Source organism: Zeus faber (genome assembly GCF_960531495.2).
Source record: "Zeus faber genome assembly, chromosome: 20".
NCBI lineage: Eukaryota > Metazoa > Chordata > Actinopteri > Zeiformes > Zeidae > Zeus > Zeus faber.
In genome coordinates this window covers 3415285-3527522 of record NC_137207.1, presented here as the reverse complement: position 1 = coordinate 3527522, position 112238 = coordinate 3415285, and the positions used below count along the sequence as shown (strand labels likewise).

Sequence of the window (112238 nt, the reverse complement as noted above, 5' to 3'; positions counted from 1 at the left end):
GTGTAGCTTATGAAATAATCAGCTGAGTCATTACCGTGGATAATGTTTTATTTTACTGAATGATATTAAACCATTGGGTCCATTTTATAGCAACTGATGCTGTAAACAATTAACCAAAATATTGGTACAATAGTGGCCACATGCCACTATTGTAGCTTTTTTTTCTCTTATGGAATTGATTTGCTGAAGTAAATTGGATTCCTCTTGTTTTTTTAAGAATCATAGAAATTCACCTGTGAATTTTAATTTTACAAAGCCCATCCAACATGCACCCAGAGCTGTAGTAAAGACTTAGATTTAGGTGAGGTTTGACATCTTATTGACATACTTGTCAAGTCAAACATTAGTTTGACTTGACAAGTATGTGAATAATATTTTTTTTTTTTTCATGGCTGGAGACTTTTTTGGAGGTTTATTGTACTCTTAAATAAATTTTTCTGGAATGATTGGTAACCTATTTGTACATCATAAAGCGCGTACGAAGCGCTACGGCGAGCGAAGAGGGTCAAACTCGGTACGCCCGAACTGAACTGTCGCCCGGTTGGGCAAGAGCGACTGCGGAGCAAACAAAGATGTCGGATCCGGAGGGCCTGAGGTGCTCCAGCGCGAGAAACCGCGGTGGAGTACAACGGGTCGAAGGCAAACTGCGAGCCAGTGTAGAAAAGGGAGATTACTACGAGGCACACCAGATGTACAGGACCTTGTTTTTTAGGTAAGAATTGTCTCGGGGGAAATTCCTACTCTGGCTTTGCGGCCTCGCCGTTCCAGATCGTTCTCGCTGTTCTCTGGTGCTCTTTTTTTTTTGATTGGTGGAAGGGCAGCGCGATCCCGCCCACTCATGGCGGTTAGCGTGTGTGATTGGACAGCTGCTTGTGTCAATCTCATCGAGTCTGAAAACGAGACTTGCTAATTCGAGCTAGCTCGCTAATGAGGTCGTTACTTCATTTAGGAGCAAACTAATAGCCACAATGGTATCAATGTAACTAACGAGTAAGGAGGCCCTGCAAAGCACAATGCTCTCTGCCGCTGTGTTTAGTTGTTTAATGAATGTCACGCCAATATCTGCTGTTGCTAACTCACTGTCAGCTGGCTAGCTTATTCAAGTTAGCAGCACTAAAACCAATAACACCATCGCAGAACATTGTGACGAACAACTGTGATCATAATGTAGCGTTATTGCTCATTGCGGGATTGCATTATTATTAAAAATGTTTTCTGTTGAAGAGTATGATTAGTTTAGCTGTGATTTTGACAAACCCTGTCTCCACTTTAGGTACATGTCACAAGCCAAGCACGCAGAAGCCAGGGAGCTGATGTACAATGGAGCACTACTGTTCTTCAGCTATAACCAGGTACATATTTTAGGGCGTGGGTCTTGCTGCTTTTAGATTCCTGGGTGACAGCAGCAAGGAAAAATCTGTCATTTGATACCACTTGGTGTTCAAATCTCTGCACATCAGAGCTATTGGCGAGATATGATAAGATAAAAAAGATAACACTTTATTATTCATTACTTTATTAAGTATTTCCAGGGGTGAAATGTAGGTGATCAGATTCGGATTATTGATCACCTACGTGACAGGCTTAACCATGGGTGATCAGGTATACTGCACACGGATAAATTAAAGTAAACGATGAATTGATGAGGACTTATCTCTTAAGCTTCATGGACTTTTGTAAGACATTTGTAAAAAAAAAAAAACAACGTTTTGGATTTCCTTTCTTTCCTCTACAGCAAAACAGCGCAGCTGACCTTTCTATGCTATTACTAGAGTCTTTGGAGAAATCAGAGACAAAAGTTGAGGATGACATATTAGGTGAGTGGCCAGTTGCTTTGAAAAGCCTTCTCTTCTAACAGCATTTAAACTGGTCTTGTTGGGGGGGATGCACTATGAAGGTGGTTGTGCACATCATTATACTCTAAAGGTGTTTCTTCACACTTCTGTACATTTAATGCAGGGCTGTGGGTACTCATAACATAATGACAAAACAGGGGAAAAAGGCCAACTCAGCACCTAATTGTGCTGTGGAGTAGCCTCTGTGACTTGTGCATCGAGTTGTTTGGAATAGGGATTTGGCACAAACTGAAACTGAATTTCCAACTTGAAAAGGTGATGCTACTAGTTTTTTTTTAAAGCATCAGTAGTACCGTGTTGGTACTAGAGCTGCACCGATTAATGTTTTTTCAGTTTCAATCCGATTTGAATACATATGTGTCCATACCGATACCAGAGCATTCTACATGGAGTAGAAAGAAAACCTTTTTTTTTTTTTCCCAAAAACTTTTTTTCTACTCCCAGAGAACCCTTGAATATAAAAATGACTTGTTGAAATCAGTTGAGAAATGTAAACGCTATAGTGTTCTTTATCCAGAAAAACTGCAGCTCCCCTGTTTGCTAGTATTTGTTTACAGGCCAGTCTTGCCAGTTTAAATATGTCGGAGACGTTGACGTATCACCAGTCAAAGCAGTCAATGCGTCTTACAATGGCGTGCGGCGGGGCCGCTTGGGTGGAACAAGGATTTTTAGCGAATTCAATCATTGAAGACCTCGTTGAGGAAAAATAATATAAAATCCCCTATATGGGATTATGTTGGTTTCAAACCAGATGCAACCGGCAAGCCCAAAGACGTATCTGTAGTTTTCAATCCTCATCCGGGATTCGTTTCAGTGTGGTGCTGCACAAATAGAACTATAACAAATAGAAGTCCTATTAGCTCTATGGTGCCGCATATTACAGTATATACTGTACATTGGAATCATGATGTCTTATTTTGACGACCAACACAGCACAATAGTTGCTTCAATCAGTGACTGCTTGCAAAACTATAAATTAGCGCACGCTTTGAATTGCACTTTTCAGGTTAATTATTTGCAAAATTTAATTCTCAATGAGGCAGTCCATGGAATGGAATTTGGATCGGCACGCAGATCGAGATGTCAGTCCAGTCCAATGAGTGAATGACATCAGTATCAGCACCCGATATTGGATCAAATCGGCCCGATCTTTAGTTGGTACCTCACTGCTGTCTGACTGACCGCCGCAAGTTGTGACATCTAGGAAAACTGCGTAACCTACGCAAAAAGTGACACAAGAGCATAAAGGCGCTCATAGATGGTTAAAACGTAGTAGAGGTACTCCGCACTTAACGATTGAGTTTGGTTCCTACGACCAGGTCGTTAAGTGGATTGGTCGATAAGCGAGGACCCGCCCCCTTACCGTTATCTCAGTCATGGAGATTGTGAACGCTAGTGTAGTGAATACTGACAAGACTGCGGGAACAAGACTGAGAAAGGGTGATGAGATGAGACACTGAGATGCGGCGCTATTGTATGCAGCGTACAATACAGACTGGTCGGAGAGCTGGTTGTAAGTCCGAACGGTCGTTAAACAGGTAGGTCATTAAGTGAGGAGTACCTGTACAGCAAGTGCAGTCTGCGACACCTCAGCCAAATGTAAGACTCATTAGTCAAAAAAAGTGTTAGTCTTGTGTGGAGGTTCTTCGCCTTTGAGGAATGCAATCAAGGGACGATCATTGACACACACAAACCAGCTCGTTCACGGTGCTGTCAAGTGTAATGAAATGTATATTCATATCCCAGCCAAGCACTTGGAAAAACCAATCTCGGTTCATTCACTTCAAGCAGATGACGTGAACACTTTCCCGTTTCAGTCAAGTGCGGCATCAATGTTATGTTTGCGTTTAGGGGACATTTTTTTTTTGTCTTAATTATCTGTCACTATGTCGTTAAATTAAATGATTGCAGAAATAGCTTGCACTCCGAGAATAAAAAGGTAGTGTTTGTGAATAGAGTTGGACCAGTCGAATCCAAAGCTGCAATTTATCTACATTTTTGAGAGATGAATAAAGAGCAATCAATTTTTGTTTATTTAATATTTTTTTTTTTTTATCTGAAACAAATAAGAAAGAAATGGATACCAAAAATGCTGATCTTTATTCAGGTTTTAACCCCATCTTTAGTTTGGACTTGCCATCTTGAGTCTTGGCATTGACTCAGACTTTAGTCTTTTGTTTTATCCGCAATGGCAAACTATTTACTACAACAAATATTATGTCCAAAACCATAGTATGATCAAATGCTATTTGAAAAGTACCAGTATGATGAAGGTTTCTATGCCGTTTGCTGAAAGGAAGTGACAGGGCTATAGGACGATGTGATTTGTCAGAGTAACCATTGAAGACCAAAACTGGGGGGGGGGGCTTTTTACTGCAGTCAAAAACTGACATTAATAATATATCACAATATATGGCAGTATCGTATGGGAATACTTGGTGTATTGCAAAACACTTGAATCGCAGTATTATTGTGTTGGGACCCATCTATCGTGATAATATCGTATTGTGAGATCCCTGGCCATTCCCAAACCTAATACTTAAGTATTCTGGACAATATTAAGAACATATAGTATGCTTTCCATGTTGACTGCAATGTTTGCATGTCTAGATTTGACTTTAATAATGTTTAGTTAACTTCTTGAAGATGTACATATTCTTACCTCCATTTTATAGCAACTGATGCTGTAAACAATTAAGCAAAATATTGGTACAATAGTGGCCACATGCCACTATTGTAGCTTTTTTTTCTCTTATGGAATTGATTTGCTGAAGTAAATTGGATTCCTCTTGTTTTTTTAAGAATCATAGAAATTCACCTGTGAATTTTAATTTTACAAAGCCCATCCAACATGCACCCAGAGCTGTAGTAAAGACTTAGATTTAGTTGAGGTTTGACATCTTATTGAAATAACTACAACCTGGTTGCGCATGACCTTTTTTAAAGATTCAGAAAAGCTTCGCTTCTGTGCACTGATACCCGCTGTCCCTAGGAGGATGTAAACTTGATTTTATTTTCTTTCTCTTGCTTGTGTGAAAATGCAGAACAACTGTCGAAGCTTTTCAGCTTGATGGACCCCAACTCCCCGGAGAGGGTAGCGTTTGTATCCAGGGCCCTCAAGTGGTCCACGGGTGGCTCGGGCAAATTGGGCCACCCTAAGCTCCACCAGCTACTAGCTGTCACCTTATGGAAAGGTAATATCCCATAAATAAAATGCATTGTGTTTTTTATTATCAAAATCGCTGTTATTATTCAGCGTGAAACTCTTCACGTCATATCCTGAAATGGAACTTTCTCAACATTCCGTTGAAATATCCTGATTTCTGGTTGTTATTCATTGTTTTTCACCAAATCACACCACGTAAAGAAAAACTAGAAAGACATCATAACAGACATAAGGGGATTATATTTCCCCTTCGACATGTTAAAACTTGAGTTATTCCAAGTATGTTGTCCTTAATGGCACATTTCCATTGCACAAAGTAGTACTGTACAGATCCGCAGTCTGACCCGAACAAAGATGTTTGTCCCAAGGAGTCTGGGAGGAGTCATTTGAAACATCACAACAATGTAGGAACTTGATGCTGTGCTTTACTTCTTTGCCAACTTTTGGTTGGAAGTATTTTGCAAAATGCAGAAAGTGAGCCTAAGAAATTGAATTAAAGAAGATGGACAGCATAAAGAAAGATGCCAGATGAAAGACAAACTTGGGAAGACGAGTTTGTGTCTATTGACTTATCAATGGCCTGCAGTGTTGCTTAGCTCCAACCATGTGACCTGGTTGGTGCACTTTGTCAGAGAATTTTGCGATGCGTGGTCGGTGAGGTAAACCTGCTTTGCTATCAGGAACAAAAGTGTGATTCTTGTTCTATTAACTAGAACAGAATTTATTTAGCAAAATAAAGGCAAATAAAGTGGTGCACTCTCAAACAGTAAAACAGCATTGTCTGCCCAGCATTGTTCAAGCGGGAGCTCTTAAGCACACCAAAAAAAATGTAGGCGTCCCCATCACACAATGTGTTTAGGCGAATATAATAAACACACAGTTCAGGCCAGGTGCAGAGGTGGTGTGCATAGACAAACATTTTCTTTTCTGACCCTTTGGAAATATCTCTTTGTTTCAGGGAATAGATAAACAGTCTGGATGTCTTTGCATCTGGCAAACAAAGGGGTATTTTTGACCTGAACTGAAGGTCAAAATGAAACCTCAGAATACAGGATGAATATACAAGAATATGGAATATAGGCAACTTCCCCATCACAACTTAGGTACTAGGCCAGGCCAGGGAGTGTTCCTGAAAGCCTTCTAGAATTAAACAATGATAACCATGATAGCATCACTTATGTAAGCGCCAACTTGCTTGTTGGAGCTAAAAACCATTCCCTTAGAGTCACTTAGACAGAATTCAGGATTCAGAATATGACGGTGGAATTACCTGCGTGCTGTCGTTATTTGCGCCAACCGATCACCAGAGTGCAGGAGAATCTATACTGAACGGGGCCCTTTCACATCCGCAGACCAAGAATAACTGATGAAACAAAATCAGGGATTTAAACACATTATTCAGAGTGATGGGCAATACTGCGGCTATTAATGAAGACAGAGAAGCAGCCTGGCAATCGATTGCCGAATGCATAAATACATCATTTATAATCTTGCAATAATTGCATTTCCACTTAAACTAATCGAATCAAAATGATCTGCATGTTCTATTTAGACTAAATTGCGTTCCCATAAAAAAAAAAAAAATTTAAGAAACTGATACAAGATGCAAGTTTTTTTTAAATCATGTTCTTTAACTGAAAGAAAAAAAAAATAGATATGCGTATACACATTGTTTTTTTGCCAAGGTATATTCAGTCCCACTAATATAATAGGCTATAATATGAATACATAATAAATAAAATATATACGCCCCTAATTGTGCTATTGTAGAAATTAAGATCTTAACAGATTGTGTAAAATTTAAGGAAATTATCAGCGAGTAAAAATGTTGATTGATGTGCCCAGATATTCAATAAATATCTTAAGAACACAGTACACATACTGTCCACCACACACAGTGTCTTCAGATCAGGCCAGACATTCAGTATCTCCAAAACTGTAAAAACTGCTGTCGCTAGAAGCACAATCCGATGCATTTGCGCCACAGTTGAGAGCTGATTGCGGCCACAAAAGTTACATAAACAGATTATGTTCGCTGTGGTGAACATCACATACATTCGTAAGAGTGTTATTCTGGGAACCTAAATGGGTCTATTCCTTCGAAAGGACACATCCTGCTCTACTGTGTGTGTGTGTGGGTGTGGGTGTGTGTGTGGGTGGGTGGGTGTGTGTGTGGGGGTGTGTGAATGCAATTGAGGAAGATAGCATTAAATACATACCTAGACAAGGCAATTATAATCCGTATGGTTTTTATTCAATTTGTATGTTTTTTTCACTGTGTCTCATATTTGACCACTGGTGGTGATGCTCTAAGGGCACTATTCAGGGCCAGGGAGAAAGCATTAAATTGCCCTGGTAACCCAGTTGGCATCTTTTCTAGCTGGCTCTAGAAGGTTAGTAGAACCGGGCTAGTAGAAATATGTGGTGTGGTCCAGCTCAGTCAGGCAGTGGGAAAATGATAAAGTGGATTTATCGCTTCCGGCATGATTGTCTAGGTTTAGATTCTTACCCGACATTTACTTGACTTTTGTCATTTTAATTCCTCAGAGCAAAACTACAGTGAATCTCGCTACCACTTCCTGCACTCGTCTGACGGGGAGGGCTGCGCCCAGATGCTGGTGGAATACTCGGCCTCACGGGGCTTTCGCAGTGAGGTTGACATGTTTGTGGCGCAGGCCGTCCTACAGTGAGTGTCACCATCTCTACTCAAGTGCACTGATGCTTGGATGCACAGATTATAAGATGGATGTGAGGCTCAAAAAGGTTTGGGAGTTTTGCCCCTCTGCTTAAATCTGATGTCAAGGAAACTGGGGCTATTTGTCAGGAAGCAAAACCAAGGTCACTTTAAAGCAGAATTATCTAATGTTTGGTATTTGCGCCCCTACAGTTTCTGAGTGCAATTGCACTTTTACACAACTGTCATAAAACTTAGTGAGGGGTCTGAAAATAATTGATTTTACCACACAAATTTGAACCTTATCCATCATGTTTCAATAACAGTATGTTACAAAGACAGATATAATGTACACCTAAGTTACAGCGCCCCTTGCACAGACCTCGCTGCTTCCCGGAGCCGCAGGGAGGGACGGGGCCCTCTGCTACCGGTGTAGGTACCAGATGTGCTCAGCCTGGCAGATTGGCTTGCACGCGCGGAAGATTGAAAGAGGTTTTAATTCTGCATATTACAAGTCAGTTTGCCATCAAAATGATTGTGAAGCTGTTATTTTAAGGTAAAAAAAACATTACATAATGTTGCTTTAATGTGTATCTTAGCTATTTTTCAACCCAGGCATTATGAAAATGTTGGTTCCCATCATTTAGAACTGCATATAGCTAGGGATGCACCGATCCGACTCTTTCAGTCCTGATACCTGGGCTATATGTATTGCCCGATACCAGGTAACAATTTGATACCAGTGTTAAATTAATAAGCTCTATTCCTCACTGTGAGGGAGAGACTTGGAATCATTATTTTTTAGCAGGTTTGACTTTGCTTTCCTAACTTTGTAAAACAAAGTGTATCAAATAATTACACACACACACATCTATATAATATAAATACAATATAAATGTTTACTAAATTGTTATTTATGATTTAAATCCTAAATAAGCATGCACCAGCAACTTAGTAAAACATTTCCAGGAATTACAATTCAAGTGTAAACCTTTTTAATGCAGCAACAAATTGGTTGCTGCATTAACACTCCAGTATAAAATAATACATTTGCATTAAATGAGAACAAAATGAACATTAAATCACAATTAAGTCACAAACAAGTGCAAACAAACTTGATAAAATAAATCCAGAGTAGTGTATATATACACAAGTAAAAACAAAACATTCAAAATGAACAAAAAAAAATCCCGCCCACCTTCTCACGGCCTGGGGGAAAACGCCCGAGCCTGGCACGGATCCGTGGCCCAGTCGTTGGGAACCTCTGCGTTGGGGAAAATAGCCACCATAAATTTTAATAAACGTAAATTAAATAAATTCCTTTTTCCTTCTCTACCATGTTTAAAGGAAGAAAATATCATGCGTACCTCATATTGCACTTTAATTTAACAATTGAGTATTGAGTATTTTATAAATTTTAAGATTTTATTGACATTTCATTCATTTAAGACCATGGGCAAAAGTTACTTGCTTTAAGTGTTTTACAGAATAAAAGGAAAGCAAACGGTAACAATGCTAACGAACAATGATCCGGACCGTGACTCAAAACTGTGATATGATCCGAACCATGAGTTTTGTGATCTGTGGCGCCCCTGGCAGTGTACCATGCATGCCTCGCAGGCTCCTGTGCTGGTTTTCCTGTGCTTCTATTTTAGAAATATTTATTTTTGTGTGCTTCCTACTTGTATGAAACAAAATCTTTAAACACAACCAAGTTAAGAGACTTTCCCGTTCCATCCCATTACAAAAAGCTGTGTGCCAAGCCGCATCACACAAGTCTCCCCGTTGCTTTCCGTTGCTATGGGATTTAATTAAGTTAAAACTGTAAATACTGTTTTTGTGTAAATACTTGTAAATAATAACTCCTGTAACAGGGAGAATTTCCTGACCAGACTTTAATATGACGCAGTTTATAATTATTTACTTTTCATTCATACGTGTTTTTATTTTTACAAAGTTTAGTTTTTTTGATTACCTGTGCTAAGTGCACTGCAGATCTACTTAAGCAAACAGAGACAATGCAGCAAATAACATTAATGTTAAATAAATGTTCATTTAAGTTCAGCAATTTTGTTTCTTATCTGTTTGTATTTTTAAATTGTTGTACTTTATCAGATGATGAAATAAAGATTCAACATAATATCTGCATTATATTTCGGCCATCAGCGGCCCTGCTCTCTAAATATCGGCATCGGCCATTGAAAAACACATATTGGTCGAGAGCTACAAGCATCCATATTTTTTAAAACAAGGCCAAAAATCTGCAAGCTGTGATTTGTGATTTAAAAAAACAAAAAACAAAACAAACAAACCAAAAAAAAAGTTTCCAAGCCATTCTCCCTCTGTGCGCGGCCGGGTTGTACAGACTCCGTGGAGAGGATGAGTGAGGAGAGAGGCAAACACTGGCACGGCTCTATGGAAGAATCGGGTTATGTATTTTAACGCAACATCAAGCTATATCAATATAAACGGTATTGTCTCATGCTATATCTCGTTTGAAAATATACCGATGTATCCAATCCAGCCCTTTGAGTCATTATCGGTCTGATATCAGTATCGGATCGGTGGGTTCCTACTTCTAGCCCAACCTTGCTGTGGCCAACTTAGCTGATATGCAGAAGAGTCAATAAATCCCTGGAAAAACCTGCTACCACGTGCGGTTAATGACCATTTTTCTCAGTGTAATGTATTAAGTCTATATTAAACTTACAGTATTGTAAGTTTGCCGTTTTTAAAAAAGAAGATTTAACATTTTTTCACGGCGTACATGTTTTCCCCATTGAACTGCATTCAATCATAGTGAGGAGCTGCAGCATGGTGAGTGCCAAGTCGTAGTAAAGTGTTGGGAGAGCTCATGCTCTATATGGTCAAAGCCTTGATGAGGCCTGGGCTGCACATGTTTCCATTTTCAATTTTTCCGCACTACACCCAAATTGCATTTAGTCTCTCCCTCCATCGCCTCCCTCTGGTATTTCATACAGTACGTCGGGTGCTTCTTCTGCTTCTCATTCGCCGCCAAGACCGTGACGACCCCTCCCCCACCTTCTGTCTTGTCCAGGTTCCTCTGTCTAAAGAACAAAAGCAGCGCTTCGGTGGTGTTCAGCACGTACACAGGGAAGCACCCCTCTATAGAGAAAGGCCCCCCCTTCGTCCAGCCTCTCCTCAACTTCATCTGGTTTCTGCTGCTGGCGGTGGACGGGTATTTATTTATTTTTTACATCTTATTGTTTTTTAAATCCTTGAATGTCCCTCAATGCGGGTATAACTGTCACAGTATCTTGGGATCCTTGAATGTGCCTGAAATAAGTATTTCAAAATGTATGATTTTATCCAGAATGGTTTGTATGCATTGTCTCCACCAGGGGTAAGTTGACTGTTTTCACCGTCTTGTGCGAGCAGTATCAGCCTTCGCTGAAGAGGGATCCCATGTACAATGAGGTCAGTCTTGAACCCCTAGGAATACTTTGAAATTATTCTCTTAGTGTGTGTGTGTGTGTGTGTGTGTGTGTGTGTGTGTGTGTGTGTGTGTGTGTGTGTGTGTGTGTGTGTGTGTGTGTGTGTGTGTGTCTGTGTGTCTGTGTGTCTGTCTGTCTGTCTGTACCGATCCTGGCTAATATTGTGTAGGTCCCCCTTGTTCTCCCAAAACAGCTCTGACTCATCGAGGCATGGACTTTAGAGATGCTCTGACCCAGCCATCACTATTTGGCCTTTGTCAAAGTTGCTCAGATCCTTATTCTTGCCCATCTTTCCTACTTCCAACACATCAACTTCAAGAACTGACTGTTCACTTGCTGCCTAATATATCCCACCCCTTGACAGGTGCCATCGGAACAAGATGATCAAAGTTATTCACTTCACTTCTCAGTTGTGTGTGTGTGTGTGTGTGTGTGTGTGTGTGTGTGTGTGTGTGTGTGTGTGTGTGTGTGTGTGTGTGTGTGTGTGTGTGTGTGTGTGTGTGTGTGTGTGTGTGTGTGTGTGTGTGTGTGTGTGTGTGTGGGCTGCACAATTATGGCTAAAATGATAATCACGATTATTTTGCTCAATATTGTCATCACGATTATTTATCACGATTATTCATCCATTTTGGGGAACTTCTTTTATTGAACAGAAAAGTGCCTTCACAATAATAATGTATTTTTTAAACTTTATAAAAATTTATAAACAAACTCAAATGTACATATCTTTGAATCAAAATAGGACTTCGCAAGAATTCAGTTTTCTTAAGGCTACATATGAATTAAATTTTACCCCAAAAAAAGAATGGGAAAGGATTTATCCCGAAACAAGAAGGTCAGTTACATTACACCTGCAGGTTTTTTGCAAGAAAAGAAGAAGAATCTTTAATTATCACACAACACATGCACACACACACATTCACATGCTTTGGATGGTGGCCGGTGAAATGAGGCCTCTGCATTTAACCCATCCTGGCTTGTCCTTCCTCCAGGGGGGCAGCCAGGAGCAGTGGGCAGCATTCGTTGACGCGCCCGGGGACCTGGTGATGAGTGTCCATCGCTGGTCAGACGATGATGGGTGCATGTTTTTGGTGGGGGTCCTTACTGACGTGAGGTGGAGGAAACCCCATGTGAGCACGGGGAGAACATGCAAATTCCACACAGAAAGGCTCCTATTTGGGAGATAACCCGCCGGAGCATGGTGCCAACAGCGCCCCAGGTGGGAATCGAATCCAGGACCTTCTTGCTGTGAGGCAGCAGTGCAATGCACTGCTCCACCGTGCCACCAATCAACATGATCTGGTTTAAGAGAGGAGCGGAGGCAGGTAACGATATTTCCCCCGGTGCTAAACACCCTCTCATAAGGGGAACTTGTAGCCTGTATGCATAAGAACTTCTTGGCCAGTCCTGATAGCCCTGGGAAGAGTTTCTGATGTTCCCTCCAACCACTCCAATGGGTCCTCCTCACTGTCGGGGGCGCTTGATTGTTGGTGGGAATGGAGCTCAGAGGCTACACTTTGTTCCAGCGGGTAGGTTGGGTCTGACCTGGTCCTCTCGGGAGCCTTAAAGAAGCTGCCCACGGTCGTCGTCGTCGTCTTCTCGGCCTCCTCAGCAGTCTCCGTGGTCTCCCCTTGGGGATCAGGAGGGCCCTCCTGGTAAAGACAATTAGAAAAACAAATTAAATTTAACTCAACACTTTTAAAATCCATATCCAGAAAGAAAATTACACAAATTGCACATTTTGATCTATTTAATTTCATAAATATTACCATGACTTCAGCCACCCTCGTCATCTCAGAAGCCAGTCGGTCTTGGATTGCCGCCACATTGTCCTCCTTGACAAATCTCAGCATGAACCGAGGATCAAAAGCAGAGGCCATGTCCAGCAGTTCCTGTGTCAGTGGGTCATTGTATTTTTCATTGAGGTAGTCCAGGGCTTTGGTCTTGATGGCTCTTGTTAGGTCTACATCGTCATCTTCAACTTTCAAGATAGAGGAGTTGAAAAGGTGGACTGATTTTACAAAGGATACACTGACAGACTTCTTGCTGCAAAGTGCATCAGTAAACTCAACTAGAAGGCAGAGTGATTTGTTAATGGCCTCCAGTATGTCACTGTCCTGCCATGTGGGGATGAGACGCAGGGTATTGCGGGACATGTGCAATGGCCCTCTTCTGCTCGATGACTCCATCATGGCCTGCCACGATCCCCACCTGGTGGAACACATCGACTTGAGTGAGTGCTCTGGAAGCTTCGATTCCCTTTGTGCCGCCTTTAGTGCCCTCTTACGCCTGTAGCTGTAGGAGAAGCAGCTCACCAGACTTTTACAGATGCGGAAAGCACGGTCAATCCTAGGATCCTTCTTGTATCTTCTGTCCAAAGTGTTTTCTTAAAACCGGCACTGTCCACAATGCTTAGTGGACACATGTCTATTGCGAAATGGAAGCCGATAGCCTGGGTTATTTCAAAATATGTCTTTGAGAATGTGGTTGATATTGAGTTGCATTATACAATGTCCCCCTTATGGATGTCTGTGTTTGACGGGGATTTTGTGGGGTTTTGGCCTTCATGCATTGTTCATATTCCACTTCATGATGACTTTTCAGGTGGTTGAAAAGATTAGTTGTGTTGCAGCTTGGCACTGACACGACACGAATGCACACTTTGCAAAGTATTGTGTTCCTCCTGATTAACATCACTGACTTGATGTAATTCCACACGGCGGAAAATGAACCCTTTTTTGAAACTAACCTTTTGCCTTCCTCTGCTCCTCCTGACATTTATTTTGTCTATTGTAGGTCTTTACCAGTGTATTTAAATTTTGCCTCGTGGAGCCTACTGTATTCCTTCACAAGTCGTAGAGGTGTTTTAAAGCAGAGACTGAAATAGTTTATCACAGCACGCGCTCGAAACAAACACCTGTGATTGGTCAGACAAATGAACCCATGAATAACCTGGGTTCATCGGGTTAACATCAGAGCAAGCTTAAATATACACTTTGTCTTTGTTCTGGAGTGGCGACACCTTGTCACAAATTGAATAATAAAAAAAAATATATATATTTTTAATAAAGAATCGCCCCCGACCACGATCAATTAATTGTGGAGGCCAATATCGGGGTGTGTGTGTGTGTGTGTGTGTGTGTGTGTGTGTGTGTGTGTGTGTGTGTGTGTGTGTGTGTGTGTGTGTGTGTGTGTGTGTGTGTGTGTGTGTGTGTGTGTGTGTGTGTGCGCGCGTGCGTGCTATATTTATTTCTATTTTTTATCCTGGTTCATTAGTATCTGGACAGAATAGGTCAGCTCTTCTTTGGCGTGCCACCCAAACAGTCCTCATCATACGGTGGACTGCTAGGTGAGTAGCCTCCCTCTCCTTTATACTTCTGTAGAGAAAATGGATCTTAAAGGATAGGTTCACTATTTTTCAATCCATGCCAGTGTTGGTTCCCATCATTTATAGCTGTTCATAGCACGACCTCGCTGGACACTTAAACTAGAGAGAAACTGACCACTCTGACCACTGACCAAACTTCTCACTTAAATGCAGTACAATAGGGCCAACCTTAAAGCTTAAAAATGTTAAATCTACTTTTTCAAATGGTAATTGTACAATATCGTTTTTATAGCAAAACATTTGCACGCAAACCATAGATTTGATCACATTTTCCAGGATTGTATTGACCAGCTATTTTGCTATATAAGCTATCCGTGCGACCATATGGGACCAGCAGTTAATCCGCTTCAACAGTAAGATTTCTGCCCAAATGAACTGCACCAAGGAGGTAAATGCACCAGGGTTTGATTCAAACAGACTAAACACGGCATATGCTAAGGAGCCCTAAATCACGCTTTTAATTTGGATTTACTGAAACTGCCTTTTTCTCAGTCATGGGTTAAAATAGTTTGACTTGCCATAAAAAATTTGGATTTCTAGAACGACAATTAGACCTCATCCAGGTGTAATTGAAGGCGTAAATTAAACCTGGCCAGAGGCAGGTTATCTTTGGATGAATGGATCCAGGATGACCATGACAGTAGAGAAAATGGATGATCTGGACTACGACCAAGACTAGGCAGAAGGAGCCAACTCGTCCTTTATTACCGTAGTCTAGGATTTCCTAGTCTAGAAGTAATTAATACTGAGTCAAGCAACATCTCAGAATTGGATTCATCTGGATTAATTGAAGTAAGATTAGTTCTTAGTCCTGATTTACAGATGCAGCCACCTAGAATGGCTGGCTGATCCGTGGCAGGCTAGTGCCAGTCCCTGCTTATCTGAATGGAATAAATGGAAATATCTGGCTGGAGATGGCTATTCTGAGTGGTTGGTACTCTATATTAAACCTGCGTCATTTAGCAGACACTTTTGCCCAAAGCGACTTCAATTAATTACATTTTGTTATTCTCAAGGAATAAATGGTGTTCAAGGATTATTATTTATTTATTTTTTGTAATATTCTGTGAAGAAAGTTCATTACGTGTGACTCTAGTAATGATGTGACTGGGACGATGAGGTAATGTTAAACGCTGTCCACCCACTAACGACTTCTTATGTCCTGTCTGCACACCAGGTAACCTTCTGAACAGCCTGATGGGCTCAGGCGAGGAAGAGGAAGGTGAGGAGCCACAGGAAGACCACAGCCCCATAGAGCTGGACTGAGGGGAGGAGGAAGAGGCATAAAGGGTTAACAAAATAAAAAAAAATAAATAAAGACAAGTGGATGCCCCATTCTACCCCCCCCACACACACACACACACACACACGCATACACGCACGCCACAACACACACACCACACACCTTTCTGTGAGAGGGCTGCTCGTTTTCCCAAACCCTTCTCCCGTCCGACACACACGCACACGCACACCCTCCACGTTCTCGGCTTTCATTGGGAAATTGGGGGGGGGGGGGGGGTTGGTTTACTTCAGGCCTCCCGGACAGACTGCGGCAAGCTCTACCCATGATGAATTGGGAAATTCTATATAAATATTATTTTAAAGTTTTGTTGTTAGTTTTGGAACACTAGTTTTCTTTGTTTTTGTTTGGTTAACAAAAAAAAACACAAAGAGATCACACAATGTCATCTGACATCTTAACTGTCAATATTTGAAATCTATTTTTTCTTTCTTTAGTTGTAAAGTTGAATTGGGGGGGCGGGGGGTGTATTTGCAAACACTGGTATTCCCTATACAGATGTAACCGTTGTGGAAGTCCCACGTTTTACTTCACTGCTCACTGACCAGCCACAGTGACCACATTTGGGGTGCTTCAGCTCAAGCTTATGCGACTTCTAGTCAAGTGTAAGACGACAGTCCCGTATTACAATGTATGAATTTGGATCTACAGGGACAAAAAAAGAAAAAGTATAAATTGGCTACCTCTGTAAAGTTGTAATAACAGCCACTGTGGGTCAGAACAAAGAAATCAAAGTGTATTGGTACTACATGATTCAAGTCTTATTAGAGGGTCAAATAAAATCGTTGCACAGGCAACCCTGACTTATTATACACGAACATTTGTATACTTTGCGCGTGTGTACAGTAAGTGTGTTAACAAATGTACAATGCTTGTTTTGAACGGAATCACCCCCCACACCCGGTAGTTACTTTGGTTTAAACAGCACAAGCTGAGCCTGAGTATCAGTTATTACTTGTGTTTGAGGCTCAACGACAGTGGATACTATTAAACTGCGTCGTTGAGCGTCTCAAGTCTTTTGATGGGTGTGTGTCAGTATAACAAAGCTCATGACCTCACAGGCCATGAGACTTATTTTATTTTTTCTTGTAATATCCGGGAGCGGAAAATCAAAATAAAACAAATGCTCAAATTTGGAGCATAACCATTTTCTTCAGTGAGCACATCAAAGTGTTGGGCGTTGGCTACATTGGTGTGTCTATATCTGGTTTTGGGGGTGGGGGGGGTCTTCACGCCAGATGTGACAGGTTTTGAGGTTGGGTTGGAGTTCAGAATAAACTACAGTGAGGGTGGGGCAATCCACTTCCACAATCTGACTTTGCACACTTTGAAGCCCACCTTAGATTTGTCTGTATAATGTTTTATTTATTTATATTGAAATGACTAGGCGTGTAATTCAATATTGTTACAAAACAAAAGTGACAGGATAGAGTTGAGTTCTTAATGTATGGGCCCTGGTATGTGATTTCATTAAACTTTAAACGTGTTGAGTATTGGCAAATGGACCTAGTATTGTTGGGGGTGAGAGATGTGCAGAAAGATACATAAAAACAAAAAAAAAAAACGCAGCACAAGTCATTTCATTCCAAATGTTAGACCTCAATATTTACTAAATTTACTCTGTGCTTATGAAAAGCAAAACAATGGCATTCAGGCCTGCAGCGATAACAGTTTTGGTTGCTTTGGTGTGTGTGTGTGTGTGTATATAATGGGGAAACTGCAGCAATATTGACTTTTGGGCATTATTGAAAATCTTTCATTCATGCATCAACTGGAAATAAATCTTATATTATGCCTCGATTCTGAAAGCAACCCTGGAAGTGCAACCAACTGCTCGGTTGGACCGGTCTCCGTCTTGCCTATCGAGTGTGTTAGTCAACATTGTTTTTTGTTTTTTTTAAATAACTCCTGAATGCTGGTGGGGATTTTTTGCCTTTTTGATGATTCATTAATTGAGTAAATAAACAGAAACTAATAAGAATTTGCTCCAGGCTGTCTTGTTGACCACGCCTTTATTTTGCATCATTATAGTTGAAGCAGAAATGAGGCACTGGGATCATCTGGCTCGGAACCTTCTTAAACGGAAACCTGAGCAGTCCTTAAATCAGCTGTTTACCGACCAGTATTTAAAAATGGATCTTGGTTGGTGTCCTTGACGATCCTCACATTCGCTTGCATTTGACACAATCACTGTGTTGGCGTTGTTCCTGTTGCCCTGAAAAGTACCACCTCGCTTGCAGGGACTTTTTTGGGAACCAAGAACTATCCAAGTGGAGACAATTTCAGAAACTCAACTTCCTACTGTCAGAAAAAGGCCATCTCGTCTTCACGGTCTATCGTGAAAGAAAAACAAAAAAAAAAACGTAACAAAAAGGTGGGGTTACGGTTCATATTGTGCGTTAGCGAAGTTGATAACAGAGCAGCCACTTATGCCATATAACACCAACAATGCACTTACAATTTTGTGTTGCAGTGTACTTGGATATGAATGAAGCAACACATTTTAGGACAGAAGGGGTAGACATCACAGGGAGCAGCGGAACTGTCCAGTCTCAGAAACGCTTTTGCTTGTAGGCTTGTTGGACGTGGTGACGTACGGACACCAAACACTTCCCAAAAGTTCAAGCTGGTCAGAGCCGGTCTTTGAAGGCGGGTCCTTGTCGGGTGACGCAAAGGGTCCGGTCCAGGCTTTTGTTTAAGTGCGAGACTGCAGGGTGAGCCTCTGGATCATGTCCGACATGTGAACCATGCCGGGCTGCTGGGACTGCTGCTTGATGGACTGCAGGGTGCGCACCTGGGAGGGAGGGATCATACTGTATGTTAAAAGCAGGAAATACCTGGGTAAAGGAATGAAAGTCCTCCTATTCATCATATTTACTTCAATTCACAGGCTTGTATCCCTGGATACCAACCTGAGAACAGTCGTACCTGCTGAACAACTCCAAACAATCGTTTTGAAAGGTTTCACAACTTTTGGCCCAACATTGGCCTCTACTGGCAGAAGCTAAAAGTCATTACAGACTCCCTTTTCCACACCGTCACTCATCTATTTAGTCGTATGATATGATGACTTTTTTTTTTATAGCTCTCGTATGACGTGATGAAGGTCCTTTGATAACTGCTTCCGATAGTAGTCCAGCTCCAAGACGAGAGCTGCACATTCTAATCAAAGGTGCTATTAATTCAAATTTCCCTCCGGTTGCCAGATCTGTTTACGCATATTCAAACTAAGGCTTTGAGGCTTTAAGGCTTAAAAACAATTCTCAAACTCTCTTGGGAGACTGAAGAGAGGTTTAAACTCACAGAAGTGCGGGTGTCGCAGTGGCCATGCTTGTGGCTGAGGTTCCACAGGTTGACCGCCAGCTGGTTGAGCTTGTTGTTTCGCAGGTCGGCGTGCGCCAGCAGGCAGCCGAACAGTGAGAAGGCCAGGGCGCCCTGCCGGCGAGCGTTCTGGTGCAGCGGGGGGCGGCAGAGGACGAGGAGGATGAGGGAAGGAAAGTCGGATGGAGATAAATACGCAGTGAATTTGATTCAGCAAGTGCAGCTCTTTGTGGTCAGTACAACTGTCAACATGGATGAACGTTCACAAAAACAACCACAGCCTCATCAAAAACCATGAGATTGACCCAGATGAACCCCACCCCCAAATCAATCAATCAATCAACCAGAAGGTCAAATAATTTGACCATTAGAATGAAGACAGCCAGATTTGGAACGCGTAGTGTAATCCACGCAAAACATACAATCTTATGGATTGCCACTACAACAGGAACGAAGTACAAGAAGTACAACTTCAAAATCACTCATCTAAGGAACAGAAAATTCCGGAAAACTCCAATAAATTCACAGAAACAGATGATTCCCACGTGGTATGAAGTAAAGGTTTGAGTCTGTACGTACAGTGGGTTCACCCGCTTACCTCGTCTCTGCCTAGCGTTTTCAGGTGGTCCACCACTTGGCCGACCAAAGTCTCGCAGAGCTTGCTGATCTCGCCGATAAACTTGGGGTCTCCGCCGTAAAGGGTTTCATTGGAGTCCACTGGGAAAGGAAAGCGGGGAGGGAGAGGAAGTGGTCAAGGCTGGTTTACACCTGCCCCAGGGGGCGGCGCCATGGCGTGTGGGGACCTCTAAGATTGTGACTTGGCGTGAGGAGCGTTTGCTGGAAATGCATTTGAAGCGATGGGAGATCAGGGTTTTGCTGTTTTATTTGGGATATGTCGGCCCAAATTGACCCGCAGCACAATTCAGATGTGAAATTCAAAGTATACTCATTCCTTTTTGACAGTTCAAAATAGTCTACGCAAGCAGCTCACTCACGTTTGGTGATTTTATTGTAATTTCAGACCTGCCAACTGTGGGAAAATATTTTGTGTACCACAATGGTTTAACAGGGAGTCTCTGTGGTGTTATTGCACCTAAATCATATTGCACTTCATATCATTAGGATAAACCCCTTGACATGCATCATCTCATAAAGTTACAGAACATGTTTCACCAACCAGAGATGCACCGATTGTAATTTTCTTGGCCGATTCCTATTTCAGATTTTTTTTTCTGACCTGCAGATTCAGATTTTGGCCGACTCTGATTTTCATTCAATTGTAAGTTCATAATAAAACATTGACTATTAAATAACTTTTACATTGTCATCCGATCATTTTGAGTTTATATTGATCGGAGAAATCTAATTTCTTATAATTTGGTCTCATTGGGTATATCTGCTGTACATCAAATGAAAAATATATCGCATGATCTGATCATGCTCACGTGATAGGACAGCTGCACATATGGACGGTCACTGCAATTTTTAGTGACCACAATAGTGAGATTGCTGATCTGGACACTGTGTTTTTATTATTCTTCATTTTTCACAATGGAACAATAATGGAACACAAAACTGTCCCTGAGTTGCAATAAAATAGAATATGGGACCAAGTTTCAGCATAATTCAACCTGTAACTCTCACTGAGTTTTAGAAGAACACAACATGTAACTAACATGGAAATGTCCAGTTCAAACTTCAAATTAAAGTCCTTTTTACTTAAAGAGCAAATATACATTTATATTTTATTTATATGGTACTTGCCATTACAAAATAAATTGCAATCATTGCAAAAAAAATGAAAATAAAAGTAATAATAAATGACCGACTCTTCTCACTTTGTTCACTGGCACTCACTGTCGATTATTCCAACTGAATGAAATGGAATGACTGGTTTTACTGAGTGACTCGTCCAGAACAGTCTCAAAAAAAAAGTCAAACTTTTCATCACGATCGGAGCTCGTGCACTAGGAACAACCGGAGCAGAATCTCCGCTGCAGTGACAGTGATAGAAACGCAGTCTGCACAATTTAGAATATTGTCAAGCGATAAAATATGAATCAAATTTTCATTTACCTTGAAGTACCTCCAAATAACTGCCATTTTCTTTCTTTTGCATCAACTATGCAACGTTACATTAGGTTGGTATCGTGTTTGAGTATTGGATCATTTTTAGTACGAGTACATGAGCACATAATGGGCCGTAAATTTGACCAGTACAAAATGGGAAAATATATCTGATCGGCCGGTCACCAGTCATGGCGATCAAGCTGAAACCTGCCGATCGATTGGTGCATCTCTATTACCAACATTTTATATGTTAACATAACGGTCACATTTTTGTGCTCAGTACACCCCCACTCAACACTTCCCATTTTACCTCACAATGCAGCATCGCTGAATGAGTGAGAGGAGAGGGAGGGGAGGGCTTACAGAACCACAGGTCGTAGCTTCTGGTCCAATCCCAGGGATGTACCGAATAAATGTACAGTATTGTTTTGTATTGATTGATTGTTTTCTGTAATTAAATTACAATATTTAATATACATATATTTTTTTCTTTGTGTAGTTTCAGCTGGCATTTTGTACCTGCGTATTTTGACCAAGAATTGCGTGGTTGGTCCACAAAATGCACGCACGTTGGCAGGTCTGAAATTTAACAAGGCCGTAAAGTTCAGTTTACAGTACAAATAAAATCTAGCAATTTTTATTGGTATTTATTGGTATTTATGTGCAGTTTATTTTTAGAGAGTCTTGCGATGAGGGAGAATTGTGCCTTTGGAGGGTATGGGGATGGTATGGGGATGGTAGCCAGGAGGTAGAGCTGGTGGTCTAGTGATGTAAAGGTTGCTGGTTTGATCCCAGGCTCCTCCTGCTAGCATGCTGTAGTGTCCTTGAGCAAGACACTTAACTCCTAATTGCTCCTGATGACTGCGTCCGTCAGTGTTTGAATAATTGTAAGTCGCTTTGGATAAAAGCGCCTGCTAAATGTAATGTAACGGGCAGAAAGACCAGCTCCTATTTGGCGCTTTTGTCTGTTTAACCACCATAACCAGCAATTCCTCCTCGGCCAAAGACAAGCTCCGATGCTGTGTGTGCGGCCATGTTTGCTGTCTCGCGCTCTTCTTCGTTTACTACTTCCTGCTTCACACGATACTTTCTCTCTTTCTCACGTTGCAGAATACTGCAACGTGGCGGCTTTAAATACCCTGCGCTCGCCCGCGTGAAGGCTTAATCAGTGCTTAAGAGGAGAGGCTCGAAAAACACTATTTGACAGTCTCCAAGTCTCAATTCGATGAAGGGTAAAGGCAAAGTGCTGTCCAGACAATTAATGTAACTTGTTATAAATTCAGGAAATAGGTATAAGTACATATCAAATATAATAATAAGGCTTATTGTGCAAAGCAAATTTCACTTTACTGATGGATAAGTTTTCATTAATTCCTTTTGGGTCTCATTTGCTTCTTGTAAGTGTATGTGCGTGTTATCGCAGGTATACACTAAAAGATTTTCAAAAGACAGCATCACACATTTAAGGACTTTTCCCCCCAGTAGTGCACACACTACAGTTTAGCTTACAGTTTAGTTTAGCAAGGGACTCTACATCTAGGAATTCTAACACACACCTTACGAACCAAGACGTGAGACTTTTAAGATGATACCAAACCCAACCAGGAATTGTCAACTGTCATTCCCAGACTGATCACAAGAGTCTCTGGCCGTCTGAAAATCAAACGACCATTAAGACAAGAGATTCCCTTATGACTGTAAGACCTGACGATCCTTGAAGAAATGTGTTCTTTGGTGTGTACTGGGCATTGAACATCCCTTTAATTATCGTAACCCCAAAAGGATAAGGAGGTCATTTAGGGGGAAAAAAGGGACCCCAAAGATCCCCCCTTTTCAGGACGGGCGGAGCCTCAAAACGTCACATTGTCTTCACAAAGTCTGCAAGAAAAGTACGTACTCTAAAATAGTTCCGTGCGTAAATTTCCAGATGGTCTGCCCACAGTGGAGACAAGGTCTAGGTGTCTTTCGGAGCCTTTACCTTTAGGTATGGAATAGAGGTAAGTCTCCTGACTCATGGCGGCCAGCAGGGGCAAAGCGCTGATGTACACCCTGATCTTGGCATCGCTGTTGTCTTCCCAGGCGTAGTCCTGAACCATGTTGAGCAGACCACGGACCAGGTAAAGAACGCCGTGCTCTGGGTGGTCCTAGTGGTGCAAACGTGTGCAAAAGCATACGCACACAAGGACATATTTTCATTACACACAACGGGGGCCGTCATTTAACAAAGACAGGCAGAATTTATTTTTGGGGCGTAAAACATTTGAAGGAGGTTTGATGGATTTTTTTCATATCTGAACAATATCTTCGCCAGTTGCATGCAGTGAAATTCCGCCCAAAATCTGAAATCGTATACATGTTTGAAAATGCAAAAAAACAATATACAATATATTTTTAGGGCTATATACACACATACTCACAATACAGATACTCCTCACTTAAAGACCGATTTCTGTTCCTACAACCAGGTCTTTCAGTGAATTGGTTGATAATCGAGGGCCCGTGTTATTTCACAGTAAGGGGGCGTGGCCATTGCGAACGCTAGTGTAGTGAATACTTACAGACTGCGGGAACGAGACTGAGACTGAGAACGGTGATGAGATGTATATAGTGTATATAGTGTATATAATCTATATAGTGTATATAGTGCATATAGTGCATATAGTGCATATAGTATACATAGTGTATATAGTATAAACACTATATATAGTGTCTATAGTATATATAGTGTATGTAGTATATATAGTGTATATAGTATATAAAGGGTGATGCGCGAGGAGATGCTTGATGCTGAGACGCCGCGACAGCGTACAATACAGACTGGTCAGAGAGCTGGTCGTTAGTCAGAATGGTTGTTAAACAGGTAGTTCGTTAAGTGAGGAGTATCTGTATACATATACTGACACACTCAAAACTTGTACAATAATACACGCGCAATAACGCTGGTACACTATTTGCATATATTATATTTTTTATTGTTTAACACAAATGGTCAGCAGTGTAACAAACCACACAAATTCGTAGTATATGTAAATGTACCTGCCGAATAGAACTAATTATAATATTTTTGATATATACATATAGTTATTGCTACGCTACTGGATGTTTACTCTGTAGATAGATGTGTGCATGTGTTATTTTTAAGTTATATTACATTTTTTAACTCCATCTTACTTCTTATACCTTTTTTGACTCGCACTGCTTTTTACTGCTGTGACAAAAAAATAACATTTTATATTTTCTTATCTTGCGCGCATGCACATGCACACACTCACACAAGGACATCGCCAGGTGTCATAGACCTATACACATGTCTATGACGTGTACAGTTTGTGTCTATCTCGTGTTACGTTTGTGTCTATCGCGTGTTCCGTTTCACACCAGGCAGACTCACACACACACACACACACAAACTGAAAGGTGCAGCATTACCGGGACAACCAGTAGCATGGCCAGGAAGTTGTTGATGAAGTCTAGCAGAAAGCTCTCGGACGAGCGCTGTTTCCCCTCCACGCTGATGGTGCGAGGAACCTCCGGAAGTAAACTGACGGCCGCCTTCAAGAAGGCGTCCGCTGGAAGGGACGAAGCGGGGAGAGGGATAAACAGAGGGAAAAGAGGTCATCACAGGCTGGGAGTCACAGGGCGGGAGGGAAGGAGGAGGCTGCTCACCCTGGGAAAGACACTGGTTGGCCAGCGCCACCTGTCCAGAAAGCAGGTAGAGGCTGAGGCGACAGAAGATGCTGCTCAGGGACGGGATGGTGATGAAACTGTAGGCAGCGCAGGCCTGGAGAGAAAGAGAGGGGGAAAGCGGGATAGGTCAAGGTAGAGAATTATCTTTGTTTAAATAGTACTCCATAAAAACCTGTTGAGCAACTGGGCAACTACATCCTTTTGATAAATCTAAGTGCAAGTCCCTTATTTGGTCTCAAATAATGCTTCAAACGACTCCTTGCATATCTGAGGTGACTCCCAGAGCACAAATACCTTCAATATCTCACGCGGTGTAGCAAGGATAGCAGATTATCCGGGTATTCTAGTTCAAATCCAAGTTCAATAGATTATTTGTAAGCAGTTGATTTGTACTATCATCCAGCTAGCATACTTTAGAAAAAGTAAAAACAATGACGGCATCTCAGACCATTCTACATGGTCATATCTGTGCCACTTCCATTGATGACGACACTGCATGTAAACCTTCACCGGTGTCTATCACTCCCAATACTACTACATCACAAGATGTAGTATGTCATCCCGGTACTGCACTTCTTGCAGACCATTTGATACATACTATATTTTTGGAAATGCTAAACACTCAATCGTCAACTGACCCTGACGAAGGCAGCCGTTTTGCGGGAGTGGCTTCCTCTCATCACCTTCCTGGTCTCCATGGCCAGCTGGTTCACTGTCTACATGGACAGAGTGACGGAGGTCAACAGACGAGTGTGCACACTGTGCGGGGGACACGCAACGGCAGCAGGACTCACGTGAATGAGTTGCATCAGCACAGGTTCAAGGTTGCAGAAGGAAGCTCTGGCCTCCACACAGAAACTCAGCTGCTGCTCAAAGTCACGGCCGAACGAAACCTGGACGGAGGGATGGAGGGACCGACGGAGACACAGATGTAAAGGATGTAGGGGGAGTGCGAGGAATGAACATGCACATGCAAAATGTAGTCCTAAATAAAATGCACTATTACGGTTATTCAAACAAAAACAAAAGACTATAATGTGAGCTTCCCGTTTTGAAAAGGAAATGTATTTTTTAAAAGCTTAAATGTTTGCCACATTTGTGTTCAGGTGGTGAGATGCTGCATCAAAGCGGTAAGTACTACTGTACTCGATATATCGGATATATGACAAAATGCTTAAGCCTTACCAAGCTTATGAAACCGTTGATCAGCAAAGCCAAAGACCTTTTCTCATCTTCGAGGGTCAGAGCGCTGCAACACCGCAGTGATGGAGAGCAGGTGAACATTCGCAAAAGATTATGAATAAATATGTAAAAAAAAAAAAAAAAAAAAAAGAAAACTGCTTTGGATCTTGTGCAATAACGTACGTGCAATAACTGTGTAAAATTCTTGGCAATAATTCACAACTATAACGTATAGCCTATACAGAAGGTGTTGGAGGCAGGTGATCCGCTGTGGCGACCCCTAACGGGAGCAGGCGAAAGGCGGCGGGCAGGCGAAATACCCATACCAATAACTTATCCTGTGTAGAATTGCATTTGTGTATTCTGTATTTTTATATATTTTACTATTTCTGTTTCGTATTTTCCGACAATTTGTGCACATTTGACAATTTTATTTTATTTTTACTTTTTATTATATTCAGAGATCCAGAGATGAATTTTAGAGTAAGATGCTTTGTGATGTCATCATCCAATGTACTATAAATGTGCACATTATGGTTCAGAATGTCCATTCGTGTGTAGTGGTTAGAGATTACAAACTAGGCGTGTATATGTACCATCTTACCTAGTTGATGTCTACACGGATGTTCGATTGATATTTTATTTCTTTTGTCTTTTTAAATGATGACATTGTATTCCGATATAACACCATGTTCCCCAAGCACCACGTGCCGCCATCTGATTTTATGTGCAGAACTGATTTACACCAATATTTTACCACACGGTTCTTTACATTACTTGCACGTGCATGGGCGCAAGTGTTAAACAAACATGGCGGAAAGTTGAATTAGTCATTAAAAAACAAACATTAATACCGTATACCACATTATTTTGGTAGATACCGTACCCTACTGTAAAATTACATATTGTTACATCCCTATTGAGCGTGTGTGGGATGGACTTGGGAACTTCCACACAGAGTGATTTCCTTCCACAGAGACACCGTGAGACAGGACTCTGTGCACTACAGGTCGACAGCCGCCTTCTCATTTTTAGGATAAAGTCACCACACGCTACAAGTGCATCCAATTGTGAGAAACTCTGCATGTCACCAGGACTCATAAAACTCGTGTCAACAAATCATCCACGAACGATCGTAATTCTTAAAACACCGTTCTTCAGGGATATTTCAACTTAACGCCAGTAGAGCAACATGCAATAACGTAAGTCCAAGGTATTTGTAACTTTTGCAACTTGTTCTGCGTTTAACAGAACCCCAAAAAATGGTATAAGTACCTAAAACAACTACAGTGGACCCCATGTAATGCTGCCTGCAGATATTATAGATATTATTATTATTATTGTGGTTCTACAAGATGGTTCTGGTACCATTTTACTTTAAATATACAATAGCTATATTTGAACCTTTTTAAGTCAATTAGCTATAAGAAAATCAGTGGTTAAGCAGTGAAATTCTCACCCAATTTCCACGTTGAATTCCCGTCCAATGCAACATCACATTTCCCCTGAATTCAATACAGCCCCAGCAGTCATCATCAACACTGCCTTAAAACACACACACACACACACACACACACACACACACACACACACACACACACACACACACACACACACACACACACACACACACACACACACACACACACACACACACACACACAGCATTGGGCCTGACTGACTTGACGGAGTCGTGCATGGCCTTGCAGACGTGCAGCAGGGCGTTGAGGATGACGGGGTCTCTGGTGGGCTCCAGCTGGTATCTGGGTGGACAGACAGACAAATACGCTGTTGCCACCGCCGCCAAAGCTTCAGTATAATGTGACCACAGAAAAGGTTCAGGGTTTTAGTGCAGAGGAGGAAGGCGTTTAATCCCGAATGATACTACACTCACAACTACACAGGATAGTTGTACAGAATGTTATTTCCGCCTACAATGTCATACAAAAAGTAAGCAGTCATTCGCACATTGAAAAGAAAAAACAAGTGATTTTTGTGCAAGTGGAAACAATAAAAATATATGAATTAATGAAGAAAAGAAAAGCTCATTCAAATGCGTTCGGACAGGTTAAAAAGGTAAATGAGAAAAAGCCGCAAAGTGGCTCACTTTATGAAGACCTCCATGATGGCTCGACAGACCTCCACCCTCACACTGTCCTTCTGGAACATGTCTAGAAATGGCAGGAAACGCTCCTGGGTGGGGTGGGGGTAGGGGTGGGCAGGAAACACTCAATTCAACCTCTGGAACAGGAGTATACTAAAATCCTCCCTTGCACTGCACTTGCAAGAAGTTTGAAAACTGTCATCTCCGTCACTCAACGTGTTCACATGCACATATTCATCATCATCATCTGTCTGAAATAAATACAGTATTGAAAGTTAATGGTGTTAATTGTTAATGGTGAAAGTGAATAGTTTTCATTATTGTATTGATAATAAACAGAATGCAAAACCCTATCTCAGATTTGTGAAAACGTTATTTTATCCGTGAAAACAGAGAAAAGGTGGAATTGACAGATTGATTTTTTCTACACACTCAATTCAACCTCTGGAACAGGAGTATACTAAAATCCTCCCTTGCACTGCACTTGCAAGAAGTTTGAAAACTGTCATCTCCGTCACTCAACGTGTTCACATGCACATATTCATCATCATCATCTGTCTGAAATAAATACAGTATTGAAAGTTAATGGTGTTAATTGTTAATGGTGAAAGTGAATAGTTTTCATTATTGTATTGATAATAAACAGAATGCAAAACCCTATCTCACATTTGTGAAAACGTTATTTTATCCGTGAAAACAGAGAAAAGGTGGAATTGACAGATTGATTTTTTCTACACACAGGCCATTTAAGACCAGGTCAAGATAATGAAAAATAAACACTACAGCACTTGTAGTTGTCAAACCTGGACTAGATTATAATAAAATGCAGATTTGTGAAACCTTTATTCTATTTTGAAAACAAGAAAAACTTGAAATTTTTTCCAAGCCAAGGAAGATCAAGTGCAGCAATGAATCATGCACACTGTTTTCATGATGTGGTAATGTTTGTCAATCGTCATATTATTCAAACATCATATTTTTATGCAATAAATGCAGCTTATTAAGTCTCCTTTTCAGATCACATAGGGCTTTTTCATGGTGTACCACCTGAAAAAAATCAAGGGGAAACACTGGGATGGATTTTCTTACACATACATACACTTATATTTTGCGGAACTGTTGCCTCGTCTTCTAAAAATGGACATACAGTTTTAATAACTTTATAATGGGGTTTATTCAAATGTAATGAAATCACTCTAATGATTTTGCAGCCATCACTTACCATAGAAAAGAGCACCGAAAAATCGTGGAAGTAAGTCAGGATCTTCCTGATCACCGACTGCAGCTGGAGACAGACAAATATTACAGAGTTAGTCATGACAATACGGTTTTATTGTACAACAGACAAAACAGATTGAAGTTACACTGCCATAATCTGCGCGTTGATTCACACGTGTGGTGTAAAAACAGCCTCAGGATGTAATGATACAGATTAGTGTTTAGATTGAGAACGTAACAAATACATGGGTGTCATCGGGTGATCCTCCCTCTTGGGGACTTTGCCGTCGGTACCTGGGGGTAGGCATCCTCGAAGGCGCGGTCAGGGGTCATGTGCTTGATGGCATCCGCCAAGATGGTGTTGACTTCACGTTTCTGTGGGGGTGTCGGATGGAGAGATTGTGGAGGGCGTGTTAGGAGATGTGTGAGAGCGAAGGGGAGACTTCAGAGTGACGGGAGAGTGTCAAGTCAAATTTCCCATGACAAGCTATATTTGAACCCAAAAATAGCTTGTCCTAACAGTGTCCTTGTTGTGAATTTATGGATGTCAACTGGGTTAAACTGGGTTTAAGGTTAAAAACAATCTGAACAAAGAAAGGAAACTTTGTTTCAATTTTTTTTTTTAAAGAATCGAAAAATCAGTGGTTCAGCCCAAGCTCACCGTAAAGTGTCGACAGGTGAATTCTACCCAGATCTCAGCACAGTTGATGTAGTCCTAAAAACCAGGGGGAAATATGGTTCACAACAATTAGTAAAGCCTGCCTCTCATAGTTTAGTGGTACGCCAGAACAGTGGAGCAGGGAAACTTACCTGTGGACTGCGGATCTTCGTGACGACCTTCCATGCCTCGTTGAGGATTGACAACCTCTCGGGTTCTGGAGGATCTGCGCAGGCCAGACTGCGACCCAGTGAACCAAATAACAGATGCTGCAGAGGAGAGCGCATTTAGATATTGCCCTCATTCAGAGTGGTTTACATGTCATTCATCTTTGTGGTTATAAAGCTCTTCCTGGGATACGCCGTGCACATGGACCTTTTAATCGCCAATGAAAAGTTTGACTTAAACAAGGGTGGTGATTTAATTTCACTAGCCTGGATCTGGTCCCTGTGAATTGCAGTGTGAGGACTGGACATGCCTTCCTTTGTGGCAGGAGTTTTAGACAAGATAGGTCTGAGATGCCGGATCGGTCAGTTCAATGAACAGAATGCAACAAGTTGCCAACAAAATGGCAAGTTGCCAACAAAAATACTAAGGGTGGGGCAAAAAAATAATCGATATAGCTTAGTATTGCGATATCTTCCACCGCGATATACTTCAACGCCAAGAATGGATTTTTTAAATTTAAATTTATGGCCATGAGATATAGGCCATGTAATGTCCAGACTAATGCGTATACATCTAAAAACTCTTCCATTTCTTTAATACGCATGAGCAGGAAATCAGCAGCAAGAGAACAAGTATACTTTGTTTACAAGTGTGAAGCAGCAGTGTTATCGTAATGCAGTTAACATTACATTACAACATAACATAACACTACTGATAACACAAACAAACAGGCCGTCGACCATCGTTCGTAGGTTGCTGATGCATGCACAGGCATTATGACATCGGAGTTTTAAGCTCCGTGTGGTAGGACTAAAACTGAGAACGAAAGATGCGTTTTAAATGTTTTACTGCTGTCAGATGAGAAAGAAATTAACAATATATTTAAATATATTGCAATATCGTATCATAATACTACGGAAAGAAATAATGGGAAAGAATCGGAAAGAATTGCGATATTATCATATTGGGACTCAAGTATTGCAATATTATCGTATTGTGAAATCCCTGGCGATACTCCACCCCTAACAAATATTACAGTTTCACTTTAAATGTGTATCCCAGCCGTCACATCCTGGTCTGTCGGAACTGGGAGTTGGCATTATATTATTCATTCTAATTTTGATACAGACTTTATTATTATTAATTACTTTATTATTGATTATTAATGTGTTTGATAGGATTGAAAAACAGCCTTTCATCTTCTCTGACCTTTGGAAAGCCGGCTTCATCACAGTCTTTGATCATCCCTATGAAGTCCATGGCCCTGGCTGCCACAAACTCTGCCCTGAACGCCCACATGACAGAATTTAACAGCAGAGCACTGTCGGAAGAGAGACATGGCACATTTTTAATTTTTTTGCTCGAAAGCCAATGCCTCCTTGTTCCCTTGTTATGCATTCTGATCAAAGCTGGAATGTTCTGTGTGTTTGTACCTAAATCCCTGTCTATAAATCAAATTTAGATCACAGAACATAGCTAGTTAGAGTTGATGTAAAGCTTTAGATCTTCTCCGTGTTATCAAACACCGCACTGACATACAACTTTCACCTCAATCCACCTCAACGTCTTGGGTGTCGACAAAGTAAAACTCACTTGTTACCCAGTGTCTTGCATCGCTCCATCATTTCCGTTAGAAGCGGCTGAAATGGGGAACATTAAAAAAGGCACATGAAATAATGATCGTTGAGAAATATAATAATTTATAAACACTGATTTCGATATCTCTTTTGGACAGGGTGGGCCTGTCAGGGTGGGCCTGTCAGGGTGGGCTTTCTCACCACTTAGCGCTGCCGCTCTGACAAGCGGCCGCTTACCTCCGGTGCTCTGTAGGCGACGCACTGCAGGATCCAGTGGATGGCAGGAGAGTAGAGAGTCAGGTACTGGGGTATCTCCACCCGCTGGAGGACCAGCTGGTTCTGGACACTGTCGGCGTGGATCTGACGGAAGGTGCCCAGCAGGTCAAAGAAATTCCGTTTCAGGCTCTCCTTCAGGTGGGGGGCCACCTCCATTCCCACCTGAAAAACAAAGAAACATATGAAAGAGTGAGAAAGAGAAACATCAGAAAAAATGGAGGTATTAGTAACAGGCCATCAGGCATAGTGTTGAAGCCAAAATGGTCCTTTGAACCGTGATGCTGTTTCATTGATTGTGTTTCGGAATACCTCAGACTGAATGGAAGTTAATGGAAAAAGTGGGAACTTCTCACAAAAAAAACAAACAAAAAAAAAAAAAAAATCTACAAAAGTCAATAAAGTTGTCCCACGAGAATTAAAATATCTCAATATCTGAGTTTACTTCTTCTAATTGGTGTCTTTTTGGAAGCATTATTTTCCATGAAGAGGATATTAAGGCTTAAATATGTGTATATTTGGGGTGTGGTAGCTTTCACTCTCCACCTCAACACACCAACACGACGCCCCACTGGACAAATTGAGAAATTTCTGGTTTCCTGCCAAGATGGCGGCGAGTGAAAAGGCAACCCTGAGGCCTCAAATCATCTCTTAGGAAACATATGCTGTTAAATTTTACTTTAACATTAAATAAAGTCAGCCACAATTGATAGGTGATTTGGCTCAATTAGAGCATTTTCTTGAGATTCTTTCAGAACAAAAATGGTCAACGGACTCACCCTGCAGAGGTAAGCCCTGGCATAGACAGCAACCAGTGGGTCTCCGATGCCTCTGATCATCATCGTTAGCCGAGGGAGAGTCTCCTGAATACCTCTGGGGGGATGGGAGTGGGAGTGATTATAAATTTACGATATCATTTAATTTGCCCTTTTTGACACATTTGAAATTTAACAAGATTTGCAGACGACTTACGACTTATTCAGGAAGCGATTGCACTTGAGGATGGCCGCCTCTACGTATCTGTGCAATTATGGGTCAAAGAAAGAAGCTTATTTGATCATAAAAAATATGTACATGATTGATGATGGGGAGGGCTATTTTGTAGGATACAGCCTGGGGAGGAGCTCTCTGATGGAGGCAATCTTGAAAAACCAGTTGAGGCAGGTCTCCTTGGCGGTGTCATTGACGTCGGCGGCTGTGAAGGAGTCTGAAAGGAAAGCAGGATAAAAACAAACAAGCTACAGACCTGCCAACCTTGGGAAAATATTTTGAGTACCACAATAGTGTAACAGGGAGTCTCCATGGTGGCTAAATGACTACATCAGTTATTTACATCGTAGCCGTCTCATAACGAGGCTAATAACATCGTATGCGAGCTACTACAGCTTACTATATACAGAATACAAATTCATATCATTAGGATATACCCCTTGACATGCATCATCTCATAAGGTTACCGAACATGTTTACCAACTAGAGATACACAATTGCAATTTTCTGTTTTTTTTTAAGTCAGACCTACCGATTCCGATTTCTGATCTACTGCACATCTATGACAAATACATTGTGTGATCTGATCACCCTCACGTGATTGAACAGCTGCACATACAGACTACCTCTGCAATTTTCAGTTACCACAGTAGTTCAAGTTCAAGAGATTATTTGTCACATACATATACATACGGTCATACATATATGCAGTGAAATGTCATGACACCCGGTGATTAGGCACAATAAGCTCTATAAGCTCTAAAAATACTAAAAAATACCAAACTGTGCATAATCGACACAAGGTGCTCGCACAGGCAGCTGCAATGGGAGGCGCCACAATCGCGATTCTGCGTTCTATAATTATATAATAGAGATTGCTGATTTAAACACTTTTTATTCATTATTCATTATATTGTATCACTGTTTGTTCATTATTCACTATGGAACCCTCATAGAACATGAAACTGTCCCTGGGTGCCAGTAAAATAGAATATGGGACTGTCACCAAGTTTCAGAATAATTCAACCTGTAACTCTCACTGAGTTTTAGTAGAACACAACATGTAACTAACATGGAAATGTCCAGTTCAAACTTCAAATTAAAGTCCTTTTCACTTTTAAGATGCAAATATACATTTATATTGTATTTATATGGTATCGGGTTTGAGTACCGGAACCTTTTTACCAGTACAGCACATGAGCAAAATATCGGGCGTGTAAATTTAACTGGCACAGAATCAGAAAATATATCTGACACTGATCGTCCGATCACCAGTCATGGCTGATAAAGCTGAATGGCTGATGAATCTCACGTAAGCTGGTATTTCGTACCTGTGTGTTTTGAACAAGAATTGCATAGTTGATACACAAAATGTGTGCGGGCTGGCAGGTCTACAATCTACAGCATTTAGATTACATTGACTGTAAATATATTTAAAAGACACAAAAACTGCGTTATTGCACTCATAAAAATGCCCCCAATACCTACATTGAGGAGACGTAGATGACAAGTTTATTTTTGGAACTCTGTGATGGTTATGGTCTGGTGTGTTTGAACGAAACAGCCAATAGATTTTTTCCTTTACATAACAATCTTGGACAACAATACAAATCCCAAATATAATATTCAATCCCATAATGTTGTGAATTTATTGTACATTCTCCTGCTGTTACTCTGTACTTTATGGTTCCCCATTGAACTGCTGCAATGCCTAAATTTCTTTCAATGCATTGAATCTTATCTTATAATGTGGCCCATAATTCAAATGATATAGGCCTATTCATCTTCTTCTTCTTCTTCATAAAGGGAAAATAAAACCAAACTTGAACTAGAACAACATTTCTTTTTGCTTCTATTAATCTTCTGGCCTGCCATCTACTATAAAAGCTTAGAAAAAAAATTGTCCAGCGGCCAAATTTACTTGCCAACCCCTAGAATATACCAACTACTAGACTAACAAATACAACTACTAGAAAAATATTTAACACAAAAGGTCTTCAAAAATCGGTGATCGCGCTATTATTACTGTAAAATTTCCATTCGTACCTAAACTTTATAACCTCAAACTAAGACCTGGTACATATACCTAGACTAGAAAAAAACATGGTAGTTGAGCATCCCTAGTTCTGATCTGAGGGATCTGTGATCTGAAGTGAAAGAGGAATAAAGCAAGGTTTCTACAAAGATACAACCACAGAACCTCCTACCTGGTAATGGTTGAGGGTCTGAACACATCGTCCATATTCTCTCATACACGAGGCGGCCTGAAAGAGCATGAGAGATCACAGTTAACGACGTGCAAATAGCAGGCTAGAGAGAGACGAACAGAAGGAAAAATGAAAGCTCTCATAACGATCCTTCACAAAGGTTATGGAATGTGACCACACCTGGCTTTTCTGATGTGGGTAATTAATTAAGCCTGCGATTCCCAAACCTTTTTCATGGCAAGGCCCTCTTGGTTGAGGACGCCTGACCAACCCTCCAAAAAAACACAAATCTCACAACAACCATAAAACCTACAATCATTGCTAAGGTAGAGCATATATATTATGTTGAAAATCGATACAACATTTCTTTTTCAAACACAAAATATTAAATAAACAGTTATTCGCTACGGCCCCAACGCAATTTTATTCAAGGACCGCCAGCGGGCAGAACACCCCTAGTTCGAGAACCCCTCTAGTTATAAAACTATAACTAGTTACCCCGCATACAGAACTTTCTGAACTTTCCGCACGGATGGAGCGAGGGGGAGGTACGAAACAAGCATGACAATATGTTACTATGGTGATGTACAAAGGATAAAATATATTAAACTAAATTATTTGGTGTCTGTTATTGTATATAAGAATTTATACAAGTAATTATCTGGAGCCGCAACTCCAGTGCAATCACCAGTCCAACTGTGCCAATGCGAGAAGACCATGTCCAAATTCTCCATCCGCTTCCTTGCTACAACCACTAAACAGCCTCCATGCAATTAATAAATGGAAAAAACAACTTTATCTCAATCCACGGTTTTTATTTTAAGTGGGATAATCCAGAGAAAACGGCTTCCACCAGGTCCAGCAACCGGAGTTTTGTGTCGCAGAAATGCACAGTAGAGTCCACAGACATCGAGCGTCATCAACTCGAAAATGTTCGGTGTTACCGCTAACACTGGTGTTGTCATGAGTTTATTAACTGGTGGAAAAAATTCCTCACAGTGGCATCCCTACTGCCCGATCCATCTTTTCTCTTATGATCTTTTTTTTGTCTTTTAAAGGGAGAGGTTTGGCATTTTTCCAAAAAAATTCCTTTCAGGAACAGACCACCTCCTACAAGTGTCCTGGAAGACTGCTGCCCTGTGAAGAGGTGATCTCAACATGACAGAGAACCGAAGGTCACAGAAGGTTATAGTGTAACCATGACTCGAACCATGAAGACCTGAGAGATCGACTGTTCAGCAATAACACAGAGTTCTGTCAAGAGGTGATCTCTTCGCTCAGAGAAACATAAGATGCAACCTTTGGGTTGTTTTTGCTTACCAAATGTATCGAGTATATCTGTGATGAGAACAAACTTGCTGGGATAGAACTGGATCACAGAGGTGTCAGACAGGAGCTTGGAGCACTGGAAAACAAGAGTCAGCTCATTGAAACCAACCTCATCATACAGTGTTGATAAGGTTTGTGAGGGGCAGGAGAAGTTTGAGAAGTAGTGTGGTTGCATGAGTGGCATTGTACAAAATCTGATTCAGACTAGGGCCAAAGACTCTGACTAAAACATATGTTTCTTTTGAGTTTATTGAGACAGTTATCTATATAGAAAAATCAGTTTTATTTATCACTGGTTTCCATGGTGGCGGAGATAAAACTGGAAAATTAGTTATCTAGGGGCAGCCTTAATTGTTCGTTTGAATAAGTTGTATTACCTGGATGACAATCTTAAGGGCCTTGACCTTCTGGTCAGAGGCCCAAGCATCCTTCAGAGACTGGTTAAGCTCCTCAATGCGATTGGCATAATCTTGTTGGGACAAATTCAGAAGTTCCCTCTGAGACCCCTGGGAAAAAAAAAAGACACAGACATAAGAAGATGGCTTATGCAAAGACACAAAGACGCTCAACACTTGTGCAAGTTAATAGGGAATAAGAGTGCATGCATTTTACATACAGAATGTAAGGCCTTGTTAGGTTGTTCTGCCTAATAGGATGTCTAAACTGGAGGGTTACTCTATTTATTGAACTTCAAACTTTTTTAATATATACACAGACAAATTGCAGTTAAGTCTGTTGGGACTTTACTGCAATCCAATACTAAAATAGGCAGTACGTTACAAACAAAGAAAGAACCATCATGTGATGTGTTCAGTCAAGTGTACAGGGTGGTCAAGAGTTGGTCAATAGTTTGGGCTGGGGGCTTGCGCACATCACTGCATGCAAACCCCAAACAGGGTCTTTTTGCTTCGCTTCTTATTCCAAACACATCTTTTTCAAGACGTGAAATTGTCTGAATTGCTACTGCCGCTATAAAGCCTATATGAAAATGTAGACAGATGACCTCACTGGGGTAATAGTACTGTATAGACTTGAAAGTGAATTTCACCCTGTTTCAAGAACCCAAAACAGATTTTTTATTTTTTTATTTATGAGATCTTGAAGACATTGAACATGAAAGACTATAAGAATAATGATAATTGAATCTAACTTGTTTATTTTGACCAAGAAAAAAAACCTCCTCCCCTGCAACTTTTCAAGTGGACATCTACTGTTTTGGTGTCGGCATTAACTCAAGTTTCAGGCCCCATCGGATTCGCCACCTTAACGTCTCGGAACTTAACTTAACTGTGGATTAATAGGTTTCAGTCTGTGACTTTACTCAGAATGGTCTGGTTGTCAAGCCTGGTGTCAGTCTTTCTCTTGTCTCAGCCTTGACTAGACTAAACAAATGCAGTTCACCTCCTCCTGGTCATCCAGTTCCTCTAGGCGAGTGCGAACTTTCTCTGATACAGCAGAGGAACCCGGGCTTGGAGCTTTGACTGTGGTGAGAAAATAAATGTGATGTAAAAATAAACACAACAAAGAAAAAAAACAAGCAAAACAAAACAGAAGCTCCTCGAATGCTACAGAGTTCAAACATTTACAGCAGTTATTATTACTTATAAAGTGTCCATCCCATTGGCTTAAATATATAATAATAATATGATATGGTAGAATTACAGAGGAGAGAGTTTGAACGCTTTAATTTTTCTGAATGAATAGATACATAAATAACCTTGTAAAGGTGATTGCAAAGTGGAAAAACAAGGCTTTACCTTTGTCGGAGCCCATGAAGAGGTTCTATAACAGAAAAAAATATATATTGGAATTAAGTTGCAATGTAACTGAAAAGTGTGATCCAAGAAAGGGAAAATGTATAGACAATTGTTCATTATCACAAAATAACCCCTCCAACCTTATAATGACCATCTGGATGTACATTATCCTGCTCATTACAAATATACTTACCAAAGAAATTAATGACATCTAATATCGATTTGAAAGTATTTTTATTGCTAGCACTCGATAACGTAGCTAACACTGTAACAATGGAGCAAACTAGTCGCCTTAGAAATCATTTACATATTTATTGTCATTTATGTTAAATTGGACATTTCCATTAATCGTGAAACGAGACATCCTGAATGGTACGTTGGGAATTGTTCTCTGTTCTCTGTCGCCAAGAAATGATGCAAGTAGATATAATTTGCAAGAGCAATTGCAGGTAGAATGACAGAGGGCAGTGTAACCAAGCGGAAACGTAGTTACCCATGGCACCGGTCATTATTAACAGATCAGTAGTCATTATACAGAAATAACAGACCGCTGATTACCTCTTTTTAGAATCAAGTATTCAGTAGAGCTGCGTAATAAGTTATTTGGGGAATTTAATTGAATTAGGTCACGGTGTATAGAGTAGAGAGAGTCTCTTAACTTGAAACACTCACAATAGAGAGCTTTTCAGTGGTGGTGAACCGGGACAGGATTTCTCCTCGTTTTGATGCCCAGGGTTCAAAGTCTGGTCCTATTGCTGCCTCCTCCTCCTGTTCCCTCCTCTTCCTTCCCAGGTCCTGAAAACAAGATTTCAGCTAGAGTTTTATGCCTCATTCTAAAGTGCAAATTTGTGTACTGTTTTTACAGTACAAGCACAAATAGATTTTACAGCTGAAATAAAGATTTATTTTTGTGAATCAAGATATCTCAAAAACAATTTTTTGATTACATGAAATTTGTCAAATCTGATGGCAACATTTTTGGGGGCAAAAAAGTTTCATAATGTTCAGTAAAATAATAACTTTTTTTAACTTACAGGGAGGAATCATCAGTATGTCTGCATTTAAATGCATGTGTGTGTATTATGTGTTTATGTGCATGTGTGTTTGTGTGTTAATATGTACGCATGGATGTGTTCATGTATGTATGTATATATGTATGTGTGTCTACACACCCCCACTGAACTACTGTGTGACAGTGAAGGGGCCTCGCTGGCTGAAGCAGCGGCGAACATGGACAATGGATCAGTCCCATCCAGCATGGAGCTGAGAGGGTCCGGGGCCAAAGAAGAGGAAGACGAGGAGGAGGAAGAGGTGCTGCCTTTACGGGCACCCCGTCGAGACTTGGCATCAGTCACCTGAATTTGGGGGAAAATTATTGATAATGACAATAGTAATCAGGATGGGGGAACCATTACAAGCTATCAAATTAGAACCACACCTTCAGTCTCATTTTGGTTTTCATTCCAGGTGGTCTACTTACAGTGATGGGCTTCAGTGGATGATGGTCTCCAAACTCCACTGTCACCATCTCAAGACGGGAAATTTGGAGTTCTGCTTCATATTTACGGCTGCGGGAATGCCTTTAAGATAAGGTAATTTAAGATGATAAGAAATGAATTCATAAGTTCACATGCATACATAATGACAAGTGAGATTTAGTCCTCTACTATAAAATTATGTATTGTTTATTTATGTTGCTATATAATGATATTAATATTTCCTCTGTAACTTGTGTTTTGGAACTTGATTCTTCTAATGTTTGCCGAGTAGACACATTTAAACAGTTCACAAACCCGGTATAATTTATTCCAATTCAACAGCTCTGTATACAATTGTAAGACCATAGCAATAATATCAGTAACGTTCGCGTTCACAGCAATGCAAGTTGTAAAAAATATAAAGGTCTCCAAGAGATATTTAAGAAGACGAAAAACGACTTTTTGCCTTAAAAGAAATTGCATCTTACCACTGTACCGCAGCCATTTTTCTAGTCATGTGACTGTGCGAATACTTCCTGGTTAGACACAATTTAATAGCATATGCAATATTGTCATTAAACCATATAATTCTCCTTCTGTAACAATATCGATCTATTTTCGCAAGTGCCACAGTATTCGATAGTCGCCATAATAAGAATAATGCGAATTATAATCGCGTAAATTCATGACCGTTGCAATAGCAAAGAGAAACACAACTCCCATGATACAACGCGGGAACGCGGTGGGGGCGTTCCAAACCGGAAGTGGGGTGGAACTCTGCGCGGTCCCGGGGACTCGCGGTCAAGCAAAAGGGATTAAATGGATACACGTTTTCCTTCGTCTCCGACTTAACACAAAACGCAAATTCACTTTTCCGGTATTCTAATATTAGTCCAAGAAAACAACAACAACCGAAACGCTAACCTGTTATCAGCAGCTAATAAAAACAACGTCGCGCCAAATTGACGTCACCGAGCATTTCCCGCACACACGCTGTCAAAAGCTCCGTTTCGAGACGTTTTCGCACAGCTCTGCGGCCAAGACCGCGGCCTGCGGCTGACAATGACTTGAGCTTCAGCGCAAACTTATTTCCCCTGACAAGGTATGTCTCACGGTCGAGTTCTGTATTTGTTCAAATCCAGCCCTTGCCCGGCCACGGAACCCACAATGCCACTATTCGAAAGGGTGATGACCCGAGTGGTAATCCATAAGATTATTCTGCGATTAAACGGTATCTGATACACTTTTAGCTGTTACTTCGTAAGAAATAGCCATGTATTTCTGTTCTGCATGCATTCCTCCATCCGTCGTTTCCAATACGGCCCAACCAATGTTTTTTGTTTTTTTTAAACCAATACAGATTTTAGGGGCCAAATTTTCAGATTATTTCGATTCTATTATTTTGGCATAAATTAATTGTTCTTCGGAAAACATTTCTTTGTTGAACAAAATGAACAATGATTATGAGTACAATTGAATGTATCATAACAAAATACATATTTATAATAATTATACTTAACTCAAATAAAATCAGTTTGAACTGTTTATATAATTAACTCAAATAACAGTTACACAAGTGATTATTGTCATAAAAAGCTCTGCCACTCTGTCCAGTGTCCATTATGGCATAGTACGCACACATTTATTTAACAAATTTAAGATGAAAATAGTATTTTATTTAAAAAAAAAACATATTTTTAAATTCTTCATTTGTTACTGTTGTATTTTTGTCTGTCTTTTTAAAAACAATTCCAGAACAGATTCGGTAGTGACCGGGCCTGTTGCTTTAAAACATAGCATTGCCCTAAATTGAAGGGCCAAAACCCAAGCAGGGATGAATATAATGTTATAGTATTAGCAGGCCTATCTTCACAATCTCTGCCAGCTTACTAGTGGCACTGACAATCCTTTAATGGTTATTCAGGTTTTTCCTGGCTCAAAACAAGGTTTAGGTGGTAACTTTGCATGACAGCAACGGGGGTCGGTCTGGCTTTACTGCCACCGTCAACTCCATGTGTTGTGTCCGTACATTTATTTTTGGAATGGAAATTCAGGTCTTTAAGAGACCACTACAATGTATTGAGATGTATATAAAAAAAATGAAATGCATGACAAACATTAAAAATTGGAACATTTTAAATATTTAAGTATTTTGTAAAAAACTGAAACAGCTTCAAAGTGCCACTGAAATAACAAAGTTCCATAGATAAAAAGCTACAAGTGTCTTTAAAACACAAAATAAATATTTGTGCTCATGAGCATGTTCAATTAACTTTTCTGATCACAGCAGATGCTCAGTGATTGAGCATTTGACATTCCTAATTTTAAACATTGAAAACATTTTAACAAGGCCCCAAGTCTCCTCCCGATGTGGCCCATCCACTGCCACCTTGAAGCAGACAGAAATCCACTGCTTCTGTGTTTATCAGCAGCATGTTTCAGGTGTCAAGTGTGGCATTTTCGCTTGCCACACGCCACCCAAGTGGCGTTTTCAGGGACTTCCAGGACAAAGACACAGACCACGGGGTTGTAGACACACCAGTTTATTGCAGAGAGTGGGCTAGTTGGAATAAGCAGGAAAATAAATTGGAGGAAAGGGACGTTTCAGAAATTTGGCTTGTGAAAATATTTTTGTTAATGTGGCTCCTGAGCTGCTAAAGGTTGAGTACCATTGCAAGAATTTATTGCTTGTGATTCGTGAAAGGTAAGGAAAAAAAAAAAAAAACGCATAAAAAAATCGCAATACAGGTATGCCTCACTTAACGACCTACCCGTTTAGCGAACGTCAGACTTACGACCAGCTCTCTTACCAGTCTGTATTGTACACTGTGTACAATACCGCAGTGTCTCAGCATCAAGCATCTCATTGCGCATCACTCTTTATATACCATATATTCTATATGTACTATACAGTGGGGCAAAAAAGTATTTAGTCAGCCACCAATTGTGCAAGTTCTCCCACTTAAAAAGATGAGAGAGGCCTGTAATTTTCATCATAGGTACACTTCGACTATGAGAGACAGAATGGGGGGAAAGAATCCAGGAAATCACATTGTAGGATTTTTAATGAATTAATTGGTAAATTCCTCAGTAAAATAAGTATTTGGTCACCTACAAACAAGCAAGATTTCTGGCTTTCACAGACCTGTAACTTTTTCTTTAAGAGGCTCCTCTGTCCTCCACTCCTTACCTGTATTAATGGCACCTGTTTGAACTCGTTATCAGTATAAAAGACACCTGTCCACAACCTCAAACAGTCACACTCCAAACTCCACTATGGCCAAGACCAAAGAGCTGTCAAAGGACACCAGAAACAAAATTGTAGACCTGCACCAGGCTGGGAAGACTGAATCTGCAATAGGTAAGCAGCTTGTTGTGAAGAAATCAACTGTCTCAACTCTCATAGTTGAAGTGTACCTATGATGAAAATTACAGGCCTCTCTCATCTTTTAAGTGGGAGAACTTGCACAATTGGTGGCTGACTAAATACTTTTTTGCCACACTGTATATACTATATATACTGTATACATCTCATCTCATCACCGTTCTCAGTCTCGGTCCCGCAGTCTGTCAGTTAGTTACACGCTAATTCTGAGGTGAGTGCTAGTTACAATAGCGTTTGCAATGGCCAACGCCCCCTTACCGTGAAATAACAGGGGTCCTCGCTTAACGACCTGGTCCTAGGAACGGAATTAGGTCGTTAAGTGAGGAGTACCTGTATTAGACAAATAATAGACAAATTTGGGAAAAAAAAATTGCAACTAATGTTCAGACGTCTTCAGAACAAGATAAGAACAAATTGATGTGGTTATCCGGGTTCTTGCGGTGTTCTGAGCGCAAGACCCTGAGGCAAACTATTGTATGTCGTTTGTCTTTTTGTCATTCTGAGAGCCCTCCTTGTCGCGATTGATCCAAATGCTGTTTCGTCGTGGCAGGAGACAGACTTCAACCTCCCATTCTGGGTTCCCAAATCTTCTCCTTTTCCTTGGTCAACAAGCTTGTTTTTTCCAGAGCCGCAACATTCGTAGCATGTTTAATCGATACCATATTTCCTCAAATGTAAACCGTACTCAAATAAAAGTGTGTGTGTGTGTGTGTGTGTGTGTGTGTGTGTGTGTGTGTGTGTGTGTGTGTGTGTGTGTGTGTGTGTGTGTGTGTGTGTGTGTGTGTGTGTGTGTGTGTGTGTGTGTGTGTGTGTGTGTGTGTGTGTGTTATTTTTTCTCTCCTGTGCTCTCCACGCTTCCGTGTTGGTCCTTATGTTGGTTTTCCTGTGTTTCCTTTTTTTTTTAGATCTGTTGTTTTTGTTCGTTTCTACTTGCATGATACAATACATTTTAACCCAACTCAGGGATGTTCGCCTCGGATCAAGACAGTGGGTTACATAATGGAGAGAGAGCGATCTGTGGTCCACTGTGCGCCCCGTGTCTCAGAGCAAAAGAAAATAATGCAAGTTTATTTTAGATGTATATATTTTGAGAATACGCCACTCAGACAGCATTTGAGGTGAATAAAAGCTCCGGTCACTATTTGAGGAAATATGGGAACTGTCAATAAATTACATTGTTCACATTCACAATTTTTCCTTTTTTTTATCTCGCAAAGCCACTCCAAACTCCCCTCACTGTCTAGTTCTTATTGAGTATTCTGCTGAAAGTGTTCTCCAGTGGTTCTTACATGTTTTGTTCTCACGTCTTTAAGTTTTTCTCCTACTTAAGTCTGGTTTATAGTGGCCATAGTGTAGTTTTGTGGGTGTGGCATAAATGACATTGCACGCCGCTCGCAACAGTACTCCGCAGCTCTGATCAGAGTGATCATTTCCTCCAAACAAAGTAAATAAAAACAGTGTTTTTATTCAAGATGTATTTAATTTATCCCGTTTCCTGCCGCTGAGCAGATAGCAGGTCGCTTCTGAAAAAAATCCCGCTCACATTCCTTCAAGCTTGCAGATGAAATACTTGAATCCAGACCCCAGCAAGAATGTAATTGGCTGCATATTTTTGCAGTTAAAATGGGCCAATTTATCTGCAATCGTCATTTGCTGGGCAGCTGCGCACGGACAAAGCTCATTCACTTGCATGCACAAAGAGAATGTATGTGGACAAATGCCTGCAACACTTATAAAATAATAAATTGATGCTGCACTTTTTAAATGTTAATTTTCAGTCTTTTTTCGTTCTTGACGGCAAAGACGAGCGTAAAATTGGATGTTGAATTTTAAAAATGTTGCAGTTTTGAATTCTGGGACATGCAGGGTAATCCATCCAACACAGACAATGTTATGGATTTCCACTTAAACTGCATCAACCACTGAACATATTTTACGTGCACTGTCTCATTTTTTTCTACATTTATGTACGGTATGTATGACTCATACCATCTTGCTTCATGATGTAGACCTAGAACCAATAAAAAAATGTTCATGTTCTCAGAAAAAATCATGGTTTAGTGAAATAAGGGGAGAAAATTAGATGTACTCAGTTAGAGACCGTCAACTTGAATGAAGAAGACAGATCAAAGCTTATGCTGTAACACTGGCTTACATGTGATCTCCCAGACCGGATTTAGACCTACAGGTTGCCATAGAGACTGAAGTGCCCTTTAGTGCCACACTCTTTTGTTTTCGTTCATCGTTTCGTTTCGCTGCCTGTGTCCATCACGGGCAGCGAAACGATATCAATATAAATCAATATACCACATCAAAATGGTATATTGTATTTTAAATGCATGAAACATCATATTTAAGTAGAACAGTATGACTGACACATGTTTGTGTATGTCTATGTTGTGGAAATGCAGATAGATACGACTACTCTAGAGTAGTCGTATATACTACTGTAGATAGATACTTTATCCATCCCTGTAGGGGAAATTGCATTGTCCCAGCAGCTCACATCAACACAACAGACAAAATTATAATAAGGCAATACAAATATGAAAGAAAGAAAATGGCAATATATGGAAAATTTTGAAAATATACAATAAACCTAACCTAGCCTCAGGTTGGCCACATAATGTAATAGTTGAGTAATAAACAGGCCTATAGTTAAGATGGTTTCAAAGCTTATGATGATGGCATCCGAATTTTGGAGAACCCGAACAAGGCTTATCTGTGTAACCAATACTCACTTTCATGAACCCGCGCAGTGGATCATATAACCACTCATTCTCTTTGTAAGAAATACATCCCTTGTGGGTCGCAGTGTGCCGGAGTGGTAACCCAATAAGGGTTACCACTTCTGCATCTCCCCCACCTGTTTCCAAGAAGTTTTTGACTGTGAATTATTGATCAAAGTTTTCTTGGGAAGACTGGCTCACCACCTGATATCCCCCGCCGCTCCAAGACTGACATGCGTCATGTAGCCGACATGTGTCACATCTCCACTCCCTTCAGCTCGTCTATCTGAGCTTGTCGATTTCTATCGTCCTCATTTGATCCTTGCGCCGTCAAGTTAGGGGACATTTAATTTTTTTTTTTAATCCCTCGTGCCTTTCACCGAGGGTTGACGACCTACGAACACAGCGGTTGCACAGTGATGCCGTCCTCACCCGCCACCAGGCTACATCACGAGGAGCTGCTCTTCTATGCCGCCTGTGTTTGTAACTGTTGGTCCTTGTGTCTGTGCATGTGCCTGTGTGTTGAAACAAGAGGTTGCAGGGCGGGCGGTGGCAGAGGAGGCGGCGGAGGAGGTGGCGGTGGCATGCGTGCGGGCAGCAGCTGGAGGTGGCATCTCTCCCGGGCCATGAGGCTGGCGCTCCGATGGTGTCGGGCATTCCGCCATTGGAGAGTGGGCAGTAGGGGGACCAAAGCTCTGGGCAGAGGCCGCTCGGGGGAACTGTGGAGTTACGGCAAGCTGCTGCTCAGGTCTCTGTACTTTAACAGCTTGAGCAACTCGGACACAATGTTGGACTGTGTGTTTGAGCCCATTTACTGGATCGTTGACAATGTCACTCGCTGGTTTGGAGTGGTGAGTAGTCCTTTCCTTCTGTAAGTTGCCGTTGTCTTCTTTGGCTCATTTTTACCCTCCTGTCTCTTTTTACGCCAGGTGTTTGTCACCCTGGTCCTGCTGCTGACTGGCTCAGTTGTGGTTATCGTTTACCTTTTTCTCATCCCCACCATCATCGGGACCTATCCCGCGCATTGGATCATCTGGCACCTCTCGTGCGGCCACTGGCTCCTCGTCATGGTGGTCTTCCACTACTACAAGGCGACCACCACCCACCCGGGACAGCCACCCAAGGTGCTCCGTTTGCTTTCCTCAAAGAAAATAACTAAGTACTCAATATGTCGTTCTTTACGTCGGGGCTTCCCAGGTTTCCTCGGAAAATGAAAGGCCTCTTAAGCCTCTCCATCCTTGGTGCTTTGATTCCTGTTCTGCTTTAGGACAAAGCTGACGTCCCGTCAGTGTCCATTTGTAAGAAGTGCATCATACCAAAACCTGCCAGGACACACCACTGTAGCATCTGCAACACGTAAGATGGCTTTGCATATTATAAAATCTGATTAAAGACAACACAACAACACAAACACTTTTAATCCCTGGTGTGCATACATAATGTATTAATAAAGTGTTATCTTACATGAGAAATACAACATTGGAAAACAAAAAACCTGCTCCTTTTTAAATTCCATCCATTGTTTATAGTAATATATAACAATGTGCTGGTTGTATTTAAATACAACCTTGACCTGTTTTTACATCACAGGTGTATTCTGAAAATGGACCACCACTGTCGTATCCTTCCAGCAGAGGGCCCAACAAAATAAGCAAATGTTTGCCTAGTGCGTGAATTGGTAAATGTGTTTATTTCATTTAGTTCCTTCCTATATATGAGACTTGGATTAGATTTTTGTTTTTACCTTGACCTACATTGACAGCCTGGTTGAACAACTGCGTTGGCCATTTCAACCACCGCTACTTCTTCAGCTTTTGCCTTTACATGACTCTGGGCTGTATCTACTGCAGTATCAGCTGTCGAGAAATGTTCCTGGAAGCCTACAGTGCTGTAGAGGTGAGTCCCGGGCTTTCGCAAAGCTAATAAACTATTAGACAGACCCTAGCCAGCATTCAGTTGTTTCTTTAAAGACATCTTAAAGGCCACCTTCATTATGAATTTATGTTTTTAAACTATTCAAAATGATAGGTTCAGTATTTTTCAAAATGCTGGTTTCAATATTTTATAGCTATTTGAAATGTATATGTTGAGTCGCTACATTCACTGTCACGTTCCATTATAAACGCTAGGCCGTTGTGTTGCTGAGAATCTTCTACGCTTTTCATTTGGATTTTCCTCCAGATGAATACATAAGGGCGATCGATCGATCAAAAACTGGCCTTGAGGTGGCCTTTAAACTCTTGAGATGCCACTTTAAGTTGCATCAACCAGCAGACCAGCACACATTCCTATTCTGTTGCGTGAAGTTCATGTTGTTTTCATTTACTTCAGACTCCTGTTTTATATGCAGACAGCCTTGTAGGCATCGTCCTACCAAGATTGAACTTGTATATGTTGTTAAACAACCAAGGAAGCCAAGCTCAGATAGCCAACGGGGATTGAAATAGGAGACCGCTAAAAGCAGGAGAAGGGTTATCTCACTGACCCTTATCAGCCAGCTGGTAAATAAACAACTGGAGCCGTTGAATGGCAATTTTATCAAATGTTTGGCCCATCACCAAGTATTCGGATCACTTTCAATCCTTAGTAGGATCAGTGGTGTTGACTTGCAACTTAACCATATTGTAATATGATTTGTTTCCAGAAGAAGCCACAGATGTCTGGCGCTAAAAGCCTATGTATGAGATATTTATATCACGCTGTATGACAAACATGACAGAACCTTGTTTATCTGAATATCTGGAGACTGAACTGCTCGGTTGACCGAAACGTTCATTAGACAAGAAAATCATCCAAATTCTGCCCAAACGGTTAATTTAAACTCCATCAGTGAAAAATTATAAACAAATTAAAGGATAGGTTCACTTTTTCTCAACCCAGGCCGTATTAAAAAGTTAGTTCCATCATATAATTCATATCATATAATTGTTCATCGCACAACCTGCTTTACTATCCAGAAACTTACCACTCTTTTGCAACTTTTAAGCTTAAAAAAAAAAAAAAACCTCTTTTCAAAAATAGGAAACACATTGAGGTTTGTATAAACGGGCTCTACTGCACTGTACAGCCTGTGCACAAAGTCAGTTTACATGATTTCATGCACAGGGTGAATACATACAGTACCAATGATACCCAACAAGCGAACCAAGGAAAAACGCGAGCGTGTTAAAGTGTTAGCGATTAATCGATTTCAGTCTCATGCCATTTTTCTGTCTGTGGCTGTTCTTTATGTGGTCATAAGGGGGATGTGTTTTGTTTGTGTAATGTGTTATAGCGCTATAGGAATGCTGAGGCTGTGAAGGCTGGACACCAGGGAGAACTGGTCACAGTAGCCGGGCTGTTAATGAGCAGTGTGGTAAATGCATTGAATATTGCTGGACAGGTATCACAGGAAGTAGCTGTCTGATAAATGATAAATGTAAATGTGATATAAAAAACACACTTTTTCAAAGCCGACCTATGGTTGCCCCTCCTTGGATGGCAATAACCGGTATAAAAGACCATTGGGTAGCCTTGCACTAGCCTAAATTAGTATTGGTAATTGTAGGTGAAGTTTAATACAGTCTGACTTACAGTCTAAGTAGCAGTACAGTAGTTGTGGTGTTTATTAGACCCGACTAGAGTTTTCCCTCCCAATCTAATTCCTGCCTTGTAGTTCAAGTTCAAGAGATTATTTGTCACATACATATACATACGTTCGTACATATATGCAGTGAAATGTCATGACACCCGGTGATTACGCACAATAAGCTCTATAAATACTAAAAAATACCAAAATGTGCGTAATTGTAGATCATATCTCCCTGCCGTCATCATGTTTATCTGTTTCCTCGGACATTACAGACCCATTTAACAGAGATGTCATAGCAGGATAATCGTAGGTTTGGGCATAACGGCCTCTTGAAAAGGGTCCATTTCAACAGTCCTCATTCTTGCCCTGTGCCCTACATTGCTCCCCCTAACCCACCATTTCTGAGTGCCATACGATTAAGTGTGCAAGGGCAATACCAGCGAGGGACACTCGGCGGAGAACGGCAGAGCTTTGGGACACCTTCAACGATTTTAATAACAACAATGTGGCATAGTTATAATTGCTCAACACTTGGATATTTTGGAGTTTTCTTAACCCAATTGGAGGGCTGAACACCCATGTATTTTCCCTCGCTCCGTTCGCCTAGTTTTGGCATGTAGGGTTTTGGCTTACCGGGCGATTTGGGACACAGGGTTGTGTATTTGCTGTTGTTGTACTAGGAGTTAGTCCCTCCTTCACTACTTTACTCAATGATCGGGTTCTTTTCTTGCCACCTTCAGGGTTATTTTCAGACGCCGCCTCCACCCTACACCTTCAGGGAAAGGGCTCTTCACAAGAGCATCATCTTCCTCTGGGTCCTCACAAGGTTTGGAGCGCCTGACGACAAAAGTCTTGATCTTAAATACTAATTTGCCAGTCTGCTTTACACAAGGAGCTCATTATGTGCCACGATATGGCGTCCCTTGCAGCTCGGTGGCGGTGGCTTTAGGAGCGCTCACCCTATGGCACGCTGTACTCATCTCCAGAGGAGAGACCAGCGTGGAGCGACACATCAACCGCAAAGAGACAAATCGACTCCAGGAGAAGGGCAAGGTATATCCCCATATTTTTATCCCCCCGCAATAAGAATTCAACCTCAAAACAACCTAAAATGAGAAGAAAATATATTTTCAAACATTCAAGTTTTGAAGTAAAGGGTCACTTCAGAACGTATGTACTGTATTAAGAAAAGTATGGGGAAAATGGTTGTCTCAAGGAGGCAGGCTTAAAATGATCTGGTATTGAGTGATGCTGGGCAACAGCAATTATTTAAAAAATCACTTCGGAGGATTCCAAGACCTTGATGCGTTTCCCACCTGCCTCACTGACTCAACAATTGGCCCTGGGTTTAACAGCCCGGCGTGGCTCGGCAACATCTGGATGATTTAAACTGGAGAGTGTGACATTCCGTAGTTGTACAATCACTGTAAAGCAGGAAAGGACCACGATGGAAACTAGAAATGATTTGAGTTAATTAAATTGGAAATACTTTATTGGAGACGAGCGCTTTATGATGCACAACCTGCGTCATCTCATTCATACAGATCGGAAACAGGAAGCCAGAAATATACCACATAAACACATACAGGTTTATTCCTTCTCCCGTCAAGACTTGAAGCCTACAATGTACATGAGACGGGACTTAACAAAAGAACGACCCCCCCAAAAAGAGAGAGTGAGAAATGAGAATACATAATGCATCCTTAAACTCACCCCTTCGAACAAATCCTCACTTTGGGACTTAAGGGCCAAGGTTGAAGTCCTTTTCCCTTTGCCGACATGTGTGAGGATTCTGAATAGAACAGCAGAGACTGGCCACTACTTCCCCCAGATGTTCCTCTCCAGAGAAATGTAATTATTCAAATATCAACTTGTATTTACACATACAGACATGGACAAATTGTTCGTACCCTGACTCATACCTCCTGAAAAGTGATGAAATTTAAAAGCAATGTTCTCATGTATACCTGCATGCCTTTGGTATGTCATAGAGTAAAGCAAATAAACTGTGAAAAGAGATTATTGCTAAAGAGATCAATTATATTCTAATATGGCCTGGGGTGTAACCAACCTCCCTGGACCCTGCTGCAAGAGGAGAATCGACCCCAGATTGATCAGAAGGATGGTGCGAATGGTAGAAAAAGAGCCAAGGACAACTTCCAAAGAGGTACAAGCTGAACTCCAAGGTCAAGGTACATCAGTGTCTGATCGCAGCATCCGTCACTTTTTGAGTGACAGTGGGCTCCATGGAAGAAGACCCAGGAGGACTCCACCTTTTGAAAGAAAAACGTGAAAAAGCCAGACTGGAATTCGCTGAAATGCATATTGACAAGCCACAATGCTTCTGGGAGAATGTCCTTTGGACACATGAGTCAAAACTGGAGCTTTTTGGCAAGTCACATCAGCTCTATGTTCACAGACGAAAAAAATGAAGCTTTCAAAGAAAAGAACAGCATACCTACTGTGAAACGGAGGCTCGGTTCTGTTTGGGGCTGCTTTGCTGCGTCTGGCACAGGATGCCTTGAATCTGTGCAGGGCACAATGAAATCTCAAGACTATAAAGGCATTCTGGAGCGAAACGTACTGCCCAGTGTCAGAAAGCTCTGTCTCTGTCGCAGGTCATGGTCCTCCAACAGGATAATGACCCAAAACACACAGCTAAAAGCACCCAAGAATGGATAAGAACAAAACATTGGACTATTCTGAAGAGGCCTTCTTCCTGATCTGACTCCTATCGAACATCTATGGAAAGAGCTGAAACATGCAGTCCAGAGAGGCACCCTTCAAACCTGAGACAGCTGGAGCAGTTTGCTCAGGAAGAGTGGGCCAAACTACCTGTTGACAGGTGCAGAAGTTTCATTGAGAGCTACAGAAATCGCTTGATTTGCAGTGATTGCCTCTAAAGGTTTTGCAACAAAATATTAGGTTATGGGTCCCATCATTTTTGTCCAGGCCATTTTAGAATATAATTGATCTCTTTAGCAATAATTTATCTCTTTTCACAGTTTCTTTCCTTTTCTCTATGACATACCAAAAGCATGCAGGTATACATGAGAACATTGCTTTTAATTTCATCACTTTTCAGGAGGAATGAAGCATTGTTTCAATGAGCTGTAATTGTACCAACAAATTTGTCCACGTCTGTATCTACCAAGAATGTGACCACAGTAGCCGTTACTGGAAGTATATGGTTCACCTGCTCAGCGGTTATCCATGTTTTACGAGCACCTCAAACCATTTCTTTCGGGAAGAACCTTCATTATACTTACCTTACTGCTCTCTCCTTAATGCAGGTGTTTAGAAATCCATACCACCACGGTAGACTGAACAACTGGAGGGTCATGCTTGGAGTGGAGAAGACGAGGTGAACCAAAATAGTTCTTTCCAGATTTGCAGGATGCAATGTGTGGTTTCTATCACAAGACCTTTTTCCTATGTTTCTAATTTTGTTTTTATTTGACTGATTGATTGCAGTGCAATTCTTTTCATGTACATTTATTAGAAACTTTACCAAACCCTTTGGGGTCAATTCAGGAAAATAATTAAACGCAGAATGGACAAGGATTAAGAGGTTTTACTTTACGTTTTAATATATACAGTGTGGCAAAAAAGTATTTAGTCAGCCACCAATTGTGCATGTTCTCCCACTTAAAAGATGAGAGAGGCCTGTTATTTTCATCATAGTTATACCTCAACTATGAGAGACAAAATGAGAAAAAAAAAATCCAGAAAATCACATTGTCTGATTTTTAAAGAATTTATTTGCAAATTATGGTGGAAAATAAGTATTTGGTCAATAACAAAAGTTCATCTCAATACTTTGTTATATACCCTTTGTTTGCAATGACAGAGGTCAAACGTTTTCTCTAGGTCTTCACAAGGTTTTCACACACTGTTGCTGGTATTTTGGCCCATTCCTCCATGCAGATCTCCTCTAGAGCAGTGATTTGGGGCTGTCGCTGGGCAACACGGACTTTCAACTCCCTCCAAAGATTTTCTATGGGGTTGAGATCTGGAGACTGGCTAGGCCACTCCAGGACCTTGAAATGCTTCTTACGAAGCCACTCCTTTGTTGCCTGGGCAGTGTTTGGGATCATTGTCATGCTGAAAGACCCAGCCACGTTTCATCTTCAATGCCCTTGCTGATGGAAGGAGGTTTTCACTCAAAAGCTCACGATACATGGCCCCATTCATTCTTTCCTTTACACGGATCAGTCGTCCTGGTCCCTTGACAGAAAAACAGCCCCAAAGCATGATGTTTCCACCCCCATGCTTCACAGTAGGTATGGTGTTCTTTGGATGCAACTCAGCTTTCTTTCTCCTCCAAACACAAGTTGAGTTTTTACCAAAAAGTTATATTTTGGTTTCATCTGACCATATGACATTCTCCCAATCCTCTTCTGGATCATCCAAATGCTCTCTAGCAAACTTCAGACGGGCCTGGACATGTACTGGCTTAAGCAGGGGGACACGTCTGGCACTGCAGGATTTGAGTCCCTGGCGGCGTAGTGTGTTACTGATGGTAGCCTTTGTTACTTTGGTCCCAGCTCTCTGCAGGTCATTCACTAGGTCCCCCCGTGTGGTTCTGGGATGTTGCTCACTGTTCTTGTGATCATTTTGACCCCACGGGGTGAGATCTTGCGTGGAGCCCCAGATCGAGGGAGATTATCAGTGGTCTTGTATGTCTTCCATTTTCTAATCATTGCTCCCACAGCTGATTTCTTCACAACAAGCTGCTTACCTATTGCAGATTCAGTCTTCCCAGCCTGCTGCAGGTCTACAATTTTGTTTCTGGTGTCCTTTGACAGCTCTTTGGTCTTGGCCATAGTGGAGTTTGGAGTGTGACTGTTTGAGGTTGTGGACAGGTGTGTTTTATACTGATAACGAGTTCAAACAGGTGCCATTAATACAGGTAACGAGTGGAGGACAGAGGAGCCTCTTAAAGAAAAAGTTACAGGTCTGTGAAAGCCAGAAATCTTGCTTGTTTGTAGGTGACCAAATACCTATTTTAACGAGGAATTTACCAATTAATTCATTAAAAATCCTACAATATGATTTCCTGGATTCTTTCCCCCCATTCTGTCTCTCATAGTTGAAGTGTACCTATGATGAAAATTACAGGCCTCTCTCATCTTTTTAAGTGGAAGAACTTGCACAATAGGTGGCTGACTAAATACTTTTTTGCCCCACTGTATACATATGCAGCGACATGTGCAAAATGTCCTGTGCGAAAAAAAATATTGCAGGATTGTAAATAAACGTTATAAAAGTATAGTCAAGCTTTCCCAATGCAAGTCCAGACTCGTTTGGGAGGGGTGTCGTTAATTTGCAAATTGACTTCAGACACAAAAACAAACATTGCACACTACATGCACTTCAAACAAAATAATTGATTGACATTCAGAGTACAGAAAAAAATTAAAAAGGCTTTTATATTCTAAACATAAAGATAGCTTCAGACAGCAATGCACAATGCATGTTAGTCGCAGCAATAGCAAATAAGAAAATTGAAGATTTCTATAACTCTGAGTAGGTGTCAAGGCTAATCTGCCACACCCGTACAGCTCGAATAGTGGTCTGATCAGCAAAATAAGCTGTTTTTGAACTGAACTATGATTGTTCTACCATCCAGCCATCAATACCATTTCCTAGTTTTGGAATATATGTCTTCCCAGTTTGGTATCTGTGGGCATTTATGGTTTCTGACCTCTGCACTTTTAGCGGAGAATAATAATAAAAATCTGAACAAAAACAATATGGTTCCTGCACTTCATGCATGGACCCCTAATGATGGTTGTTGAATTAATAGATATTAGTTATTTGGAGAAGACCCAAACTTGCAGAAGAGTACCTGAATTACCCCCTTACAAGGGCTATCTTACCTTTAGGTGACAGAAAATGACATACAGGTATAACATACACCAATCAGCCACAACATTAAAACCACCACTAATAATCACTTACTGTATATTGTGTAGCTCCCCGTTGTGCCATGAAAACAGCTCTGACCCATGGAGGCATGGACTCCACAAGACCTCTGAATGTGTCCTGTGGTATCTGGCATCAGGACGTTAGCAGCAGATCCTTTAAGTCCTGCAAGTTGTGAGGTTGGGCCCCCATGGATCGGGCTTGTTGTTCAAGCACATCCCGCAGATACTTGATCGGATCAGACCCTAACCCCGGCCATCCACATGATGTAGAAGAAATGGTGATTCATCAGACCAGGCCACCTTCTTCCATTGCGCCATGGACCAGTTCTGACGCTCACATCTGGGCTGCCCTCTAACGAACATAAATATACATGATAGATGTAAGGTGTATTTTGCTCACCGCTGGCAGCTCGGTGAGCTGGACCTCTTTAGGTAGATGGCTGACCATGTAGGACAGGGCCTTCAAGTAGCACGCTTTCTTATCTGGAGGAATAAAATAGCATGCGTTCAAAGTTGACATGCATTTTAATACAGTCCAGAAAACCTTGCATCTTATTTTTGTTAGTTTGAGATAAACTGTTGCTTCAAGAAAACATCTTCAGCTATTAAATCGGTCATAGGCCATTGTAGCCGCTTTCGGCAGTGGACAGGGATAAGCATTTAGGCATCTGACCGGTCTGCGGCTGAATAGCCCCATACGCAGCAAACTGCGATGCACTGTGTGTTCTGACACCTTTCTATCATTGACAGCATGAACTTCTTCAGCAATTCTTTCTACAGTTGTTCTTCTGTGGGATCGGACCAGATGTGCTAGACTTCACTCCCCACACGCATCAATGAGCCCATGGGCGCCCATGAGCCTGTTGCTGGTTCACCACTTGTCCTTCCTTGGACCACTTTTGGTAGGTACTAACCACTGCATACCAGGAACACCCCACAAGACCTGCCCTTTTGGAGATGCTCTTACCCAGTCATCGAGCCATCACAATTTGGCCCTTGTCAAAGTCGCTCAGATCCTTACATATCGACTTCAAGAACTGACTGTACACTTGTTGCCTAATATATCCAACCCTTGCCTCTCCGCCATTTGAACGAGATGAGCAATGTTATTAATTTCGACTGCCAGTGGTTTTAATGTTGTGGCTGATTGCTGTATATACATGTTCATGATTGCAAATTTGATCTTATCTTAACAATTGAAGTATAAATTTCCCCTCCTTTCCCTCAGTCACTGGGTGACGCGGGTGCTCTTGCCCTCCAGCCACCCTCCCACTGGGAACGGAATCAGCTGGGACTGCACCTACACCAGCACCAGGACAGACCTGATGGCCGTCTGACCCCCAAGCACCTGGAATCATGATCTCAAGTCCTCGTTCATTTCTTGGTCCATTCTGTTCAGTTCAACTCATTTCTTCTTTTGGTGGCGTACCGAAGGGGAAACTGCACCTCTTCCTCGGGCTCGTGTGCAGAAGCAGATAGATACAGACCGGGAGCTGATCCTGAGGTTTTCTTTTTTGTTTAAGTGCAAAATGTTTGCCCCCATTGGAATTGCATACAATGAAAAAGATGGAAGAGGAGGACACAGCAGGTTTACAAAAATGCACCTTTTGTAGAAAAAAAATAGTAAAAGCGCAAGACTTTTTTTTCAACATACGTTGATATTTTTTTCTAATGTTGCCATTTTTACCAGTTTCTCCCAATGCAAGTCAATTTTTTTTTTCCAATATATTTTTGTAACATCGCAGTAGATGGATATCTATATAGACAAGAGTATTTGCCTTGTAAGGATTCTTAGCTTTTAAAACTGCGTTCACGTAACAACTGGACGCCTCCATTGGCGCTATTTGACCAATGAATGGGAGCCGTGCTCCGTTACTACGGTTTTTAATAAAACTTAAATGTGTTTAATACATCTCTAGTTGGCATATTTTCATTTCACAAGCGGCTGTTTGACTTAAATAGACACCTCCTAAGAACAAAAAAGTGAAGGCATCCTTTAATAGCAATTATAAAAACAAGTTTATTAACATGTTAACTTAAGACATCTTAAATATCCATAGATCCTTGTGGCATGAGTCAATGGGAGCGGTCCAGAGTTAGTTTGACCTTGCGGAAATAAACCTCTCGCCCTGTAAAGTTAGATGATATTGGGGGGGGGGGGGGGGGAGAGAGAGAGAGCTTTTTTTTTTTTTTTTAATTGTCGTGGCATTCTTTTGTGTGTTCTCCCCATGATACGAAGTGAGTCACTGTAGTACACGTAACACTGATTTACATTCCGGAAAAACGGAATCCCCTTTATGGCAACGGCGCGTCGTTTAAGCTCTCTCCTCACTTGTGCGTTTAATCGAGGAAATAAAGTGTAAAGACTAGCGGTCGAAATGGACGGCGGATGGATCAATGGATTAACTTCTCGTCCTGCAGCCGGGGCGGTGGATGTGTGGAGCTCCTAGGCCATCACTTGAGGCCTGGACCTCCCAAGAGGAACCTACAAGGAACATCCAGAAATCTGCCATCAGGCCAAAATGTTTACAGACGGGGACGACGGGGGCTGGTTGATGGCAACGATTAATGAAAGGAATACATATTCTACCTCATTATGTCAGGCAGCTGAACGGGTAGAAGTTAATTAAACCGCAGTCAAAATGGAAAACATTAAGACACAACAGCAAACAGGCATGAATCGACTGGTGAAAGCATTTTTTTTTTCTTCCTTTTTTACAAACTGCCCCATTTTCTTTGTTTTATAGAAACAAGGAAATAATTCACTTTTTTTAATGAATAGAATACTAGTTAGCATATGCTACCTCATGTTAAGTTTATACACACACACACACACACACACACACACACACGATTATGACTTTTTTGGCGTGTGTGACTGTCGATTTGGCCGATTATGAAATAACCGGCCCAGCCCTAACACGATGTGGTCAGTTCCAACCAGACTTGCCATTCTCCGCGAGCTCGCACAGCCTCGCTCCTCACCAGCCTCTTCCGGTCATCTAGCGGCTTGGCCAGAGCTCGCAGCACCCTGGCACGGGATGGCAGCACCTCAAAATGCAGAGAGCCATGTGGACTTATAATAACGCTTCAAGCCTTCAAATCGAAATTGAATAGAGGCGGGGGGGGGGGCACTTACCTCGTGCACAGGGAAGTGGGATACGGAATGGATGCAGCGCAAGGAAGCGATTCGCACGTTCTGAAAGGGAGATGAAAAATATGCGAATGTGCAAATGACACGAGATGTAAGGCGGGCATTGTGTGACGGCAGCCGCACTGACCATGTCTAGGCTGGAGGTGAGAGCCAACAGCCTGCTGAGCAAGGCTTCCAGCTGCTGCACCAGCGCAGGGGGGGGCTCCAGCAGCACCAGGCGCAGACAGGACAGGGTGGATAGCTGCACACCGCAGTCCGAACAGGACAAGGCCTCCAGGAGCAGCGTAAGCAGCTGAACAAAATGTTAAAAACTAAGTATCTTTGGCAAAAAAAAAAAAGGAAAAAAAGGGCAGCTTGCAGGTGGCCATACCCCCAGTTAATACACGTGCGGGGAAATTATGTAGCTATTCAATTAAAAAATATATTTTAACTTACTTATAATCACAGCCAGACTCATTTTTATTACGTAATTGGCCGCTGCCACCTAAAGATCGGACATTGTCTGCAACCTTGAACGTGACGGAGGGAAGATGAGACTGAACTAGCGCTACAGCAAAGGGCGACTTGGCTAGAAGTCTAGAAGAGATGCGGAGAGACGCTCGGAGTGCATGTTTTTTAGATTTAGATTTATTTCCCAGTTTCCGCTCCCTGTGACATCACTGGATGAGATGCAAAATTTTGGGGGGAAAAAATTATATATATTTACCTACGACACGAAAACACCTACATTTTTCCTGTATTTTGCCTGTAAAAAAAGGCCAAATTAATTTCACAGCACCTTCTCCAGAAGCGCAAGATCGTAAAACATTTGCAGATTCGTAAAAAAAAAAAAAAAAAACCTGTTAGTTGCTCTTTAAGAGATATGTGATAGTGTGCGGCACCATACCATTAGAATTTTCCAAAACCTGAGAAAAAAAGTTAACTACTAAACGGAGTAAAACTCATTTTGGCATATTTGTAGAGCAGCCATTAACAGCACGTAACTTGTTGTTGCCCATCTCCAGATCACCAGGGCGACGTCAACATGTAGTTCATCGTCTTGCTCCGTACCCTAGTTGTCACTTGTTACAAAATAATGACTCAGGCGTCTACCTACATACCACATTTATATTCATACGAGGAAATGTTTCCTACTTCTGGGCTGCCCTCTAACGAACATAAATATACATGATAGATGTAAGGTGTATTTTGCTCACCGCTGGCAGCTCGGTGAGCTGGACCTCTTTAGGTAGATGGCTGACCATGTAGGACAGGGCCTTCAAGTAGCACGCTTTCTTATCTGGAGGAATAAAATAGCATGCGTTCAAAGTTGACATGCATTTTAATACAGTCCAGAAAACCTTGCATCTTATTTTTGTTAGTTTGAGATAAACTGTTGCTTCACGAAAACGTCTTCAGCTATTAAATCGGTCATATATACCTTCCATAGCAAAGAAACAACGAAAATTCTGGGGATTTTTTTGATGTGAAATACGCCACTTTTTTTATAAAGATTACAGGAGACTTTTGATGCTTCAAACCGGCTTCCCTTGTTTCAAGGACCCATTGCTTCGTTGTATACACTGTTGACTATCAGTTTGTACTGTTATATAAAAGAAAAGATGACACTTCATAAAAAAAACCCCCAAAAAAACAATGCAGTTGAGAAAGGGGCGCAAATTAAAATGAAATCGTAAATAACAAAAATGTACACGTCCATCTACACAAGTTAACATGACTTAGCACAATGCTCACTAGCACCACTATGCTAACTAGTGAGTAGTAGTTAGTCTACAGTAAGTACAAGTTACAGTATTGCAGCATTACTAATAAAAGTGGCAAATATATGTATTAACGGTAACAAATTCAAAGGTAGCATATTCACATTTACAGTGCAACTCTGTTGTCTCGCTGACGCCAGTGACATGGGTTCCGATTCCCGGTACCTGATGCGGCTGAGTTGAACCCGCTGACCAGCTTGGACGAGTTCTCGGCGAAGAAGCGCTGGCGGTACATGATGCGGATGTCGGCGTGGTGGGCGCGGTTCAGGATGTCGGGAGAGTCGCTCATCAGCAGGGAGAAGCCCTCCGCCGCAGGGGCAGCCAGCTCGGAGTCGCCCAGCAACAAGAAGAGCTTCGCAAATGTACAAAAAGAAATTCCACACGGGGTCGGAGCGGATCAGCAATGATCTGGTCTACTTGAACAATTTAAAGCAAATGAAACCAACTGCCCGACGTTCTGCCCATGTGACCTGGAGAGGCAAGGCATACTTAAAAAAAAACAAAAACCCAAAAACGTATGAACAAAAGACGCAAGAACCACCGGAGAACTTTCCAGAACACCGTCAGAATACTCAACAAGAAGTCTGACTTCTTTATATGTCATTCCATGCCGCAAGCGGATACAGGGCCATTCCATAGCACATATTTCCAGAGCGAGGTGCCGGAAACAGCAAAACAACAATGGCGGTGCATTTGGCTTTGGTGCATTGAAAGTAGGCATGCAACGCTGAGGAATTTTTCCCACCAGTTAATCAACTCATGACAACACCGGTGTTACCGGCAACACCGGAAGTTTTTAAACCGTGAATTGATATAAAGTTGTTTTTTTTCATTTATTAATTGCAGAAAGTGCCGTTACGGTGTCTACTAAAGTATTGATAAGACGCTGAGTATTTTACCAATTAAAGTCTTTTCATTTAATGATTGTGGCCGCTGATACACGAAAATTAACTAAATGGGTTTTATTTCTCTTAAAAAACAAGACAAAACAACAGATGCGCAAGTAATGTTACCACGGAAACCCAAATTTAAAGATTAAAATAAGAAAATTAGGTTGAAGTCTGTCATGGGAATTAGAACCAATCGTCACCAAGTCCGCCTTGGGGGGCTCACACCGAAAACCACCGAAAACCGCCGAAACCACCCGTATGCCTCCAACCTTAAGCGCCTGGAAGAGGAAGGACGCGGCATGGGACGCTCGCCATGACTTTATACGGCAAAGACGGTAGTGTTTGCGTGTCTTTACCTTGTCGATGAGGGCTGTGGACAGAGGGTGGTATCTGAGGAGCAGGGCCTTGGCCAGCTGTAGACGAGGGAGATGTGTTTACAATCACAGATCAACCTGCAGATAATTCACTACGCAGCATAAACCGTAGCTTTCCAATGCTAACCTGCTAGTCTGCCAACAACTGGAGCCGCTACTTTTGCTTAATAAAAGAGAAAAACAGGCAGCCAGAGAAGCTGAAATACGGAAACTGATGGACGGACGACCAAGCTTAAGGACTAATTTTACTATTTGCATTATGGGGTTCCTATGTTCCCAACACATTTGAGCGTGAAGCCGCTCATTTCAGGTGATTATGGGTCAGGTTTCCAATGTCTTGTATAACAATTTGCCTTAATACTTTTGCAGAGGGAGAAAAGAGCAAAGGAATAGAGCCCTTACCCATAGCATGAGAGTGAAGGCCTGCATCCGTCGAGGAGAAGTGGGGGAATCCAACTCTGTGGACACTCTCTTTATGGTGTGCTCTATTAATGAATCTAGAGCTTCGCCTAAAAACAAATTTGAAAAATTAATAATAAGAAGAAAATTAAAAAAACATAAATTTCCTCCGATAGCTACCGTAGAACTGTAGCCAAACGTATTTAAAACATATCCTCGACAGGGATAAGTCATTTTACGTTCTCATCTTTTGGTCAACAGGACATTTCAGTCTTGTGAAGAGCTGCATTTTCCGATAAATCGGGTTCAAGTGCAACTCCAAAAGGCAAAGATTCATGAAAAAAAAAAAATAATAACATGAATACTGACTTGCAACATTAGAGAGAGAGAGAGAGTTATATTTCTTTCACATCGGCAGCCAGATGAAACCATATTACAGTTCTTGGACACATGAAAAGGAATTGGAAATGAAACCACTGTTTTTAATTATTAGCAGTGCGCTAACCTTGCTGCCTCTTGTTGACCAAGCCGGCAAAGCACTTGGCAGCGGAGGTGTACGCCAGCGGATGGCTGCAGGTGCAGCTAAACTCCTCCAGCTCGGACAGCAGTCTGTCCAACTGGGGAACTTCCACCTGGCAGGACGGACAGTCACATTTTTTTCAGCCTTCATAGCAGAGCATCAGGTGTAGTCCATGCAGCGGGGTTGAGAGGTCGGAGTGCCGGGTGGGGTCTTCCCCTCAAAATTGTAGTTTGAGCAATGGCTACATTCACTTTTGACTATATATTAGCGACAATGACGACATTATTATTAACTAACTTGATACTTACATGACGAGGTAAGGAGCACACGCAGCCCATGAGGAGGATGACCATCTGCGACTGGTCCTGGCAGTCTCCCTGCTGCTTCAGGAGAAACGGTATTAAAACAACAATATTCACTTGGTAACTGGTTCACTACCAAAAATAATAGGGATAGTGAGCCTTCTCCAGATCTGGAAACTAAGGCTGCATCCCAAAGATCTTAAAAGTTTGGACTCCTCAAAACTCCGGATTGGGAGTGGGATACACAGAGTTTCCTACCAGGAAGTGTCAGGTTGTATTTAAGCTTCGTATTTTTTTAACTGAGATTAGAGATGAAACATGAATAGAAATGGCATTGAAATTGGGAATTTAACACCAGAGAATGTGTTGAAAGACGCAATTAGTTTGATGAGCATGAAAAAAAAATCGACAACTGATGCAGACACACCTTGAGCAGCTGGATGTTTGAAGGGAGGGAGACGTCGCACAGGAAGGACACGTCGCCATCCAGGAAGATCAACACCGCCCTCGATGCTGTCTGGCCCGCCAGCCTGCACACATGGAAAGAGACAACTTGTGGAACTGAGCTCGACAAGAATGCACACAAACAAGAGAACTTGGGGGAATGGAGACAAGACTAAACTGTTTATCCTTTAAAAGGGTGCATATCAATCTGATATGTATATAGAGAAGACAGCCCCAAAGCCTTCTATGTAATCAATTAAAAATCCTTAAAGTGATATTGAGGCTTTGTGGAACACTTGACTGTACATGTTACCAGAGGTGGAGAATCCAGGTTCAGAAAGCAAAATTCCACTCAGGGATTCTGACTCAACCACATAGATTTTCTTATTGGCATCAACCCTAAGGTCCAACTAATGCAGCATTCTCAACCCTTTTTTTTGGCTCAGGATCCCAATTTTAAGCCTGATATTATTTGGACCTAATTTAAAAATATTGACATTGCTTTGCTATTGGATTCTTTTTATCATGATAGATGAGGATTTCAATTAAGAGTCCATCAAAGCACAATATGTTGGCACTGATGTTCATTTGAACTCACCATGTCTAGTGAGACGTTGATCCAAGATGGTGCCTCGTACGGTCGCCTCAGTGTGCAGGTGCACGTTGTTTTGTCTTATTTTGTTTGTAAATTTAGTGTTTTGTGATAATTCCGGGAACTCGTACACCAGCGAAGAGCTCATGAACATCCCACCTTCATCACCACATCCGTGGAATTACTGGACATTCTGGTCAAAGGCGTGCTCACCTTTGTGCATGTAGTGAAACGCCGGAAGAGAGGGAGACATGATGACATGCTTGTGCGCCTCCGCGGACAGCGGGTCGGGACAGAGAACTTTTTGTGTTTTTACATGAACAGTAGCTTGTGTAATGATGTGACATTGATCCTACAGCACTGTTCTCCTGATCTGGAATCTTTTTTTCATTAACTGCAAATCCTTCTTTTCTCCCTGTGAGTTTGTTTCATTCATACTAGTCGGTGTTTACATACCACCGCAAGCCAACGTGCAGGACGCAGAGTGCATGCTCACCCACCAGATATGGTGTGGAACGGACAAACCCGGACTCTTAGTTATTGTCCTCGGCAACTTAAACAACAGAAACCTCAGCCATGAACTCCCCAAATATAGACCGTTTATTAAATGCCCCACCAGAGAGGAGAATACTTTGGACCACTGTTACACCACAGTAAGCAGTGCCTTTTACACCGTCCTCAGAGCTGCACTGGGACACTCTAACCACGTCATGCTCCACCTGATTCCTGCATACAGGCAGAAATTAAAGCTGTGTAAACCTGCAGTGAGGACATCAAAGAAGTGGACCAGGAAAGTTGTGGAGGATCTTCAGGCGTGCTTGGACCGACTGGGATGTTTTAGGACTGCTATCAACAGTCTGGATGAGTACACAGAGGTTGTGACATCCTATATCAGCTTCTGCGAGGAGAGCTGTGTACCATCAGGTACCAGGGTGAGTTATAACAACGACAAGCCCTGGTTCACAGCTAAACTCAGACAGGTATGGTTAGAGAAGGAAGGGTTGTTTAGGAGTGGGGACAGAGATATGTTCAAAGTGGCTAAGTATAGGTTTAGTAAGGAGGTGCAAGATGCTAAAGGACTGTACAAAGACACTCCAAAACCAGTTATCAGCCAATGACTCTGCCTCATGCAGTAAACATGGCCCTCCAATTCATCCTCCAGCACCTGGACTCCTCAGGAACTTACACCAGGATCCTGTTTGCGGATTTCAGCTCTGCCTTCAACACAATCATCCTGGCTCTTCTGCAGGACAAGCTCTCCCAGCTGAATGTGCCTGACCCTAACCCTAACCCTAACCCCACCTGCAGGTGGATCACAGACTTCCTGTCTGACAGCAGGCAGCATGTGAAGCTGGGAGAACACGTCTCTAACTCCCGGACTATCAGCAACGGTTCCCCTTAAGGCTGCGTTCTTTCTCCTCTTCTCTTCTCCCTGTATACCAACAGCTGCACTTCCATCCACCAGTCTGTCAAGCTACTAAAATTTGCGGACGACATTTGCAGCGATGAATCTGCCTACAGGTGGAAGCTTGACCATCTGGTGACCTGGTGCAACCAGAACAACCTGGAGCCCAATGCTGTGAAGACAGTGGAGATGGTTGTGGACTTCAGGAAGAAAGCAGCCCCACTTACCTCCATCACCCTGTGACGCAGAGGATGTACTTCCTGCGGCAGCTGAGGAAATTCAACCTGCCAGAGAGGATGATGGTGCACTTCTACACCATCACCATCGAGTCCATCCTCACCTCCTTCATCATCATCTGGTATGCTGCTGCAACCACCAAGGGCAGACTGCAGTGTGTCATTTGCTCCGCTGAGAAGGTGATTGGCTGCAATCTGCCATCTCTTCAGGACCTGTACACCTCCAGGACCCTGAGGCGTGCAGTAAGATTGTGGCCGACTCCTCCCAAATACTGTTTGAAACACTTCCCTCTGGCAGGAGGCTGCGGTCCAACAAGGTCAAAAGCTCTCACTACAAGAACAGTTTCTTCCCGTCTGCAACTGGCCTCATCAACATGGCCAGGGACTCATCAACAAGGCCAGGGACTCAGACTGAAACGGACCCTCACCCCTCCCCCCAAAGACTCGACACGGTATATCAACGTACAGTCCACACCTACCACAATGCGTTACATTAACGCACATGTTTGGACATCCTTGTTCTCTGTACTTTACCCCTGGTCATTTTTTTGCACATTCCTGCACTACTGTTCGAAGGGGCAAAACGTTATGGATGGACTCACGTTGTTACAATACAGACAGCCCCCAACCTCTTCAACATTAACTCTCAAGCCTGATTATCAGTCAGTCAGTCCACATCATCAGTTAACACTCACAAGAGCAAGTGGAGAGGCTTCAATGGCTTCAGAAACTGATGCTGTTAAAGGACTATTTCACCATCTGAAATGATTCGCAAATTCGCAAATTCGAAAATACAACAAATGCTGACATAATGTGGCATGGTGGCACAGTGCATTGCACTGCTACCTCACAGCAAGAAGGTCCTGGATTCAATTCCCGCCTGGGGCGCTGTTGGCACGTGCTCCGGCGGGTTGTCTCCCAAATAGGAGCCTTTCTGTATGGAGTTTGCATGTTCTCCCCATGTTCACATGGGGTTTCCTCCACCCAACATCAGTAACATGCACACATCACCATTGGTACCAGATCCCCGGGCACGTCGACGAATGCTGCCCATTGCTCCTGGCTGCCCCCCCCCGAAGGACAAGCCAGGATGGGAGAAATGCAGAGGCCACATTTCACTGGCCACCACCCCAAAAAACGCGTGTGTGTGTGTGTGTGTGTGTGTGTGTGTGTGTGTATGTATATATATATATATATATATATATATATATATATATATATATATATATATATGCATGTGTTGTTGTAGTGCGATGTGACGAATAAAGATTCTTCTAATGGTTCTATCAGAAACTTGGCTTAAGAGATCTATAACTAATGACTCCATTTCTATTGATGGTTACACAATGTACAGAACTGATAGGGTAGGTAAAGGAGGAGGGGTCGCCATGTATGTCAAAGCTCATTTCCTCAGTTTCTTTGTCAGTCACTAAGACTAAGGAGTTTCAGATCCTGACTGTTAAAGTGGGTGTGTCAAAGGACTCTTATCTCACTGTGGTTGGCTGCTACAGACCCCTCAAAAGATGCCTTCAAATCCATATAAGATATTCTACATGATTTAAATGATTCAGAATTCATCCCTATTGGTGACTACAATTGGGACTGGCTCTCTTGGACCTAAGATTGTTTTAAAGAATTGTGTGACTCTTTAAACTTTGAGCAACTCATTAATGCACCAACAAGGCCAAACCTTAAGTTAGAAAATAAATCTACCTTGCTTGATCTAATTATAACAAATGCATCTCATAAATACTCCTCAATTGGCATATTTTGTAATGACGTTAGTGATCACTGTGCAATTGCCTGTGTTGGAAATACAAAAATCCCCAAGGCAAAACCATGTTTCATTTTTAAAAGGCAATTTAAACATTTTGAAGCGCAGGCTTTCCTGCATGGCCTGTACAATAGTGATCTTAGCAGTCACTCAAATTCCTGAGGTTGAGCTGGCATGGGATTATTTTCACTCAATTTTCCTGCCTATTTCTAATAAGCATGCTCCCGTCAAGAAGGTCAGGGTTAGTGGTACAACCCCTGGTTGTATTCATAATTCATTTAATAAACAAATATTGGACATAAGCCAGATTCTCAAACTCCTCTGCTGATTGGACTAAATTCAAAACCTAAAGGAACAAATGTACCTTAATGATTAGAAAATCGAAATCTGAGTTTTAATGAAAGTCAGTCACAGAGAACTTAGGTAATCCATCAAAGTTCTGGAAAATAGTCAAATCCCTGTCAAATACTAATGTTGTTTCAAGCCTTCCTGACAACATTCTAGTAGACTCAGTTGAATTAAAGGACAAAGCTGCTATTGTGAATCAGTTTAATAAACACTTTATCAGTGCAGGGTCTATATTTGACAGCTTAAAAGTAAATACCTTTGACCCATGCTCTTCCACCCCTGTAATTGATGTAAGTCTAGATTTGTTTGATTGTAAACCCGTCTCAGTCAGCCAAAGCCCAAGCCCGAAAAGACATTGACCATAAAAAATCTGAAGGTCCAGAAAACATGGATCCTTACCTATTAAAGATGGCTACAGATATTATTGCTGAGCCTTTGCATATTTTCAATTTAAGTCTCCAATCAAACACAATACCTACAGTTTGGAAAGCTGCATACGTTCTTACCTTATATAAAGGTGGAAACCCCTCTGAGTTAAACAACTATCGTCCCATTTCAAAACTTTCAGTCTTGGCTAAGATCCTTGAATCTCAGGTTAATTTACAGATGAAACATTTTTTATCCGATCATAACATTTAATGTGAGTTTCAGTCTGGTTTTAGAAGTGGTCACAGTACTATCATTACTGCTATGGCTGTGACAAATGATCTCGTTGGTGCCTTGGACAGAAAACAGCATTGTGCCTCCTTATTTGTAGATCTTTCAAAAGTGTTTGATTCAGTGGATCATGAATTACTTCAAGACAAACTCAGGAATGCTGGCATTGGTTCTAAGGCTCTTAAATGGTTTAAAAATTACTTAACAGGTAGGACTTTGTGTCCAGGCAGAAGGCCACAAATCAGACTTTCTTAAGCTAACTAAAGGTGTGCCCCAAAGTTCCATATTGGCTCCTATTTTATTTCCTATTTTTATAAATGATTTAGGTAAAGACATTAAAGCTAAATTGCATTTGTAAGCGGATGACACAATCGTCTATACATCTGTTTCCTCTGCAGCACAGGCGATTGAAGTGAACTTCAGATTGTATTTCAGTCATTACAAAGAGCTTTGAAGGGTTTAAGTTGGCTTTAAATGCCCAGAAAACAAAGTTTATGATTTCATCAAAAGCTTGCTTGCAAAACTTTGACAATCTAGGAATTTTTACATCTGATGGTACATTGATTGAAAGGGTGTCTTCTTATAAGTACCTGGGAATATGGATTGATGAAAAGCTCTCATTTAATGTACTTATTTCTAATCTAGTAAAGAAATTGAAAATGAAGATTGGCTTTTATTTTACAAATAAATCATGTTCACCATTCTCCGCGAAGAAAAAACCTGTGGGAGCCACCTTTCTGTCTGTGATTGATTATGGTGATATACTGTACATGCATGTGGCCTCCTCCACCTGAAGGAGCCTCGATTCAGTGTATCATGCTTCTCTACGTTTCATTACAAATGAAAAATCTCTCACTCACCACTGCATTCTCTATAATTTAGCTGGCTGGACGTCATTGATTATTCGTAGACGGCAACACTGGTATATGTTAATCTATAAAGCTCTGCTGGGTAAACTCCCAGAATACCTTAGTACCCTTCTCTCTGTCAGCTCTAGTAGTTACTATCTGCGCCCCTCCAAGTGGCGGCTCTTGAATGTTCCTCGGGCTTTGACAGATTTTGGCAAAACAGCGTTTTCTTACCATGCACCATGGTCATGGAATAATCTCCAAAAAGCTCTTAAACTAAAAACATTCATATCTATTAATGATTTTAAGAGTATTATAAAGAATGCAATGAGAAAGGAATGTCGTTGTTCTTCTTGAGAGGCCATTGTGCTTGAATAGCTGTCATTCTGTTTTATTGTTCATTTGTATATGATGTACATGTTTTATATAGTTTATTTTGTATGGCTACTACGTTGGCCAGGTCTCCCTTGTAAAAGAGATTTTTGATCTCAATGGGACTTCCTGGTTAAATAAAGGTAAAATAAATAAAATAAAATGTTCAAACTACTCTTTTTTTCCACTTTAAAAAACAAATACATTGAACATATTGCACGTATGGTTAATAATATTTCCCATAGTCTGCTATTCTGTATTGTAAATATTTCTACCTCTATTCTATTTTTATACTTATGTTACGAGACATTTGTCGTACTTGCTTTTTAACTTCAACTCCTATTATTCTCTGTTGAATGTTATGCACCAACAAACCACAGCAAATTCCTTGTATGTGAAAACTTACTTGGCGAATAAAGTTATTTTGATTCTGTTTCTGATGGTCGCACAGCATTAATCGCGTGATATTGGTGCGAATTAGCAGAAAATTTTGAAATAGACTTGAATATGACCCTAAAGATTTTGTTTTCGATTTAAAAGGCAGTTCTTTGAGCTATGGCCATACTATGTATACTATACTATATATACTATACTATTTCCTTATTGAGAACAGAAACACAAAATAATCTTCATCCAAATGTATTTAATGGCATTTTCACCATAACAAGCTGCCATCGTTCTCCTTTTCTTTTGAACTGGGCCAATTGCTAGGACAAACAAGAAATGTTATCTTAAAAACTAGAAACAATCAAATGTTACTGTTCCTGTTTCATTCATCAAAATTTGACAATGCTGTGAACAAGCAGCATAAAAAGTTTTAAAACAGTGAATCCTGAAATGTGTCTAACATTATAGCACTCAACAGCATAAGCAGAAGCATAAAATGTAAAACATATAAAATAGGTAATTTGTCAACCAATTTTAGAGCACAATGAATAACGGAGAGTTGATGTCTTTTGAGCGCCTTTCACACATGGTGTGAAACACATAACATTGCTGAATAAAGAATATCCGGGAAAAAGGTAGTAGGTAGTCATTCCCACATAGCCTCCTTTACGGAGAAGTTCCGTAATGAGTCTGTTCCCACATAGATGACTGTTCCGGATACATTACGTCATGCTTGGGCAAGAGGTGTCATATCACGCCAGACTCGGCAACAGAATTTTGTTCAGAACATTTCAACAGAACAGTTTTTAGACCAGCGCTTCGCTCCCCATCTCCCCACCCCACAGGCTCTTCCCTCCGCTGACTGAGAGGGGACAGAGCCCCCCCATTGTATATCAGTATCAGCATTCCCATAAGTGCCTTAACAGACTTGAACCACTGTTTTGAGGTAAAGCGCCGCAGTGCCTCCACCTCACTCTTGTAGTGTCGCTGCATGACACTCTTGATTTTTTTTTTAAACAATAGTTGATTGTAGATTTCTGGAGGCAGTTTTGTTGCGCGAGCAAAAGGCACGCTGTCTCTCTTTTATCAGATTTTTAATCATCCACGGCTTGTCATAATAGAGGGTATGCAGGTGACGTCACAAAGGTGGAAGTCGCTGCCAGTTACACCCACTGAGAGGCAGAAAGTTGAGTGATGGGAATGGGAAAAAGCTGTTGTGTGATTGACAGTACAAAGACATTTAACATGAAATCTGAACTATCTTTTTACAGACTGCCTAAAAATAAAAGAGAAGCAAATGATTGGCTGCAATTGGCAGAAACTGGAATCCAGGCACTGAAACGTGGTTTTGCGGTTGCCATTTTGTATAAGGTATGCTGGATTTTTGGGTAAAATAATTCCTATAATGTAAATTAGATGTAAATAAGTGAATAGTACATTACTAGTAAAAGTTTGTTTATTTCAGGAAAAAAGATGACGATGATCCCCTACACCCTGACTACAGTATGTGCCAAGTGTATTCAGTTTCACCTCCACCACTGGAACTCTGGCTGTCAACAACCTGGAAAGATATTTACGATCAAGAAGTTTCTGAAAAAAGACTTGTCAACACAAGTAGAGAGCTAGCTGCCACAGTTCATGCATTTTGTGCTCTATGTATCTGTGTGAAATCATAGTGGCTTCAGATTCAATGTAATTGAAATAACCGATGATCTCTTGACATGGTAAGTCAAAGGGGAATTTTCAACCTTAGACATGCTTTTTATCAATAATAAACAATGGAAAGAAATTGTACATTTTGTAAATTTTTATTCTGTAATGTATTTAGTTATTTCACATTAATGTATGTAGTATTTTCACAGTAATGTGTTTAGTAATTTCACAGGAATGTTTAAGGTTTTCACGTTTTTGGATGACTGCATATTTTTATAAAAACAAGAAAAAAGGGGGGGGGGGGGGGGTGTTGCTTATTGAGTGACATCCCTGTAATGCTCTGACGAAGATTGTGACAAACGTTTGTAAAGAAAGCTTGACAAATAAAGTGATACTCTGCAAGATATGGTCTGCTGAGACTTTTCTACAGCTTAGATGTTACACCAAGATTCAGCACCTGGCGTCGAAATCAGGTACATACGTGCATAAATGTCAGGTTTCCTGGGTACATGTCAACGTCCACGGTTCACTGGTTCTTCGGTAAGTTGTAAGGATCACTGTCGAATCTAACTCCCTTTAATTTTAGCAGATAATATTTGGTTTTACTCTTGGTTTCCCCTACTTTAGTCAGCCCAGTTTTCCTTACTAAAGACAGCCATGTTGCAGGATATTTTGCCACTGGGTCTGACTGAGGGGGCGTATTCCGGTAAGGGAAGTGACGTCAGCGCGTACCCTCGTGGAAGTGAAGGCACTAACCTTAACCTCAAGGTCAGTGACCTCAGGAATGGGGCAAAAGTCAGGAGTGGAGTCAGAAGAAGGCCCAGCTGCCTCATCCCCTCAGGTGTGCATTTTCGGCAAATGATGTACTGTATGAGCTTGGAAGGTCATTTACCAGCATTCCACATGATGGTTTGATGGCCAGTGGTGCCAACAGTGGGCAGATACACAGGTGGCTCGTACAGTACATGGAAGGAATGTTGGTAAAAATTGAATCAAGCTGACTGGCTTTCCTCGTTGCACCAGCCACAACTTGTTTCAGTCCATGTCTGATGCAGATTAGTGTCCCCAATAAGGACAACTCCAGCATGCTGGTAATTGCCTTCGATGTTGCCAAGGCAATGTCCCGTATACTGTGTAATTAGTGTCGGGTTTGGTTTCCTCCAAGTGAGTCAATCATTTCTATGTGATGTTATTACAAGCACACAGTGTGACTTCTTCTCCCCTGCTGCCCTCGTGATCGCAGCGAAAAGTTACAATACAGTCTGGAATGTCAACATCTAGCCAAGTTTCTGACACGGCGACAACAGCTGATTTGTTGTTCACCGATATACTGTGTAACTCATCACATTTGTGGCGTAGCAAGCACATTAGAAAGGGGAAATCCAGTCAGGGATGGCTTTGGTTTGTTTTGAATTTTGCTTATATGGACTAGGTTTATAGGATGAGAGCAACCTGCAGATGTAAACTGTCTTTGCCTTTGTAGTTCAGTGCCAGCTGTGGTTTCACAGAAAGTTGGGCGCTTGCCAACAATTGTGCGTATTGGACGACTTACATTTTCTCCAGCTTTCCTACCCCTCGGCTGAAGTATTGACTTAACTTCTGAGGCCAGGGGCGTAGCAAGTTTCCTCAGGCATCTTAAGAAGTTTGTATTTGTGATATATCCAAGTTGTGCTATTATCACCCCAAAAACAGGAACATTAAGTTAAAAAGTTTCCAATAGTAGTCACCATCCAGATCCACTGTGAAGTCTGTCTTGGCCTTCAGATTACCCATAAAAAATAATAATTTTGCTGCAGACTGCCTGACAACAGGGCTTGATTGGGGGCGCTTTTCCTAGAATGGGAACCCCTTGGATAACTGTAACTGTGTGTTAACAAAGGCTCTCAGTGCTGTGCTCTCTGTAAAGCAGCAGTGCATTGTGGGTAAGCGAGCAGCCGCTCAGCTTGTGAGTTTCTGCAGACTTAAAGCAGACTTCAGATAATCAACCAGCCAGGCAACCTTGCTGGGGGAGTTTGCCCTTTATCAATAACCGGAAGTCAATGGAGTGCAGAAAAAAAAGAGAATGCAAATTCTCCACACTGTGACCACAGATACGTCTGGTAAACGTGACAGAGTAATGGAGTATACAACCTTTTTTTTTTTTTTTTTTTTTTTTTTTTAATAGCACAAGAAAACAAAAGCAAAAACCAAACCATGAAAGAGTCAAACCACATAATCGGTTCAAATAAACTAGATATTTTCTTCTAATATCTTTTGATGGGGTGTCATAAGCATGGTGAATGACAGTGAAGGTCCTTGTGTTATGTAGGAATGAGATCTGTGAAAATGTGTCGGGGGGGGTAGTGAGTAATTGACATGGCAGGACGGTACTCACGCTGGCTGTAGCTTGGAACAGGCTGTGCTGATGACAGGAACTATGGCCGAAAGGACCGCCTCCTCCGCCAGTGGACTACGCCGACCAGAATCCCCCTCACCTTGCAAAACAGTGAGAGGAACTTCAGTGAGAATCTTTCAGAAGGTTTTTTTCATACTCTGTTAATATCTGGCAGCAGTGGGTAAAAATCCCTGATAGGATTATATTGCAATTGGCGCAATAAGCAAAATACATTTTTCTATTACATCATTAAGCTTCTGTCCAAAGAGACTTACAATAAATACATTTGTCACAGTATCAAACCAACTGTATGTATGAATACTTCCTTACCACGGTGAATAAGCAGTGGTGAAATAAGCTAAGCAATCAGTCCGGAGTTCGGGATAAAACATTGTTTTGGGAATAAACACCCGAAGTAAAAGGTGTCTTATTGGAGACCGTGAACTCATGCCACGTCTTGGCGCCGATCCCGGGGGTGTTTCCGGGCCCTGGCACCCACAGAGAAGGTCGAGCAGTAGGACTGCAGATATTCCTCTATAATCTTATTCAAATTTGTAAGCTTTATTATTTTTAATATTCAAATATATCAAAATCTTTAATGCTCAAATTTAGTAATGCCCCACAACTGGCACGCTCCGCGAAACAGTGGTTGGGAACCACTGCACCAGAGAACATTCTTCCAGTGAAGATCTAGTTTATTTCCCACTTTCATCTCCACATCTGTCTCTTGTCAAAGGTGCACTCTCCCTTATGCACACAGTGAGACGCTGGAGGAGAGGGAGACGAGCCACTGCGCTCGTGCGTCTCTGCCGAGGCAGACTTCACACACCGTTACCGGGAATATTTCTCTCTAATGTGCGTTCACTGTGCAACAAACTGGATGAACTTATATTGAACTTCATGTGAATTAATTCGCTAACGTTAGCCAAAACATTTATAAGCAATTATATATTTCTTTAAAAATATAAACAATCGAATCGCATTTCAGCATTAAATATTGTTATTTTTTTAATATTTAAATTCTATTTGTTTTTTATTCATGCAGCCCTATTGGGCATCAACGGGAAAAATGCAGTGGGAGGGTAAGGCGGGCTCAAATTGCATGGCTCCCACCATTGTGAACCCCCGCGACCACCCCACCCCCACTGACGTCGAAGGACCAGTGCTTCATGCTGCTTGCTACTGTAGTGTTGGGTCATTTATGAACGACCCGATTCTTTTGAACGGCTGAAAATACTTCTCCTTTTTGAAGTTTGAAGTTGTTAGTTTAAGTTGCTGTCTCCTCTGTTATATTCCCAACCACACTGGAACCATGACACGCCCCTTTTCCTTTTTTTTTTTTTTTTTTTTTTTTTTTAAACCTGTGTGTTTCATCACATGCCCGTTTTCCAATGTGTTCATGACATAGAACGTGACACACCAGAAAAACCCAGCATTTCTCTGAGCAATGGGAAAGGTGTCAATCACCTATTTTTAGCGGGTTGTAAAACCCGGATCAACCCACTATTTTTTGTGTGAAAACAGTATAAGTAAATAGTCATTTACTCGTAGGTTGTTCCAAAGCTGTACCTGTCATAAGACAAGACAGCTAATGGCTAACGGATAACAGCTAACAACTAAGGGCTAAACAGCTAACACTACCCGTCGATAACGGCAGCTAGCAATGAAGTGAAAACAACTGGATCACGAAAAGCGTGGAAAAAAGCCTCAATGCGCCAACATGGCGTCAAACTGTAGTTATGACGCCATGTTGCGTTCGTTTGCAGCGGCTCACAAACAAAACAAGCAGATTTCTGGATACAAGTCACTGAATTCTGTGGGACTGTTTTGACATTTGCGTCTACGGCTCACCTTGCAGCGCTGCCTGCAGGGCCATAGCCAGCAGTCGCAGAATGATAATGTCGTGAAAGCAGCGGCCGGTTTCCTCTGTGTCGGCAGCACGCTCCGCTATGCTCTGGAGGCCGTGACACGCAGACACCACCTCCTCAACAGACAAATCCATGCATCCTGGAAGAGGACACAAGATTGGGAAATGGTATTTGACGGGGATAATATAGAAGACAGCAGTAAATAATAATTCACATTTATCATCAATATTAGGGCGCTTGAAACGTCTCATCATTCACTATTGTGTTTGGAAAAATGGACAAAATGGATAGTTTTCATCAAATTCATTATAGTCCGTAACAAAAACACAGTTAACCAATAATATCTTTTGGACATCCGGTTGTACCCGAGTGTGCAGCGCTGATGACCTCGAGGAGGACAGGCGTGCTCTTCTGGACCACGCTCGGATGGGTGGACACCGCAGCCAAAGCAGACACACATCGCTGACGCACGGCATGCTGGGAGATTTCCTCTGGCGGTGCATCGCCACCCTCTTGGACCATGGGCTCTGAGCACAGTAGGGAGGGTATGAGAAGCAAAAAAGGTTAGCAAAAAAGGGCATCTTGGCAACGCTCCTGGCCTGTAAGCCAGGAGTGTCAGTGTGCTCCTAAGTGAGGCTAATGAGACCAGACTCTCTTTTCCGTACTTGTTGGAGCATCTATAGTCTGGATTTTTCCACCTTAAAAAACAGTGCTCTAAAATAATAATGCTCTATATTCAGCGTGGTGGAATTTTTTTTTTTTTTAGGCACTTGCACACCAACTACCAACTCTGACTCTCAAGATTTTACTGGAGAAGATTTAGCTTGTCTTTTATTATAACATACACCCCAACACATGCATTACGTGCAGCTACAGCAGCCCACACACATGCAGATGCTTTTCCCGCATTATTCCCCATCGAGGCTTGTCCTTCACCGGGGGACAGGCCAGGAATTGTGGGCAGCTTACAGCGCATGGGGACCAACTTCAATGACCATCACTGGTCAGACGATGTTTCTGGTGCATGTTTTTAGTGGGGGTTTGTGGCCTTTATTGGGCTCAGCCCTGCATGGCCAATCCTGGCACAGTTGTGTCTACTGGAGATGATGTGACCATGACCATGTGGTACAAGCCAGGCGTCCAAGCTTACCGGAGAAAATTTTCTCCTTGAGTCTTGGTACCAGTTTGGTGACAAATGCTGCCGGATGCAATTTGGACAGGGCTTCAGCGCATTCTAGTACGGCAAGCCTGGAGGGACACACAGGAAGATCTTAGAAAAAGAAAAATAAACTGACCTGAATGGTTGGGATGTTAACCAGTTTCACTTTGACATATTGTCATCGATATGTCAAAGTCAGAGTCATATCAATATTTCACTCTAAACATAATTATTCTACACCTATTTTACCTGGTCTGAGCATTTTCCTCCTCCACTATGAGTTTGTAGAGGTGAATGACTGCCAGCTCCACATCAGACTCCAGAAGCAGACCTTGAAGCGAGGAGTGAGAGTTGTCATCAACAGTCTTACTTGTCCAACAAACTGGGATGACTAACTGGGCATTGAGTTCCTTATGATAATATCACTTCACTTGTCCATGTATGGAGTAACTTATATTCGAAGTAGAGTTTGAATGTTTTTAAAAGTATGATGAATGACAGGATGCATAGGCTGTTCTTGATAACGTGAACTAAAGTAATATGTTATTAACCAAGAGAACAAAAAGTAGACAGGTAGCATCATTAGATTTTTAAATGGAAGAGGGCAAGAGCTTCAACTTTGAACTCTGAGTCAGGTATAAGTCAAGAATGTACATTGTGTGACCGCTGAATTGATCGATTGCAGCAGGGAGTATATAGATAAACATTAGATAACTCAAAAATGCTATGATGGGTAGCCTTTGATAACATGTAACTGGTTACTCCAAACACGATTGTGTTGCGATGCACAACTCTTGAAGAGGCTCTCTCTGACAGTGGTCTTTAGGGGTTGCGGGGGGGGGGCAATTTCTATATGTATATAATATTATAATAATATTCTTTATAATAAATTATGAGTTAACTCCAACCATTAAGACTACATAGTTTTTTATTCAGTAATGAGCTGAAAGCGAGACCATTCGCAGCTTCTGATGCTATGAAAGTCCAAAAACCTCAGAATTATCATTTAGAGAGAGAGAGAGAGAGAGAGAGAGAGAGAGAGAGAGAGAGAGAGAGAGAGAGAGAGATTTCACTGTTTTTTACACTAAGAGAACTAACTGAAATAAATCCAAATCTCAAAAAAAAAAAAACACACAGGAATCATAGGCATTATAACTGCCTATATGAATAGGTTAATAAGGCATTAATATGTTATCATAGGCAAGGCTTAAAATGGAACATTTTATGAAAGAAAAAAATCAAGGGGGTCCGTGCTCTGTTTCTCTATCTACCAAGGGGTCCTTGGACTGAAAAAGGTTGAAGACCCCTGGTCTAGGAGGTTCCAAAAGTTGTTTTCTTACCAGTCTGCCGTCCCAGAGTAGTCAGGACAGCCATAGCGATAACCTGTAAAGCAGAGTTGCTCTCCGACAGCGCAGAGAAGACGATGCTACACAGAGTCTCGCGGTAGGTTGTCAGCACGCTCTCACCTACAGACGCATAAAAAGACCAAGAAAGACGAAAGGTGAGATGAACATTTTACCAACTACAAAATATATTTTAACTTAAATTGAAATCTTTCAGTGGACATTCTTTGGTTGCCAACCAGCGATCCTGGTGACAACCACTCGGGTTGACTCCCAATTAGTGAAAAATAATGCTTAGGTTTAAAAATACCAGAGTTATCCTTGAAAACAACAGTAGGACAAGAAAGAAGACAATGTATATATAGCAAGCTCACCGCTCTCCCATCACATGAATGTTCTTATGTTTGCTAGTTGAAGTATGGGACATTTTACATGAGTGGAGAGAAGTGGCAGAATCAACAATCATTTCCAGAACTCACCCTCCTCTTCCAATTGGCTGGCTTTCACCGCCTGGATAAAGCCATGCAGCACCTCCAGCAGCGTCCGTCGCTGGGAACTCTGCACAGCAAGAGTTACAGTCAACGCTTCAGATGCTTTTCTCCATCATGCAATAATTTTTTTGACATAAAATATTTTCAGACTTCCATTCTCCTATTTCTCTTCTTTGTGCCCCTCTCAAGTTAACTACAAAGTATTTCAACAGAAACGTAATATTGTGAAACTTTGTCAATCCCCCCCAAAAATCGGATAAAATGTTAACAAACAATACCTCTGTCCTATTGTTATACTGCTCTATAAGAGAGGGCAGCACAGCGGTGGCCACCATGTGACTCGCCCTGAGGGAGGCGCGAGAGGCTGCCTGCAGCAGCTTGGCGCTGGGCCACACCAGCTTCAAGTCTGGCTCGCACAGGTGATGCTGGCAGTCTGGAATAGCATCACAAAAGAAATAAGGGTAATTTATAATAGCGGTGACAAGGAGAAATTAGGCATATACAGCCCTGCGCAGTCTACCTTTGAGAACCAGGTCGAGGAATGTTTTGAGCGAATCCTCCTCGTTGGAGCTGATGATGGAGCGGGACAAACAGGAAATGAGGGCAGTGAGGGCAGCCAGGCCTGCCGACTCCACCTTCTCGCTCACTGTCTGGAACACCTACGGAGTCAGGGGCTTAAAGTCACCTCCTCCAACTAGATTATACCAATTTCAAAATGAAAATATTCTCAAAGATGGAAAAAAAAAAATAAAAACCATACAGAAATGCTTGTGTGCATTTTTCCCCAGACCAAACACAAATACCATTTAAAAAATTGCATTCATTCCATCTTTGCTAGAAATTTCTCCTAAAATTACCTCTCGGCGCAGGGAAGACCACAACCCAGAAAGGAATTCAGAGAGATCCTTGTGGTCGTAAACGGTCATGCACTCCGTCTGCGATTGTGAGAAAACACAGACTGGTGACATAGACGGGCAAAATACTTTCACGGAACTTTAATAAACCAACAAAACACTTTTGGACGCATGCGCACTTATTTCAGCTACATGCTGCATAAAACTCATTCAGATACAGAGAAGTGGCATTTCAAACCACCCTGTCACCAATTGAGCTGGCAACTATAGTATTTTCACTGCGCTATGAACGACATGTGAAATATGTGGTTAAACAATAGTCGAGGGAGGAGAGACAAAGGTTTCTCACCAGGGTTTGCAGCGAGTCCATCTTGGCACTCTGAATGTCTGAATCCAGCTTTTCAATAATCAAGGGTAACAGAAACTGCAGGATCAGAAATACAAAGCAAATGAGTACACTAGGCTTGGGTAGATTGACGATTCAACGATTCATTGACGATCGATCGCCAAATGATATTAATGACAGATGCTTTTTTTTTTATTCCGCCAGGAAAAATTTGAGCATTGAAACATTTTAAGTGCGGTTCACTGTGTACTGAAACTGATCTCCCACTCTGCATCAATCAGAGTGGGAGGGAGAGTGCAGAGAAGGGGCGGAGGGAGCTCCACTCAGAGCTGTTTTTGATTCATTATTGATTACTTATAATGTTCATTGTGTAAAAGTGTTCTTGTATTGCCTGTAAAAATATTACGAGGATGTTTTCCTCTCGTAGTTGCGATTTTGTGTTTTTGAAACCCTCATTGTGAAGTGTATTGTTTGAATCAACTACGACCACAGAAATGGAATGTGACAATGACTTTGGCCCTGTTTACACCTGGCATTAACAGTCTTTGGTGATCTGATCGCAAGTGGGCAGGTCTAACTACATCTTCTTATACCTGGCATTAGAATGCTAGAATGCTAACCACTTGTGATCGGATCTTACTTCCCCACTCTACAGTATATGGAAATCTTATATGTGATTATAATATAGCAATATATAATCTAATAGAGAAAGATTGTTTTATTTTGTTTCCTTAGTTTCATACTTACAAGGAAAATCAAAAATGTAAACATAACTCAGAGACTTGGGAGTGGAGTTTTGGGTTTTTTTTGTCTGTTTTTTTTTAATCCTCCAGACAGCATTGCGCCGTGCAAGCTGGTTCCCGACTCCCGTGCCTGCTTTCTTGTGTTTTTATTTCAGATCTATTTATTTTTGGTAGTTTCCTTCTTGTATGAAATGAAATTTTTAAAACACAACTGAGTTAAGGAACTGTCCCGTTCCGCCCTGTTACAAAAAAAAACAAAAAACCTGTGTCCCCACTGTCCCCTGCCACGTCACACACTTCTCCCCATTGCTTTCCGTTGCTATGGGACTTAAGTTAGTAAAAATGTGATGTTTTTGTGTAAATACTTTACTTGTAAATAATAAATCCTGCACTTCTGTAATGATGAGACCGCATTTGCCGCTTCACATTATGTTCTATGCACGCGCACCCCGCCCTCCCCTTCCCGAAAGAATCGTCAAGATTGAAATTTTATATAATTGCCGAAGTCTAGAGAACACTCCGCCTTGCTCTACTCAAAGCCTGCCTTGCCTGGAAAATGGGGGTGTGTTTAATAATTGCTTGTGTTGGTGAGTGAGTCCTTGGATGTTATACCACCATGCAGCGCAATTATTGGACCCGATGACTACAAGACATGACTGCCCATACCAAACAGATCCCCCACCATGTTTAACAGTTACAAACATTGTTGCCAAGAGTGGATTGAAAGCATCCTTTAGCATCCTCCAAACTTAAACCCTGTATGTAGGCTGTAAAGTGAAAGGTAACTCATCAGACCATATTACTTTTTTCAATTGCTCAGGGCTCCCGGTTTTGTGCTCCTTACACCAGGTTATGAATCTGTAGTTTGGGTGCTGACTTTGGCAAATGTGAACTCTGCAAGTTGGCTCATGCTGCTTTGAAAACTCATATTTCAAAGTGTTCTGTGCTTCTCTACAGCGGATATGACTCAGCATTGCAGCTGCATTGTGTGATTTGCATACTTCAAAGTTGAACTCTGTTCATGTGCATAGCTGCTAATTTGTCCATTGCCTGTATGTGCACACTTTATTTGAAACTCCATTATCAAAATGCATTTGGGAACTTACCTCAGAAAAGAGTGGCGTTCCAGTGAGCACCGCCCTGAGAGCCAGGATGAGTAACTCTTGGGTGATGCCATGGGGATCATTAGGAGGCTGGGAAGAGGGAAAACTTATAAGATCATATTAGCATATCATAAGTAGGGGTGTAACTCTCTTTCTCTCACTTTCCAAATCCACTCATGACAGTACCGGTGTTACCAGTAACAAGGGACATTTTACACTTTTGCCTTTGACACCAAATCCTCTGCCATCGTCTTGTGTAAACCTTAGGTCTAGAGCATTCTCTCTCTCTCTCTCCTTACTTTCATCCCGTGATAAGTGAAATCTGACTCAGCTAGACTGCTGAGGGAAAGGTAAAATGAAAAGCGGCTCCACTCTGGGGAAACAAATGGGCAGCGCCGTGATGACTCAGACTGTGATGTCACCAATCACATCACCCACTCACTGTCCAACCCCGAGCTGGCCCACGGTGACGTTGGTCAATCAAAGGGCTAAGGCACTAGCATTAGCTCTTGCATGGAATTACTATTGTTCCCTATGGGGGAACGGCAAAGAGAGCTAGCGATGGAGCCGGAGAACAAGTTACAGAGCAGGAAAACAACTTTGCTGCACCACAAACCCGCACTTTACAACAAAACCCCCGTACGCAGGACTTTAATGTGAGTGACTGAGAGAGGCAGGGCTATTTGGGGCAGCGGAAGTAGTGCACCGCCTGTTGTCAGTGTCCTCAGTCCCAAAGCAGCAGAAGCATGATTTCTCTGATCGCGGATATAAACTAAAGATATCGGGCAATATTAGCCTCAAAAATACTGGGAGAATCGCAAAACCGGCTTGTGATTTTGAGGTTCAAAATCAAATGATTTTCGATTTTGAATCAGAATTGTGACATCCCTAATCATAAGCATGTTCTTACATATATATCCACAAAAAAAAGAATTACCTCTTATCGGGATATATCAAAATAGGGCTGGGCTTAAATTCAATATTAACTTTTACTTTCAGAATCACAATGAAATTAAGATATTGCCAAATCTCAATTTCATTAGATATTTAATTATTTTGTATGACAAAATCAACACTGCACATTGGCCACTGTGAAGTATGGTGGGGGCAGCATCGTGTTATGGGAGCGGCAAGGACTGGAAATCTGGTCAGGATTGATGGGAAGATGAATGGTGTACAATACAGTCTGTAGGACGCACAACCCCAAAGCCCATTGGGAGAGCATCCAGAAAGACTGCCGACTGACTAGCACCCTGCTACTGCTCTGTGGCAGAGACGACGACTCCCCCCATAGTGTCACCGGCTGACATGTAAAAATAAATAGCCTTTTTTACCTGCAAAATGAAAACACCTACATTTGCCTCTATTTTGTGAAAAAATAAAAAATAAAAAATAAAATTGTACATCGTTACATTCGTCATATACATGACAAATATTTTCCATAATTCAAGCTTTCGTGTACATCTCCTAACTGTCTGCTGTGCTAGACATTCAAGTACAAAGCTAGCTTAGATTTGTAAAGCAGATACTGATCACCTATGCCAAGCTATAGTGACATGACAAAGCCAAACCTCATAACAGGAAACTGCTACCAAGCTAAATTGAAAAAGCCCAAAATCAGATATGTTGAAAGCAAGTTCTGTGCAATGTCTTCCGTATCTCAGGATGTGATCAGGAGGCAGCCAAATGTTAATGCCAGAACAGTCAGTTCAAATCTAATCTCGTCTCAATAGGTTTTTCTGTAGACAGGCTGTGGCTATGCTTTATACATCCTCCGCAAACAAAAACATTTCCTGTACAACTTTATCGTATTAACCTTATGAAAAAGGTTAGCCGACTGCAACAACGTCGCTATTGACGCTCTATGACGTAGGTGGATGAAAGCAGAAGTGGGGAAACAGTCACGGTGTTATTGTTTCCTGTTTGGGTCACAGAGGCCTGTGATGACAGTACCGTCTGCTACGCTATCAGGTTTCATCTGCTTTTCAGGTGGCAGCAGCTGAGTAAACAGGGACTTACGGGGCTGAAGTCAATTGGGAAATAGCAGGACGTCACCTCGAAGAGCTCCTCTGTAAATTTACCTGTGGAAAAAATGGATCAATGCCAAACAGAACAAAGGAGTGATCAAACTGTGCATGTGTAGAAGTGATAGGAGGTAGGTGAGTTCTGACCCATATCGTAGCCCTGGTGGACAATGTTCTTGGCAATCTGGAAGGCCAGCACAAGATTGCGAGGGTCCCTCTCGCCATCCATTGATTGGACAAAGCCAAAGACAAAATCTGCCCCCAGACCCTTCAGTTCTATTAAATGAAGATGGGAGAGAGATTAGTCTTGTTCTCTATGTTCATCTATTGTTCTAGATGTTAGCTGTCTCATTTTCAACCCCCTTACTGCTAGGTTCCAATAACAGAATTGTATCATGGTCGGTACAATTAAAATACATACCAAATATACAATTGTATCATATAGTTGAACTATGACATATAGTATTTTATTTTCTTCTTACCTGCCTCTCTGGAGTCCATTAGGTTTATGAGCATGTTGTAGACACAGGCTCGCTCTGCCAGCATTAGGGACTAATGGAAACAAGACCCAGATGATGAACACTTAACACCCCCGGTTTCATGGCTGAAAAGATTTTAGGGGGCACCTCAGAATGCACCCCCCCAGTCTTCTCTAAACATAAGGAGGGCGGGGGGGATAATGGACAATAATGGAGCGTTTACTCAAGCGATTACTCAAACTAAAATTTTGTGGTGGAGAATGTGGACATTTTCCAGTTTTCCTGTTCATATGTCATGTTTTACTTCATTTTCAATATTTCGGATGAATCGATACATTTATGTACCAATGAATTGAGCCATATTTCAGCAACTGAACTTTAAATCGATACACTATTACTACCTTATAAGAAAGAAAAAAATATCGAATTAAAAAATCAATTTTTATCCACATGTCACTAGTGGACATTATGCATTTAAATTGGCGCCTTTGGCTCACCTGCACATGGACGTCTTGGAACAGTGACTTCAGCATGGACACAGCAGAGCCAGGTGGCAACGTTGTACATTGCGTCTGGCAAAGAGGGGGGAGGAACGATGTTTTTACCCAGTTACTTGCTTAAAAAAATAAAATAAGATACATTCAATTCCAAAGTACACTAGAACCACACGAATGATGCAGATTAGGAAGAATCAAATGTTGGGTTGACTGGAACTTGAATGAATATGCATGAAAACTGTTCTGAAATCCATTTACATAGCATATTAAACAGAGATAAACAAATGTATTTAAATACAAAATTCAAGATACTCGTTAAAACCTTCTCAGCAACAAACACCTGAAAATCTGATAGAACTTAAAAGTAACTCACTAATTGTAGCTAGTTGTGTAATATGGCTCCCCCATAACATTTTCAATGTGCATTTGACCGGTTCAGTCATGTCCCAAGTCTAAGTGAGGTACGGATAGACAGGTTCTACTGTAAGAGATTGGTGATGATTCCGTTCATATAAAATGCATCACTTCCTGTAAACCGAAGATGAAGATGGAACATTTAACCGCTTCTGTCACATTGAAATGGCACTCACCAGTGCTTTCAAGCCTTGTAGAACATATGGTGTGATGACATAGTGGTCCTTCAGCCTGTTTTCATAGAAGCCAATGAGCACTTCAACTGTGAATTACATGTGGAGAAAAAAAAATACTGCTTAGACACCACATTCTATGTTGTAGGGCAGGTTTATTATTGTTATTTGTAATAAGTGTGTGGGATTTTTGGGGGTTTTTTTCGGGATGGGGGGAGGTGTGGCTTATTAGTCTGCCAAAAGGGCCTTGCCATAACAAAATTTGGGAGCCACAGTATAGGAATAGATGAAAAGTGGTACAATGAAAATTTGATCACACAAATACTTAAACTATTAGTTAAACTGCAATTTTTTTTTTTTGTGGATGAAGTTCTATTGCAGCACTGGATGATGACATTGACAGACTATGACATACTTCACTTCTCCATTTGACCTATAGGAAGAATGGTCATGTCCACATCTGGATCTTTCTTGTGAACATCTGTGAGAGTGAACATTGATACTGCCGCAGAAATTAAGACCATAAGAGCAACACATGGAATTCCGAAACAAATAAGTAGTTCATCCTGTGGCCTGGTTTAGCCTCAGCATGGGGGTCAGGCCTGATGGAAGCCATTTGGTGAAGGGACTTTTGTTTACATGTGCCTGGAACACTGGTCCATGTCCAACTAAAATAAATTTAAATCAAAAGTCCTATTTGATTTTCAAAATTATTTTTATTTTCTCTTACTTAGAAATACAGCTGGACATATTTGTAATGTAATTAGCCATGGCCACCTAAAAATCGGACATTGCCTTCGAACTTGAATGTGACGTCACAGGTGTGAGACAGGACAGAGCCAGTGCTGTAGTGAATGGTAACTTGGCAAGTAGAATAGATAAAAACATAGAGTGTTTTTATTTTAGATTTATTTCTGAGTTTCCTACTTGTATGAAACAAAAAATGTGAACAAAGTGGTCACATAGTGGTCACTGCGCCCTGCCTTTCTCTCCCCCACTCCTTCTCCTCCTCCTCATGTTGCCTCTTGCACCCTTCCTTCCCCGAAATTGGAATCAAAAAGCTAAAAAATAATATTGTGTACTCTTTAGAAACAAGACCCGGAGAGACGCTTAGAAAAAGACAGCCATCATGCTTCTCAGGTGCTTGTGCAGTCACTGCCAGCCTATGGCCTCAGCCAAGTTATTTATTTTGATTTTATTGTTAAAGCTAGAGTACTTCGCCATTCTTATTAGTTATGAAACTAACTGACTGACCTGCTGACTGACTAGCATCCTGCTACTGCGCTGTGGCAGAGAGAATGACTCACACCTGTGACGTCACCAGCAAACTGTGGTGGAGAACTATGCAGTTCACCTGAGAGAGAAGTAATGTGAATAAATAACAGCTCTGGGACTTGCAAGAGGAATTTCTAGGTTTATAGTGACATACCATACTTAAATATTGTACATTCAATATATTACACACTATACTAAATTTTTGAAATAGCAACTGTTAAAACTTTGTTCCTGACATGATAGTTCCAAGCTGTTGGCCTGATACTGCATAACATATCATCATCAAATTTGCAAAACATTTATCGCACATTGCATATATTGCACATTTCTATTTTGGACAGCCCTAGTATGCAAAATCAAAATTTGCAAGTTAAGACATTGTATGGGAAAAAAAATATTTTTCTTTCCCTGTGCTTTGACACAAGCAAATATGACTTGCAGTGTTGGGGAATGTACTCTGAAAATGTAGTAACCGAAGCTAGCAATTACTCAACACCAAAAAGAGTTAAGCAAAAAAAAAGCCATCAGTACAGAAAAAGTAGTTTACTGAACTAAAAAGCTACTTAAAAAAGGTACAACTACTGTACACTGAAGCCATTACATGAAAAGAAAAAAAACAAAAAAAAACAAAAAAAAACAACCAACATACTATACTTTAAATCTTAAACTCAAATTGTCAAAAAATGACTGCAAAGACATTTTATTGCGCAAGAACAATTTATTGTGGAAAGACAACGCCAGAAATGGGCCACAAGGTACTTACTTGTGGACACAGACACACAGGGTCTACATTTCTGACAAAATACTGTGGATGTGCGTGCCTTGCACATCCACATGCAATTGACAGGAACTCGAGGGGCTTTATTTACCCATCCATCTATCCATATTTTAATGTTGCTTTAATGTTGTTTAATGTAGCAGCAAAACAATTTAAAACACCTATTCTTTAATTAATATGAAGCCCTATTTTTCCTGCTGGGGCTGGGCAAATGAAACAAGTAGAATTGACTCACGCTACCTCAATCTTTTAAGGAAATATGCAAATAAATAAATAAATAAATAAATAAATAAATAAATAAATAAATAAATAAATAAATAAGACAGTTAAAATCCACATGCAACTGGAAATTGTAGTTAAACCATTAGTTCTGTTATACCTTTGCTTCTCCCCAACAATGATTGTTTGACTTAATTTAGCTGCCTAGACATTAAGGGTACAAGGACTAATGGGAGAGGAAAAGAAACACATGCAGAGAACGACAGAGGGGGCCTACCTTCTCTCTCAGAAAGGTCTCCATAGCACTCCTGGAGGACTTGGGATAGCAACTGGACCCCCCGAGCTCGTGTTTGAGGCTGGGAACTGGTTAAACTCAGTCTATAAAGAGAACACAATGAGGACAGATCGCCTACTTGACTAGCACAATTGTTCATACAATTACAGAATAGACAGAACTACTTTGTTAATGATACTCAAGGACTGGTACGTTTGTAAATCTGGAATCAATGGCATTACTGCAAATTATGTCCAAAACACTTGACTACTATTTAACCATAGGAAATTCAGTAATAGGTAGACGTGCATTATCACACCATTTTAAACTTAAACAATGAGAGCTGCACAAAATCAATGAAATAGACAGTTTGCGATGGCTGATCGCAATTATTCGCATAACAAATAATTGCGTCACCTAAAATTTCCATTGCGAACAGCCGCAATGAACACAGTGACGCCAGTTTGTCATAGGTTGACATAGGCATTAAATGATAGCTGTTTTGGCAGGGATGGTGACACGGTGGTAGATAACTTACCCAAGTGCTTCCACTAACTGTAGTATTGTGAACTGCCGAGTCTTAACACCTGCAAAGGAAGGAATAATTAGGAGCTATGGCCATTAAGCTCCATGCCGAATTAAAACGATTATAACTGAGTTATTACTAACAAAGTTGAGTTAAGGTACAGGATATCAGAGCGTAAGAGTTGATACACGACATGACAAGATACGATTTAATATACAACGTGACAACATAGGAGTTAATATGTAACATGCCAACAGTTAATATATGTGCAGGACTGCTTGGGGTCATGGTCCCAGAGTGAATGACAGGACTGTCAAAACAAGATAACAGGTCAACAGGTCAACTCAAGTCACCTAACACTCAATTGCGACTCATCTGTAATGTCATATTAAAGTTGGACGTGTCTTGATTGGACCGTGCTTCATAATAAACAGGGTTATTCTTCATATGAATAAATAAAATAAAGAGCCGGTGGGTGTTGTAACATGCGGTTGGCTCGCACAGGATGTTCAAATGCTAACTTAGCTAGCAGTGAGTTAGCTAACAACAACGCAGCGACCCCCGCTAAGGCTTCGTTAAAATCAGGCCTCTCCGGAGAGGTGTGGTGAAAATCACGCTACCGATTGCCGTGTCACTAGACTTGCTGTCTTGCAGTCCCGAAATAAATTCCTCCACCAGAGACACCAACAGGGCACCGTCTGCGGCCATCGCGCCTGGGCTGCCTTCGCTTTCCGAGCGTGTGCACATGCGCAAAAAAAAAGTTTGTGGTGATGCAAGGCCGTGAACGATTCGTTCGAAGCGAATAGATGCCTCGGGGGGGGGGGGGTCCCACCGCAGTGAGTCGTTTGTTCGTTTCGTTCGGGCAAGCGGGAGAATCTTCGACTCGTAAACTAAAGATAAACTGAGTACTAAGTAAATAAATTGGGGGGGGGGGGGGGGGGGTGTTGGTCCAATTCATTATTTTGATGATGAATTACTTGTATTATTCAAACACAAATCCGTGCTTCACACAAACTGAATCAAATGAACGAAGAGTCAGACGAACGTAATGACTCGTCAAGAACTGAATCTCAACAAAGGGTCGAACCTTTCATAACTACTTTCTGTGCGCAAGCGCAAATAAAGAGAGAGAGGGGGAGAGAGAGAGAGAGAGAGAGAGAGAGAGACAGAGAGATTTTTTTGATTTTTAAAGCATCTTTATTTTAACATTTTCTCTAGTTCACAGTTACAGACAATACAACAAACACACTTGGTTCACTAACAGAGTCCTACACGTTAAAAACAGACTGGAAGCACAGGTCGTCCTCCACCAGGGAACAGATGGCGTCGTTAAAACACCACAGCTTGATGAAGACGTCCAGACTCTTCATCAGTCTGTGAAAGTTAAAATCAATCAGGACTCTGGCCCTGACCAGCGCTACAAACACTCTTCCTAAAACACTCTCCTTTCCCCTCAGTTTGTTCCTCCTCGTGAGGTAGATGGCCATCTTCGCTTCCCCTACTAGAAAATTAAGCAGTCGCCATTTCTCTGCGTTGGCCCTGTAGTATCTAGCCCCAAAAATAAAACAGTTTCTGGACCACTCCTCCTTGAAGAGCTTAAAACTTTCCTTTAAAAGACTAAAAAGCTCTAAGAGTCTGTCGCACTCTGCAAAACAGTGAAACACGGACTCTGGCAGTTTGCAGAATGGACATTCATTTGCGACCGTGGGATTAAAAACAGAAACAAAGCTGTTGACAGCTATGGCTCCATGTAGGACCCTCCATTGGAGGTCCCCCGTCCTTTTCTTGGAGGGAGCTTTGTAAAAACTCCTCCAACACGGCTCCTCCTGTCCCCCCATCTGGAGCCGTCCCCTCCAGACAGTGTCCTGCCGCCCCTCCAGTCCCTTCCTATTTAAAACGACCACACACTCTTTGTAAAAAGCCTTCCCGCTGGCTGTGTGCAGGTCCAGTTCTGCATAACGTGCCCTGTGCAGCAGCTTCCCGGAGGACCCCTCCCGGTTGGGGGTCAGGGTCATCTCCGGGAAGGGATCCTCCGAGTTTGGCTCCTCCGCGCCTTCGCCGTACTCCTTCAGCAGGGCCAGCTCCTCCTCCGTGAGCGTCTCCCTCCACCGCTTGAGCACCAGGTGTACGATCCTGGTGGACCTCACCCCCAGCCGCTCCGCCATGGCCTCGCCGTCCTGCAGGTCGCTCCCCGCCGCCGCCACCACCTGCCTCAGGGTCAGGACCCCCGCCTCCCTCAGGATGCTCCTCAGTCCTGGAGTGGCCCCGTCCTGCACATCCAGCCTGGCTCCTCCGATCACCGGCTCCTCCAGGAGCCAGTGGAGGGAATCTGCGGCCTCCCTTTTCCTGTTCTTAAATAACCCCCATGCTTTAAAAAGCTCCTGATAAAAACGGGGTAAGCCCGACTTGTTTAGAAGACTCGTGTCCATTAAAAACAACGAGCGGTCAAGTCCCATCCTCCCAGTCCTCTTTAAGACCAAGCCCGCCACGTCCTTCCAAACGTTAAAGTACCCCGTTAACAACTTCTGCACAAACTGTAACCTAAAAGTTGCCACTCTGCTTTTGATGTCCACCACACCGTGCCCCCCTTCCTCTTTAGGCAGAAAGACCCTTTCCTTCCTGACCCAGTGGAAATTCCGCCCCCAAAAGAAGTCTATCAGCTCGGCCTGTATCTTCCTAACTAGCAGGTCTGGTGGTTGGACACAGGCCACTCTGTGCCACAGCTGTGAGGCCACCAGGTTGTTAATAATGAGCGTCCTGCCCCTATAGGACAGCTGTGGCAGTGCCCACCTCCATTTTCTTAGCTTGCCCTGTATCTTTCCTAGCAGTCCTTCCCAATTCTTCCCCACCACACTTTCGCTCCCTAAAAACACTCCCAGATACTTAAACCCATCCCTTCGCCACCGTAAGCCTCCTGGCAGTTTTAAAAGTCCCCCCCTCCATCCGCCCACAGCCAGCGCTTCGCTTTTGCCCCAGTTGACTTTCGCTGCTGATAGCAGCCCAAAGTCCCTGACGATCCCCTCCAGTTTGCTGATTTCGTCCTGTTTCTTTATTAAGACAATGACGTCGTCCGCATAGGCTGATAGAATGTGGCTTCTCTCGAGACCGTTTAGAAACACACCCTCGATGTTCGTCCTTAATTGACACAGCAATGGTTCTATGGCCAGAGAGTACAACATCCCTGAGAGGGGGCAGCCCTGTCTCACCCCTCTACGCACTTTAAAAGGGCCGCTCAGCCCTCCATTAATCTTCAGTATACTCTCGATGTCCTGGTACAAAACCTGGATCATGGCTATCAGACCAGGGCTGAGGCCAAAAGCCTCCAGAGTTTTCCAGAGGTAAGAGAGAGAGAGAGAGAGAGAGAGAGAGAGAGAGAGAGAGAGACATTTTCATACGCAGTGAAGATTCAATAATGTTCAAATCATATTTTGAAAGCAGGAAAATAAGGTTTACAATACCGAATGCGCACGCGTTTATAGTCCTTGTGGTCCTAACGCATTTCCTTGAATTAAACAAACAAAAAACACAGAACACATGAATTTGTATCTCGAGAATGTGTTTACAACTAATGACGGAATTCAGAACTCGGGCAAACGTGTAAATAGACGGTAATTTAAGTCGGAATTCCAGGGCTGGCTCTCGGTCGACGGGTCCGAGTTTACCGAGCCTGACACCAGTGAAACGCACCATAACCGGTGAACAAGGCTCCATTTGCGTGGGTTTTTACTTGAGAGCACGTTCAACTTCTAAAACTACTCCGTCGGTTTAGCTCCTTCACACGTTTGGCAAACACGCAGGCATTTGGCTGCGGGCGTCGATGTTTTCCCGAACAAGAGGCCATGGAACACATTCAACTTGGAAGTGGGGGACGACCGACTCAGAGCCGGGATGAACGATTTCCGAGCCCCACAGGAACGCCGCATTAATAATTCATTGTCGTCATTACGGAAATCGTGACGTCAGAGAATCTGATACCTGCCCGTGGCACGCGCAGGCGTGAAAAGTTGAGCGTTAGCTAGCTAGCCAGCTTTAGCAACATATAATAGAGGAAGCGGGGGGGTGGGTGGGTTTAAAGAGGTTGAGGGGAAAAAAAGTAGAAACTTAAAATCTTGTGGAGACAGCGCATGAAGTTTGGCGAGGCACGCCGAGGGGATGGGAGAGACACACGCGTTGTCACGACGCCATGTGTTTCAAAGTGCCGGACCTCTGGAAATGTGACCGAGTGTGTGGAAAAGTTTGTGTGTACTGGCGTTAGCCCGGCTAGCTGGCCCTGTTAGCTAGCTTCTAACTGAACCCAAGCGCGATAACCATGGGAGGATGTGTCGGCAGGGAACGGGAGGACACACCGGGCCACAGAGCTTCCAGGAACGGCGGAAGGGCGCACCGAAAACGGGGAGGTAAAATTATGGCATGTCTTAAAGGGGTGATCCTTGACGTTATTTTCTATTAAAAAAAAAATCCCATATGTATTACTTTGTTTAGCTGGCACGTCATAATCAGTTGTATTTGCATTCTGCATATGGTCCTTGTGGTGTTCCTGTTGTTGGTGGCGGGGTCCGCCTTTCCCGGCGAGAAGGCAAAGATCAGGGCACACGCGAGAAGTGGAAGGCACCGACGGCGAATTAGATAAAGCCATCGCAGATAATGGTGGTCGCTAAAATGTCGATATGGATAAACATTTGCAAAAACATTTTTTTTTTAAACTAAGTAATGAAATGATCGCACCCTCGGATGAAAAAACTGCCTTCACTGCCAAAAGTGTGTGGGGGGGCGGGGGACCCAAAACAAATCAATCCGAAGAAGGCATTTTTTTTTTTTTGGAGAAAACAAAGTACGAGGGAAACGGTTGCACTTTTGAATGGAATTGTGGTTCTTATATCTACCTAACATAAACACTTTTAGGGATTGTCACTTTAAAGGGAAGTCTAGCCTCCAAACTTTGGCTCAGGCAGTTACGAGAAGTCTATTGGAAAAGCCGTGCGATGTGTCATGGTTTAGGCTTGTCAGCCAGTTTTATTGGATTCCAAATACACCAGCGCTATTCAACGACTTTCCTATCAGGGCCTGTTTATCGGGGGGATTAAGATTGCTTTATTTAATCAACACACAAAAGTCAATGCATACATTTATTTTTTTACCTTATAGTGTGCTGTGATTGACCATGATATGCTGGAGGAACGCCACAAGTAAAGTAAAATTCAAAACACGTGGCATTACTGTGGCAGATGGAAACAGCATTGAATAGCCTGTTAAAATATTATGAAGTGATATTAACTACTACTACTAACCTCTTTTCACTAATACTGGTTCTGTTATAAGTAGGGCTGCACAAAAAAAAATCAATACAGCTGAGTATTGCAATATTTTCTTTCCACAACACTGTATACTTTATCCAGCCCCTCGTATTGATACATTATTCATGCCTTAAACTGATTTAAAATTAGGTGTAGGTCGATCACACAGTAGTCATAATTGGATGCGTATCCGTAGAATGTAACAGAAGAAACAGAAATTGCCTTCAAAATGAAGTAAAAGGAGCTAGTTGCTTTAATTGGGGGGGGTGTAAGTGTATCTTATTTTTGCCAGAGGCCAATGCTGGTAGTTCAAATTACGTTGTACTGATTCTACCTGTGTCTTCTACATATATTAAAATGCAATTGGCAAACAAAAATCTGCTCGGGTTTGGTGGTTTGGCCGTCAACCCTCACCTTATGTTGTCGTGGCACGGTAGCAGACAGCCACATGTTGTAATGATCCATCCAATGAGTAATTTCATAGAGCACCACGTTCCTCCATCCATGTTTGTTTACACTCGTTACCACATGCAGGTAACATAAAGCACAGTGACATAAAATATTGCTGTAAAGCAGTTCTGCCACTGATTTGCGACATAGCTTAGGGGCGGGACCTTATGTGTAGCTGTCCTGTGGAAGATTTTCTCTCTGGGTCAGGCCTTCCCGGGACCCTGCTGGTTTGTCAGCTGAGATCGTGCATGAGTGCAGAGAAATAAGTCAAAGTATGACTTCTGAAAGCTTTAGGTAAATTTTAATAACAACTGGGCACCTTAGTGTACAGTCCGGCACAGGTGCAAGATAGAAGACATGCCCTGACTGTCTCCTTGTTATACAGGAACAGGGAAGAGTGCCTTGGAGTAGATATGCCTTAACTGGGAACAGAAAGGAGTGTTTCTGGATGTCTCAAAACCTATGCACCTGCCAATTAAAAGTTTGTGTGGAGACGAAGGAGTATCACATTGTCTTATCTCTACACTCAAATAGGAGAAAAAAGAGACTGTGTGGTGTGGCCTCATGCACGCCGGGGAATTATAGACACAGCAAGGACTAACTATACAGAAATATACAGGGGAAACCATGATCAGTGGGTTATACAAGTGAGAATTAGATATGAAGATATCTCCTTCATTCCTATCACCTTAGTGTGTTCGGATCACGCAATGTATTTGTTATTGACGTACGGAAGATATACCCAATGAGACCAAATGATAACAAAATCTCACTGATATGAACTCAAAATGATTCAACGACAATTGTAATAGGCCGGGCTGTCGGGGAGGTGCCGAGGCTACATTTTGTATGACCATTATTATCTGACATTTTGACCGGCAAGTTTATAATTTATCTTTTTTTTTTTTTTCGTTTTTGTTGTTTTGTTTTTTTAAATACAAATTTTACAAAGCAAAAAAATGGTGGTTAACAGAAACCCTGATCAAGCAAGTGCAGTATAGCGTAACACTCTTTAACACAGAAGTTGCATAGTGCAAGAACAGGAGTTGGGGGGGGGGGGGGGGGGGGGCAGTATTACCAGTCAGTGTACCATCAAAATGATTTAGAAGCTGTTATTTTAAGGGGGAAAAATTACATAGTGTTGCTTTAACAAGACACCACGCAGATAAAATTAATTGCGCAACAACTTCATCCAAAACCTGTAGACCCAAGGCAAACTACACTGGATAGTTACCTCCAAGATTCCATCTACCCCAGATGATTACGGAGCCGGTGATGCTTGTTATTTGTAGAACTCTGCGCCTGTAGAGCGTAGTAGAAAACCCTGGCTTTAGTCATATGGTACTGTAAACACTAAGGAGTTGTGGTCCCGACTCGCCGAAACATGACGGATATAGCTGTGCCCGGGATTTACGAAGAGGTGAAGAAAACTGTTAAAACCTCTCTTAGCTCTGCAGAGAGAGGATGGACGGATGGACATCAAGAACCACCAAATCGTATGTTATGATTACGTCCCAGTCCCACCATATGTCTGAGGAATGGGAACTGATTTTCGCATGTTTTTCAGACAAGCAACGCACAAGCACCGTACTGGTAGTAACAGAGTTACAGAGTTACTGAAAACCGCACTGGAGGTATGGGACATAAAAGGGAAGGACCCAGCCATCGTAACAGACACCGCGTCAAACATGACCACCGCAGCTAGCCCAGATGTTGCATTTGAAATGTTTTGCGCACACCCTCAATTTGGCTTCACAGCGTGCACTGAAGCTCCCAACAGTCGCACGCTTGCCAGGAAGAGTCAGACGCTTAACCAGCTTTTTGAGACGCATCGCTACCGTCAGCCACCTACTGCGACAAATACAAAAGCTACAGCTGCCCGAACACAAACTGATGACTGACATTGTTGCCAGATGGAACAGCACTTATGACAAGCTACAGGCTGCAGTGATTCCTGGAGCAGCAGCCAGCCATCTGCAGCCCTCCTCTCAGGTGAGGTGGGGAAGACTGAGAAGGACGACTGTACCCTCAGCAAGTCAGACATAACATCTGCTGAAGAAATTATCATGGCTATGAAGCCCATGAAGGTAGCTACACTTATGTCAGAGAAGAACTGTCGGTTGTGTCACCACTCTATACCTCGCTGATCCATGATCCACAAGAGCCCCAGTGGTTCTACCATGACAAAGGAAATCAAATCTGCGATATGCCTGGATCGTTAGAAGTTACTTGGACCAGAAGGAGACTCTTTGGGTCCTCAGCTACGAATCCAAGGTTTAAGGCTCTGCCTTTCCTGTCTGGGGATGAACTCCAGAGCATCTACAGTATGTTAGTCATTGCAGAAGCTGCAAGGAGTGGGAGCCAGTAGCTATTTCAGGTAAGCTATGCCATTTAACATTCGACTGCTTTGTCAAAACTTATCAATACAATATTTGAAAAAATATCCATTCACATTGTCACATAGAAACATGGGGAAACAACCAATCCAAAGAATTGGAGTAAAAGTTTAAAAACATGAATTCTAAAATTTAAAAGTTTAAAAAGCATAAATACTGGCAAATGATAGTAAAACATTTATATTGCATGAAAACATTGAATATTTAATGTTGGCCTATTGAATTGTCACTTATTTTATTTGGGCTTATTTACTGATTCACAAATTCATATAGAATCAAAAGCTAATTTGGTGTATTGCTGTTTTTCAGCATAGAGACTGGACTGGAGTGTAGACAGAGGCATATGTGGCTGTTGTGCCGGAGGAGGGCAATCAAGGTCCTGTGCAATAGGACATCTCTGCAACCCCATCCAAGAGATCAAGGGATTCTTGCACTCTAGCTGACCTATTTGGTCAAACAAATGGTACAGTGAGACCTGGTGCTGCAAAGAAAACCACACAGGACCAGATGGAGGAGGAGATGACAAAATACAAAGAGGCAGCTCCCATGCCACTGGCAGCCAATCCGCTGGACGGAACAGCAGAGCGAGTATCCACTTGTTGTTCCACTTTGCTTGTATCCCAGGCACGAGTGTCTCCTCAGAGTCTTCTCTACCACAGGGGATAAAGTCACAGCACAGAGGAGTGCACTTACCTTAGACCATGTTGATCAAATTCTGTTCCTGAACAAAAGCCTGGAGACAAAGTTGGCCTGCTCTTGTATCCATGTGTCGGAGAGTCTGTTCAGTGTTCACTTCAGACAGGCCTAAAGTTACTCAAAGCTAAAGATATGCTAGACAGATCAGATAGGCCTTAAACTACAGTAAACATGTTACATGTAGGCTTGCAATATGTCTTAAGTTTATTTACAGCATACTATTTCAGTTTTATGAATTTTGTTCATAAGAATACTTAATATGCACGTTATATGGTGTTGTGGCTTCTACATTTCAGTTTAGTGTGCATTGTGCAAATACTGTTCTCATAAATTGGAATGGAAATTTTAAATTAAATAGTGTTGACTCAATTTGTCAGTAAGTTATATTTTCAGTTCGATTTTAAACATTTTGGGAAAGTAAGTATTATATTGCAATGTATTGTGACACGAATTGTATCGTGATATGTATTGTATTGTGAGGTCCTTGCCAATACCTAGCCCTTGTTACTACTGACCACTCAAGTAATTTCATAATAAATTAATTCTGTTCAACTTATCACCAATGCTGTCAGCCATATATAAATCTAGAAACCAGTTTTGTTTATTTGTCTTCCAAGCATCCAATCGGTGACTCAGATTGCACTTATTGGACCAGAAAGAGTTGCAAAGTTTGTCTCATAAGAAGTAGGAGCGTAATCCACAGACACTGAGGAACAAGTGTTTATTTTTATTATTATTATTATTATTATTATTCTTTCATATGTATGAAGCTTGACTCACGTTACACATTTTGTTGTCTTTTTGAGGGAATTCTTTGCTAGTTAACAGTGAGACAGGTGGGTTTTTTATTTATTTATTTATTTGGGGGGGGGGGGTGTGGATGAGACATGTCCAAAATCTTAACAGATAGGTTTGTAACTTTTCAACCCAGGCCTTATCAGAATGTTAGTTACCATCATTCATAACTGGTCATAGCTTAACTTTGCTGAATGCGGTACTATTGAGAAATGTACCACTAAAAATACAGTAATCCACATGTGACTAATGTGAGTTTACAATTTTCAACCAGGAGATTCAACATTTTTTAAAGGCTTTTCTTTATGTCCCAATTTGACTCCACTTAATCACAGTAAGAAGCTGCCGCAGAGCTTGCCAATAGTTTGTCAATCGTAATGTGTTCAGTGAGGTTGTGCTTTGAACAGTTATAAATGATGGGAGCCAGCATTTTAATAAGGCTTAGCTAGAAAAATATTGAAGCTATCCTTTTAAAAAAAGTTTGTCCCGAACCTATCCTCCACCATCCCAATATGCTGAACCTTATGCTTTTCAACCCAATGATTTGCGATCTCGCTCTAGCCTAAAATATCACTACTGGACAGCAGAGCCTTATTGGATTAAACAAAATGTATATGGGTTTATTAACAACAGACATTGTTTGGATGTTTCAGATGTTACCAACTCACTGCCATGTTATTTATTCTCCAAAAGCTACTTTGATTCAGCTCCATTAGTTGCTGTACCTTTTCTCCAGGTGAGTCTGATGAAGATAAAAATTGGCTCACTGCCACCTTTTCTCTTTTATGTCCTGCTTTGATTACAATAGAACAATAGAATATCTAAAGTGCGATAAAACAACATTTGTCCTCTGCGTTTGATCCATCCTATACCAGTAGTGGGCAGCCGCAGTGCAGGGGCCAACTCCAGGCCAGCTCTTTTGCCAGTGCCTTGGTCAGGGGCACCAACAGGGAGTATTAACCCTAACATACATGTGCCACTTAAGCACTCACTCCGAGCAAATGCAATATTTACAAAGGACAAAAACGGATGGCAAAGCCACTATAAGGTCAACATGACAGGTCACCACCAAAACATTACGATTTGCTGAAATGAATAGTCTCCATGTCATTTTGCTGAGCTCTTATGTCATGGCAGTGTGGATTGACTCGGCAGTTTGAAGAAATTCTGCCGGTGCACTGAAGATTTCTACACTCTGTTGGCGATGGGAACAGAAATGTCTCATTGCTGTGTTATTTGTTATTCCTTAACCAGCATTGCTGAGAAAACTTAACAACCTTCAGTTTGAAGTAAAGTCAAGTTTGGGCAAACCTCCCCTTTTTGTATCAAGGTACTGGATGCTCTCCCCTGCACCCTTTCTGCAAGTGAACACAATTCTTTAAGCAGGGATGATTTCCGACAGCTGTTCCTTCAGTTTACGGCAGACATCTTTTTTTGTGTTTGATTTAAACCGTGTGTTGTTGTTTCTTCTGTTTTGTAATCCCTACGATACACTAGAAGACTTTGAAAAGACTTTTAAAGACAAGACCCCCTAAAGTATTCAGCCCTCTCACATCTAAATACAATGCGTCATAATTAGCGGTCGGCCAATGAATCGGGTGGATATTTGGCATTTTGAGATAATCAGCATCGCCCGATGCCTGCACTCACGGGGCTGATAAACAAAAAATGTATGCAGACTAGAAGTGTTGTCAAATATATCAATTGTTCTATACATATCGATTTAGAATATTTGAAATACTAATTTTATGCACTATCGACATACTGTACCGGTAGCAGCTGGTTCATACAAACCCATCACTTATTTGTTAACATGTGAAAAGTAATTAAGGACAAATGGAGAGGGAAATAAATTTATTTAATTTGTATATTATTTTACTCAATTTCCTTTTTCAAAAAATCTAGAAATTCTCAGGCATCTCAAGTCGGAATTCCGAGTTCAATCTCGAAAGGTTATTTTGACTTTATTCTCGAAATTTGTACTTTAAACTCGAAATTCCGAGTTGATTCTCGAAACACATTGGTATTTATTTTATTTCTATGGCCCTAATACTCTTCCTTACAAGAGAGGCAAGTCACGACTTGTCTTACTGCACGGCCCAGCAGTTCAACCACCAGATATTCTACAGGGCCTAGATGCACCCAACCTGTTATGTCTGATGTCCTTTTGAATTCCACAGCTCAAATACAGTGTCAGGTTAATTTGGTAGCTGGTGTTTCTTTGTTTTTTTGGGGGGGAGGGGGTTTGGTCAATTGAGTTGGCTACAAGGAAGTTTGTTGTTGTTATGGGACTCTGTGTGTTCAGTCCAGTGTTGGACAGTCCAGTTGGTGTGCTTCAGCATGCAGCAAGTTTCAGTGTCTGTGGGGTTTGTTTGCTGATTTTCATTTTTATTTTTTATTTTATGTTTTTCACAAATAAGTTGTTGGGTTGTATGAGGTACAGTGGAGGTGCAGCGGACTTTATTTCTAGTAGCAAAAGGCGGAGGTCACCGGTTTGGAGATGTGATAAGATGCCACTTGTAGGGCCTTGGGTTGTGTTTTATGTACAGTATGTTTTCATGATTTTCAAGGAGATTGCAGCCGAAACAGCGTGGGCTGTTGTAGGTATTGCAAAAGTTAAGTCATAGAATCTAGTGCTTGCGACTCTGCTGCATGCTCAGGGGATGGACAATGACATACTTTTGATAATGAATTTATGAATTTATGTATGTATGTAACAGACCCAGAGTCTGAGAACAGAGAATACACCCTGGATATATTTGCATTGTGGGAAGAGAGAGACATATGTTGTGAGACAAGTGTGCAGCGCAAAGACAACTATATGTACATTTATGTTTCTGTAACGGCTACATCCACTTAAACAGCTACTTGGACCTTAAGGCTCCACATGATTGTCTTTTTTTATAATGTTCAGAAATGCAGTATGCAAGTATGAGAGCAACTTTTTCAATTGTTTTTTCTATTGAACGCTGCACTTCATAAACACAATGACTCATCCTTGAATCATGTTGGGATGTCGTTAACAGGCCCCTTGTGACAAAAACGCCCAGCTATTGCCTCATTTGTCTGCGTAACAATGTGGTTAGTTTTGATATGGCCCTGCCAGACACACTGTAACCTAAATACACTAATTTATTTTGTTTTGTGTCAGTGGAAATATTTCACTAAACCTTCTGCCTTCATTTGCCAGTTAAATGTTGTTTCTTCTCAGAAATTGAATGTGACACTGGGTCACGCATACCTTTTTTATGTAATTATTTTTTTCTCCTTGATACAATGCCACTTTTGAAATGAAGTAATTGCTGTTTGGATTGAGATTTAAGGTGAAGTGTAGGCGGGAAGTATTTCAATTTCTCACTTCAAAATCAGTATGCCTATGTCTGGTGCTAAAGTAACAAAGATTTTCCCAAATAGTTTACCTTACTTCCTCTTCCTTATAGGAAGAGAATGGTATGTGTGGGATCCTCTTGACTATACCCTTTCTTTGAACATTTTTAGTGTTCATAAACTTGGAATTACCACCTTGGTTTTACTTGCTGCTATTTACTATATTTACATTTACGGGGGACGGTAGCTCAGGAGGTAGAGCTGGTGGTCTAGTGATCTAAAGGTTGCTGGTTGGATCCCAGGCTCCTCCTGCTAGCATGCTGTAGTGTCCTTGAGCAAGACACTCAACCCCTCATTGCTCCTGATGGCTGCGTCCATCGGTGTTTGAATAATTGTAAGTCGCTTTGGATAAAAGCGTCTGCTAAATGTAATGTAATGTAATACAATGCTGGTTCCTCCATACTGTATATACTAGAGAAGAGTTTTAATACCGTGTTGAGGACTCCAGTGAACAAACCATTTATCAGAATATATTATGAAGCCCAGATACACATTAAACTGGAGATTAACTGTTGGGATGCGTTAAAGCGCTTGTCTGCACTTGTTTGATACAAACGCTGCGTACTGTGTTGTGTAAATATATCCGGTGGCTATTGGTTTAGAGTCTTGAGTGCCAGGTCATTATTTACCTTTATTGATGGAGATGGCAAAATTTGGAGATTAAAGCAATATCCACCTAAACGGTGCAGGTTGACCTTGTTGAGGAGCTGTTTGGATGGTATGGTGAAGGAGGTTAAGACAGGACACACACAAACTAATCAACCATCTGCACTCCATCAATATCTATGGAAACTTACCCATGGAGAGCAAAAAGACTACTGTTCTGCTCCACCGCCCACAAACTATCAGTGAACTTTCACATGCGAGGGCGAAATAATGGCAATTTCTACTAATGTATGTTCACTTAACTCTTTTATCAACCATCTCCCTGAAACAAGGTAACGAAAGATTATATTGACAGATCTTACTGGTGCTTCTTCAGCTGGCTAAGGAAGGTGATTACAATGCACCGCCATCAACAAAAACAGTTTAGTGAAAATGTTTGAAGTATGAATGCCAAATGTCCAAAATAGTTGAGATTTTATTGCAATAAACACATACCATATATATCATGAAGACAGCATATTGTTAATTGTTATTGTTAATATGGAAAAGATTGCCTCTTGGGCATTACCCATTACGCTTACCTCACTACCACTTTGTTTTCTCTTGAAGCTTAATTTCTGATCAATTTCATACCATTAAGTGATCCATAAATGTCTCTTTGTTTCAACTCGTGATTTTCTATATTTAATTGTTAATCATACATTCATAACAGACGTCTGGAGGTAATGGAACATCATTTTCAAATTGGTGGTGTTCTTGATGGCAGGGGCTGCCTTCTTTTCCCCAATCGGAATACTTTTTATCATTTTGAGTTGTTCTTTTCACATTAAAATGAGCCTTTAGCCCTACATGGTCTACAGTTGAATCTCACAACTGCTCAACTCTATTCCTTTAACCGGTAGGGATGCACTGAATGTTTGCCATGGAAATGCTCATCCAAAAGAGTATATTTGGCTGAATAAGATTAAACAGTGTATATTTTAGCCAAACATGTGATGCTGGTTTTGTTTTATTTGGTCCAACCCGATTTGTTTGCTATAATGAAACAGGAATTTCCTTTCCTGATATTTTCATGTGTCCACGAGTACTGCAAGAGTCGGATGGTAGGATCGAACCTGAATATTGATTCTAAAACACAGTGAAAATGCATTCCATCCCTTGTCCTTTAGTCTAAGCACTATTCACACATTAAACTGGAGATTAACTGTTGGGATGCGTTAAAGCGCTTGTCTGCACTTGTTTGATACAAACGCTGCGTACTGTGTTGTGTAAATATATCCGGTGGCTATTGGTTTAGAGTCTGCATTGGATAAACATTTAAGTTAACGAAGAAGGTTTTAAACAGTTGATCTAAAAACGTATGCATATTGCCCAAACTTATTTTTCCCCCGGTTGCCACCCCAGGGAACTGTAAGGTGCGAGTTGAATCAGAAGTCAGAGGTGAAATATTTTGCATCCATGAGAAAGCCCTACTTAAGTTCAACGATGCACTTTATTAATCAGGACGACCAGACGCAAAGTCACTGATGGGGGGGAATTATTTTGGGGTATTATGTGAATGCAATAGTGTCATGGGGATTCAACCAGCGTATTAAACTGCACCACCCCCAAACCATGGTCATTAACTGATTAAATATCAAGATATTTTTAGGTTTAAAAAAAAAAAAAAAGAAAAAGTATTTTAGCATTAAAATGTTTTTATTTAATTTTTTGTAAATATTGTTCAGGCCTTATTTATGTGACGTTGTGCGACTGCACCTACTATTGCTTTCATTCAGGCTGCGGCCACTAATCCTACACCACCTTGCCTCTTCCAAACTCCTCCTTTAAAGCCTTCTGCACTATAAATAATTTGTTTGGAGGAAAGGCGACCCTTTGGATTTGAACAGGGTATCTTCCTCTTGCTCCTCCTCTGTTTTGCTCTCATTTCTTTCCCATTGCAATTAGGGTCATACTTATATGTACATACTCCTTGTACAGTACAAACAACAAAACAAGATATAACCAGAATAACTTCCACAATATTATCATGGCATTTGTGAGTTTAGTTGGGTATTAGTGGCCTGTATCGCTATGACAGCAATGAATGTGTAGTAGAGCGGGGTTTCGCCCTGGTAATCCTAGGCTAGGCTAACCCAAGGCTAGCTACCATGAAACGGGCTTTGCCCAGCATAGCCTGTTTCATGGTAGCCAGCCTGCTCTGCGCTCTGATCCAGCCTGTCAGTCGGTGAAATGGAAAAATGCCAGTGCACAGCCCTTGGTTTCAAATGGTAAAAAATTGTTCACAACTTAGTTTTGTGCGCCGTCACCCCCAACACATTTAGACTGCACAGCAAAGAGAACAATAGCCAACGTGTCCTTGAAGCCTCGACTTCAATTCTTGTAAGAAGGCAAAAATAGCAATCTTTTACCCCCCAACCCCCAGGGTCTAACTTGTCTCTGTCGGTCTCCCGATTAGGTCGGAACGAGCCCCTGAAAAAGGACCGTCCCAAGTGGAAGAGCGACTACCCTATGACAGAAGGCCAGCTGCGCAGCAAGCGGGACGAGTTTTGGGACACAGCCCCGGCGTTCGAGGGCCGCAAGGAGATTTGGGACGCCCTCAAGGCCGCAGCCGTGGCGTTGGAGTGCAACGACCACGAGCTTGCCCAGGCTATAGTGGACGGAGCCAGCATCACACTGCCGCACGGTGAGGATCTGAGATGCAAATTCAAAGACATTACCACAATCTGATTAATGGTCATCAACAAAGTGTCGATTAATTGACATAAAATAAATTTTTACTCCCCAACTGTTTCTAGCTTGTTGCCCTCACAATGCATTGTGGGGTACGGTTGCCAGCTTAGTGTGTTGTATTTGCATACAATGATATTTCACCGAATGTGGTATGTCGTCCTGGTACCGTTCAAATGCTATCTTATTTTGGACTTGAGTTGCGGCCCGCTGAGAAAGTAAATATAAAGGCTAATTGAAATGGTGAAACGATGTTTGAACTCACCACGTAACACATGTGTAGTCTTATACATCTTCCTTATTGTTTAGTTTGACTCTTATTGGCAATGAATGGACAGTTGTCTAGTTGTGAGAAACCAAGAAGAGGACAGCAATAGTCCAAAACCCAAAACGCAGACTTTCACAATCTGGATAGTAAATCGATGCCGTGCAATGTTTACATTCTCAACAGGCCCACACTGTAGGTAGGAGAGAAATTGAAAAGTGAAGAATCGTTATTTTTCTGTATTGCCATCTTTCAAGTTTCCATTGTGACTTCTTAAATCATAAGTGAAAACGACAGTCAAGAAAGGGATAAAAAATAAAAATAAAAAATACAATGAGATAAAAAATAACATATGTACACCTATATCCACAAAAGTTAACAGGGAATAGCACTTGTGCAGCTGACTTCAGGGGCCTGTTACACTTCAGTAAGTAAACACTAATTTGGCGGACAAAATAATATGCTAGTATGGCATTTTGGATTCAAGTCTGTTCGGACAAGATCTTCCTTTCAACTGATATTTTTTGCCCATTTCAAAGTAGATCCATCACTACTTTCTCCTCCCGTGAGTCTTCTGCTGTGGAGGGAAGGGAAACAGATTAAATGGGACTTGGTCCAATCTGTGACTTCCGAGGCTCTCCTGAGATCCACGTAAAGGCGTCATTATCATTTACGCCTTCTCATGAAATACGCCTGAAAAACCAAAGATTGGCCTCAGCTGTGAGGTGTGTAGCTTTCCTTCTCCCCCGTGTATCGTTTGGCTCGTCAACCTCGCTGCCCTCTGTTGTCGCGCTCCTCCCAGGTACGCTGACGGAGTGCTATGACGAGCTGGGAAACAGATACCAGCTGCCCGTGTACTGCCTGGCCCCACCCATCAACCTCATATCAGAGCGCAGCGACGAGGACCCCAGCGACAGCCCTGAGCCCCCCACAGCACCCAAAAAGGAATTTCAGCTCAAGGTGATCCAGTTTCGGTGCTACCTTTTTGCGTATAGACTCCTAACTTTATTCCCGATGAGGTGCTGGGTGTCCCTGTTGTCATTGGGCCAGAAAATGTTTAACCTAAAATCTACAACAGTGGTCTTAACCAGAGGTCCGGAGGTCCTGCCACCGCCACCTTTTTTTTTTTTTTTTTTTTTTTTTAATGTCAAAAATATATTTGAAAATTTTAAAATACCCTATTTCAGATTTTGTGAAATCTTTATTATATTTGTGAAAACAAGAAACAGGTGGATTTCACTGTGTTTTGGGGAGGTAGTGTAAGTTATTTAGAATATTCTATGGTGTTCAGTTAAATGGATGGTGAATATGCTGAACCATGACCACGTTCTAATCCACTTGGTGGGTTAGTTCAGACTCGGCAGACGCTGGGCAGTCAAAGTACAAATCCCAATTAATGCAGAGTTTGTAAAGTCAACACATGGGATTTTAATATGACCTTACACAAAGCTAATATGATGCATAGAGACCTTGGAAAATGTTTTGGGATCACCTGTATGATCTTGATATCATTGCTTGTATCCTCACATATCATCATCCTTATATTGAAGAGACATCCTGTCCCCTCATCGTGTTTTTTGTTTGACTGGGAGTCATGGTGGCCAAGCAACAGTTTGTTTTGAATGTAGCTGTATTTGAAACGCTCAGTATTCAATACTCAAAGGTGTTCAAGGAATAACAGGGTAATACTCTTTATTCCTAAGTATTACTTTCCCAGCATGGCGCTTGGTACGTTTGAGTTCGACACTCCTGCCACGTGTCGCAGAAGATGGATGATGACTAACTCTCCAAAAATCAAATCTCAATCAAAAGCATTTCTCTCATCGGACACCTGGATTTTTGTTCACCTGGTGAAGTCAATGATTTCCTCTCGCCCCAGGTGCGACTGTCCACGGGCAAGGACCTCCGCCTGAGCGCCAGCATGGCGGACGCCATCGGGCTGCTGAAGAAGCAGCTCCAGGCCCAGGAGGACATCGACGCCGCCCACCAGCGCTGGTTCTTCTCCGGCAAGCTGCTCACGGACAAGACACGCCTCCAGGATACCAAGATCCAGAGGGACTTTGTCATCCAGGTGATCGTCAACCCGCAGGCGTCTCTGTCCGCCTCGCCGGCCCATGCCCCCGCAGCTGCCAGCCCCTCGCCCACCAACAGCTCCGCGCTCTCCAACTGAGGAAGGAAATGCGCCCTCTGCCCCCCCCGGAAATTGTATGCTTTATAAGAACTCTATGCGTTATTAAACTCTGGAGTAGCTCTGGAGGTACGACACGCTTTTCAGTTAAGAATATGAGGGACGAACACTAACGTGTTCCTTTCTGCCTGGACTTGGCTTTACCGCTTCTCTGTAAGAGATGCTGCTACTTACCCCCTCACACACACACACACACACACACACACACACACACCATCCCCTCGCAAAACCACCTCCAGATCAAAGCGGGTCTTACCTGCGCGGAAACCAAACGCAGGGACTCATTACTGCCCATAACCCCGCTCTCTAAGGGAGAGGGGAAGAGAGAGAGAGATCTCCAATTGTTTCATTTTATTTTATTCCCCTCTTTCTTTTCTGGAGTCGATCTTTATTTTGCACTTTTTTTTGAAGATTCTTGCAAATCACTTTTGCTATAGATTGTGTGCCTTTTTTTTTTTTTATAGCGATAAAACGAAACACAAAAGATGAGTTCAGTGTCCCAGAAAATGCTTGTTTTACTGCTACGCCTTCTGCGTTTTGTTTTTTTAGATCCAGGACCTCCTAGATAACTGCTGCCTTCTTCATATGGATTTGTCTGCAAACCAATCAGTCTCAACCGACAAAAAGTGTAAGTGTGTCTGTGTGTGTGTTAGTCCAAAAGAGCTGCCAATTTGGTCCAATTAGTCCCCATCAAATAGAATCTTTCTCCACGGTCCACATGGATTCAGCTCCTTTTCATATTGCTGTACCTCATGGGTTTTTGCATTAAACCACTAATGAGCCTCCAGGTTCCTGTGCGTTAGGGGCTAGGGAAAAATGGTGTGTGTGTGTGTGTGTGTGTGTGTGTGTGTGTGTGTGTGTGTGTGTGTGTGCGCGTGTGCGTGCGTGCGCACACTACCAGGAACAAAGTCTTGGAACTATATCAATGAGAAATGTCATGGGCAAAGAGGTCAAAGTCAGTTCCACAATATATAAAATGAACTTAAATGGAAACGTTGGCTGTCTGCAATACCAGCTACTACCCAGATACCTGGTATGGAAAGTAGCTCGGCTGTGTCGTTGGTGTTGGTTGGTTGGTTTGTCTTCTCTACTCTACATACTCTTATGCTCCTTCCCTCCAACAAATAGAATACTGACTTTTAAAACCAGCCATTTTTCCGAGCGATTTTACTCTCCTTGTTTAACGCTGGGAATGAGAGCAAGAAGTGTAACGGTTTTCTTCACCTGCTGACCTGTTCCTAGCGAGTGAGAATACACGATCATACAGTTGTTTCGGTAGGACGATGAGCATGGCCCAATTACTAACCAGCGGCAAACACCAACTGCCATACTTCAAACATTTCATTTTGACCAGCGAGTAGCCAACACCTGGTGCACACTGTGCCCCCATTGCATTACTGCCTCTAGAAAGAGCTCTGCACCGTCCTTGTGTATTTCTGTATAACGACTACAAAGTAGGATGGGCCTCAGCTCAGTTTTTGTTCCCCTCCAACCAGCTGAACCACACGGCACAACACGAAATTCCTCTCGATTCAGTTTTCACACCTCGAGCGTGCCGCAATCAGTTGTCCAAACCGCTTATCTGCTGTTCTATCACACGCACACACACACACACACACGCAGACTTTTACTAAAATTTTGTTTCACTTTTCTCTTATGTACGTGCAATACAATATAGACCTCGTAGCGTAACCGTTGACAACAATCCTCCCTCTTTTTCACCGGACCACCTTGCGTAGTGGCAGAACGAGGCGCTGGAAGAAATATAGCGCTGTTTGACGTTGGCTTTCCTCCCGATCGTGTTTCACGACAAAGCCCGAAAGGCCACATTCAACCTTTTCTATTTTATTTTTATTTTAATTATTTTTTTCCCCAACCAGGGTCTTGTAAGTCCATTTCAAAATCGTGCATTGGAACAGAGATCACTGCTGGAATCTGTACAACCTCTCTTCAGTTTCTTTGACACGTTTTATCAGAATGTACTTGTATGTTTGTTCTGGGCGTAGTATGTGACCAGACATATGGTTTGGTTGGTGTAGAAGGGCAAGTACTTGCTATATTATGGGTTGTTTTGTAGTGTGTTGTGTTGGACTGTCTCTTTTGTTTTCTTTAACCATCACATATATTTCCGTGAAGTAAGAATCACACAGCAAGTTGGACTTGTGACAACTGATGGAAAGCCATAAAATATTGCATAGTATCTCTACTGGAAAATTGCCAGTATCGCTTCTTTACTCTCGGAACTCCAATACCTAAGTGGCTTTGCAGTTGAATAAAGCGTTTTCATCGGCTTGAAAGCCCGGACCTATACCCGTGACTAAAAAGAAATGGGGAAAAATTATGGTGTTTTTGGGAATGTCCACCGCAATTCACATGTAAAGAGCTGTACATTTAGTCAAATCAAAGATGGAAAAATAAAATGACTTATATTAAGATATTCTGTTGATTAAATGTCCAAAACACATTTTGCAGGTGGTGTGTACATTTATACGTTTATGAATTTCATTTTCAACCCTGTTTTTAAACTTAATAAAATCAAACAATTGCAAAGAAAAATGGGCTTATTCATTGCCTTTACTTTTGACATTGGCATGCATAGAAAGCTTTGATTTACTTTGTCATATCGCAGCTTGTTGGGTTGGCCTTGAGTGTAAATCTCAGTACAATCAATCTTCCATCCGTGTTCCAGAGGTATGAACTGCTCTCAAAATATTGTACGGTTGCTTTATAGAGGTTTTATTGTGATTTTACTATATGTACAGTAGTATTTGGTTCTACCTCGTTTTAAGTGGTCAGTGTGGGGAAAATATAGTAAAGTCCCTATAAAGCTTTCAGAAATGGGTTTTTGAAATGCAATATATGCCTTTTATAATAGTCCGGATTTGACATTAGATTTGATAAGTACAGTAGTGTTCGATCTAGACCTGTACTGTGAGTAGTAAATAAAAAATATATAGCACTTTGATTTTCTTATGGTACGGTACGGTAATTGAACAGACAGAAGCAAGAAATATTTGATATTACATAGATGATTCACTTTCCTCGCATTGGAGGCGTCCATAACATCAACGGACGTGTCGTGTCTCTCGTTGCCAGCAGATGGCGCTGCGCTCATACAGACGCAGCAACCGCCGTGACGTGGGCGGTGTTCTCACGCAGCAGTGATGGCGGTGCAATTTAGCTGAATTACGTTTTATGATAAGAGAGAACAAATACCCTAATTGAGCCAACCTTCCACCTGACTTTGACTCATGGTAAGGACCATCAAGTGAAAGACTCATATTTGGACGTAGTCCCTCTGTCGTGAAGGAGTTTTATGTTTTGTTTGTTATATAAGTGTTTTTTTTCCCCTCTGTCCACCCAGCCTCCCTCAATACAGTCGACGTCAGGACTCCGTAACACCACGCTACTGCGGGGAACAAGAAAAACAAAAAGGACCCCTATTGACGGTGGAATTCCACAGGGCGGCCCTGTGTGTTTCTGTCTGGTGGGTCAGTCAGGGATGAAGTCCGCCCGACCCCACCTCCCACCCGGCAGCAGGCCCCGCCCGGATGACCCTGCAAACCCCGGCAACCACCTTGGAAACTTGATTAAAGGCACTGTGTGTGTGTGTGTGTGTGTGTGTGTGTGTGTGTGTGTGTGTGTGTGTTTTATCTACATTACATTACATTAAGTCATTTAGCAGACGCTTTTATCCAAAGCGACTTACAAGGGAGAATAACATTCAAGCTACATTGCGACAGAGACATTAGTGTACAATAAATACTGCTAAGTAGTGCTAAGTAATTGTAGGTTAGGACAGGAGGTACTCACTGAAGAGCTGGGTCTTCAAGTGCTTCTTAAAGACAGAGAGGGAGGTCCCCGCTCTGGTCATTTTTGGCAGCTCGTTCCACCAACGTGGAACTACAAATGAGAATAACCTGGATTGCTGTGGCTGTATGGCCGGCAGAGCCAGGCGACGCTCATTTGACGAGCGCAGCATCCGGGGGGCAACATGTGCTCTTACAAGAGCATTTAAGTAGGTGGAGCATTCCCAGCAATCACTCTGTAGGCCAGCATCAGAGACTTGAACTTGATGCGGGCGGCTACAGGTAACCAGTGGAGCTCGATGAGCAGCGGAGTGACATGTGCCCTCTTTGGCTGGTTGAACACCAGTCGCGCCGCCGCGACTGGTGTTATCTAGAATATTCCCTTCACAGGAAGTCATCTTCAACGGCTATTAGTGGAGTTTCCCATCGTCATCGTCATTATCATCATCATCGCCTTTAAATTGGGCTGCAGCATTTCTCGGGAGGAAACGGATCTCTGGTTGCAAATGCCCGTTGCTATAGCGACCCCTACCGCTAAACGCGCCACAGCGCGACTCTTATTCCCGCTTTCATGGAAAATCCTTGTCACCACACAATAATGCAACCGGGTGCGGATATGATTTACAGGTCCTGTTATGCTGAGATTTATTTTCTGGAATGCAGAGAGAGACAGAGAGAGAGAGAGTGTGTGTGTGTGTGTGTGTGTGTGTGTGTGTGTGTGTGTGTGTGTGTGTGTGTGTGTGTGTGTGTGTGTGCGTGCGTGCGTGCGTGCGTGCGTGCGTGCGTGCGTGCGTGCGTGCGTGCGTGCGTGCGTGCGTGCGTGCGTGCGTGCGTGCGTGCGTGCGTGCGTGCGTGTGTGTGTGCGCGCAGTGGTGCACGTAACCTTTCTGGCCTAGCTCTCAGGGGAGCACCAGGAGATGCTTGGTACTCACCCTTCACGTGGCACACGTGTGTGTGTGTGTATGTGACTACCCATTGCGATTACATCCTACGCAAAGTCTTCCATAGTGACAATTCAAAGGATTGTATTTTTATATAAATATTTGCTTTCATGCATGCATGCTGACTGAAAGTATACTTTATTTTACAAATGT

The 112238-nt window shown here is 41.8% G+C and overlaps 5 protein-coding genes across 5 annotated transcripts; 3 read left to right on the top strand and 2 right to left on the bottom strand.

Moving 5' to 3' along the window:
• The first annotated feature begins 525 nt into the window (after window positions 1–525).
• On the top strand, window positions 526–16049 carry get4 (guided entry of tail-anchored proteins factor 4). The gene is made up of 9 exons (XM_080021183.1): window positions 526–712; window positions 1274–1352; window positions 1736–1817; window positions 4901–5050; window positions 7570–7708; window positions 10755–10895; window positions 11059–11134; window positions 14428–14500; window positions 15717–16049. Exons 1-9 carry the CDS (start codon window positions 573–575, stop codon window positions 15803–15805), a joined length of 969 nt encoding a protein of 322 aa, XP_079877309.1. The 5' UTR covers window positions 526–572; the 3' UTR covers window positions 15806–16049.
• Window positions 16050–17979: 1930 nt separating this feature from the next.
• Window positions 17980–39955, bottom strand: vps35l (VPS35 endosomal protein sorting factor like). Its single transcript, XM_080021182.1, has 29 exons — window positions 39861–39955; window positions 39553–39735; window positions 39053–39175; window positions 38381–38405; window positions 38025–38104; window positions 37001–37129; window positions 36615–36699; window positions 35295–35351; window positions 33208–33304; window positions 33070–33117; window positions 32877–32970; window positions 32062–32262; window positions 31841–31887; window positions 31457–31568; window positions 30232–30348; window positions 30083–30136; window positions 29716–29796; window positions 29426–29488; window positions 28207–28292; window positions 27782–27862; window positions 26103–26166; window positions 25712–25810; window positions 25556–25633; window positions 24897–25011; window positions 24660–24799; window positions 23209–23374; window positions 19759–19877; window positions 19143–19289; window positions 17980–18633 (listed from the first exon to the last, which is right to left on the bottom strand). The coding sequence occupies exons 1-29, from the start codon at window positions 39906–39908 to the stop codon at window positions 18535–18537; spliced, it is 2838 nt and encodes a 945-aa protein (XP_079877308.1). The 5' UTR covers window positions 39909–39955; the 3' UTR covers window positions 17980–18534.
• A 975-nt stretch (window positions 39956–40930) lies between these two features.
• zdhhc16b (zDHHC palmitoyltransferase 16b) lies at window positions 40931–57375 on the top strand. The gene is made up of 10 exons (XM_080021804.1): window positions 40931–40960; window positions 46505–46823; window positions 46902–47096; window positions 47240–47328; window positions 47563–47591; window positions 47735–47868; window positions 50284–50369; window positions 50473–50596; window positions 52837–52907; window positions 56702–57375. The coding sequence occupies exons 2-10, from the start codon at window positions 46557–46559 to the stop codon at window positions 56808–56810; spliced, it is 1104 nt and encodes a 367-aa protein (XP_079877930.1). The 5' UTR covers window positions 40931–40960; window positions 46505–46556; the 3' UTR covers window positions 56811–57375.
• A 99-nt stretch (window positions 57376–57474) lies between these two features.
• On the bottom strand, window positions 57475–89260 carry mms19 (MMS19 homolog, cytosolic iron-sulfur assembly component). The gene is made up of 31 exons (XM_080021790.1): window positions 89149–89260; window positions 88541–88589; window positions 88006–88106; window positions 85460–85545; window positions 84870–84944; window positions 84376–84445; window positions 84041–84169; window positions 83889–83950; window positions 81873–81959; window positions 80027–80101; window positions 79681–79758; window positions 79344–79482; window positions 79102–79256; window positions 78812–78890; window positions 78330–78455; window positions 77239–77320; window positions 76981–77078; window positions 76196–76357; window positions 75814–75969; window positions 73963–74062; window positions 63300–63402; window positions 62879–62950; window positions 62556–62682; window positions 62054–62160; window positions 61634–61690; window positions 60553–60739; window positions 59824–59906; window positions 58755–58919; window positions 58613–58672; window positions 58424–58524; window positions 57475–57958 (listed from the first exon to the last, which is right to left on the bottom strand). The coding sequence occupies exons 1-31, from the start codon at window positions 89234–89236 to the stop codon at window positions 57928–57930; spliced, it is 3090 nt and encodes a 1029-aa protein (XP_079877916.1). The 5' UTR covers window positions 89237–89260; the 3' UTR covers window positions 57475–57927.
• Window positions 89261–92616: 3356 nt separating this feature from the next.
• Window positions 92617–107794, top strand: ubtd1b (ubiquitin domain containing 1b). The gene is made up of 4 exons (XM_080020856.1): window positions 92617–92925; window positions 104611–104838; window positions 105950–106107; window positions 107027–107794. Exons 1-4 carry the CDS (start codon window positions 92838–92840, stop codon window positions 107315–107317), a joined length of 765 nt encoding a protein of 254 aa, XP_079876982.1. The 5' UTR covers window positions 92617–92837; the 3' UTR covers window positions 107318–107794.
• The last annotated feature ends 4444 nt before the right edge of the window (window positions 107795–112238 follow it).

Excerpts from the sequence above, each read along its gene's own strand:
- get4 (XM_080021183.1), top strand. The coding sequence starts at position 573 with ATGTCGGATCCGGAGGGCCTGAGGTGCTCCAGCGCGAGAAACCGCGGT. Across the intron at positions 1,353-1,735 it reads TGTTCTTCAGCTATAACCAG|CAAAACAGCGCAGCTGACCT; the intron begins GTACATATTTTA and ends TTTCCTCTACAG. Across the intron at positions 10,896-11,058 it reads CTGCTGCTGGCGGTGGACGG|GGGTAAGTTGACTGTTTTCA; the intron begins GTATTTATTTAT and ends TGTCTCCACCAG.
- zdhhc16b (XM_080021804.1), top strand. The coding sequence starts at position 46,557 with ATGCGTGCGGGCAGCAGCTGGAGGTGGCATCTCTCCCGGGCCATGAGG. Across the intron at positions 47,329-47,562 it reads CACTGTAGCATCTGCAACAC|GTGTATTCTGAAAATGGACC; the intron begins GTAAGATGGCTT and ends TTTACATCACAG. Across the intron at positions 47,592-47,734 it reads GAAAATGGACCACCACTGTC|CCTGGTTGAACAACTGCGTT; the intron begins GTATCCTTCCAG and ends CTACATTGACAG.
- mms19 (XM_080021790.1), bottom strand. The coding sequence starts at position 89,236 with ATGGCCGCAGACGGTGCCCTGTTGGTGTCTCTGGTGGAGGAATTTATT. Across the intron at positions 79,483-79,680 it reads GGTCTTCCCTGCGCCGAGAG|GTGTTCCAGACAGTGAGCGA; the intron begins GTAATTTTAGGA and ends CTGACTCCGTAG. Across the intron at positions 78,891-79,101 it reads AGTATAACAATAGGACAGAG|AGTTCCCAGCGACGGACGCT; the intron begins GTATTGTTTGTT and ends CTTGCTGTGCAG.
- vps35l (XM_080021182.1), bottom strand. The coding sequence starts at position 39,908 with ATGGTGACAGTGGAGTTTGGAGACCATCATCCACTGAAGCCCATCACT. Across the intron at positions 31,569-31,840 it reads TGCAAGACACTGGGTAACAA|TGCTCTGCTGTTAAATTCTG; the intron begins GTGAGTTTTACT and ends CTCTTCCGACAG. Across the intron at positions 30,137-30,231 it reads CGAAGATCCGCAGTCCACAG|GACTACATCAACTGTGCTGA; the intron begins GTAAGTTTCCCT and ends CCTGGTTTTTAG.
- ubtd1b (XM_080020856.1), top strand. The coding sequence starts at position 92,838 with ATGGGAGGATGTGTCGGCAGGGAACGGGAGGACACACCGGGCCACAGA. Across the intron at positions 92,926-104,610 it reads GGCGCACCGAAAACGGGGAG|GTCGGAACGAGCCCCTGAAA; the intron begins GTAAAATTATGG and ends TCTCCCGATTAG. Across the intron at positions 104,839-105,949 it reads CAGCATCACACTGCCGCACG|GTACGCTGACGGAGTGCTAT; the intron begins GTGAGGATCTGA and ends CGCTCCTCCCAG.